At 43.4% G+C, this 144179-nt stretch overlaps 2 protein-coding genes across 9 annotated transcripts; both read left to right on the top strand.

The window, feature by feature from the left end:
• The first annotated feature begins 26881 nt into the window (after positions 1 to 26881).
• Positions 26882 to 45425, top strand: SLC35G2 (solute carrier family 35 member G2). Of its 4 annotated transcripts, none has more exons than XM_029616975.1 (2): positions 26882 to 26994; positions 43891 to 45425. In XM_029616975.1, exon 2 carries the CDS (start codon positions 43915 to 43917, stop codon positions 45157 to 45159), a length of 1245 nt encoding a protein of 414 aa, XP_029472835.1. In that variant the 5' UTR covers positions 26882 to 26994; positions 43891 to 43914; the 3' UTR covers positions 45160 to 45425. The 4 variants fall into 4 exon arrangements, 3 of the variants coding, with proteins under 3 accessions (XP_029472835.1, XP_029472834.1, XP_029472833.1); XR_003858761.1 differs by lacking the exon at positions 43891 to 45425 and adding an exon at positions 32962 to 33096 and having other exon boundaries at positions 26904 to 27160; XM_029616974.1 differs by having other exon boundaries at positions 26904 to 27160; positions 43891 to 45424.
• A 31565-nt stretch (positions 45426 to 76990) lies between these two features.
• NCK1 (NCK adaptor protein 1) lies at positions 76991 to 132442 on the top strand. Of its 5 annotated transcripts, none has more exons than XM_029616219.1 (4): positions 76999 to 77138; positions 86767 to 87010; positions 120370 to 121082; positions 131868 to 132442. In XM_029616219.1, exons 2-4 carry the CDS (start codon positions 86785 to 86787, stop codon positions 132060 to 132062), a joined length of 1134 nt encoding a protein of 377 aa, XP_029472079.1. In that variant the 5' UTR covers positions 76999 to 77138; positions 86767 to 86784; the 3' UTR covers positions 132063 to 132442. The 5 variants fall into 5 exon arrangements, with proteins under 5 accessions (XP_029472082.1, XP_029472079.1, XP_029472080.1 ...); XM_029616220.1 differs by lacking the exon at positions 76999 to 77138 and adding an exon at positions 77151 to 77395; XM_029616221.1 differs by lacking the exon at positions 76999 to 77138 and adding an exon at positions 77421 to 77440.
• The last annotated feature ends 11737 nt before the right edge of the window (positions 132443 to 144179 follow it).

Raw genomic sequence — 144179 nt, 5'->3', positions numbered from 1 at the left:
GAAAAAAAAAAAAGAACTGGAACGGCAGTAGCAACTATGATCCTCGTAGGTTTTATGATGTGTCGCAGGGACTCTAAGGAATCCTCCATGATGAAGTATCGTGAAAGGGCATTGGCTTGTTGATTTTTTTCTGCTGGGCAGTATCATAATTTAAAGTTGAACCGGTTGAAAACCAGTGATCATCAGGCCTGCCAAGGATTCAGTCATTGAGTCTGTGATAGATGTTCCAGATTTTTGTGATCTGTGTTAAGGGTAACTGGATACTGGGCTCCCTCTAACAGATGCTGCCATTCTTAAAATGCTTGCTTTACAGCCAGCAATTTGTGGTCTCCAATTGTATAATTCCTTTCAGCAGAACATTTTTTGGCGTAATAAGAGCAGATCACAAGGGTCCCTTGGTTGTTGTGTTGTGAGAGGATAGCTCCTACCCCAAGGGCAGAAGCATCTACCTCCAGTATGAATGGCTTGGAAGGACCCAGATGATTGAGACAAGGGTCTTGATTAAACTCCTGCTTGAGACGTTCAAAGGCCTGGACAGGACTGTCTGTCCAGTTCTTGATGTCAGCACTCTTCTTGGTAAGGACTGTGAGCAGAGTGGCCAGAGAAGAATAGCCATGTATGAACTACCTATAATACTTTGCAAACCCAAGGAAGTGCTACAAGGCTTTGAGTAAGGGCCACTTTAGGATGGTTTTCCATTTCTAAGGGTCCATTCAGAGACAACACTGGGAAATTATATAACCTAGAAACTGTAGTTTCTCTTACTCAAAGGTACATTTTTCCAATTTTGCATAGAGGTGTTGTTCTCGGAGTCTTTGGAGCACATGCTTCACATGTTCTCATAAGAACATAAGATATGCCATACTAGGTCAGACATAGGGTCCATCAAGTCCAATATCCTGTTTCCAACAGTGGCCAATCCAAGTCATAAGTACCTGGAAAGTACCCAAACATTAGATAAATCACAAGCTACTATTGCTTATTAATTACCGTAATAGCAATGCTGGCCCAAGGATTTTGAAAAGACAAGAATACCATCTAGGTAAACCACCAAGTGAGAATAGGGAAGGTCGCGAAAAATTTCATTGACCGTAAGCTGAAAGATAGCAGGGGCATTGCACAAGTCGAATGGTACTCGTAGTGCCCATTCATCACCCTCTCTTATTCAAATCAGATTAAACAGTCCATGGAGGTCTAGCTTTGTAAATATCTGAGCTCCCCTGAGATGGTCGAAGAGCTCCATGATAAGAGGCATAGGATACTGGTTCTTCTTAGTAATCATGTTGACCCCTCTATAATATATTCAAGGGCAGAGCGAACCATCCTTTCCCACAAAGAAGAAGTCAGTCCTGGCAGGAAAGGAAGATGGACAAATTAACCCTATTTCCAGGTTCTTCTTGATGTACTTTGATATTACTTCCGTTTTGGGAGTGGAAAGAGGATAATCCCTACCCCTGGCAGCAAATCAATGAGGCAGTCATAGGAGCAGTGTGGCAGAAAGGTTTCAGCTTGTTGCTTACTAAAGACTTCAGCATAGGCAGCATATTGTGGTGGTAAGCCAGGCAATACCAGAGTTACTGCTTGGGTGAGAAAGACAACATGCTGGACCTTGAAGAGAACACTGTTCATACAGGGCCGGATTTTAAATGCTCTGTGTGCCGGCGCGCCTATTTTGCATAGGCCGCCGGTGCGCGCACAGCCCCGGGACGCGCGTAAGTCCCGGGGCTTCGTAAAAGGGGCGGGGAGGGGGCATGTCCGGGGTCAGGGGGCGGTTCGGGGCGGGACTGGGGGCGTGATGGCGGTTCGGGGCGGGACTGGGGGCATGGCGCCGGCCCGGGGGCATGGTTGAGGCCTGCGGACCAGCCCCCGGGTCGGGTGATGGCGCACCAGCAGCCCGCTGGCGAGCGCAGATTTACATTTGCTTTCAGCAGGCGTAAATCTGCCAACAAAAGGTAGGGGGGGTTAGATAGGGCCGGGGGGGGGGGGGGTGGGTTAGATAGGGGAAGGGAGGGGAAGGTGCGGGGGGGGGGTGGAAAGAAAGTTCCCTCCGAGGCTGCTCCGATTTTGGAACGGCCTCGGAGAGAACAGGCAGCGCGCGCCGGGCTCGGCGCTCACAGGTTGCACAAATGTGCACCCCCTTGCGTGCACTGACCCCGGATTTTATAAGATACGCGTGTATCTTATAAAATCCAGCGTACTTTTGTTCGCGCCTGGTGCGCAAACAAAAGTACTTACTCGCGCAAATTTATAAAATCTGCCTCAGTAGGAATAACACCATCGACTAATTTGTAAAGCTCCCAATTAGTGCTGGGTTGGTGCTGCATGAACTAGGGTAGGCCTAGGATAACTGAATTGACAGCCTTGGGTAGAACATGTAAACTAATCTGATCACTGTGGAGGAGAGCAATCTGCATCATCAATGGTGCAGTGGTCACCATCACACGTCAAGCCAAGGGATCCCCATAGACTGAGTTGATAGTGCGTGCTGTATCCAACGAGAGTGGGGGGAAGACCATATTGGCATACTAGTGTCTTATTAATGAAGTTGCCACGTTCCAGAAATGCTTGCTTGCCAATCAGGATCTTTCCTATGGAAAGGCAAATTGGTACAGAATTTGAGGAAATGGAAAGTGGTCGACCAGGGTGGCCTCTCCAACCATCCCTAGGTCCTGGAATTTCTTTTTTTTTTTTTAATTTATTCTTTATGAATTTTTCAAATTTAGACAGTATTTAAACTTGTCAATAAAGAGTGTTGATTAATACAAAACCAACCACAGTAACAATCATAAAGCAGGTATACATTTTAACTAGATATACTTTCTGGCTTAAACATTGATATTACATTGAATATCTATATCCTGGTCGGTTAAATAATAATAAAAAAAGACACAAAGCATATAATTCTCAAAACCCTAGTACATTGCAATTGGGGGAGAAATCCAATTCAATTTAAGGGAGCCCACAAGGCATATATTTAAAGAAATAAGGAGGGTAACCCGTATCTACTTTTAATGCGAAAACCCCTTAGCTAGTGGTGCTATCTAATAAAACTTTAGCATCCAAAAATGATTTGAGGTCAAAAGGTTCATAATATATGTATTTTGCATTATTAACCCTCATAATGCACTTGCAGGGGTATCTTACAGTGATCTGTGCTCCAATTTGTCTCGCCTTAGGGACAAAACTCAGGAATTCTTTTCTTCTCAGTTGTGTACTTTTAACAACATCTGGAAATAACCAAATTTTTTGGCCATAATAATTTTCCTGTCTGTTACGTAAAAACAATTTCAATACTAAATCTTGATCAGAAGGAAATATGAATCTCACTAATAATGTTCCACGTTTAGTTACTTGTTCTTCCCCTGTTGATTGTTCCAATATAGCTGTTAAATTCAGGGCCTGAGATTCCTGCAGTTCTGCCATGTTTCTGTATGTTCCCGTGGTGGTAACTCTTCTTCTTTATTAAAGGATACATAATAGACCTTTGCTAAAGGTGGTAAGGCATTCGGTTCTTTTTTTAACGTTCCTTGTATTTCCTAAATTGATCATGTGGTGAAATATATGTATCTGAGGGAAGTTTAATACCCTCAAATTCAGGTATCTGACTTAATTTTCTAGTTTCTCCATTTTCCTTTTCTGTAGATTTTCCCCAGAAATTAAACCTGTTTGAACCTTTTGTATCTCAGTCACTTTTTGCTCCATTTCCTGCAGCTTAACTGTATGTAACTCAGTCTGTTGTTCCGAAGTCTGAGTTTGTTTATTAATGTCAGTCACCGCTGTTGTCAGTGACACAATCGATTGTTCCAAAGAAGTTAATGCCATCCACACCAAATCCAGTGTTATCACTGCAGGCTTTGAGATGATATTTCCTGTAACATCACTCGCCATATTTATATTCCTAGTATATGTCACAGTCCCATGAGTACTAGGAATATCTCCTTTCACCTGTGGAGTTGATGCCAGAATAACTTCATGGCGTCCTTACTCACAGCCCAGGAAACTTCTTCTGAGGGGAATGATGTTAAATTTCCCACTTACTTCTTGCTTCGATGTTTCAGTTGGGTTTCCCGTCTCCTCTGCAACCGCAGGTATGGTTCCGATATCACCCTTTCCCTGGGCTGGATCTCTCCAAAAGTTGTTTCGCTAAAGGGTGGGGAGGGGGTAATCGGCGCCCCAGGGCTCAAGGATGTCGATGAAGCTATTGACACTGACATTAGCTCCCTTGTCAGCATCTCAGTGTTTCCTGCTGGGGTCCTTCCGGGTTCAGCTGAGAAGAAGCTATTTTCTGTTGCGTTCCAGGCAAAGAAGAAACCGTTTCTCTCAGTTTCCCCTTTCTTTTGGTATGTGGCATCGTTTTGGAGAAAAGTCGCTGAAAAGGTAAGAAAATATATTACAAGTAAGAGAGAGCTTCCTCCGCATGTCTCCTTCACTGAGCCATCTTGGATTCCCCCTCCAGGTCTTGGAGTTTCCCAGCTTGACCGGGCACCAAGTAGTGAATAGTGAAGTGCCCCTGGGTGACACAGTACAAGCACAGATTGAGGCACCTCTGCCTCTGCTTTTCCTCAGAAGACAACTTAAGGCGGTCCACTTACATGGTTCCTCTTGAGAGTTTCCAAGTTCCAGAAGTGGCATAGCCACCATGGGGCATTGGAAGCTGGGAGCCAGGCAAATGGGGTGGCAAGTCAAGCCCCTGGAAATGTAGATCCAAGCGGATTGCTAGGCTGATCAGCCCCTCCAATGTAGCTGGCAAGTCTCAGAGCGGCAACTCGTCCTTAATGCGTTTGGACAGCCCTTGCCTGAAAATGGTGGTCAAATTGTCTTTGTTCCATTGGAGCTCCAATGCTAGCGTGCGAAAGTGGACTGAATAGTCTCCTATAGACTGGTAGCCTTGCCGTATCTGGAGCAATTCCGTTGCCATGGAAGATGTATGGCCGGGTTCATCAAAGACCATACAGCCTGCAAGAAGCTGCCCAAATCTCCTAGAAGTAGGTTTTCTCCCTTCAAGAGGAGAGAAGCTCAGGCTAGAGCAGGGCCCCCCAATAGAGGCAGGATGTATGTGACCTTGACTTGATGGGAAGAGCCAGATGCAGTTCGAGCCAGTAGCTCGAACTGCATCTGGCATTGATTCAAGAAACCTTTACACTTCTTGGGGTCACCATCATACCTCGGACGAGGAGGCAGATGAAGCATGGGGGTACAGGCTTTGCAGGAGGTGCCAGAGCGAACACTGTGGGAAGTGGATCTACTGGATGAGTAGCCAAGCCCTGAAGAATGGTCGCTATCATATTCAGCTGATCCTGCTGCTGCTTTAACTGAAGTGCTAACCCAGAGATGATGGAGGAAAACTCTGATGGGACAAGTCTGCCAAGCTGATGGCTTCAGCAAACTGTGATGAGATTCCTGAGTGTGAGCCCTTAGTGCTGTGGCATGGTTGGTGCAGCCTAGTATGTAAACCTACTACTAGGCCCATGGCAACAGCTGGCAAACATGCCAAGTATTGGACAGACTGGAGCTTGCCTATACCAGCCACCTCCCTCACAGGTTGAGCCTTTGGGTTCTGGTGGCCAGCAGGATTTAGATGGGTTCCGAGGGCAGTCAGGCAAGTGAGAATCCAGGCAGAAAGCTGAGGTCAGGACAGGTGGCAGACAAAGAATTACCGGAGGCAGGCCAGAGGTCAGGGCAGGCAGCAGACAAGGCAAGGTCAGAGTCTAAAACAAAGGTCAGGTCCAGGCAGCAAGTAAGAGGATGGTCATGGTCCAAGGCCAAGGTCAATACTAGAAGATCAAGATGAGAGTGGAGACAAGGGCGACAAGGCAGGATCAGGCAAGGAAGAGGCAAGGCTGGATGAGGCACATTGGGCAAGGCAAGGCTGGATGAGGCAGGAATGAGAAAGAACTGGAAACAAGGCTGGAACACAGGAATAGGAGTGCTGGAGAAAAGCAAAATGCAGAACCAGAAAGACCCATTGCTGATGCAACAGTAGGCAGTCTGAGCAGCCCATAAGTACTCAGGGCCTGATGACATCATCCAAAGGGGCCACAAAGCTTTTCCTGCTGCAGGCCTTTCAAGAATTAATGCACATCGTGCATGCATCTAAGGGGGTCCAGGAAGGGGCAGGAGCATGGTGGCCTTCAAACGGTGTCAGAGCTGCATCAAGAGCTGGATTCTGTTGGTGAGTGCAGTCAGTTGCAGGCCTACCTTGCAGCCGGCCAAACATAACACGTTTCCTTTGCTGAGGCAGCATGCTGCTAGCTATCTGCTGTTTTTATATGGTCCTGCTCCAGGCCCTTCCACAGTAAACAAGAACAGAAATATTTATTAAGCAATTTTGCTCTATATGTCATTTTGAGAGAATATGCTGGAAGCAAAAAAATGATCATAATAAATTACTTTGAAAGATTAACATTGAACAGTATCAGACTGAAATAAAAGGTGCAATAAAGGAATACTTGTCTAAAGAGATGAATGTTGCAGAGAATTGTCTGATGCAGCTGTTTAAGTTGATTTATCAGTTTTCAAACAAAAGTAAGGAATTACTTGCGGATAGGATATCATTTACAGCAGATTATTTTGCTAACATTTTTGGTGAGAAAATTTAAAAAATCTGTAATGAATTTTCCTTTCCTTCTATCCCTAGCTTAGTGGTTTTAGATAAGGAGGAATGTAAGGAACATGATTTAATTGCTTCAGTTCCAATGAGTAAATTGTCTTCATTGAATAGGACTTCAACAATTGGTGTGGACCAAGTTCTGTCTTTAATGGGTAAAAGCACTTCCTTGTTAGAACCCATACCCTCAAAATTTGTTAAAAGGTTTTAATTGGGCCTTTCCAAATTCTTAGTTTATATGGGGGAATACAAGTCTGGGACAGGGCTACATTGCATCTTCACATAAAAGACTTGAACCATGCTAAAACTAGCCCTATTAGCTCTAGAATGGCAAGCCATTGAATTAGCAGTTGATGGTCAATGGAGTCAGAAGCTTCACTTATATCAACAAAAACACATGAACTTAGAATGTTGATGTGTTGACTTAGAATATGTATTTGCTGTTGTATTGACCTAGAATATGAAAGCTGATTTTGTAAACTGCTGTGATCTTTTGGAACGACAGTATATAAAACACCTAAATAAATAAATAAATAAATAAATAAAATAAACCAAAGCAGATGGAAGCAAAGATTGTAATGGAATTACTTCTGACTACTCTGGCTGAGGATTTGTGTAGTGAAATACTACTACTACTTAACACTTCTGTAGCGCTAGATGACATATGCAGTGCTGTAAAAACACACAAATATACTGACGTCACTGGGAGCCCCGGCGACGGTTGAAGAGCGCCTTACCATCAGGCGCCGGCGAGCGGGGAGGCCACCCTCCATCCTGGGCCCCCGCGAGAACTGAACACCAAACTGAATGGCAGGGGGAAAAAAGATATGGAACCAACAGCAGGAGGTGAGGGAAATGAATGACTGCGATGCGATGTGTGACCACGCCCCCCCCTGACATCACTGGGAGCCCCGGCGACGGTTGAAGAGCGCCTCACCATCAGGCGCCGTGCGCCGCGCTCCGAAGGGGCGCGACAAAGGGGCTCTCCCCTTTGTGCACCCCTTCGTGCAACCCTTGTGCTTCTAAAAAAAAAAAAAAAAAAATCTTTTATATTTTTCTGTAATTTAACCTTTATTCCAATTCTTTATGCTTGTTAACAATTTTAATTAGAAATGTTCATTGTATTATACTATGGAAATTTATTTCCTGCTATTCTGTTTAATGTAAACCGGTATGATTTACATTGGATGTAAGAATGTCGGTATATAAAAATTAAAAATAAATAAATAAATAACTAAATAAATAAATAAGACAATCCCTGTTCAATAGAGCATACAATCTAATAAGCTCCTGGGTTCAAGCTTCCAGGTATAATTGTGGGTGTGGGTTTACATTAGATAAGCTCCCAAGGTATGGTCCTTCTGGTGTGCAATCATAAGTCCCTTGAGTAAAACTCAAACTGTCTGAGGTCAGTACCCAGAACAAAGATTCACTCATTGTTTTGCTTAAGAATTAGAATTGACTCAACCCTGACTATGTCAAATCAAATGCCCACTTTGATTCAAATCTCTCTCTCTTTTTTCTCCAGTATATCTGTCATCTGAAATCTTTTTTGGAAAGATAAGACCTACAAGTTCAGGACATTCTGTGATCTTGATCCCACTGGACTATTGCATTTTCCTGTACCAGGGCCTTCCAGCTGCCTCTTTAAGGCCGCATCAGCTGCTGCAGAATACGGCAGCAAAATTGAAATTTGGGTTAAGAAAACACGATCATGTTACCCCACTGCTAGAAGATTACATTGGCTACCTTTAATTTTTTAATAATTATTTTCTATTTATCAGTTTGTATATTACAAATCAAGACTGAACTGAACTTAGAAAGAGTATCATTAAGATACATCAAAAAAATAAATAGGAAAGAAATTCAATGATGTTATATAACAGTCCACAATAATGGGAGGTGAGTATAGGAAAAAATAAAAATAAAACAAGATTTTTAGGAAAATTAGGAGACATATAAGAGACTGTCAATAATGTGGAAGTTATTTCAGTCCCATCAGGCAGTTGCAATAGAAGATGTAAAAGGAAGGTCAACTACTGATCGTACTCTATGAGAGAAAGGCTGTGAGCTGGGGGAGATCAAAAAACAAATATTTATAGCCCTGATATATGATCAATCAAAAAAAGGGTCAAACATCTGATATTTAATACAATGGAAAAATAAGATATCCATGTGTTTATTTTAGTCCTTATGTGCAACACTACTTATTGCAAAAGTCCCTTAAACATTCTCGAATAGACACTGTTTGGTATATACAGTTATGATACAACTGAAGGAATTCATCCAATAACCAAGGAAGAATACAAGCTGAAATATTTAACTATAGTACAATATTCTTGTCCATATTTATATGTGGGGAAAAACAAACAGAATGTTTGGAATAAGAATCTAGGAATAGCGTGCCAGGCCCAGGCCTAGGCCTAGGCCTCGGTGACAGGCCCAGGTCAAGCCTGGCACTGGGCCTAGGGCTTGGCGACTGGACCAGGCCTTCAGCCTCAGTAGCTTCGAGGTAGGGGTTAGGGAGGAGTTGGAGGAGGCTACAGGGTAGGCTGTGGCCCACAGTGGATTATGTTTTCAAAACAAAACAAAGAAAACCAACAAATTATTTTTTGTTTCATTTTGAAAACATTATGAAATGAAATAAGAAATGTCGTTGACATTTCCTATTTTGTTTTCCTTCAGCCAAGGAACAATGCAAATGTACACAACAGCTACAAGTATATAAAGACATGTCCACACATTTTTACATATCGCAAACTAAACAAGAAGCATTGTCAATTCCTACTGGTAAGCTATAGATGGATTCCATAGTTAAGGCTGGTTTGTCATACCAAATGTTTTGCTTCCAGCAGTCTTCACATCTTGAAGAGATTGTCGTGGCCTCCTTCGCATTGTAAGGAGGGATTCAACTTACTATACTTCTTTTTTTTTTTTTAATTTTCAAACTCTTTATTTAACATTTTTCTATAAACAAACATGAAAGTTAATCACTTTTAGAGGAGTACATCAAAGAAAACAAAGGCAGCCCGGTGGAGGACCACATAAAAGTTCCCTTAGGGCATTCTTTACCCTTTTGAAGTCATATCCTCCCACTCCCACAGCATTCCTTCTCCAGTCCCACTAGATATTCCGCACTTTATCATAACCCTCGATTTCTCATGGAGTCCATAGATGATCCGTTCCATTGTTGCAATATATACCACACAATTCTTCCAGTAAGTCAATGACGGGGAGGATTACCAGTGCATCGCTATAATTAACCTTGCTGATGCAGTAACTGTCCAATCAATTCTTTAATATATTTGGTAAAATCCATATCTTCCCAAACTCTCAATAGACAAAGTTGTGGTGCCAAAGCAATATCTTTTTGTATAATCAATTGTACCTCCTTCTGTACCAGAGACCAAAACAGCTGAACTACTCCATAGGTCCACCACATATGAAAATATGTACTTACACCTCCACATCTTCTCCAGCAAATATTGCTAGCATTGCCAATAGTGGCAAAAAATGTAGGGTATCTGTATACACGGTGAAGTAACTTAAACATCAGTTCTCTGTTTTTTTTTTATTACAAACAGATACCACCGAAATCGACACACAAATGTCTTGCCAGTTCTCTTCATCAAGGTTCATGGCAAGATCTCTGTTCTGTTTTTCAATAACCGTCTTATTTATTTCTGATTCATTAATAGTGTTCAATAAATGATAAATTCATGAGATAAACTTTGTGAGTGGAGATGGTTGTGATATACTTTTTTCAAACCTGTTCCTACCTCTTAAAGTTCCCTGCATTCCAAGCACCTTCATAATGCAGGTAAATATAAAGGGGATGATTTTAAAAGAAACACGCGTGGCCTACATGTGCGCGCGCTACCCAGCACACGCACATGTACACCCAATTTTATAATATGCATGCGCAGGCGTGCACATGTTATAAAATTCGGGTCGGCATGCACAAGGGGGTGCACAATTATGCACCTTGTGCACACCGAGCCATCCTGCCTTCCCCCGTTCCCTCCCAGGCCGCTCCAAAATCGGAGTGGCCTGAGAGGGAACTTCCCTTCCCCCTAGCCTGACCTTCCCACCCCTTCCCCTAACCTTTCCCCCCTAGCCCTACTCTAATCCCCCCTCTGACCTTTATTTTACCTTTTGCGCCTGCCGCAAGTTGCACGCACCAGCCGACTGCCAGGGCTGGTGCGCCCAGCGGCAAATGGCCTCTGTACCTGGAGCCTCTGACCCCGCCCCTTTTTGCAAGCCCCGGGACTTACACATGTCCCAGGGCTTTATGCGCGTTGCCGGGCCTTTTTAAAATAGGCCCGGTGCACATAACACAGGTTATGCATGTAACCTTTTTAAAATCCGGCCCAATGTGTGCGCGCATCTAAACGATTCTTCTGATAAAAAGTGAAAGTAGCCACGCTCCCAAAATTGTCTATGAAATTTAGTTCTGCTGCATGACAAGTGAGCAGATCAGGTGAAAAGGTGACCGTAGAGCAGTGATGGCGAACTCCAGGTTTTCAGGATATCTATAATGAATATGCATGAGAAATATTTGCATGCACTGCCTCCATTGTATGCAAATCTATCTCATGCACATTCATTGTGGATATCCTGAAAACCTGGCCTGTTTGTGGCACTCGAGGACTGGAGTTCGCCCTCACTGCCATAGAGAGATGAGCATCTCAAAAAAAGATATAGTTGCGATGGAGAAGGTACAGAGAAGGGCAACCAAAATGATAAAGGGGATGAAACAGCTCCCCTATGAGGAAAGGCTGAAGAGGTTAGGGCTGTTCAGCTTGGAGAAGAGACGGCTGAGGGAGGATATGATAGAAGTCTTTAAGATCATGAGAGGTCTTGAACGAGTAGATGTGACTCGGTTATTTTCACTTTCGAATAATAGAAGGACTAGGTGGCATTCCATGAAGTTAGCAAGTAGCACATTTAAGACTAATCGGAGAAAATTCTTTTTCACTCAACGGCCAATAAAGCTCTGGAATTTGTTGCCAGAGGATGTGGTTAGTGCAGTTAGTGTAGCTGGGTTCAAAAAAGGTTTGGATAAGTTCTTGGAGGAGAAGTCCATTAATGGCTATTAATCAATTTTACTTAGGGAATAGCCACTGCTATTAATTGCATCAGTAGCATGGGATCTTCTTAGTGTTTGGGTAATTGCCAGGTTCTTGTGGCCTGGTTTTGGCCTCTGTTGGAAACAGGATGTTGGGCTTGATGGACCCTTGGTCTGACCCAGCATGGCAATTTCTTATGTTCTTATGTTATGTTCTTATGAGATGCTAAAGGAGATATATACCTTGTTTTTGAGGGTATACATAAGGATGGTAATTTTCAAACCAGTGCACAGATGCACGTGTGCGTGTTTGTCGACCCGCACCCAGGGACTTGGCTATTTTATAACTTGTGCACATATATACACGCAAGTTATAAAATAGCCTGACCACGTGCACATGTACCACATTTTAAGTGGGCACGTGCAAAGATGCTTCTACTGTGTAAATTGGGGAATTTTAAAAGGAGTGTGCACAATGCCATTTCCAGTTTACCTGTGTGTCCCCAGTTTGCCCATTTAAGAAACAGATTTTTTAAACCCTCCTGGTTTAATAGCCTTCACTCCTCCCAGATATCCCTGACCCTTAAAACCCCACAGATCTGCCTATTTGTTTTTATTTTATGGCATCCATAGAAGAAGTAAAGTTACGTGGCAGGGGGCCTCAGCATGTGCCGGATCACACGCACATCTCAGCTTCACGTCCTGAAATGCCCATGCACCACCCAGACCATGCCCATGCCTTGCCCCTTTTTGAAAACTCTCAAGATGTGTGTGCTGTGGCATTTAATCATGTGTTCAGGCAGCTTTTAAAATCCGCTTGGGGCGCGCGAGCCCAATATATTTGCGCATCCCCCAATTAATGTGTGCGTTACGCTTTTAAATTCACCTTATGTTTACTTTCCAACTATCATTTGTGTTTTGTTTAGTGGTACCTCATATAGCAACCACATGCTATGTTAATTATGGCTATAACCTGCTATTGATGAGTATACCTTTTGACGTTGTGTAATTAATTCCTATTTGTAGCAGGGGAGACCAACTATAATGTCAACATTTGTTTGGGATTTGGCATGCTCATGGGGAAGATCACATGCAGATGCATTAGTGTTAAGCATATGTACAGACAGCAGAGTTTTGCCACTGATGATAATTTTCCTACTAGCCAGGTCATGGTAGTCATATAATCATTCAGCATTTTTCTTAGAAGAAAAATGTATGACAGAGTGGCTTCATTGTGTGTACCTAAAAACACAGGGCCTCTGCTGGTGGTGTACACAATGGCTCACATATAACATAGGAAATGATGGCAGATAAAAACCAAAACAGTCCATCCAGTCTGCCTAATAGTGATTTGTCCACTTTGGGTAGAAGCACATATAAATTTCCACGTGAAACCTGACACCCACTCCCCCTTCCCTCGTGTGCCTCATAGGGTTGTGTAATAACGAAGCCTAGAAAAGAAACATGTTTAAATTACCAGATTCAGGGCCAATTAATAGGTGATTCGTCTGGTCCCATATCCCAAGGTGTCAGTAGCAAAGAAGCAAGGCAGCATCATGCTGCATACCTGGCAGTCATGGAGGGATTTTTAAAATGTTTATTTTAAGTGCTCCTGAAGCTGGGACATCATTATGCCGCAGGGAGAAGCAGTGCTGGAGAGGAGCTGAGCTTCAGGAGTGCCATAACTGTTTACCAAGGCACCCAGCAGACAGAGTACCTCCTCATACAGAGTGGTAAGAGGGAGAGAGCGAAGGTGCTGACATTGCTGCCGCTGCTTCCCCAGTCACTGTGGCAGCAGCCAAATGAATGTGATGCCACAGTTTAAATAAAAAATAACTGGCCATGGCTCCAGGGGCCTTGGGGAAGCCCCTGGCACTGAAGAAGGAGGCAGGTTAAAGTGGAAGCGATGTCACTTCCAGATTCGTGGCAGCACTGAAGCAAAATAAAAGTTAAAAATTATGAAAAATAAAGCTTGAAAAAGCAAACTAATCCCCCTATTTCAGATCATGGACAAGAAAGAAGGATCCCTTTATAGTTTTAAAGCCCCAGAGCAACCTCATCCAACCTGATGCTAATTTGCATATAATCATCAAAATTAAGGCAAGATAAAACAAATTAAGCATGGAGCACACTAGAGGAGTCCCAAAGATATGTACATTGACCCTAAAACCAAGTATTAAGGGTGAAAAATGACTGAAAACATAATGTACACTGAGCCCCTATAAAATGCACATAATGCATATAAAATATTAAAATAAGCAGAGGGACTACAGAACCAAGGTTTAAGGACCCAATTTTAGCTATTTATGTGATGTGAAATTATGCAAGGACTGTAAAAAGAGCATTTGAAGAAAGGAGCACATTTTGCCATAAAAACTGGGATATATGATTCGCAAGACAACCAGGAATGGCATAGAACTTCAGAGAATGTCATAGAACTTCAGTGCTTAATTAAACCTGATTAAAATAATTTTGAAAAAAATTAGAATTTTTTTTGCAAACGTTGACTCCATATTGTACAACTTTGCATAGACCAGTCTGGGTTTTACTTAGTCAGCCTGGTTGAAGGAGTGCTGCTCAGGATTCCAAACAGCTCAGAATCCTTAAAGGGGAGGCTATAACTAAGGGAACCAAGATGGCTTGGGTGCTATCCGCCCAGCGAAAGGACACTCTAAAGGGAGTAAAGTGAATAGGTCCCCTGATTTAAAAAAAGGAAGCATCTCAAACTTGTTCACAAGCTACAATTAAATGAGACAAAGAGTTAAGGTTCCCTGAGCTGACACTTAACAATACAGACTCTAGAGATCACTAGAAAAGAGTTCGTTGAAACACACCAGGGGGTAGGAATACAGTAACATTTACTTACTGAAGTTACAGTTTAGAATTGTAACTGTTCCCTCTAAAACATTGACAGAGAGCAGACTCTTGTGTGACCAGCTCATCAATTTTGCAGTGAAGAGATGCTATGATGTAAAATAATTATTGAAGGAACATCATAGACATATTGAAATGACTGAGAGAATGTGAGAGAATTACTTTTATTAAGATGCACTGAATATATAAGGTATCTGACAGGAAAGGAACAGGGAGGAGAAGTTAAATTATTGAGAGCTGATTGAGTATTGTTAAAAAAAACTGACGGGCCGATACAGTACAGTGCGCTCCAACTGTTAACCTGCTATTGTACGCGCGTTTTCCCTTACCCCTTATTCAGTAAGGGGCAGAAAACGCGCGTCCAACCCGCCGAACCTAATAGCGCCCTCAACATGCAAATTCATTTTACTTTCTTCCGGCACCGGGAACGTGCACAGAAAAGCAGTAAAAACTGCTTTTCTGTGCACCCTCCGACTTAATATCATGGCGATATTAAGTCGGAGGTCCCAAAGAGTAAAAAAATTAAAAAAAAAAAAGACAAAAAAAATTGGAAGTCGGCCGGCGGCTGTCGGGTCGAAAACTGGACGGCTCAATTTTGCCGGTGTCCGGTTTCCGAGCCCGTGGCTGTCAGCGGGCTCAAGAACCGACGCCGGCAAAATTGAGCGTCAGCTGTCAAACCCGCTGACAGCCGCTGCTCCTTTTGCCCATTTCTACCACCGGGCCTAATTTAAATACTATATCACGCGTATAGGCGAGTGGCCTGTGCGCGCGTCAGGAGAGCGGGCGTTTGCCTGCTCTCCCGCGTACTTTAATGTGTTGACTTCACAGAGAATAACAGGAACTCTGAACAAGAAAAGTTACACAATGTACACACTATCTTTATAAGATATATATATATATATATATATATATATATATATATATATATATATATATATATATACATATACATACAATATAAGCATATAGGTTAATTCACAGTTACAATAGAAAAGGTTTAAATAAAAAACATTAAAATTATACTTATCTGATACAGACTACTGGTAGAGGTAATCTACCAGCTATGAATCTATCGGTTCTGAAACTAAAGAAAAAGAAAAGAATGTTAGAGTTTGTGAATGTCATGAGAGTATAACATAATATTTTGTTGCCAATACATTTAACTGTTCATTTTCAAATACATTTTAAGAAGATAAAAAAAGAATAGAACTCTATTATTTTACAATTACCTATTGCTCTTTCCCTATTAATCTCCCCCCCTATCTACGGGATACTAGATTGGCTAGGTTTCAATACCCTATTATATAGAACTCAATAGGAGAGAGGGATTTCCTGTGAGAAAATTGTGATCCCCTTGTTTTATATTTATTTATTTATTTATTTATTTATTTATTTATTTATTTATTTATTTATTTATTTAAGGTTTTTATATACCGGCAATCATGAGCACATATCTTGCTGGTTTACATGAAACAGGAGTGCATTAAATACATCAACTAGAACTGTGGTGATTGTTCTTATTCCCCATTCTTCCTCTGATCATGACAGCTTCTAGCGGGAGGGATTCCACTCACAAGGGTTTACAGTTGTAATTGCCACTATGTGAAGGTTATCCCCATGCCTTCTAGGATTTTGATATACTAAGAATCAGAGGTCAACTAAAACATATACCCTTAATTATACTTTATTTTGTACAGCTTAAATTCAAATCTACAAATTCTACCATGTGGACCACATACAGATCACAATTTTACAAATATAACAATTGTACAAATGTGGCGATATTTATATCCTTAACCATTATAGTCAAATAACATGCCCAATAGCATTTCCACAGTCACACTTAACCCTCCATTCATACCACACTTCATACATACATATCCCCCTATTTAAAACATACCCTCCACATAATAAAATATGCCAAACTAAATTGAACACTATTATTTTTTCAAATACCATTTATATTATATTTGAAACCTAACAGACTGCTGTTCCTGCTGAAATTTGCATCCTCCACACCTTGAATTCTATGTACAATTCTGGTCACCGCATCTCAAAAAAGATATAGTTGCGATGGAGAAGGTACAGAGAAGGGCAACCAAAATGATAAAGGGGATGGAACAGTTCCCCTATGAGGAAAGGCTGAAGAGGATAGGGCTGTTCAGCTTGGAGAAGAGAAGGCTGAGGGGGGATATGATAGAGGTCTTTAAGATAATGAGAGGTCTTGAACGAGCAGACTTTCTCGAATAATAGAAGGACTAGGGAGCACTCCATGAAGTTAGCAAGTAGCACATTTAAGACTAATCGAAAATTCTTTTTCACTCAATGCACAATAAAGCTCTGGAATTTGTTGCTGGAGGACGTGGTTAGTGCAGTTAGTGTAGCTGGGTTCAAAAAAGGTTTGGATAAGTTCTTGGAGGAGAAGTCCATTAACTGCTATTACTCAAGTTTACTTAGGGAATAGCCACTGCTATTAATTGCATCAGTAGCATGGGATCTTCTTAGTGATTGGGTAATTGCCAGGTTCTTGTGGCCTGGTTTGGCCTCTGTTGGAAACAGGATGCTGGGCTCAATGGACCCTTGGTCTGACCCAGCATGGCAATTTCTTATGTTCTTATAGAAATGGTATTTTTTTTCTACTCCAAAAAAAGGTAACTGAAAACACAGAGTAAAGGGGAAAAAGGGGGGAGGGGTTGCTCATAGGGTGGGATATTATAGTTTTCTGTCAGAAAATCTAGAATCAACAACTAACTAATGGTTTGCTTCACTTAATTAAGTGATAAATTAACTATTCATCTTTGTTAGTAAGTAATAAGCAAAGGATCAAGTACTAATGAGATTTATTAACCAATCACAGCTATCTCTTTAAAGACTAGGATACAAATAGATTAATATGTGTTACTTAAAGGCAGACAGAAGCAGAGAAAGAGAGAAATAGCCACGAGGAGAGATGTTACCTGTAGCCTCTTTTTGACAGCTGAAAACAAAAGAAAAAATAAATAAATGTTTCCTTTGTTTAGAAAGGTTTTTTTTTTATAGTAAGTTTAATTTGGAAATAAATAATTTATCAAGAGCAAAGAATAATTTTTTTTAACCCAAATTCAATTTAAGCTTTGTTTTTTTTGGGGGAGGGGGGGTTTTGACAGAAAGAGTTGAGTAAATTAATTTTTAGATTATGTTTGGTATTATTTTATTTCCACTACAAAGTTAGTTGCATACATTTTATTTTTATTAAGAAAACTGAATTATAGGGAATAACTGGAAAAACTGTCATGATTTTATTCAGAATAGAGGGGGATTTGGGGTTGTTGTTTTTTTTTTTTGGGAGTATAGAGTAGGCTGTATCTCCCCATGAGTGATTTCCTGGTCAACATGAATGCACAGAAGTCATCGTAAGCTCTCCATGACTGTGCCATTGTGCAAGGACTGAAGAGTAACATAGTAACAAAGTAACAATGGCAGAAAAAGACCAAAAGGTCCATCCAGTCTTCCCAGCAAGCTTCTTATGGTAGTAACTGCTGCTTCATGCAGGTTACCTCCCTGTTTCTGTTAAGGTTAGCAACTGCTGCTCAATGCAGGTCACGCTTAAGCCCGATTATAAGGGCAATAAAATTTCCAATAAAAAACCAAGCAACTGTCAATCCCTTAACAAAATTACTGCTAGCAACATTTTTATGGGGTGAACAGCCTTCTTGATAATTCAGACAATGCTGCTTGCTTTTGGACTTGGCTTTAGAAGTAGTCCTGTGCTTTTTCCTTAATGTCTGCGTATCAATATCCTGGACCGTAAAAGTCAGGGCCCAACATTGACTGTCGTCTGAATTCAATTTCCTTTTTTGCCTTTTGTCTCCACCGCTGAAGCAGAGAACAATGCTGCAGTTGTGCCAAAAGCATCAAAGGTGAATTTTAAAAGCCAAAATTAGGGGAGGCACGACTATGTTGGGCCGGAGCGCACCGAGCGGATTTTAAAAGCCGGCCGATACACACGTACTCGCTGCTGCACGCAGAAATGAAAAGTTAAAAAAGGGGTGGCGCATGGGCATGGTCTGGGTGGGGCGTGGGTGCTACGCACACTGGCTTGCAGCAGGGTCCCCTGCCACTTAACTTTGCTTCTGCTATGAATAACGTGTAAGTTGTAAAACAAAAGATCCTAGGCAGACCAGTGGGGTTTTAAGGATCAGGGCTAACAGAGAGAAGGGAGGCTATTAAACTAGGGGGTTTGGAAGTCCTATCCCTTTCCTGGGAGAACTGGGAATGAACTGGGAAAACTGGTAATGGCACTGGCGTTTGTCTCTTAAAATCCCGCCACTTACACAGTAGAAGTGGCATTTGTGCACATAGGTGCATGTCTACCTAAATTTGTGCGCACAACTTTGAACTGAGGGAGCTAAGAGATATGCCTGTGGATCTACTGAAGGACCTGTTCAATAGATTCCAGGAATCGGGAGTGGTGCCGTGAGACTGGAGAAGAGCAGAGGTGGTCCTGCTTCACAAGAATGAGAGCAGAGAGAAGGCTGGAAACTACAGGCTGGTTAGCTTCACCTCGGTGTTGAGAAAATTAATGGAGATGCTGCTGAAGGACAGGATAATGAACTATCCACAATCTGGTGGGTTGCTGGACCCGAAGCAGCATGGATTTACCAGGGGAAGTCCTGTCAGACAAATCTGATTGACTTTTTTGCTTGAGTGACTAGAGAATTGGATCAAGAAAGAGCATTTGATGTGATCTATGCTGCAACCATCGCTGCCCGACAGCTTCACTCCGCCTACCTTTCTTTTTCTGCGACTTGTCCTGCTCCTTGTGGACGACTGGCTGCCACGGCATCTGCCTGCCACCCTCTCCGGCGTCCCCGGACCGGCTTGGGTGCTGCCTCCCGCCATGCTCAGGTTCCTTAGGGTGCGCGCGCTGCGCGGCCCTCATTCTTATTTCCTTTATGGCACGAACCTCAGGGGCGTCCCCCTGTGCTGACGTCACACTGCCCGGATATTTAAGCCTGTTGTTTATTGCTAGCCTCTGAGTTAGCAAGGGATTTCCTACAGATGGAATTCACTCTCCATACCCAGCTACTCTGCCTCCAACTTCTATTTGGACTCTTTGCTGTTAACGGGGTACCCGCTCCTCAGGGGCCTCTCTGCTTCTTTCAGGCCGCTATCAGGAACCGGTACTCACTCCTCGATGGCCCATGTTCACTGACTCGCTGCCTGTGTCCATATCCTCTTCTACTTGGAAGAATTCGTTACAGACACCATCTGTGAGTACTACTACCATCTACTCCTCAGAGCTGTTTCCCTGGAACCAGGTACTCGCTCCTCGAGGGCCTGCCTCCGTTCCAGCACCAGTGCCATTTTCTATGGAGAACTGCTGCGTGAGTACTTGCCAATGAGTCTCTGCACCCAGGGATCTGGTACTCGCTCCTCGAGGGCCAGCTCTCCTTATCTCGGGGCTTCTCCATACTGGGGACTCTGTGAATATCTCATTGTACTCATTTTCTCAGTTCTTCTTCCTACAGCACTGCTACCGGAGAAGCCGCTGTTCCAGCGCCCTGAGGAATACTAGCCCAGCCGGGCTCCATCTTCTACTCACTACCACCACCTCTGGTGGCTTCACAAACTGTCTAATAAAAGATATAATCTGTGTTTGTGTGTCCAGAGCTGAGCCTGACCTGTGGCCCCTCACGGGATTTCCCCCTGTGGGCGTGGTCAGCTGCCACAGTGTCCAAGGGTCCACCCAAACCCTACAAAACATAACAATCTATTTGGATTTCAGCAAAGCTTTTGATATGGTCCCGCATAGGAGGCTTGTGAATAAAATGAGAAGCTTGGGAGTGAGCGACTAGGTGGTGGCGTGGATTACAAACTGGTTGACTGATAGGAGACAGCATGTTATGATAAATAGAACCTACTCTGAAGAGAGACTGGTATTAAGTGGAGTACCACTGGCATCCTGTTCAAAATCTTCATCCGTTTTGACTTCAAATTCAGATACAGGCCCGCAGCTAGAAATGTCCGAGCAGATACTTTCTCTCGCTCCTTTTTGACCCTAGATACCATTGAGCTACTTCAGCACATCATAAACCCTGTCTGGGTCCTCCTCATCCATAAGCACTGTGAAAAAGAGTTAAGCTGGTCTCACAATTCCCATGTCGTAGGCCACCCTGGACGAGCCCGGACCCTTGCACTGGTGGCCTAACATGCAGAAGGATGCTCAGGCTTATGTGCACTCTTGTCTCATCTGCGTGCAGCACAAACCGTTACTGGGACGTCCTTGGGGGCTGTTACAGCCATTGCCAGCCCCCAAGAATCTTTGACTCAAATCTTCACCGACTTCATCATGGATTTACCTCTCTCTAATGGCAATACAGTCATCTGGGTGGTAGTTGACTGTTTCTCTAAAATGGCACTCTTCACACCATTGCCTGGTGTTCCCACAGCCCCACAGTTAGCTTAACTCTTCATCCAGCATGTGTTCCATTTCCACAGACTCCCCAACCACATAAACTTCAATCAAATCATGGTACTCAAGTCACCACAAGGTATTGGCAATCTCTATGTAAGAATTTGGGAGTGGAGGAGTAGCCTAGTGGTAGGAGCAGTGGGCTATGAACTAGGAGACCAGCGTTCAAGTCCCACTGTTGCTCCTTGTGACATTGGGAAAATAACTTTACCCTCCATTGCCTCAGGTACAAACTTAGATTGTAAGCCTTCTGGGGATAGGGAAATACCTACAGTACCTGAATGTAATCCACTTTGAAGTGCTGAAAAAAGTGGAATATAAAATAAATTCAACATTACATTGGACTTTACCACAGTATATCACCTGCAAGCCAATGGTCAGTCTGAACGGACAAACCGTACTTTGAAAAACATCTTACAGGCCTATGTTAATATCCGTCAAGATGACAGGGTGGCTCTGCCTGGGCAGAGTTTTCTCACAACTCTCATCCTTGCACTACCATGGGAACCTCACCGTTTCAAATTGTTTATGGCAAGTAGCTGCTACCTCCTTCACTGCTTCCTCTCACCAGCAACTCAAATGACAGCGGAAGAACCTCAAAAGCTCTGGAGCTATACGCAGCAGATGCTGCTGAAAGTGGGCCTAAAGGCCAAAAAAATTCCCTGACCTCCACCATAGACCCAGGCTGCAGTTTAAACAAGGGGAGGAGGTTTGGCTCAGCACCCGTCATATTTGTCTCAGAGTTCCTTCTGTGCAGCTCTCTTCTTGGTACATCATTGGTATCTTGGTATCTTCTTGGTATCTTCTTGGTACATCATTGGTATCTTGGTATCTTCAGCACCCGTCATATTTGTCTCAGAGTTCCTTCTGTGCAGCTCTCTTCTTGGTACATCATTGGTATCTTGGTATCTTCTTGGTATCTTCTTGGTACATCATTGGTATCTTCTGTGCAGCTCTCTTCTTGGTACATCATTGGTATCTTGGTATCTTCCTAGCTGCAAAAAAATCCTTAAGGTTCTCACACCACCCCATCAGTACAGTAACTAAACTAGAACTAGGATTGTTCAAATCAGAACAACTCCAAATCCTGCTAGTCTACGCCCCGCCAGGCTTACTAGAGTCAGACTCCTCTCCTATCATCGAAACCATAACTCTCCATCTCAATCTTGACTCCCCTGCTATAATCCTGGGTGACTTCAATTTACATGTTGACAAAGTTCCCCTCTCTACAAACTGTGAAGCCCTCCTCACCGCACTGTCAGCGATGGGATTCAGACAACAAATCAATAAACCCACCCACAAAGCAGGCCACACGCTCGATCTACTCTTTACAAACACTGGTATTTCTCTTACAAAACAACCAAATTGCAAAAAAGTCCCATGGTCAGATCATTCTCTAATCTCCACCAGTTTTTCCTTACCTCGATCAGACTCCAAACTCAACTCAAGACCCTCTTTCCTATACAGAAAACCTTGCAACTCGGAACATCTAAGTAAAGCTCTAACCTCGGATCTACCACTCATTGAAGTATCTACCCCTAACGCTGCCCTCCAATCCTGGTCCAAAATAACAAAATCTATAGCAAACACTCTCTGCCCACTGACAACCAAAACAAGGTCTGCTAATACATCCAAACGTCAACCCTGGTATAATGATGAACTACGAAAACTCAAACAATTACTTCGGCAAAAAGAAAGAAAATGGCGCAAAGCCCCTTCACCAGCCTCACTCTCTGATTACAAACGATCACTCCATCTTTACAAAAGTACCACGTTGAAAATCAAAAGAGACTACTATGCCCGAAAGGTTCATCATCTCAGCTTTGACTCAAAAGCTCTATTCGCCTTCGTTTCCAGCCTCACTAAACCTATCACTCCAGATATACCACCCGAACAAGCCCAGACTAAAGCAGACGAATTGGCTCTTCATTTTAACAAAAAAATATCGGATCTCCTTAATCAGCTGATTCCAAACACTACGTCTCCAGATAACACATATCTTCCCCAAAATAAAGACATCCAGCTTAATGCCTTTGAACCCATCACAATCACAGAGATACAAAATGTATTAAAAAGAATGAAACCGTCATCACACCCATTTGATCAAATCCCTACCAAAATGCTTCTTCTTATCCCGGACACAATAGCAAAAACCCTAGCAGATATTATAAACTGCTCCTTATCACATGGCATCTACCCAGATGACCTAAAAACTGCCTCAATCAAGCCACTGCTAAAAAAACCAAATCTAAATGCATGTGATCCCAACAACTTCCGCCCTATTTCCAACCTACCATTTATAGCTAAAATCATGGAAAAACTGGTAAACACCCAACTATCCAACTACCTAGAGGACCACAGTATTCTGTCCCCAAACCAATATGGTTTTCGCAAAGCCGCAAGCACCGAAACGCTACTAATTTCACTCATGGACTACCTACTCTCTGGTATTGATAAAGGCCAAGCATATTTTCTAATCCTCCTTGACTTCTCGGCGGCCTTTGACACCGTCAACCACGCCCTTCTTCTAAAACAGCTGGCAAACATTGGTTTAACAGGTGCCACACTAAACTGGTTCAAAACATTTCTAGAAAACAGAGGATACAGAGTCAAAATTCATAATAAAGAATCCCAATACCACCCTTCTAATAGAGGAGTGCCGCAAGGATCATCACTTTCACCCACCCTTTTCAATGTCTACCTGCTACCACTCTGCCAACTACTAACAAAATTAAGCCTGAAACATTTCCTTTTTGCAGACGACGTACAGATCGTAATCCCTATAAAAGAATCAATCTCAAAAACAATGGAATACTGGGACAGTTGCCTATTAGAAATTAAACTTCTCCTCAACAGTCTAAACCTTGTACTCAATGCTTCGAAAACAGAATTCCTGCTCATATCACCGGAAAACAATAACACACTTCCTAAACCACCCACACTCCTTCAAACAACCCACGTAAGAGACTTAGGAGCCATCCTAGACAATCGTCTCAACCTCAAAACATTCATTAACCAAACCACCAAAGATTGCTTCTACAAATTACATATCCTGAAAAGAATAAAACCGTTGTTTCACACTCAGGACTTCAGAACAATCTTGCAAGCAATAATCTTTTCCAAACTAGATTATTGCAACTCATTACTATTAGGCCTCCCAGCTTCTTACACCAAACCTTTACAAATGGTTCAGAACTCTGCAGCCAGAGTCCTTACAAATTCCAGGAAAATTGACCACATTTCACCTATTCTCAAAAACCTCCATTGGCTTCCGATCCACTATAGAATCATGTACAAAACCATTAACATCATATACAAAACTATCAACCAACACACGCAACTTGACCTACAAATACCACTTAAAAAATTCACCTCCGCCAGGCCTATCAGGGAACACTACAAAGAGTCACTCCAAATTCCAAAGGCCAAAACCTACCAACATAAATCCTTGAGTCTCAGAGCCTTCTCATCAGCAGGTCCAGCTCTCTGGAACTCGATCCCACCTGATTTGAGACAAGAGCCATGCTCTTTAACATTTAGGAAAAGACTAAAAACTTGGCTTTTCAAAAAAGCATTTCCAAGCCTTGAATAAAACCTCCTCTCACTAGCACTAACTCGTATGCAATAATGGAATGTAAACACGAATCAACCAACCTCAAACCCTCTCTCACTAATTCCTGCTGAATATTTATCATACTATTACCATTCACAACTGTCATATTTATTCATTTGATTACCTATGTACCGTTTCATAGTCTTATTTTTTCACTTGCTATTCTAATGTATCAATAGGCTGAAATGTAAATATTGTGCTGTTCAATTTCTCCCCTTCCATCCCAAGTTTATTTTCCTTGTTTTTTGTAACTTTCCCTCTCCCTTTTTCTGATTCACTGTATTTAAAGTTCAAGGTTCTTATTGAAAATATTGTTTTTTACGTTACGTTATGCTTTACACTCCTTGTTATTTGTAAACCGGGTTGATGTGATGCCTATCATGAAACTCGGTATAACAAAAACAATAAATAAATAAATAAATAAATAAATTTACAGTGCTATGACAACTTGGGCCAGTGACTTATCAACTCTGGTTGCCCGCATCCTTGAAGATACATAATTCCTTTCATGTCTCTCTCTTGAAACCCCCTGATACTCTCATGGCCCTCTCGGAAGATGCCACAGCCACAAGAGATTGCTTCTTAGATTGAAACCACCTACCAGGTATGAGAAGTTCTAGAAGTAAGAAGACGTGGTAGAAATGGGAATATCTCCTCTCCTGAGAAGGATACGGCCCGGAGGAGAACACCTGGGAGCCTGCCTCCAATATATTAGATAAAAACCTGATCAAACAGTTCCCATCCCAGGAAGCCAAAATCCTCAGGAGGGGGGCTTAGAGGAGGGGGGTACTGTTTCTCTTGCCAGCTGCGGAGCCCTGTGGCTGGCTTTGCTTACCCAATGCTGTTTCGCCATGGCTGGAACTGTCTCAGCCTCCTTCGTAGCGGCGGGGACTGGTGCCAACACTGCTCTTCATCTTTGCGGCCCTAAGTGCTGCCGCCACTATAAAACTGCTGCTGCTTCCATGTGGCTATGGGTGCCGCCGATGCCGGTGCTGCTGTTCTTCGAGGCTAGGAGTGCCGCCAACGTCCTGCTCCTGCACGCGTCTCTCTGCTGAATTTAAAGGGCCCGCGGCAGGGAAAGCTCCGTGCCCTCCTTGATGACATCATCGCCCAGGGACTATATAAGGTTGGTCCCTGCCTTCAACATTTGCCTTGGCAATAGGTCTTCTCTCTTCAGAGCAGTGGATTGCCATTCCTGAGTTCCTTCCGTGTTCCTCGCTTTCCTCCTTCATTCCTTCGGACTGATCTTGGCTTGACATCAGATTGGACATTGACTATCACTTTTCGCCACCTGCCTCTATCTTTGCCTGGACCTTGACCACAAGCTTTGTCATCTGCCTTGACCGTTGCCTGAACCTTGACCTTTGCAGCCTGTTGCTGACCTCGACCTAGTACCAGTTTCATTTCAACACCAGAACTTCCATCACTGCAGAGGCCCTACTTAAATCCAGCCACCCGAGGGCTCAACCTAAGGGGAATGTAGGCTGGTAGTGGTGAAACTCCAGATGCACCTCTGCTTTCCATCAGCCTCACCTACTGACGGTGGGGACCTGTGGGGCTCCTTGCAATAGGTAGCATCAACTCCCCCTCGGTCCAAGGGTCCACCAGCATACTAATCTTTCTTCACTTCTAGGACAATTGAAGAAAACTTTTTTCATGACTCCTTTAAAACCAGTCAATAAAAAATATAACTTCTGTAGTGAGCGGCAGTGACAACCCGAAAGGGAGAAGGCGGTGAAGACAAAAAAGGTGACAAAATTCAAAAGGAAGTGGGATAAATACAGAGGATTCCTCCTGGCAAGAGGAAGGAAATAAAGAAACTATTCTGTACATGGGTAACCTGCATGGAATGGCAGTTTTAACCCTAAAAAGAAGGTGAGGGGGTAACCTGCACCAAGAAATAGTTAAGATCCTAAACACTGGGCTGGGCAGACTGGATGGGCCATTTTGGTTGTTTTCTGCCCTCATTTACTATGTTAAATAGAGCTTTTTTCAGTTCTGCCGTGAATTCACTTCCTGGATCTATACTGCCTGTATCCCTCTAGAAAGCGGGAGAGCGCCAAGAAACTATGTCCTCTGCTCCAGCAGAGCAAATAGGGTTTTGTTTTGGAATAAATCATAAAGAGAAAACACAATTCCTAAAAGAAATCATCTCTCCCTCTCCATTAAAGCAGTGAAGCAAGAAATTGCGCCTGCCAGACTAGCCGCTACGCCCGCAGAGCAATGCGCATTTTCTCCCTCCCCCCCTCCTCCCCGCTGTGTGATGATGGAGCAGGGGGAGGGGAAACGGGAGGCTGACCCTGCTTGTACAAGCTCTTCCTTCCGAAGATCTCTTCTCGAGACGGAGATAGGCGGTGGGGTTGAGCTTTTCTTTGCAGGTGGGTCGCGTGCAGCTTTTTCTAAAAGGCCCAGAAAAGGAAGGGGTTGGAGAGCTGCCGCGGCAGGGGAGGAATTCTTCGTATTTCTCCTTAAGAAAGCGCTCCCCCGGCTCTAGGGTTTCAGGCGTCAAGCTCTGGACTGCAGCCAGATTGTTCAGAGTAAGAGGTAAAACCGATTGTCGTCTGCTTCAAGCCGTTTGTGTAGCTTTCTGTTATTCCTGTTTAGGGTTTTCTATAAGTAACCTAGAAGAGATTTTAATACATAAATAAATGCAATATTAATTAAGTGCCCGTTTAAGAAGGGCGACCAATCTCAGAGCCTCCTATATACCGAGCGGCGGTCGCTGAAGCTGCCTCTGACTCGGGGTAATTGCTGAGTGCTGCTGACCCCAGGCCCCTGAGGGCTGACCTTCCCGCGGCTACCCGAGGTCTCTATACCGGGAAGGTATAACAGCCAGCGGGTTCTCCACACACCGCAATGGAAGAAGACAAGATGGAGAAGCAGGTGATTCAGTCATCCCAGGGACCCTTACTAGCCTTGGCAAGTACCTGTTAAGGGCAGGGAGAGTTAAGCTAAGTTTAATTACAGAAAGACAGTTCCAATCAGATCCTACTATGACAGTGACAAGAACTGCTACTCAAAAGATAGATGTCTATGTATTGGCTCGATCTGAGCAATAATTTCAAATTTGCTGTTTTCCTTTACCATTAATGTTAGAAAGTATAACGTTTTGCTGAGCCCGGGCATTAACAAGCACCAACAATATTTGGTTGTGCTGTTTTCAGTTTATTTTTATTGTGTTTTTATGTATAGTATCGACTAAATATTATACACCTGATTTGGTTTGCAAGGTTAAGCAGAACATGGAAGGCTGGTTATGTGAAGTGTGAAACAACTTCAGAAGAAGGTGCCAGTTAGCTTAGCTGCAAAGGAAAGAGAGCAGATCAGAAAAGCAATTTCTCTGCCTTTTTATTTTCATTCTGGATGCAAAAGCCAGAAAATGAGAATAGTTTGCTTGCATACTTGTAATCCCAGATGCCTCAAGCAGTCCCTTCCTGTTGTGATGTTCAGTTTATATAGCAGGTACAATTCACCTAAGAATCTTTCTAACATTAAGGACCTTTCTATACGGATGTTTCCTAAGGAATATGAAAAGCTGTAATTTTAGTTTAACTGTAGTTGGCATAACCAAACACTGTAGTAACCTTTATAGCTCAGTTCAATATACAGAAGTGTCAACATGAAAATTTAACGTTGTTTGACTGAATCTCCAGATCTTTATTCCTCTCACTGGATCAGTCAGAAAAAATACAGCCTGACTGTACACATTAGATATTGGTTTGTGTTCTAAAGATCTTATCTGAGTGCTTGTTTTAGGACTGAGAAAGATGAAGCTAGAACATATATCAGGGTTAGAGTTTTTAATTTTCAGACGGTTGACTTTATTCCTGGATGTAATCATTGAACAACTATAGTTAATATGTTTACACTGTGTGCAGGAAGATGATGGAGAGGAAGTGTTTTTATATTAAATTGCATTTTGCCTTGATATATGTCATTTATTAACTATCACAAATATGTTGAATTTTTTCTCCTGGCAGTTTGCGCCTGCTTCTTTGGATTTCCAGCTCAATTGCAACCAACCTCTATTGGGTTATGATACCATGACCCTTCATTTCCAGCAACCCAGCGTTTTCCTCCTATTTTTATACCCCTTCTCAATTCAGCCCAGCTGTTATGGTGTGATAGTTCCCAGCTACGAGCCACAAGCCATGGCTCTGTCCTGAACCTTGCTAACAAGGACCCTAAGACTGGTCGTTAAGTGTCACCTTTGAGTAATGGCTGAGAGTTCCTTACCCCAGGGACTATGAATGCTGCATCTGCAGCATCCCAGTCCTGGTAGACTCAGGGAGCAGAAGCCTGGCTCAAGAATCAAATCCATGATCAGCCCACGCCATTAGGCTAAATTATGAATAACTTTATTTATTTATTTATATAGCTTTTCTATACCGTTGTGGAGAGAACTATGTCTATCTCTATGGTTTACAAACATATAATAAATAACATTTCACAGTGTAGAATAAAACTTACATTAATCAATCAATATAACTTTAATATTTCTTATCATGCAATACCACTGTGAATCAGTTTACAGTAAACAGAAATGAAATAGATCTAATCCAGTGCTTAAGTTTTTAATTTTCCTCACAATTTTATTGTATTTTATTGTATTTAGACTATTCTAACACAGATACTGTTTCTTTTCTGAAAGGTAACATAAGGTGTGCATTATAGGGGTAGATTTTAAAAGGTTGCGCGCGGGCGTACATGTGCGCGTGCTACCTGCTGAGCGCAAGGGGATGCACAATTGTGCACCTTGCACGCGCCGAGCCGCGCTGCCTTTCCCCGTTCCCTCCCAGGCCGAAATCGGAGCGGCCTGGAAGGGAACTTCCCTTCCCCCTAACCTAACCTTCCCAAACCTTCCCCTAACCTTTCCCCCCCAGCCCTACTCTAACCCCCCCAAATTTTTAATTTACCTTTTGCACCTGCCGGCAGCTTGCCAGCAGCAATGGCTGCTCTGTCGGAGGCCTCTGGCCCCACCCACGGACCGCCCCTTTTGTAAAGCCCTATTACACGTGTCCCTGGACTTTATGCGTGCCACTGGGTCTTTTTAAAATAGGCCTGGCACGCGTAAGACAGGTTACGCGTGTAACCCTTTTAAAATCCGGCCCATAGCTCTTAGCAATAATGTGTATATATACATTAGTCAAAGAAAACTGAGCACTTGACCTAGGTGCTTCAGTTTTAGCTTCCTGAAGTCAGGTGAATTTTCACCTGAACATAGGTATCCAAATTTTGGCTTGAAAGTTTACATAGCTTTAGGTATCCAAAAGTAATGTTCCTAATTGTAGATCTTCTATTTATTCATCTATATTTAGGCAGGGCCGGTGCAAGGGGAATGGGCGCCCTAGGCACCTTCAACTTTGCTCCGTCCCCAGCCGCAGTCCTGACTCCTCCTCCCCCCCAAAAAGAAAACTTACAAATTACCTGGTGGTCCAGGTGGGGGCCTGGGAGCGATCTGCCGCTCCCGGGGCCTCGGCTGCCACTAACCAAAATGGCGCTGGTGGCCTTTAGCCCCTACCATGTCGCGGTCCGCCATGGCCGGCGGCCATGACACCCGGCCATTCTCAGATTGTACGTCAACAAAAGGCAAGATGATTGGGCTCTTCTACCACCATGGGCAGAATTTTCCCATAACAATCATATAAACAGTGCCACCAGCTCCTTGCAGTTCCAAATCGTGTATGGGAAACATCCACATGTGTCACTCCCACTCCCCCTTGCGGTGGCTTGCCTGGCAGCGTGTCTCACTGCCCATGAGCTCCATGGTCTTTTGACTCAAACCACTCAGTTAATCTTGCAGGCCACCATATGAGCTAAAAAATACAGACACCAAACGCAGACCAGCACCAAAGCTCAAGGAGAGCGATTTTAGTATGGCTGAGCACCCACTACCTACCTTTTTGAGTTCCTTCTCTCCGGCTGGTGCCACGTTTCATGGGACCATACCCCATTCTATGGCAGATGGGTTCCATCACTTTCCAGTTAAAAACTTCCCAAAATGCTAAAGATCCATAATGTATTTCACGTTTCTGTGCTGAAACCACTAATTCTTTCCTGGCCATCCAGTAAGCCTTCCACAACCACGGGCGTGACTGTGGAAGAAGATACATAGACTGAGGTGAAAGAAATTTTGGATTCCTGAGGTGGTGAGGCAAACGTAATTACCAAAGTGCTTGGAAGCACTTTACACAAGAGGAGAATTCTTGGGAACCTGCTATCAACCTCACAGCACCCATCCTGGTAAAAGAATTCCATACATGATTCTCCTCCAAATCCAAGCCTTGGATCCTGAGGAGGGAGATTAGAAGGGAGGAGTACTGTTACGTTTGCTGGCTCAGGAAACCATCCCGCTAGCTGGCGCAGTCACTTAATGCCACGTGACCAGCCCGGCACTGCTGCTTCATGTAGCCAACAATTCAGCTGCTCCACGTGGCGGGGAATGCCACTGTCCTCATCTCCAAACTGCTCCTAAGTGCACGCGAGCATGGCACATAGCAGCAAATGAAGGCCTCACAATGGGAAACCAGTCCTCCGGTGCTCTCTGATGACATCATATGGCCAGGTATTTAAACCCTGGCCGTGCAATGCCAAGACGCCTCAGCAATGGGTGAACTACAACTGTTAGTTTGAGTTGCTGCTTTGGAGCCTGTCTTCAACCTTGCCTTGCCTTGCCTTCCTTGTCTTCAGCCTTGCCTTTCTTGCTTTCAGCATTGCCTTGCCTTCCTTGCTTTCAGCCTCGTCCAGCTTTGTCCTTGTCTCCTGCATGCCTACCCTTGGATTGATCTCCGGTACCGACCATAGCCTGCCCACCTTGACCATAGCCTGTGACTAATCATCTTTGCTTGCCACCATCCCTGACCACAGCCTTTCATCGGAACCTCTCTTTAGCATTCATACTAGAGACTATCACCTAAGACTTACCTGCCCCCAAAACCCACAAACTCAACCCGCGGTGAAAGAGGCTGGTAAAGGCGAAGCTCCAGCTTAGTCTCTGCACCATCTGCTCTGCCAGTTGGCAGTGAGGACCTACAGGGCCTTCCCAGTAGGTAGAGTCAACCTCACACCAACACAAGAGCCTGACTTGTACTATCATTGTACCAAGGAGTAATATGCATCCATTTTGGTCGAATCAGTTTTAGTGGGGAAGTTTGATAATCTGTATGATTCAGTACTTTAGTTTAATTACTCTCTCTCCCCCCTCCCCCCCTGAAATACGCTGTTTGGAATTGTCGTGGACCGCAATAACCCTTTACTGACCTGTAGCGCACAAGGTAACGCAAATGAAAGTGTTGTAGCTAGGAGCCGCGCTAACACTGCGGCTGTTTCGCAGCACACGATAACTTTACATATGCTCCGCCCCAACCCCGCTCCCTGAATATAAAATTACGAATTTGCATTCGCAAATCGCGTTAACGGCTGTTAGCGCGAATTTATCTCCTGCGATAACACCTTGGAAAATGACCCCCATAGTGCGGTAACAATTCATTTCAAAAAAACTATGTGTGTAAATTAGGCTTGTCTGTTGGGATCATATTAGGCGGTTTGAATTTAACATTAATGTGCATTTGTAGCTTACAAGTAACTACTTTTAGTTTGGTGCGTCCTTATCAATCAACTGTTTTTTTCTTTCTCTTTATCTTTATAAAAAGCTTGTTTAAAAAGCCAGGTTTTCAGATTGGTTTTGAATATTTTGAAATAACTCTGCAGCCTTAGTTCGAGTGGCATGGTGTTCCATAGCACGGGGTCTGCCAGTGAAAGTGCTCTCTCCCTAACTTGCGTGAGGCGTGCTGTTTTGACAGAGGGGACAGTTAGTAGAGCCTTATTAGCAGATCTTAGGTTTCTTTGTGGGACATGTATGCGCAGTGCAGTGTTGAGCCATTCAACCTTTTCATTGTGGATTAGTTTGTATATTATGCATAATGCCTTATATTGAATCCTTTGTTCAATTGGGAGCCAGTGTAAATCAGCGAGCGTTCCTGTAATGTGTTCATTCTTTTTTTTACCAGTCAAAATTCTAGCAGCCGAGTTTTGTAATATTTGTAGTGGCCGGATTGTAGATTGTGGTAGTCCTAAAAGTAGTGAGTTGCAGTAGTCTGTACTTGCGAATATCATGGCCTGCAGAACTGTGCGGAAATTGTTTAGCGTTAGTAAAGGTTTTAGTCTTCTCAGGATCATTATTGGGTCCATTTGCGTGTAGGTTATCAAAAGCTCATATAGCCAGTAAAAATCAACATATATTAGTGAGTATAGATTGATTATACATAGAAGAATATACCCTCAGGGTAGCACAGTGATCGAACAGTTTGTTTAATTTGTTGATTTATTTTTAATTCTCTTTTGAGGCAAAAAAGCACTTAACCAGAGGACTGGACCTGTGAATCCACTCTGAACCATAGGTGGGCAAGCACCAGCGACGGATTCTGTTGCAAGAGGCAATTGAGGCTGAAGGTGTATCCAGAGTTTATATTTGGAAGTATTTTTTGGACAGTATATTTGGAAGTTTGTTTTTTTTACTTCAGTTTTTGTTTTCTTATTATCAGTTTTATGTTGTTATTATAATCTATCTGTTTTAATTTACTTATGTTTTATATTTAATTTTATATTTAATGAATGTATTATTTTATTAGATTTCATGATTATATTTGAATGTATTATTTAGTTTATATGTTTTATATTATGATTGTTCTCTTGTTCATCGCCTAAACCTTTTAAGTGTTAGGCGATTCACAAATTTTAATAAATGTAAATATAAATGACACCAACTGTGTGAGGAGGTTTTGGATCCCACCCTCCCCAGAGGGATTGCAGTGTTGAGGTAACCTGATCCCATTCTGACTTTTCCAAGAAAAGTCCCCAGAAATGTCATTTAAAGGAAAAAAGAACAAGATCAGGAGACCCCAACCAGATCTCCATCCAGTGACCCAGGATGAACTGGGTGTCCAGGAAGGAGATGGAGTAAGGTAGGATTTTTGCTGTGAAGTGGGGACTCCTCAAATAGGACTCCTAGTTAGCCACTGGGTGAGTAAAATCACCATGGGAGCTCAATCCAGATGCCTGAACAATGAACACCTACCTACAGAGGAAAACATTCCTATATATCAGTCAGATATAACTTCACTATTTATGGACAAATGGATTTTCATTTAATTATTAACAAATCAGTAAACTTTTAACACCCAAGCCTGGTCCTATTGATTTGTCCCAGCATCTCACCATGGGATGCAACTATACTTTAACTATAGTCTAAACACACTGGAAGCAAGACACCATGGGCCGAGCCATAAGCGAGAACTTCCCCCATAAAAAGAATCCCCTCAGGATTAAGAGTTTGAGCATGAGAGTACATTGCTAGCTAGCCGGAGCAGCCCAGATGAAATAAATATGTTTGTGTGCCCTCGGGATTAAATTCCCCACTAAGGGTTATGTGAACAATCAGTAAGCCTCCTTCTCTTTTATTAAGGGATCATGGTTGAGATATTAAGTGATACTGAGGGAGGTAGAGTTGATTTAGTGTTACTTGATCTCACTCAGACAGCCAGATTTCTGTGTTTTAAACATAGATAAAAAATGACTGCTGTTTTTCTCTTGATAGATCTTGCATTCATTAATAGAATGGTAGAGCATTTTGACCAATTGAGTACATTTTGTAAGGGATACTAAATTATATCATGAATAGAAATGATAATTATGCACTGTATTTGCTAAAGTATCATAGTGCACTTGGCCTGTAACAACAGGAATTGGTTTAGAATCAGTGATGATACACATTCTAGAAGAGAAATTAGAACTACTGTTAAATTAAAATACAAATTAATTGACTGATGAAAAAAACAAGTTGATTAACTCAAACTTACAGTCCAGCTTTTGGTCTAGATCACAAGGTTTCCTCACAGTTTTTCAGCTACTCAATCATTCAGGGACTCAGATGCTCAGATGTGCACGAAGGAGCACACAAAGGAACTTCTTTGTTCATGTTCTTTTATGCATGCAACAATGAGCGCCGAAACACTGCACCATTCAGTGTTCCCCCAACATTTCACTCTTATATCCAGTGACATGACTGGAGGGGCAGCAGCAGGTTGAGTCCTCCACCAGGGTCCTCAGTGAACTTTACCTATAGCCTTGCCAAGTACCTCCTCACTGGTCATTCTATGTCTAAGCCTCAGGCCTACTTAACCCAGCCTGCTCAAAGCCTCAGTGCCTCTTCATTTGAGTCACCTCAGTTCTCTGACCTGGCCATTCTTACCTCTGTTCCTTGTTCCTTGTCTTGCGGCTTATCTAGGCCCCTCCTTGCCTTGTGGCCTCCAGGCTCTCTCTTACCTTGTTACTTGTCTTGCAGCCTATCTAGACCTCTCCTTGCCTTGTAGCCGGGCCTCCTGCCTCACCTAGTTGCCTCCGGGCCTCATGCATATCAGTGTCTTGACCTCCTAACTTGTGGCCTCCAGGACCTCTACTTTGCAGCCTTTGGGCCTTCTGTGTTTTTTGTTCTGTTGTCCTTATCTAGTCCTGTTCTCGACTGTCTTGGCCTTGTGCTGTCCTTGTCTGGTCCCTGTTCTGCCCTGCCCAGTTCTCTCCTTATTGGTTAAAATGGCTATATTACCGCACCTGATTATATCCTTTTATGCATTTGCATGTGTCCCAGTTGTAGTTTACTGGCATTGCGAGGAGCAGTAATAGGTTTTATATGGAAATGCAAACTTCCCAGATTGAAATATAATATATTGATAAAAACAAGGGAGGCGGGGGGGCCTTGATTGCCAGAACTTCTAATGGTACTACCAGGCGAGCAGACTAACTTGTATACGGGAATGGTTGGGAATAGATCCTAAGCAATTGTGGGTCTCTTTGGAAGAAGGATGGGCTAGGCAGTGTAGTTTGGCTTCATTATTACACATGCCAAAGGAGGCATAGACAGTGAGGTTAATTAGCCGGGATCATCCTGTCATCGCACACAACCTTAGGAGACAGGTGCAAGGAATGTGGTATACTGGGGAGGGGGGGGGGGGGGCGGATTGGGTACCTACTTGACATCACTGGTGCAAAATCCACATCTTTCCCCATGTACTTTTTCACCAGATATCAGATATTGGGAGATCAAGAATTTACAATTTTTAAGGCAGCTATGGACAGAGGGGAACATAAGAACATGCCATACTGGGTCAGACCAAGAGTCCATCAAGCCCAGCATATTGTTTCAACAGTGGCTAATCCAGGCTATAAGTACCTGGCAATTATCCAAAAACTAAGTCTATCCCATGCTACTGATGCTAGTAATAGCAGTGGCTATTTTCTAAGTCAACTTAATTAATAGCAGGTAATGGACTTCTCCTCCAAGAACTTATCCAAACCTTTTTTAAACCTAGCTACACTAATTGCACTAACCACATCCTCTGGCAACAAATTCCAGAGTTTAATTGTGCATTGAGTGAAAATGAACTTTCTCCAATTAGTTTTAAATGTGCTACATGCTAACTTCATAGAATGCCCCCAGCCCTTCTATTATCCGAAAGAGTAAATAACCGATTCACATTTACCCATTCTAGACCTCTCATGATTTTAAACACCTTTATTATATTCCCCCTCAGCCATTTCTTCTCCAAGTTGAACAGTCCTAACCTCTTTAGTCTTTCCTCATAGGGGAGCTGTTCCAACCCCTTTATCATTTTGGTCGTCCTTCTCTGTATCTTCTCCATCGCAACTATATCTTTTGTGAGATGCGGCGACCAGAATTGTACACAGTATTCAAAGTGCGGTCTCACCATGGAGCAATACAGAGGCATTATGACATTTTCCGTTTTATTCACCATTCCCTTTCTAATAATTCCTAACATTCTGTTTGCTTTTTTGACTGCCGCAGCACACTGAGCTGACGATTTCAATGTATTATCGATTATGACACCTAGATCACTTTCCTGGGTGGTAGCTCCTAATATGGAACCTAACATAGTGTAACTATAGCATGGGTTATTTTTCCCTATATGCATCACCTTGTACTTATCCATATTAAATTTCATCTGCCATTTTGATGCCCAATTTTCCAGTCTCACAAGGTCCTCCTGCAATTTATCACAATCTGCTTGTGATTTAATTACTCTGAATAATTTTGTATCATCTGCAAATTTGATTACCTCACTCATTGTATTTCTTTCCAGATCATTTATAAATTTATTGAAAAGCACGGGTCCCAGTACAGATCCCTGAGGCACTCCACTGCCCACCCCTCCTCCACTGAGAAAATTGTCCATTTAATCCTACTTCCTGTTTCCTGTCTTTTAACCAGTTTGTAATCCATGAAAGGACATCGCCACCCATGACTTTTTACTTTTCCTAGAAGTGTCTCATGAGGAACTTTGTCAAATGCCTTCTGAAAATCTAAATACACTACTTCTACCAGTTCACATTTATCTACATGTTTATCAACCCCTTCAAAAAATGAAGCTGATTCGTGAGGCAAGACTTGCCTTGGGTAAAGCCATGCTGACTTTGTTCCATTAAACCATGCCTTTCTATATGTTCTGTGATTTTGATCTTTAGAATACTTTCCACTATTTTTCCTGGCACCGAACAGGCTAACTGGTCTGTAGTTTCCAGGATCACCACTGGAACCCTTTTTAAATATTGGAGTTACATTAGCCACCCTCCAGTCTTCAGGTACAATGGATGATTTTAATGATAGGTTACAAATTTTTACTAATAGATCTGAGATTTAAAATCTTTTACTCTAATGATGGGTGAATTTAAAATTCCTGCAAATACCAAATATATATATTTACAATTGTGTAAGGCTCTGATCCCTATGGTAGAAATGGCGGCATCTTTAGAAGAGAGTATATGGATTGAGGGGGTACTTAGTGGCAGGGCTAGACCACGTTATTTGATCTCAGTGCTATATAAAATATTTAGATTGGCTGCTTGTGGGAAAGATGCTTCGGTTAATTTGATCCAAATGTCGAATTCAGACTTGGGGTGCAACTATGATAAGAATACTTGGAAATCTATTTGGGTATGGTCTAGAACAGTGGTTCTCAACCTTTTTCCCATCGTGACACACCTGACAGACCATGCTTGTTATGAAAGTGGACCCCTGTTTTGAGGTAGACAGCTACCGTCGAAGGGCGAGGCCGTTTGGACAGGAGAGACTTGACTGAAGACTTCACCCTGGAAGCACGCAACCCCCCTAGGAGGAGCCTGTAGGGGTCCGGCTGCTGGGACTTAGGAGACTCCTCTGAAGAATGTAGAAAGGTCTGGATGCAGGCGCCTCCTGCAGGTCGTGGGTTCCAGACGGCTGGCGCCTCCAGCAGGTCGTAGCAGTCTGAGGACGGAGTCGTAGAAGAATCCAAAGCCGGTCCAAGGTTCGATACACAGACGAGGTCCGAATCCAGTCCAGGGTCTAAGCAAGAGAAGGGTCCAAAGCCATACCAGGATCAAGCCAGGAGAAGGGTCCAACACCATACCAGGATCAAGCCAGGAGAAGACACGTCCACCAGTCCAGAAGTCAGAAGCCAAGAAGCAATCCACAGAGCAGGGAAGCAGAGCGGGACGAAGAACCAGGAACTGAGAACACAGGAGCAACTCAAGCAGGAACCTCAATACCAAGGCAAGGTCTGAATGCTCAGACCTTGCCTTAAGTACCAGAAGCCAGGGGAGGAGACTCAGGAGGACCCATGACAACTTCCTGTCATGGCTCCTTTAAGAACAATCTTCAGCCACGCGCGCGCGGCCCTAGGGGAAGCAATGGGGGCGGAGCCGAACCCTGGGGAGCCAGTCAGCCCGGCAATGCGGCGGCCGCCGCAGGAAGAAGCAAGAGAGCAGCCTGCCCCACAGGAGCCCCGAACGCCGTCTGACGTCCCAGGTAACTATTTCTTCAGCACCCGCCGGCCCGGCCTCAGTCGCGGTCTGCAGCGGCCGGCGGCCATGACACATGATCTCTCTCACTTACACATACAGGTTCTCAATCATACACTTACATTCATGCTATCTTACACTTACATTCATGCTATCTCTCCCACACCAAATTATATCAATCACACACAGGCTCTCAATCACACACACATACTCTCACACAAAGAGGTTTTCAGTCACACTTACATACATGCTGTCTCACACACACATACACACACAACCTCAAACCCATATGCTTACTCACTCACTCCACTGAACTAGCAACAGCAGCAGCCTCCTCTACTTCCAGCCTTAGCGGCAGCAGCAGCCTCAAGAAGGAGTCCCATCAGCCACGGGGGCTGACATTGCTCCTCTTTCGCTCCACGTTGTGCTGCTCTTCTTCAGGCCGATGCTGCCTGCACTAGCATGGTCTCTTCTTCCCTGCATGTGCAGCTGCTGCATACCACTTCCTCTTCCGGATTGCAGGGGGAAGAAGAGACCATGCTGGTGCCGCTGACTCCAGCTCTCCTGCTGTGATCCACCCGGGCTATCAGCATTTTAAGCCTGGCGGAGGAAGAGTTCATATTTCCCTGGGACAGGAGAAGCAGCTGAGCCAGCGGGGGACCGGGAAGTGTGATGACACATCTGCATGTGCTTGGCGACAACCCTGGTTGAGAACCGCTGGTCTAAAAATGTTATAACAGATTGCAAGAGTCAAGAACTATTATATAAATTGTTGCATAGAATGTACCAGATGCCTTTTTTTTCCAGATTTAGTAAGACTGGCAATGAATGCTGGCAAGCATGTGGGCAGACGGTAACATATATAACATATGTGGTGGGGTTGTAGGGAAATTCAGGTCTTCTGGACGGAAGTGATGGATCGAATCTCCCAGGTATGTGGCCACAGCTGGAGGAAAATGTGGAGCTATATCTGTTAGGTTGGTGGCCCAATAGATGGTTGATGAAAGGCCAAAGGAAGCTGGTTGGTCACCTCTTACGAGCCGCATATCTGACAATCGAACACTGTTGGAAACAATGTTCCGGTTTTCAGAGCCTGGGAGAATAAAGTTGTAGAGATTGCAATATTGGAAAAGTTGACCTTTATGTTAAGGAACCAGACAGATACAAAGAAATATGGAACCAGACAGATACAAAGAAAGTATCCAACCCTTCCCCCCACATGGTGAGGGGAAGGGTTGGATACTTAATAAAGAAGGTGAATTTTTTATTTTTTTTAATTTTGTGATTTAGTACTAATGGGAATAGCACTATACGGGTGGTTAGGTTGTGAATATATTGTATTTCGGGATGCTCGAGCCCTTGTATAATAACTGATTATGATGTGTTCTAAGATATGATTAGTTATGGTTGATGTTTTGGTATCTTATTAAAAAAGAAAAAGTAAAAAAAAAGTAATATGCTTGGCAAAACCGGCAGATGTACACGCATGTATCACTTAAGCATGCCTAGTCAATTTTATAAAGCTGCCACATATGTGCACAAGTACCGATTCACGAATATCTCACATCAGGGGAAAAAGGGGTGGAATATGGGCAGGGCATGGACATTCCAGGGCGGGGCCAAGAAATATGAGTGTATGTAGCTACATGCATGGGCACGCACCCAGGTCCATTTCAGCACAAAGTTATTTCTGCTATTATTGAGGTATAAGTCCGAATAAAACTATTTCTAGCCACATATAAACTGCCTGAGGGGGAGAAGTGCAGGCTAAAGAATCTGGGGGCCTTGAGGACATAGCTATAGGCTGTGCAAACTGGTTAAACTGGTCATTGCCTGGATGCAGGCATGTTATATTTTTCACTCACTTGCATGTTTAAATGCCATTTCCCTCCTGTGGATGCACATACTTAAAATTAGGAGCACACATACATGCGCTAGGCCTATTTTACAACATGTGCACGTATGTGCGTGCAGGATATAACATTTCAGCACATCTTGCCACATATCCATATACATATATTATAGGTGCCCACATGTTTGTTTTAAAGATACTGTCCTGAGGATAACTTTCAAAATTGCTCATGCCTGCCCATATACGCATGAATATGGGTGCATGCAAAGTTGCTACAGTATTTTATAACCTGTGTCCAAATGGTATCCACAGGTTATAAAATCTGGAGTTCATATGTGCGCAAACATACACTGATATGTAAAAATCGTGAGCCATGCAAGTTCGTACTTATCAGAATAAATTCCGATTTATCCTGCTAAGTAGTGGTACTTAGCCAGATAAGTCTGAAAAGGTATTTGTCTGTCTACATATTGCTTTTCAGACTTATCTGGCCATTTTACATAACCAGATAAGTCTAAAAATAGACTTGATAAGTCTTAAAATGTTACTTCTCCAGCTAAGTCACACAGCTGGTTAAGTCTAAAAAGGGCAACATATCCAGCTCAATCAGATTGCCAGATACGTAGCATTTTTTAGACTTATCTGGCTATCTGACTTAGCTGGATAAGTAGTGTTTTAAGACTTATCCGGCTAAGTAGAGGGTTTTTTAGACTTATCCGGCTATGTAAGATAGCTGGGAAAGTCCAAAAAGTGCTAATCAGACGGACAAGTAGCTTTTTTCAGACATCTGGCTAAGTAGTACCGGCTGCTACTTAGCTAGATAAATCTGAATTTAGCCAGATAAGTACCACTTAACTGGATAAGTTTGAATTTATTCATCTAAATTAGTGGCAAAGATAGTACTTAGCTGGATAAGTTGGAATTTAGTCAGATAAGTGTGCGCAAATAATATAACCTCATATTTATACTTCAAATTTTAAAGGGATACAAGAATAGATTTTACTCGTGTTATTTAAATGCATTTAACCCCTGCAAGTTGGCTTTTACATGCGAAAGTCGGGGGATTTTCTAACATGCATGTGACATTGAATTAACCAGTTTTACCAATTAGTCTGCCTGTTCACCCAGTCCATCTGCAGCTTGTGAAAACCCTCCTGGCTCTTCAATCTAAAGTTCCCTCATATCACCTATACCCCTCACCCAGTCATTTTTTCACTTTTAAGGTGTTAACGATCACTTATTCCAGATGTGGAGCAGGAACAAATTATGCAGGTAAAGTGCGATTTATACATTCATAAATTGCTTTTAAAATAGCAATGTACTCACATAAATGTTGGCCCCGCCCCTTTTATATACATACATTTACTTGTGGACCCTGATTTACGTATATATATATTGAAGCTTCTAAAATAGCATATATGCACATTATGCTATTTATACATGTGTAAGTACTATTTTTTAGGCATGCAACTTTTGAAAATTCACCTTTTAAAGTACACTAATTCACATAAAACCTATGGACAATTCATTGGTATGTATTGTAGTAATTTTCAAAAGGCCACATATGGATAAAAGTGCATTTACTCAATTTTAAGCATGTAAATCCTTTTGAAAATTATCCTCTATCATCATGGTTTACTAAATATACCCCTTAGTTTTCCTGTGCTAAAATTACAATATTTTAAAAATATAATGCATTTATTTATTTATTTATTTATTTATTTTAAGTTTTTCTATACCGGCATTCGCGATAAATATCGCATCATGTCGGTTTACAATTAACAAGTAGATAGGGAACAAAAGGCAATAAATAACATTGATCTAAGCAATAATAATAATAAAATAATAGTAATAGTAGTAAAAAACGTTAAACAAGAGTAGTAAAAAAAAACGTTAAACAAGAGAAGGCTAAGAAATGCAGTTACAATAAAACAAGGGAGTAATATAACTTGGATCAGAGAAAAGAAGCAGGGGTTTAAATATATATAACATATATGCCAGTCAATGTGCTTATAGCGTTGAAGAATTGCCCTTATGAGGTAGGGATATTAATTACTATGATTAAGGCAAAGTCTGAGCGAATAGGTAATAATGGAATAGGTTTAGTTTAGTTCAGGAAAGGCTTTCGTGAATAGCCACGTTTTAAGTCTTTTCCTAAATGTAGGAAGGCAGGGTTCCTGTCGCAAATCTGGTGGGATGGAGTTCCACAATGTTGGTCCTGCAGTGGAGAAAGCCCTGTCTCTGGCGGTTATGTGCCTCATGGATTTGGAGGGTGGTACTTGTAGGGTTTCTCTATAGGACTCTCTGATTGGTCTTTTGGACGTGAATTTTTTGAGAGGAATTTGAAGGGTGAGCTGAGAGTGTTGATGTATAGCTTTGTAAATAATGGTTATGGACTTATATATGATTCTGTAATGAATTGGCAGCCAGTGCAGATCTTTGAGGATTGGTGATATGTGGTCTCTTCTCCGTGTGTTAGTTAATATTCTAGCAGCCGTGTTTTGGACCATCTGAAGGGGTTTGGTGTGAGATGATGGAAGACCTAATAGCAAAGAGTTGCAGTAATCTAGTTTCGAAAAAATTATTGATTGTAGAATAGTTCTGTAGTCATGAAAATGGAAGAGTGGTCTTATTCTTTTTAAGACTTGGATTTTATAGAAGCAGTCCTTAGTAGTTTGATTTATGAATGCTTTTAGGTTTAACCTGTTATCCATGATAGCTCCCAAGTTTCTTACTTGTGGAGTTTGTAAATTGGGTGGAGGATTTGTGTCGATGTTACTGTTTTCAGATGAAATTAGGAGGAGTTCGCTTTTTGAAGAGTTTAGTATTAGATTAAGGTTTGAGAGGAGTCCATCAATTTTTTGAAGACAAGTTTCCCAGAATTCTAGAGTTTTGGTGTATGATAATTCTGACATTCGAAAGATGTGTATTCTTAAATTGGTTTAAATACACTTTGCTCTTTAACTTCAACAGTAGAAGATTGAGACTCTCAGAAACAATTCTTGGCTGTGTAGTTCTCTTATAGAGAATTGTGAAAACTGCATTGTCAGGCTGGCCCAATGGAATCAGAGTTCAATTCCTGACCTCTGCGAATGCTTTAAGCTAAGGCTGGGGCTGATGCGGAGGTAGCATTTTTAACCCTAAGTGGAAGGAGTTCCAGCTTTTACACAGTGATGACACTTAGTGGTCACACATAGGATGTATACATACTGCAGTCTGTCTCCTTGACTGCAGATGTTGGCTGCTTTATGGAGAAAATTACCTAGGTATGTATGAATGTATGGTACCATAACCCTAGTATAGGCTGATTCCATTTAAGCTGGAAGTCAGAAAAGGAGCAAGAGGATACTTCTGAGCCAACAACTTACCCCCACCCCCCAAAAAAGAAAACAGCACATTACCAAGGTTATATCTAGTGATCTCACTGGTGTTTTGTTGTTTAGTACTATAATAATCATATAAGTTCTTTAGGCAATTAGATGAAATGATTTTTTTCCAATGCATTTTATGGTAAAACCTTTTGTTTCTATGATCAGTTTGCAAATATAAATTTTTCATGTTCTTGCTTTTATAGGAGCAGTTCTGGTATGTTAAAGATATGGATACTTCTCCATCCAAACGATATTCTGCCAAAAAGAGGGTAAAAATCCATCCCAATACAGTGACTGTGAAATATACTACCCATTATCCTCAACCTGGAGATGAGGGGTATGAGGATACTAGTGAGGGCAGTAGAAGCTTTGTGGAGGAGGAGAATCCAAAGAAACAACTTCTTGGAGATAGCAAACGACAGGGAAGAACCTTTTTTGGGACCATGGATACCAGACTTCAATCATCAGAAGATTTAAAGGACAAAGAGCTTGCACAACAATTCCAGAGTTTTTCAGGTAGCACTATATTCCAATCCCGGAAGATATGGGTAGTGCTTTTTGGATCTGCTCTGGCCCATGGATGTGTTGCTTTGATTACAAGACTCATTGCTAACTGTTCCAAAGTGCCATCATTGGAATTAATCTTCATTCGTTCTGTCCTGCAGGTCTTGTCCATCCTAGTGGTGTGCTATTACCAGGAGGCCCCCTTTGGGCCTCAAGGATATAAGCTACGACTGTTCTTCTATGGAGTGTGCAATGTAATCTCCATTACCTGTGCTTACACGTCATTCTCAATAGTTCCACCCAGCAATGGGACCACCATGTGGCGGGCTACCACTACTGTCTTTAGTGCCATTTTGGCTTTCTTGCTGGTTGATGAACGACTGGCATACATTGATATAATGACTGTAATCAGTAGTGTCTTTGGCCTTTGCTTGGTCATGATCCCCAATATTGTTGATGAAGACAACTCTTTACTTGGCATTTGGAAAGAAGCATTTGGCTATACTATGACTATCATGGCTGGTCTGACCACAGCTCTCTCGATGATAGTCTACAGATCCATCAAAGAGAAGATTAGCATGTGGACTGCCTTGTTTACCTTTGGATGGACTGGGACTCTATGGGGAGCCTGCACCATGTTTGTTCTCCAAGAACCAATCATTCCTCTGGATGCAGAAACCTGGGGTTATCTCCTTGCTATCTGCCTGTGTTCCACGGTGGCTTTCCTTGGTGTCTACTATGCTTTGAATAAGTTCCATCCAGCTTTGGTCAGCACTGTGCAACACTTAGAGATTGTGGTGGCCATGGTCCTTCAGTTACTTGTGCTACATATGTTTCCCAGTGTATATGACCTCATTGGAGGGGCCATAATTTTGATTAGTATTTTCATTCTAGCAGGTTACAGGCTGTACTGGGGAACATTAGGAAGGCAAGATTACCAGGAAATATTGGATTCCCCCATTAAATGAGGGCTGAATTCATTTTTCTGCAGTGTTTTGTAGAGTATTCAAATCAGTCTATATATTGCCATATATTAAGAACATCTATTTGCCAATATCTTTTGTACTGTAGTGTTGAAAAAGTATTGTTTTGTCTGTAATGTAATATGTTGTTAAATAAAAATGATGCATAAGTGAAAATAGATTTATTCATCTGACAGAATTATGACAAGTCAAAAATCTCTCTAAAATGCACATTTAACCTGTTGCATATCTTGAAATGTCAGCTACAGTATTTTGCATGTTAATGGAACTCATTGAAATTCAATTATATAAATTACAGACATTCTAAAGTGACATGGATGTTAGCACTGCCTGATAAGCCATAAAAAGGAATATAAATATCTGTAATAATATATCCTGGATGCTTGTATCAAACAACCATTCTGCCCACTACAGCACTTCTGTCTCTCCTCTGACTCTACTGCCAAAATTACCCACATATTCAGTGAATCAAATCAGCATAGACTTAAGGCATATTGGGGGCAGGGGGCTAAAGGTGATATAATTATGCACACACTCCAGCTTTAATACAGTAAAAAGGAAGACAAGACTTTTTTTTTTTTTTTTTTTTTTAGATATGTAAGTGATGAGGCCATGTGATGCTATGAAAGAAACAGGATGCTAGTTTTCATCTGGTCTCTGGGCCTCCCAGTCATCTGCCTTCATTTGCAGTCATCCTTTGCTCACCACTAAAGGGCTGAGAAATTCTCCTTCAGGAACCAGTTGTGCATAGTTTTGGAGAGGTCTGGGTCTGCTATGTCCTTGAAAGCTGCTCAGAAAGATAAGGAGAAGGTGAAGCCGGTAGAGCCCAAGATGGCAGATTGAGAGAGCTGTCAACAACCTATGCGGTGACTACTGAGACTTTTATTGAAATGGTCAATGAAGCAGTAATTCACTAATACCATAGAAACTTTTAAGCAGCGGGTAGCCTCAGTCAAATAGTGTTTCTCAACAATGGAGGACGATGCGAGCACAGTGGCAAAAACTGTAAGCGATCTTCAGCACAAATCAGTATGGCTCGAAGAAAAAGTGTAAGATTTAGAAAACTGCTTGCACCGCAATAACTTTCAGTTTATTGGGCTGCCAGAATCAATTTTAGATCAAGAATTGTGCTGGCTGGTTAAAGAACCGCAACTACCAGAAACCCTTGGGCTCATTCAAATTGAATGTGCACACTAGTTAGGCCAGCGTATGGAGAACAGTAGGAGGCACAGCGCGGCGATTGCCCGCTTCTTGAATTTCACGCATAAAGCAGTCATAGTGCAAGCAGTGTGGTAAGACTTGCAATTATCCTTGGGAGATTAAAAAATTTTGATCTTCCAGGAATATTTAATGAAGTTCGCTGGGTTCTGGAGAGCCTTTTTTTCCCCATTTGTGCAATGCTGGTCGAGCGCCAAATTAGATTCACTTTATAATATCCCGCTAAGCTTAAAGTAACCCATGCAGGGAAATCAATGGTTTACTCTACCCCGAAAGAAGCATGGGCTTTTCTGGCTACACTAGGTGCCATTTGGTATTTGAGAAATTACCCTGATATTCAGTTTAGGCCATTGCAGAGTGTCACATGGTGGCCAAATTGACATGCTGCAGGAGATGTACTGTACCCTCACAATTCCGGATAACTAATTCACATTACTGGTTCATCATTTGCTATTCATCTTAATCTTCAGCTCAGTTTGCTGACATTTGGGCTTAGTTACAGACAGAAGACTACAACACGAAGGAGTCTTAGGTCTTGCCTGCTTGGGGAGGACCTTGGAGTGGCCCGAGGTTTGGAAGGAGATGAAGGGCATTTCTTTAATTCTGCTCACATCTCTTTGTGGCCAACGAGGACAAACTATGTTATATTTGACTTTGCTTTCTAACTGGTGCAGTAATGGTTTCTATGCTGTCTGCGAACACATTTGGCCTAACTGGGAAATGTTCGCTTAAATATGTAATGATGGGAGGCACTATAGCATTGCTAACATGAACTCCTTCCTGCTGAGGAAAGGTTACTCAATTGGGGGGGGGGGTTTGAGAGAGAGTTCTTGGGGAGAGTTCTTGGGAGGGGACTATGGTCAGAAGGAAAGAAGGAGGGGGTGGGGATGCAAAGGGTGGGGATAGGAGGCAAGGATCTACAGGACTGTTAGGAGACCAGATGGAATGGAATACTCAAGACACATGGAATTCAGTCTGTGTGGTTCATCCCACGTTGAGGGGGATGAACTTATACTGTATTACAACATTATTTTGGCTGAGTCTAAACTCCTGCTTTAATGATGGGGAAGAGTGATCTCAGAGTATCTTCTTGGACTATTGTGGGGCTAGGTTGTCTGATAAATGACATAAGATACTAAAATATTTGTTAAAGCACAAATCAGCTATTGCTATGCTACAAGAAACACATTTGAATAACATGAAACATGGCAAATTATAGCATTGGTGGGTGGGGTTCGCCATCCTGCTCTATAAAAATGTATCTTTCCAGGTAGACAAATACATTAAGGATCCTGGGGGAAGGAATGTGATTTTAAAAGGGTTCTTATGGGGAGCACCTCTTAATCTGTGTAATGTCTATGCTTGAAACATCTATGACGCTATCTTTTATGTGGGGCTCCTCAAGCAATTGTGTGCCTTGGGTGCAGGTCTGGTGGTTTTGGGTGGAGATTTGAATGAGGTATGGAATCTCCTAGTGGATAAATCCCAATGTCTACATGGGAATAAATTTGCACGACAGAAGAGGGTACCCCTACTTTGCACTCAATTGGAACTCTTGGATATGTGGAGGATATTGCACCCTACTGAACGGGATTATACTCATGTCTCCTGAGCGCATGCCACACAGTCTTGGATTGACTTCTCAGGTTTTCTCCCAAATAACTAGTGTCACTTTAGGCATGTTGGAAAGTTCTGATCACACTTTAATCTGGGTGGACATGCAGTGGTCTGAGGAGAGGGCTGATGCAAATCACGAAGTTCCCGGCATATCTCTACAGGGTTCCGGGGTTCCTGCTCTTTCTCCAGCAGAAGTGGAGAGATTTCCATGAACATAAAGAACACATGTACCAAGCAGCATTATACTGGGAAACATCTAAAATGGTGTTGCATGGGGATATAATCGCCTATATAATAGGGGTGTGCATTCGTTCCCTACAAATTGGTAATCCGCAACGTATAGGGCCATATTCATTGTATTCGTGGGGAAGCGAAATGTCTTGCGATTCCCCACGAATACAAGAATCTTCGCCAAATTATTCGGCCGCCTAAAGGAGTGAATTTAAACAAACTCCCCACCCTCCTGACCCCCCCAAGACTTACCAAAACTCCCTGGTGGTCCAGCGGGGGGTCCGGAAGCCATCTCCTGCACTCAACCCTCGACTGCCGGAATTCAAAATGGCACCGATAGCCTTTGACCTACCATGTCACAGGGGCTACCGGTGCCATTGGTCAGTCCCTGTCACATGGTAGGAGCAATGGATGGCCGGCGCCATCTTGTGCTCCTACCATGTGATGGGGCTGACCAAAGGCACCGGTAGCCCCTGTGACATAGTGAGGGCAAAGGCTATCGGCGCCATTTTGATTACTGGCAGCTGACGGCCCGAGTGCAGGAGATTGCTCCCTGACCCCCGCTGGACCACCAGGGACTTTTGGCAAGTCTCGGGGGACCCTCCTGATCCCAAGACTGGTACTGGTAGCCCCTGTGACATAGTAGGTCAAAGGCTATCGGCGCCATTTTGAATACCAGCAGCCGAGGCTTGAGTGCAGGGTAAGGCTCTCGGACCCCCCCTGCTGGACCACTAGGGAGTTTTGCTAAGACTTGGGGGGTCAGGAGGATGGGGGGTTGTAGTTAATTTAATTTTAGCCGGGAAACGAATAAGAATCGACGTATAAACGTATCGGGGGGGGGGGGGGGCCCTTGCCGAATGCAATGTATCTGCCCCCCCGACAAATACGAATCCCGAATGCAACATATGGTGTCCCTCTGCACATCCCTACTATATAATTTGGGGGAGGAAAGACTTAGATAATTTTATCTCTTCTCATGTGGCCCTCAATTCTCTCATATATCAGAGGGCATGGAAATCGATGCTAAAATTACAAACATCAGTTTTATAAATATGGCAATAAATCGGGCAAGTTGCTGGCCTCTCTTCTTAATTGATGGGAGGGTGCTAAATACATAGCCACCATATGAGATAAACGGGACACACTAGTTAATTCTAAGGTAGATCTGCAGAAGGTGTTTCTTTATCACTTTAAAACCTTATATTCTAAGGGCCACAGTGACCTGGAGAGCAGGGAATCCTTTTTCCATACTCTTTTCTTACCAAAACTCACACCCTCCCCCAAGTGGAGGTATTAAATGCCCCAATAACTGCTTGTGAAATCCAAGCGGAAATACAACAAGAGACCATTTATAAGGCCTTGGGTCCAGAAAGAGTATAGGAGAGAGTTCTATAAACTATTAGAAGACCAAGTCATGCTTCCATTGCAACAGATGTTTGCTTAATTGGTAGAGCCACAACAATTCCTCTTTCATAGGAATATGGCTCTCATTACTATCCTCCCGAAGGGGAAAGACCCATTACAGCCATAAGAACATGCCATGCTGGGTCAGACCAAGGGTCCATCAAGCCCAGCATCCTGTTTCCAATAGTGGCCAATCCAGGCCATAAGAACCTGGCAAGTACCCAAAAACTAAGTCTATTCCATGTTACTGTTGCTAGTAATAGCAGTGGCTATTTTCTAAGTCAACTTAATAGCAGGTAATGGACTTCCCCTCCAAGAACTTATCCACTCCTTTTTTAAACACAGCTATACTATCTGCACTAACCACATCCTCTGGCAACAAATTCCAGAGTTTAATTGTGCGTTGAGTGAAAAAGAACTTTCTCAGATTAGTTTTAAATGTGCCACATGCTAACTTCATGGAGTGCCCCCTAGTCTTTCTATTATCTGAAAGAGTAAATAACCGATTCACATCTACCCGTTCTAGACCTCTCATGATTTTAAACACCTCTATCGTATCCCCCCTCAGCCGTCTCTTCTCCAAGTTGAAAAGTCCTAACCTCTTTAATCTTTCCTCATAGGGGAGCTGTTCCATTCCCTTTATCATTTTGGTTGCCCTTCTCTGTACCTTCTCCATTGCAATTATATCTTTTTTGAGATGCGGCGACCAGAATTGTACACAGTATTCAAGGTGCGATCTCCCCATGGAGCGATACAGAGGCATTATGACATGTTCCATTTTATTCACCATTCCCTTCCTAATAATTCCTAACATTCTGTTTGCTTTTTTGATTGCCGCAGCACACTGAACCGACGATTTCAATGTGTTATCCACTATGACGCCTAGATCTCTTTCTTGGGTTGTAGCACCTAATATGGAACCTAACATTGTGTAACTATAGCATGGGTTATTTTTCCCTATATGCATCACCTTGCACTTATCCACATTAAATTTCATCTGCCATTTTGATGCCCAATTTTCCAGTCTCACAAGGTCTTCCTGTCCTATATCTTTGTTGAATTTTTACAACAAACTATTGGCAAAGATTCTTGCAGATCGGTTAGCATGTTTTCTTCCTACCCTCAAAGCTGAACACCAGGTGGATTTTGTAATAGGCAGACATTTGGCACTGAATGTGTAGAAGATCCTGGTTTCTTTATCTCATGGCAAATGGCATAGAATTACCTTTCTTCTGGTGAGTTTCAATGCCAAAAAGGCGTTTGATAATGTTGTTTGGGAATACTTGTTTGTTTTAGATAGATTTGGCTTTTTAGGTCCTTTTTGGAATGCGATGAAACTTCTATACTCTAATCCGATAGCAAGGATCCTGATTAATGGGCAGGCCATGGATGAGTTCTCAATCCAACGGATTACACACCAAGGATATCCCGTTGCTTTTTTTGCTATCCTTAGAGCCATTGTTAAGATCAATACAGATCAGTGAAGTGATTACAGAAGCATCCATTGAGTATTGCGAATTTAAAATTGTAGGTTTTGTGGAATCTACTAGTTCATCTTGATAGCCCTCAGAACTCTCTAGTAGCCCTATTAGAGGAGTTTAAATGTTTCAGTGCCTTTCGGACCTGCCACTGGGTAGCAGCAGATGCAGCAGGACAGACAGAGGTCGAGGACAGGCGATGGTACTGGAGCTTGGAACTTAGAACTCAGATGAGATGAGAACACTTGGAACTTGGAACGTATTACTCAGACGAATGCTTGGAACTTGGAAAGGCTCAAACAAAAGCTTGGAACTTGGAAGGACTCAGATGAGGACTTGGAACTTGAGACATGATGAGGACATGAGGTACCTTGGAACTCAGATGTGAGATGCTTAGACAAAAATTAAAATCAGAGGTGGATTCTAGAGGGTCAGGCGAGGATCCAGATACTCAGATGAGGAATTGGAACTTGGGAAGGCTCACACAAAGACTTCGAACTTGGACTTGGAACTTGGAAGGACTGAGAACTCAGATAGGACGAGACAAGAATTCTTGAAACTAGGAAAGCGTGAGGACCAGGACTAAGGCTCAGGGTAAGGAAGGAATCCGGGCAGTGCTCGAAGACAATCCTGCCGGAAGAGGGCTCCAGCCACCAGGAAATGGACACCGGATAGGATGGATTTACTCCCAGGAAATGGTCAGCTGGAGATGAGGTCTGGGGTGAGCGAGCTGAACCCGTAACTTAAGGACTGACAGTACTTCGGGATTAGGACGTGGACATCAGGGCTGGAATGTAAGATATCAGATTGAAGGAATACCGGTACCTCAGGACATCTAAGCATCTGGATATCAGCGACCTCAAGAGAGGGGGACCTCAGAGACATCTGAAACGTGAAGGACGAAGACAGAGGGTAAGGACATCAGGACATCAGGACAACTCGTAGATGTGGATGTCAGGACATCAGAAGACGGAGGGACATTTGGACTTCTGGAAACAAGGAGACATCTGGAAACAAGAGGACGAGATCCGTCTAGAGGCCAGGAAATGGAACGAAGACAACGAGGAACAGAGTGCCTTGAAGAAGCGAAGAAGGACATCATCGGGGACTCCTGGACAGAAGAGCTGGAACGGAGTATCCAGGAGCAGTCCAACTCAGAACTGACTCCTTGCGAAACCATGAAGAAGGAAGACTTCGGTGGCGGTGGCCTCCAGGCCATGGAGAGGAGCATTGGCTGCAGCGGCTGGCCCGCCGCGTAGAAGAAGGTCGGCGGTCTCCAGGCCGCATGGAGGCCTGGACAACAGTGGTTCCCTGCCGCAGGCAGCGGCAAGACTTGTGGCGGCCTCCAGGCTGTAAAGGAGTGACGGCTGGGTCGCAGGACATCAGTGGTGTCGGCAGCGGCCTCCAGGCTGCGAGCAAGGTGAGGGACTTCTTGTGAGCCTATCCCACAGGCAGGAGCGTAACACTTACTATGGGAAAGTTGGAAGCTTTGGCATCCTTTCTTCAAGTGAGGATGTTTTGTGGTTCGACGTTCCCTTTTCAATGGGCACAAGATTTGTTTATTTGGGGATGTTCTTCCCAAAGATGCTAGTAAACTATATGATCTCAATGAATTCCATTGTTGAAAGGTATTAGATACATTTCTGTTGTAGAACTCTTTTCCAATTTCAATGTCTGGAAGAATTAATCTATTTCAGATGATTTTGTGTCTTGCAAGTTCTACCATTGCTCCTATCAAATCAGGATATAATTATGGGTTACGCAATGCTGTCCTGGTTCTTGTGGTGGGGTCAGCAAGCTAGGTGTTATATTTGGCCGGTCACGATAACGCCCCATGACCGACTGTGCTTAACCCTGATGACCTCAGACGAGCCCTAATCCTGCTTTGCACTAGGACACCACCATTTCATCTTCCCCACCGGCTCCTTTAGGCATGTGCACATGGTGGGCACCAACAGATATAAGTCCTACAGTGGGCAAAGGATCCAGGCACCAGGAGATGACTTCAAGCTGGGGTTTTAAACCCCAGCTGCGCTGCCAGCCAACGCCATCGCAACAGGGCCCTTGCTGTGCCTGCAGTCATGTTACTCCATCTAGACTGCCCTGCCAAGCCTTGTCCAGCCTGTTCAACCAAGTCTTATCCAGCCTGCTCTGCCAAGCCTTATCCAATCTACCTTGTCTGTTCTTGTCCTTGCTCTGGCCTACCCCAGTTCTGGCCTCATTTTGTCTCTGCCCTTTGCCTTGCCTTGTTCTTGCTTATGTCTTGTCTGTCTTCATCTTGTTCATCCTCAGCATGACTGCTAATTCTGACCTTTGCTTTGGATTTGACTTTGCCTGTTTGCTGCCAGCCCCGACCTTTGGTGTGTTACTAGACTTCCTTGCTTTTTGGATCTCACCTAAGTCTTACTGGCCCCCGAACCCAAGCGCTCACCTGAGGGGGAAGGGGTTGGTAAAGCGAACTCCAGGACTAGTCCTTGAACGCGTCCACCTGCTGATGGTGTGGACCTAATGGGTTTGCCCGCTAGGTGGTACCAATCATCTCAGCCTCGGGGCTCACCGACCGTGATACTAGGATCCCCATTAAACAAATGTTGGGAGGGTGAGGGAAGGGCTAGGTATCTCCAGTTTCAAAAAATATAACATGCCATGTTTATTTCATCATGCTATTTGGTCTCTTACTAGTCTATGGATGCTTCTTTTATGGTCTCAAGATTGGCTCTATATGAAACATAGGGGTAGAGAGAAGGGAGGGGGAGGAGTGGGTATTTGAAAACAAAAGGCAATGTTCTGGGGTTTATTAAATGATTGTCAAGCTTATATTTGGGTTACTAATTCATGCGTGATTGGAAAGACTGAGTCTGATATGTGTTATTGTCATGGCCTTGGCTGCATGTACTGATGTTACTTTGATATATTTAATTCCTGTAATAACCCCGATGAGAAGGAGGGTTGGGGTGGGATAGGGGAGAAAACTATGAAAACATTAGACAGCTGTTAACTGTTATGGCAGGCATGTTTTGCTATTTTCTTTTAATAAACAGTTTCAAATGAGATATGTTAGTGATAGAAGGAAGAGCAAAAGTGGAATTATGAGACTCAGAGGTGAAGGGGAGAAATATGTAGAAGATGAAGAGAAAAAAGTGAAATTGCTTAATAAATATTTCAGTTCGGTGTTCAATGTAGAAGGGTTAGGAATAGGACCACATAAAACAAATACAAATAAGATTGGAAGTGAGGTAAACCTCAAATCAATTTTCAGAAAAGTATTCATGAGGAGCTAACTAAACTTAAAGGGGTCCATATTCAGTAGGTCAGATAGTGGACAAGTTATCTGGCTAAAGTTAACCGGATAACTTGTCCCTTATATTCAGTGGGAAAAACATCCTGCTGAATATACCTAACGGGCTATGTTTGAATATAGGCAGCTAAGTTTTCAAGTTATGCGGCCTTGTGTGGCTGGATAATGCGCTACTTAACTGGATATCTTGAAAAGATATCTGGCTAAGTAGTGCTGTCATCTACAAAAGTAAAAGACCAAATAAGCTGGGCCATCCCCTCTCTCCCTCCCCCCACCAAAACATAATAACAGTGACACATAATATTATAAAACCCTACCCCCGCCCCTAAACCTTTTAAAAAAGTCATGATTTGTCCAGTATTGGAAGTCATTCCGCATCCCGAATAAACCTATAAAAGGAGCTCAGCCTACCTTCCCCACTTCCCATCCACCCACAAGAAAAAAGGGTAACTCCTGCACGCCATCCCTGCCGATACCTTTGTCTTCACCGCAGGGAGCAAAAGACCCTCTGCCTCCCTCCAGCGCTGCTCTGACGTTCAAGTGGGAGGTGACAAAGGATAATGATAAATGGAGTTTACTCTGAGGAGGGGGCAGTTACTAACAATCAGGCTGATTCAGTAAAACGTGCAGGAGAGCCAGCGCTCCGAGGCGAGTGAGCGCCCGCTCTCCCACTCTCCTGGGTGCATGATTCAGTTTGCAAATGAGGGCCTGCAGTATAAAGGAGGCGCTAGGGACACTAGCGCGTCCCTAGGACCTCCTTTGGCAGAAGCGGTGGCTGTCAATGGGTTTGACAGCCGACGCTTAATTTTACCGGCATCGGTTGTCGAACCCACTGACAGCCAAGGGTTCGGAACACAGATGTCGGCAAAATTGAGCGTCCGTCTTCCAACCTGTGGGCAGATTTTTTTTCTTTGGGGCCTCAGACTTAATATCGCTATGATATTAAGTCGGTGGGTGTACAGAAAAGCATTTTTTCTCCTTTTATATACACTTTCCCGGTGCCGGCCGAAATTAACTCCTGCCTTTGGGTAGGCGTTAATTTCAGAGAGTAAGATGTGCGGCTTGGCCGCACATTTTACTTTCTGTATCGCGCGGGACTAACTAATAGGCTCATCAACATGCATTTGCATGTTGCAGGCGCTATTAGTTTCGGGGGAGGGGGGGTTGGCCACATATTGGGGTAATAATAGCATGTCGAAAACACGCATCCAAACGGGGACTAACGGTGCGCTCAGGCCCGCACCGTACTGAATCGGCCTGAGTGTGCCTCAGGAATTGGACCTTGGACCTGTTCTTTTCAAAATTTTCGAGAGTGACATAGTGGAAAGATTGTTGGGAAAGGTTTGTCTTTTTGCCAATGATACCAAAATCTGCAACAAGATAGATAACCTGGAAGGCATGGAAAACATGAGGGATCTAGTAAACCTCAAAGAATAGTCTAGATTTAATGCTAAAAAAATGCAGAGTAATGCATTTGGCTACAAAGAAATTATTATGACCGTCTGTCACAGATGGCTGCAATCGCGTGTACTTACATCTTGCACCATCCTGCACCCTGCTCCATGCCTGCTTGCGGCGCGGGCTAGTCTCTGCCGCCGTGTTCCCAATGGCTCCTCATGGCGGTACACACGCCGCCATCCTCCACGCCGACTCCGGGCCTTCCTAGACGTGTGCGCCACCAGATCCTCTTTTAAAGTCCCTTCGGCGGGAACCCCGGAGGCATCCTGGATTGATGATGTCATTAAATCAGAGTACTTAAGCTCCACCTTTTCCCTCAGCTAGCTGACTTGGCAACAAATTCCACTACTTCTCTACGAGCTCCTGTGACTGCTGTTCCTGGTGTGATGCTCTCGGACTTCTTGGACTCTGGACCCTGCCTGGTACCTGCTCCTCGGGGGCCAGTGTGCGCATCCAACGGGGACCTGGTCTCTTGGCTTCCCCTGCTCCTCGGGCTAGCCCTGCGCCTACCAGTATGTCCTATCCTGCTGCCCCTGCTCACTGGGCCCGCTGCTGGGAACACCTTCATCTCCTGGGAGTTCTACCTCCGTGCTTCCCCACTCCTCGGGGTAGTGCCTACGTTACCCTTCGGACTATCGGTGCTTCCCCGCTCCTCGAGGCTGTACCCTTGACTCTGCTACCTGGCACCACCGGTGCCTCCTGGTCCTCGGGACCGTGCTACGTCATCTGCTGGAGACCTGACTCTGGCTTCCCCGCTCCGCGGTTGGCCTATGTCATTGCACCAAGTACCTCCTTCACGGTGTAGCTCCGCTCCTCGGGGCTGCCTCTCCGGAATACCTCCTGCACATCCTGTGTTGCGCTCCCCACTCTGTGGGCCTGCCTAGCACCATCTCCTCCGGAGGCCTCTGCTCAGGTACTGACCTCCAGCCAGTTCCTTGTACCATGGGACTTCATTCCTGCTGTCTCAGCCCCGCTCCTCGGTACCACTCCAGACTCTCCCAAGAACTCTTTACTGTGCCAGACCTTGCCTCCTGATGGTGTAGACCTGTGGGGCCTCTCCCTACAGGTAGTAACAACATGCACCTCGGGCCAAGGGCCCACATACCCACAAATCATTACAGAAATTCTAAGCACAAAATAAGAGAGGGATCTGGGGGTGATTGTATTTGATGATCTTAAGATGGCCAAACAGGCAGATAAAGCGATGGCTAAAGTCAGAAGGATGCTTGGCTACATAGGGAGAGGAATAGTAAGCAGAAAAAGGGAGGTGATATTGAGACCTCATTTGGAATACTGGGAACAGTTCAGAAGACCACTCATTCAAAATGATATAAACCAGTTAGAGTCAGTCCAAAGGGTGGCCACCAAAATGGTTAGTGGACATCATTCTAAAGCATATCGGGACAGACTTAAAGTTCTAAACATGTGAACCCTAGGAAAGGTGAGATAGGAGAGATATGATAGAGATATTTAAAAATCTCAAAGGTTTCCGTGCACAGGAGGCAAGCCTCTCAATAGAGAGGATCTAGAATGAAAGGTCATGGGGTGAAAGGGGGTAGACTGTGAGAATAATGGCTGCAGCGTGGCCCTTGTTCCTGCAGGGGCCCTCAGTCGCCTGCAGTCTGAGCAGCTCAGGCTTATGCTTTGAAGACTCATGACTTAGCACTGCAACTCCCCCAAAAAGCCTGGTTCATCAAAGTTCCCTACCTCATCTTGGAGTTAGTTCTCCTAGCTGTGGCCACTGTTCCTAGTCTTATATCCTTGCTTTTGTCCCTTTCTTACCTTGAACTTTGGCCCCCCACTTTCGAGGCCTTCCTAGTTGGTGGTTTGTCTGTATGTTTGCCCCTGCATCTATTTGGCCTTCCGTTGGCTGTCCTGGTTGCCCATTTGTTTGTCCATTCTTGCACTCTGGTCTGCCTTTCTGTGTTTGTCATGAGCACCTTTTTGTTCACCGCTCCGCTGTAGCCTTGCTGCCTTTGGTGGGTGCCCCATCCCTGTCTTCATACAACACCATCAAAGCATTGCCAGCCACAAGAACTGGAGAGCTCAACTCAAAAAGGAAGTGGCTGGTCAGGCAGATCTTGACTCCTAGCCAGCTACCTGTGTGTGTGTGTGTGTGTGTGTGGGGGGGGGGGGGGGGGGGGGGTGTCTAGCCTACTCCTGCCTTGGGGGTTATTCCAACACTGGCCAGCCGTGGACTGACATCAAGGTAAGACCAGACATATCCCCCTCAGGAGAGGCAAAATGAACTCCCTTAAGCCTAGCGCCTGAATTTTTCTGACCAGGTTTAAAGCTTCCCAGGTGTATGCCACATAAAGATCCCATCTCCTTAAAAAAGACCTGTTCCTGATACGCAGCCACTAGTGTTAATGCCTTAGCATCAGACTCAGTAGTTCCTGCAGCTCCTTCCTGGGGCTGTGGGATGTGCTTGTCTATGAGAAAACAATCCAAAGTAATTTGTGTCAATTATTATGCTTTGAATCCAGCTCTCCAAACATTGATGTCAGCTCTAGCAGCTCCCTTCTGGGACTGCAAAAAATGTCAGTCTTTTGTAACTATTTGCTTTGATTGCTTTCCTTTGAAACTGGCTCTGCCTCCAGTAGTTCCTGCGACTCCTTTTTGGGATTGCAAGAAGCGCTTGTTCAGAAATAGATAATCCATAATAAAATGTATTGTGTGTGGTGCCTTGAATCCGGATGTTATATTAGCACTACAAGCATTTCTTTCCAGCCCTGCATTAATGACACCTATCCTAACACCAGGAAAGGCAGCTTCTGCTGCTTTAATAGCCTTTTGGCCTGCTTTAGTTCCAGCCTCAACCAAGGGCGTCTTACCTTCTGTTTCTGTGACTCCAATCCAGTTAGCTGTTTTCAGCCCAGCTTCAGTGACTAATTCATCCAGCTGATTTCTGCCCAGAAGTTCAGACTCCAGTGCAGACAGCTGATTAGAGTGTTGCATTAATGAGACCTGCCCTAGCACCAAGAAAGGCAGCCTGTGCTGTTTCCACAGCCTTTTTGACTCTCCTCGTTAAACATGGTACAGGTTTCTCCTATGCTTGCTACAGATCCAGCTTCAGCCAGGTCTGCCCTAGCTCTTGAGAAGCCAGTACTTGCCACACTAGATCCTGTTCTAGCATGCAGGCCAGGTTCTGCTCCTGTGTCTGTGTTCCAGCCATCTGGTTCCAGTTTTGCTTCTGTGCCTGTGTTTCAGTGAATTCTGGATCCTGTACCAGCAGCAGCTGTTTCACAGCCAGCTCTGGATTTATATAGGGGAAACGCCTCTAATGTCTATTAGAGATGTGCATTCGTTTTTTCCGAATTGGACAATTTCAACGAAATTTGGCATGCTTCGGCTCATAGAAAAAATGTTCGGGATTTTCCCGTTTTTTTCCCGAAAATTTGTTTTTTTGATTAGTGTGCCCTAACTCCCCGTTAGTGCGTGCTAACAAAAAGTAACAAAATCTAACGGTTTTTGTTAGCGCGCACTAACGGGGAGTTAGCACACACTAACTCATAAAACGATTTTTCACGAAAAAAAACCCCAGAACCGCAAAAAAAACATTTTCAGCGGCGGTCAAAAAATGAAGAATGACACGAACACAAAAAACGATTCACATCTCTAATGGCTGTTTGTTTTTGTTCTCATAACATTTTTCTGATTGGTTAGTATTAACATCTTTTTAATAGGATAGTATAGAACTGGGATTCTTGTAAGTCATGTGATTTTTTGTAACGTGAGCCCAAAGACAGGAATGAAGCTTAAGACTAAAACTCAACATACTTTTTGACCTTTGACCTGCATTTCAGCATATTTTGTCATGTGACGTAACCTTCAATGATTCTACAAGTTTAATCAGCGTAAATTCACAATGCAGTGTGACCCCCCCCTACGGGTTAGCCTCTAGATGGCCCTAGTAGCTTGCAGAAATACCACATTTCAGCTCCTCCTACAGGCTGCCTGAGTGGGTGGACCTTGCCTAAAAGTAGGGACTAGAGAAATAGGCAAGGCATTGTGGCATTTCAGTTCAGCGTTTGAGCAGTAAGGAACTCTAGTAGTTTTGATTCAGAGTGAGATCTACCCCCTCACTGAGTACATATTTTTGGAGGTTATTTCTTTTCTGAGTTTTCCTGTCAGTCTGGATCTGGCCCTAGCTAGAGTAAGAGACTTTCTTTAGAATTTTTGCTATTTTCAGGAGAAGATCACTGAGGTGGAATCTTGGTTATTTTGGTGATGGCAGTTCCCCTGTTCCAGATGCAGGGACACTGAAGGCCTGACAGAACCCTGTCTAGGAGAGAGACAGATCTGTAGGGCAGGATTCCCCGTCAGCAAAGATTTTTGGCTGTAAGAAATTTATATTATTTTGCTTTGGCAGGAGGTTTTTTCCTTGTCTACCCCCTTTGCTGGGAGCTGGGCTGGAACTTTACCATCTGACTCCTTCCTTCTGAGAGGTCCATTAACTATAAGGGTGAAGAAAGCGGAAGACCCTCCACGGGATCTTATCCTCTGGAACACAGGCCCAGGCTAGGTAGAAGAGAACAACTTGGCACTCAGGAGGAGTGCTTCATGTTTTGAAGGGATCCCAAGCAGAGCAGGATTTCCCTCAGAGACTGGGTATCAAACACTTGTGTAAGGAGTGTTAGGAATCACCACATACTTAAATTATATCTAGATTTATACTCTAAGTTATTTTCAAAAGTTGGACACTGATTACATTTTGGAAACAATCAGTAAACTATTTTATTTTGAACATCCAGATCTGTGTCTTGTTCATTTGACCCAGTTCTACAACGCCACAGCACATCAACTGATTTACAGACACACACTGCTGGGACATTTCACACCACTGCCTGGACCATAAAGATCAGCTTCCCCCGAGTGAAAGGACCCATACCTTGGGGATAAAGGAGGCGAAAAGAATTAGCAGTGTGCCCTTGAAGAATGTCACTTCAAAGAAGAGTTACAGCAGTAATAAAAGCTTTATTGGGGGGAAAAAAACAACTTTTCAAAGCACCCTAACATCAGGGACCTATGATAAAGGGTGCAAAATCTTACAAACAGAATAGAGAAAAAGAAGTTGGGAATTAACTTAGGTTTCTTAACTTTAACATGGCTACATAAGAACATAAGATATGCCAAACTAGATCAGACCAAGGGTCCATCAAGCCCAATATGCTGTTTCTAACAGTGGCCAATCCAAGTTGCAAGTACCCAAACATTAAATAGATCCCATTCTGGTAATAAGCAGTGGCTATTAGGGATGTGCATTCGTTTGCAATGAAATAGGAAATAGAGACAATATTTCCCATTTGTTGTGTTTCGGGGGGCCGACGAAATGATAGGAAAACCCACAAAAATTTGTGTGGTTTTTGTTAAGCGCCAAGCCATTCTTTATGACACTTATATATCCAGGGATACAAGAACACTTAGATTTCGTAGAAAATATAATTTTTTATTGATCAATATAAGTATTCTTGGGAGATGCTGATGCCATTTCTCTGACCACCAGCATCTCATTATATACATGAACTAATCCTTCTTTTATAGGTAAAATACAATATAGTATTAGGTTAGAAATTCTAGACGTGCGTGACTACCCAGAGAATAATTTACATAGATTGTCATGTCAACAGCATGATAAGATTATGTTGTGTCCGTCGCTGTCCGACGTCTCTGCTCCGCCCACCTTACCTCGTTGGTGACTCCCCTCGGGGTTGATGGAAGGCCAGCTGCTGCAGCGTCTCCAGGCCGTTCTCCTCCGGTGTTCCCGGACGGCTCGACGCTGCAAGCCGCCATGTTGATCAGATGCCTAGGGGCGTGGGTGCGCGGTCCGACTAATGTACCAGTGTTGGCGCGAACTTCAGGGGCATCCCCCTGAGATGATGTCACCAGCTCCAGATATTTAAGGTCTCAGTTTTCGCTAACAAGACGAGTTAGCAAGGGATTGGTTACCTAGCTTCCTCCTGGTCACTGCGGATGGGATTTGCTTCCGCAACCCCAGCTACTCTGCCTTCTCGGACTTCACTAGAGGTACTAGCACCTTGGGGGCCTTGCTCTCTTTTTTTGTTTTCAGGTTGCAGTCCGGAACCGGTACTCGCTCCTCGAGGGCCCACGTCCCGGATTTGCTCCTGGATACCACCTCTGCTAAGAAGTCATCGCTGCTTACAACATTGTGAGTTTCCATCTCTCAGAGCTTTCCTTGGGTCCAGGTACTTGCTCCTCGAGGGCCTAATGCATACCATCTCCTGGGCTGCCTTAAGAGACTATTGTGTGAGTGTTACCATCAAGGACTTGTTCCAGATCTCTGCATATACTGTCTACTCACTGTCTTAGTTTCTCTACAGCTCAGCCACCCTGGGATCGCTGTTCCAATATCTGAGGGACTACAGCCCAGCTGGGCGCTTCCAGCTCACTACTGCCACCTCTGGTGGTTTACTATATTGTCTAATAAAAGAACTGTGTCTGTCTCCTACACTAAGCCTGACCAGTGGTCCCTCTAGGGATTTCCCCCGAGGGCATGGTCACCTGCCACTGGTCCAAGGATCCACCCACAACTATTCTAAATAACTACAGATTGCTAAATACCAGCTTTAACGACAGAGCTTTCTGACAGATTGCTAACTCCCAGCTTTCTCTACAGAGCTTTGACAACAGATTGTTATCTCCTCACGGAGATCACATCAGATTATCCCTAAGCTACCCTGTTTATTTCTCCAAGGTGGGGCCCAGTTACCATCACTCTTTCATTCTGTTAAAATCTTGCTGGTCAGGGCAATTAACACATCTTAGGCTGTGTTTATAGATGCCCCTGTAGTGAGTTTAGCCTGAGGTTCCAACCGTTGCCTTCTGCTTTTGTGACCCTATAATTAGGCATCACAATGTGTCGCCAGCTTCAACTGCTGTCCAGGTGTCCTTGGAATTCCTCCAGGTCAGCTCAGTAAGGCATTTGGAGTTCACATAGCCAGAAAGGCTAAGATAGCAGAGGATTCTGGGTTAGTTGCCGTCTCCATGTTGGTTCTCCAGTTCAGGCACATATATCATTTTATCATCGTTTTTTTTTGGGGGGGGGGGGGAGAAAGGGCACATTAAAAAAAACCCCAAAACCCAAACCAACCCTTCAAATTTAATTAATTGCAACCCCCCCCCCCGCAAAGACTTGCCGAAAGTCCCTGGTGGTCCAGCGGGATCCTGGAAGCGATCTCCCTCTCTCGGGCTGTTGGCTGCCACTAATCAAAATGGCGCCGGTGGCTCTTTGCCCTTACCATGTGACAGGGGCTACTGGTGCCATTGGTCGGTCCCTGTCATATGGTAGGAGCAATGGATGGCACACGATGCTATCAAGGTGAAATTACAGGGGCCACATCACCCTATTCATCTACCAGGCCTAATTCAAAGTCCTGTGCATTGCTTTCCAATCCCCCAAAGGTATAGGCTCTACCTATCTAAAAGACTGCATATTTCTTGGGAGGTCGACTGGGGCTTGTGCCCGGTTGGCCAAAGTAATATGGTGCCAGGTCCCACTCGGGGAGCAGGCCCAGGGCACTTAGTCTGGTGCCGGGGGGGGGGTGTTTGATGCAAGCCGACAGTCTCTGTTGGCTGGTCAGCCGTTAGTTTGAAAGTGTTGTGCTGAATGTGTGCCATTGGGGGGTTAGGCAGTGACGTAAGGGTTGGGGGCATGGGTGCTAGCTGGGAGATGCCAGTTGGAGCAGTTGGCTGGAATCTCTGCAGCTGCTAGGTTGCTCTTTGTTTTCGGATGCTGTTTTTTCAGTCCCGGTCCTTCGCCTTATTTTAGCATATTTTCACTTTCCTTTAGTTTTTTTCCTTTTCCGTGCCTCCATGCTTTTTAGGCTTTTCCCCCGCCTCCTTTCCTCGTTTGAGTTATGCCCCCCGTTTCCTCTGTTTCTCGCCAGCTTCCCTCCCTCTCCCCCCCTTGCTCTCACCGGCTGCATGGTCTTCGGTGCTGCCAGAGCCATGGAATCGGAGGCGGCATTTGCATTGGAGGAGGTCCTTGAGGAGAACGGGGATGACCTGGTTCCAAATGGCAGTTCAATCGGGTGCCATGGTGAGTGAGTCCTCGGCCCTTCCACCTCCGGTCGCTTCCTGCGACCTGTCCCGCCTCCTGCACATCACTGCTTCTCCATTCGGGGTTGGGAGTAACGGGCCCTGCCACCTCTGTCACGGAGGTTATTTCGGCAGCGCACTCATCGGCTAGGGGCAGGGCTGATCGCATCACATGTAGGTGGTCGCGTTCCCACAAGGGGGGGGTCATCGGGGCTAGGAGCTCATCCTCTGCAGTTGGGGAGGGCTCGGTCAGCATCCCTGTGCTGCCTCCCTCTATTCATCCCAGGGAAGCCGCATTGGCTGTGTCAACAGCGGTGTTGGGCAGAGCTTTGGGGGTGTTTTGCCTGGCTGAGTGGGCCTGGTCGGCAGGGGGAATGGGAGTTTTCTGGGTCTGGTGGCCAGACTGGGTTGGCAGGTCCCAGGCTAATCCATCCTCAGGGATGGGGGATGGTTTTCCGGCGGGGTTTGTGGACCCTGTAGCTAGTCTGGAATGGGGCGCTGCGTTAGGGAGGCAGGCGAGCAGTTGGCAGGGGGGCATGGATGGGTTCAGGCCGCAGTGGCCCGCATTCAGTGGGAGTTTGGGTCCCCACGTGGCAGGGAGATCATCCACGCTGGGTGGAGTCAGCCCAGTTGGCACTCTGTCTGGGTGGCGTGGGAATGGACGGCGCCGGGTTCCCCTCATTTGGTTTCAGTTCAGGGGGGTGGTGCCCGGCGCAGGGGGCTTTCTGGCTGGAACCCCGGCTCTGGTAATTCCCGGGGCGGTGGCAGGGATTTGGGCCTGTCTGTGGGTGTGGCACATCCTGCTGCGACTTCTGTTATTCTTTCACAGGTGGTACCGGATCTGGGATTGTTGGAGGGGCCCAGCACCTGCAACATGAAGGCTGTCGCAGTGACACACTGGTGGCAGAACAGCAGACAGCGGAAGTGTGGTCCGGGTGTACAGGCCCTACTATCGCGGAGCCAGTTCCTCAGGGTGAGTGTGCTTCCGCGGGGGATCCTGTGTTCTATAGGGAGGGGAGTTCCAGGATTGATTCTGTGGTGGGTGAGGGTCCTACAGTGAGGGGGGTCCCTTGAGATGGGGACGGCTGAGGATGGGGCAAATGCCAGCGAGCCTGGCTGATCCAAGAAAAGGGAGAAGTCCAAGCATAAGAGGAAGTGCAACAGGTCCTCATCTTCCAGTTCCTCATCTTCCTCTTCGTCTTCATCCACTTCTTCATCGAGCTCAGCGGCTTCGCTGGTGGCGGGGTCCAAGGGAGAGTGACCGACTAGAGGAACTCCAGCTCTGGTGACTTTTACTGAACTCTGGGAAGAGGTGCCCAGATCGTTGTGGAAGAAGATATGGTGCCACAAGTTCATCGACATTTTTCAACTTTTGGAAGGCCGTCGGGGCAAGAGGAAAGAGAAGAAGAGAGGGGGAATTGATCACTTTCTTGCAATGCAGAAGAAAGTCTCGAGGAATGTGCACAATTGGATAAGATCCTTCCTGCATTTGGCAAGTGTCATTGGTCATCGAGACCCCTCGCAATATGGTCCGTTGCTGTCCTATGCCGATGCTATCTTAGCAGTAAGCAAGGAGTACAAGGGATGGTCGTGGTTGAACTACGACGAGAGGTTTAGGGACCGGATGGAGGAAAACAGGTTCATGTCCTGGGGCACCCACAGATGAATACTAAAGTGCCCTCTGCTGGTTCGGGATCTGAATTTGGGCAGGGAGTCGGTCCCAATCGGTCCTTTTGTTCCGGGATACCCGCGAATAGCGCGATTAAATCAGAACAGGGAGCCAGCGATGATTGTTGGCGCTTCAATCGGTCCACGTGCATCTTCCCAGATTGCAAATTTAGGCACGCCTGTGCCAACTGTGGAGCCGGGCACCCCGCTTCCAAGTGTGTCAAGCGGGCAGGGGCTGGGGAACCATTACCCCCAGCCTTAAAGGTCTGTTGAAGTGAGGTGATTGGGTGGGCTGGCACGCTGGTTCGGTTTTCAGCCTTATTACCATGGTTGAGGATATACCCATTGGCGGAGGCTGCCTCGTTGTTGTCTCTGGGTTTTTCGGTGGGTTTTCGGATCCAGTGTGTAGCGTCAGGACTTATTTGGAGGGGGGGGGGGGGGCAATTGCCCTTCGATCCGAAGGAGTCTTAATGTGGTTAGTGATAAATTGCAGAGTGAGCTTGACTTGGGCAGAATTGCTGGCCCTTTTGTTTCTCCCCCGTTCCAGAATTTGGTGCTTTCTCCTTTGGCGATAGTTCCAAAGAAGGCGCCCGTAAATACAGACTAATACATAATCTGTCTTTTCCAGAGCGTTGTTCAGTTAATGACTTCATTTCTCGAGAGTTGTGTATTGTTTGTTACGCTTCTTTTGATTCTGCTGTCCGCACAATTCGGTGATGTGGCCAGGGAGCTTTGATGGCTAAGGTTGACATCAAATCCACCTTCCGATTGCTGCCAGTTCACCCCGATAGTTTTCATTTACTATGTTTTCATTTGAAGAACTTGTTTTACTTCGATAAATGCATGCCGATGGGTTGCTCCATAGCTTGTGCCTATTTCGAGGCTTTTAGCACCTTTGTTCACTGGGTTGTCGAGAGGCTCTCTGGTTCCACTAACATTTTTCATTATCTGGATGATTTCTTGTTGGTGGGTAGGGCCGGCTCTGATGACTATGCCAGTCTCCTGCACTGCTTTCAGTAAGCGTCGGCTCTTTTTGGCATTCCACTGGCTTCTGGCAAAATGGAAGGCCATGCACAAGGTTGGTATTTCTGGGGATCGAGATGTATTCTGTTGTTATAATTTCTCATTTGCCTTCAGACAAGGTCGAACAGTTGCGGGCGTTAGTAGGTTTAGCCTTGAGTCAAAGTTGTCTCTTCAGCAGTTCCAGTCCTTAGTTGGTAGTCTTAATTTGCTTGCAGAGTGATTCCCATGGGCCGGGTGTTTTTGCGCAGACTGTCGAGTGCCATGACTGGTGTTACAAAGAGGAATCACCATATTTGTGTCACTAGTAAGATTTGTGAGGATTTGCGAATTTGGGACATGTTCTTATCTGATTTTAATGGTTCTTCGTTTTGGCAGGCTGATGCTCTGTCTAACCAGGAGCTTGAGCTTTTTACTGACGCCGCAGGTTCGCAGTTTTGGTGTCTACTTTCAAGGTTCTTGGTGCGCGGCCTCGTGGCCGGAGGACTGGGTGTTGGCAGGTACCATGAGGAACTTTACATTCTTGGAGCTATTTCCTATTGTGGTGGCAGTTAATGTGTGAAGCGAGCATTTAAGAAACAAGAGAGTCGCATTCTGGTGCGACAATTTGGGCGTCATTGAGGTGATTAATAAAAGATCCACTAAATATATGATGATTTCTGAATTATTGCGAGACCTTATAATGCGCTGTATGTTGCTAAATGTTACAATTTGGGAACGGCATGTCCCTGGTGTGGCTAATGGTGTGGCTGACTCTCTTTCTCGTTCCAAGCGGAACCATGTGGAGCTTCGGTACCTCCTTTCCTATGGAAATTTGGTTCCCTGAAGCCTGGAAATTGCTGCGAGCATCACTAGCATCAGCCACGTGGAAAGGTTATGTAATTGGCGATCAAAAGGTAGTGTCTTTCCTTTCCTCTCGGGGGTGGACTTGGGGGCCTGTTTCGGATGTGTTATTTTTGCACTTTTTGGAACATGCAAGAGTGGAGAGTTGTTCCAAGGCAATGGTTAGTAAGCAGCTGGCTGGTTTTTCCTTTTTCATGAGAGCCCATGGTTGGGATTTTCCGGCTGGGCGTTTCGTGATTCGGCGCTTGTTGACCGGGTAGGCACGAGAATCAGTGCTTAGCATGGATAAAAGGCTGCCTATCACTCATGATATTCTTTTGAAATTGTGGGACGTGTTGCCAAGCGTGTGTTCATCTCTATATGAAAGTCTGCTTTTTCGGGTGGCTTTCGTTTGCCTTTTTCAGGGCTTTTAGGGTCAGCGAATTGGTGGCTAGATCGACAACAGGTGTGGAAATTACGGGCCTTCTGAGCAAACATGTAGTGTTATCGCACACGTCGGTGCTCCTAGTCATACCTAAGTCCAAGACGGATCAGGGGAGCAAGGGGCTTTCGGTATCCTTACAGGTGGTTCCGGGTTTGCGCTCGTGTCCAGTGGCCAATGCAGTGCAGTTTTCGCACATTCTCGCTCCTGGTTCGGCTCAATTCTTGGTCCATGCTGACCTTAATCTGCTTACCAAGTATCAATTTGAAATGGTGCTATGGTCTTCATTAGCTGCGGTTGGTTTGGTTGTCTGTCAGTTTGGGATTCACTCCTTTCAGATTAGTGCCGCTACGTCAGCGGCATCTGCCGGCCTGTCGGGTGGGGTGATTCGGAGGATTGGAAGGTGGACATTGGACGCATATGAGGGTTATGTCCGTCCGAGGGGTTTGGTAGTCTTGCACAGTTCCTAATTGTTTTTTCTTTCCAGGTGCAGCTTGCTCTCAGAAGTGCGCCTGGATTGTTGGACATGCCTATACTGTTTGCGCACGCAAGCATGCATGCGGGCGCCCTTACGGGCCTCATCTGGACCTCAATCGTCGGGGGGTGTGGGTTCATTGGTTGGGGTGTAGGGGAATGTTGTGGGATGAGTTGATCCCTTGTTTGCGTCAGGGGTTGCTTGTCGGGGGTGCTGGTCATTCATCTCGGGGGTAGCAACTGGGGAAAAATGTCAGACCGCAAATTTATTAGCACGGTGCGGAAGGACCTAATGTTGGCATCCATATTGATGCCTGCAGCATTGCTGGTCTGACATTATAGCAAGGCTTGCTGAGTTGAATAACTTAATTTGGAGTAGAAGTAGGGCTAAAGCTAACTGACAAATTGGATCTTGGCTGGTGCTCCTCAGCGGTCGCCATATACAACATGAATGGTCATGGGAAGTGGAACAGGGACTATTTAGACGGGACGAGGTCCACTTATTTAATTGGGTTGGATCTTTTTCTCAATACACTTCAGAATGTTTCCTTAGCAAGCGGGGCCGCATCTTTGGGGGTCACTTGGGTTCTAAGTTATTTAATTCACTGTTAAGCGTTCCTGTTACAACTCGACTCTGGAGAACAACTGGATGCAGTTGTCTGTTATGGGCTCCTTGCTGGGAGGTGGCGGGGGTCCACTGGCTCGGCTCCTTGCTGGGAGGAGGCGGGAGTCACAAGTTTGTCGAAGGCTTGGAAAATCTAGCTGGGCTGCTAGTGCTGGCCATCTTGCTGGGTGGTGGTGCATGCTACTGGATGGTAATTAATGCAATGAAAATGGCTCAGGCTGCTCCGGGGTTTTGTAATAAACTGCGGCCCTGTTGTTTCCAACTTGCTATCAGTGTGTTATTCAGTTGTAAAAGGGGGAGGATGCGAGCAAGTGAATGTCCTGGCTGCCTTTATTACTACAAACCCATCCATAGGCTGAGATCCAAAACAGGGGCTCTTCTACATTTCCCTACTACCAAAAGACTCCAGGCTAACCAGAAACTGCAAGCACTTCTCCACAGGCTCTGGATTTGTCAACAGAAGCCAGACTTGTGACCAATATACTAACATTGTATTGCGTGGTTAAAACATGGGTTTTTCCCCCTCCGAAGCTTACCTTTCTGAACCCCACTCTTACCAGGTAGCATTGACCCCAATAGACTGCACATAATCATCCTCTTTTATTTATAATTCAGCAATCAGAGAGCTCAAGATGTGCTACCATAAGTTATGGTTAGAGTTAAAATGGGAACAACAAATAGAAATGAAGATGTGAGACAAAATGTAAAATTTATCAGAACTGCAGAAGTACAGAAATCTTTAAGTAGATCAACAAGGGCTTTCACAGAGGATACGAAAATGCCCACACGGACTGTGTTTCGTGTAGGCTGCTTCGGGAAGGCCAATATCCAGGAGATAAGATTAAACAAATTAATATGGATAAATATAAGGACAAGTTAAAACAAAAAGGCAATGAACAATAACAGATTAAATGCAAGAACAAAACTAACTTCATGACAAAATTAAGAAGCTGTAGTTTGTTTATTATTTATTTATTTAAAAACTTTTCTATACCGACATTTGTTTGACCATCACATCAGTTTACATAGAATGGGTATAAAATTAACATTGGGAAGAAAAGAAAAGGAAAGTTACATAGAACGGGGAGATAATGGAACATTGGTTGTATAAGGGAGAAGGTAAAGTGAAGTCAAGAGGGCTATAACAAGGTGTTAACAGTTAAACTTAAGGCATAAATAAACATTGGAGTTAAATGAACTAAGGGATAGGGTGTGGGGCTAAGGGCTGAGTGGGGGAGGAAGAATGGTGAATAAGGGTTGACTACGGGAAGGAAATAGTAATGTGGCGAGTACAATTGGGTGGGGAGGGGATACGTACAATGGTGAGTACAATGTGGGGGGCACGGGATTATGTGAAGGCCCGTTTGAATAGCCAAGTTTTTAGTTTTTTCTTAAAAAGTCTGGGTGCAGTGTTCTTGGTGAAGGTCGGGGGGCATAGAGTTCCAGATTGAAGGTTCGGCTATGGATAGTGCTCGTTCTTTTGTGGAGATACGATGGGTAAGTTTGGGAGAGGGTGTATAAAGGGATCCTTTGTAAGTGGATCTAGTGGGTCTATTCAAGGTATGAAAGTGTAGTGAGTCGTTTAGCCAGTGAACATTCTGGTTGTGGAGTGTCTTGTGAATGATTGTGAGACTCTTATGGAGAATTCTGAAGTGTATTGTGAGCCAGTGAAGGTCTTTGAGGATAGGTGTAATATGATCTTTTCTGCGGGTATTAGAGAGGATTCTGGCAGCAGCATTTTATAGCATTTGGAGAGGTTTGTTGGTAGTTGCGGGGAGGCCTAGGAGTAGGGTGTTGCAGTAATCAATTTTGGAAAATAATGTGGCTTGAAGGACCATATGGAAGTCGTTGAAATGGAGGAGGGGGGTCTTAGTTTTTTCAGCACATGAAGTTTGTAGTAGCAATCCTTCATGGTGGTGTTGATGAATTTTGTTAGGTTCAGTTGGCTATCTAGAATGACGTCTAGGTCTCTCACATGATGGGAGATAGTTATGGAAGGGTCAGTGGGGGTAGGGCTGTTATGGTCAGGTGAGATGATAAGGAGCTCGGTTTTTGAACGTGTTGAGGGTGAGATTGAGGTTTGTGAGGAGGTGGTTAATCGATGTGAGGCAGTTGTCCCAGTTCTTAAGGGATTTGGAGATAGATTCTGTAATGGGAATAAGGATTTGGACGTCGTTCGCATAGATAAAGTGGGTGAGACCTAGGTCGGCAAGGAGTTGGCATGGGGCAGGAGGTAAATATTGAAGAGGGTGGGGGAGAGAGATGAGCCTTGGGGAACGCCACAAGTTAAGTTAATGGGGCTGGATTCATTGTTACCTATTCTGACCTTGTAGTGTCTATTATTGAGGAAGGATTCAAACCAGAGATGGGCGGTTCCTGTGATGCCAATTTCAGTGAGTCGATTTAGTAGAATGTTGTGGCTTACGGTGTCAAATGCAGAAGAGATATCAAGCATTGCAAGAATGTAGGATTGTCCCTTATCTAATCCTTTGAGGAGAGTGTCTGTGAGTGTGAGTTTAATCTTGTGTTTTAGTTATTGTCCCGTTCCACACAGCCTATGCGAAACAGTGTCACACAGCCAGTACTACCTCCCCCACCCTGGCTAAAAGGGAAATGTGGCATCATCACAAAGTTCTTGCACTTGCTGTCAGGCTCTCAGCCAGCAGCCATTGTCACCTGTCTTCGGTTTTGGATACGTCGGTTCTCTCGCTAACTCTGTCCACACTTAGCCCTCTTTCCCGTCTGGGACCTCTCCCACAGAAGCCTCAACAAGACACAAAGCAAAGAAACTATCCTGTTTCCTGTGGTAAAAATAGCCTTCCAGTTCACGCATCCCCGCAAAGAAAACATCACAAAGGCTAATAGACGGGACTCCTTAAAAAAAACAAACAAACCCAAAAAACACTTCTCTGCTATGAGTCCTGTGCTGTCAAAGGGGAACCTGATAGAAATTCTAGAATGTGAAAAACTGGCCAGGTTTGTGGCAAAACTTAAAAACAATATAGCTACATTATTTCCCTGTCGCATACACATTTCTAAAATTTCCATTGGGTTGAAAAAGTCGCCAAAGCTATCGAAAAAATCCCTAAATAGGTAATGCTACTGGCTGCTAGCAAAAGGAAGGGAGGGGCTGGTTGTACAGCCATTTGAGAATAACGGGGAGCAAGGGACGGGCTTTGCAGCAATTGGAGGGGTGGAGGGAATGTGGGTTGGGCTGTGTAACCATTGGAGATGTCTGGGGGAGTGTGAGTCGGGCTGTGCAGCCATTGGCGAAAGGGAAAAGAGGTTGGATGTGGATACATTGGTGGAAGGTAGCATGGGGTAGGCTATGCAGCGGAGCGAGCTTTGGTTGCTGCTTGTTCCAACACTGGTTGGGCATCAGTCTAGAGCAGTGGTTCTCAACCTTTTTTCGGCTGGGACACACCTGACAGATGGTTCTCACATGCGTGACACACTGAACATGTGACCGTCACAGGGCTATATGTAAACATACACTCTGCATCCACGGGAACCCCCTTGACCTCCAACAATGGATGCAGAGCAGAACTAGGGCATTACCCATATAACTCACTATGCAAAAAAAGATATTATGGTTCTGATGACATCTCAGTAAAAGCAAAACAAACTCCCTTTACTACCAGGGACAATAGCCCTCCTTATGAAAAGGCAATAATTTACCACTAATGCATATCCTATTGAGAAAACACAACAAATAAGATTGATACAATTGCCTACATGCTAGTAAAATACCTTCACCAAGTACAGAAAGACCACACATTATAAATATGAAGACAAACTGGAATGGAAAACCAAAAAAAGCCACTCTGCATGCGGTGCAAACCTGGAGAAATGGAAAGAGAAATATAGCACCCAACAGTCCCAGGATCTGCAATAATGCACAGAAATTAATCTGCATAAAGTTACACCTGTATTATGGAACACATAACAACCCTATCTATGAAAAGGCAACACTACAGGCTTTGGAGGCTGATTTCAAGATTGCGGCAGAAGCAGGATGCTAGAAACACCAGCGCTAAAGTTTCCAACTTTTTCTTGGTATTGCTGAATTATGCCTCCTGAAACGGAAGGGTAAGGTGAGGGTATATCCCACAGAAATTCTACCTTCCCCAATTCAGTTGGAAATTACACACTTTATGTCCTCACCTGAGGAAGTACCAGGAGCCGAAGAGCCTGATGTGCAGAATGGCGGAGGAGAGCCATCTGTGCCGGCAGAGGAGGCATTGCTGAGCCCTAATCTCAGAAGGCCACCAGCACAGAGAGGGAATGGGGAGAACTCCGAAGACGGATCGGGAAGTGACATCATTTCTGGTCCTGGATTCGAAGTGGAAGGGAATCCTCTCGGTGAGATGCCGCAAGATCTGAACCATCCGGAGGTAGGCCCATCAGAGGAGTCTACTGTGAGAGTGGAGGAAGTCAGAGGTGAACTCTTGAATTTAAACCAGTGTCCCGGAGAGTGTGAGGCCCTCCCCGGATTGTGGAGTTTGACAAGTACCGGGGAAGGCGTCGCAAGGGGCGACACCGTGGGAATCCCAACCCAGCCACCTGTGGTGACCCTAGACGCTCTGTGAGATTTGGTGGCAGGCTTTATGACTGATTTGAGGAAGTTAAACCTTAAAATTGATCACATATCTATTAAGCAGCAACAGGATCTGGGAGAAATTCAAGCTAAACTGAATTTAACATCAAATAGAGTTACCGAATTGGAAAAGAAGGAAAAGAAAACCCAGGAATTTAAGGCAGTGGTGGCCAAGGACAGTGAAATAATAGCAAAATGTTTGGAGCACCTTGAGAATAATGCAAAGAATTTGAACTTGTGACTTCTGAACTTTCCGAGAATTGTAGGGGAAATCCCATTTACCACCTTAAAAAAATTCTTGCAAGATACACTTGGATTTATGAGTGAAGATATGCCTGCAATTAATTCTTGTTATTTTCTACCGAAGCCTAGGAATGCTAACAGAGAAACTAACATGCAGTTCCAAAATGATCTGACCAATTTCCTTGAAAATTCCAAATTAGAAATAATAGATAAAGGAATGCTGTTAGTATTTCTGATTATAATTTTTGATGTTAATAAAATCATGAAAATGTATTTCAGGATGTATCCTATAAAATATCATGAAATTGCTGTAAAAATATTTCCTGACTTAGGCAACTCAGGCAAGACGAAAAAAATGTTTGGCTATTCGACAGGAGGTTATAGCATTAGGGTATACTTTTCTACTGTGGTTTCCCTGTAAATGTTTACTAAAAGAGAGAGAGAAATGTTATTTTTTTTTCACCCCAGAACAATTATCAGATTTTATTGAATCAAAAAAGCTAACCACGTCATCCCCGGAGACATAAAATTAGAGAATGCAGGTTTGCTGTGGTGCATTTATCTTGGTTTTCTTTTAAATTATTGTAATTTGTTTAAACTCCCAAAATACTCTATGCCTCTAGATAATAGAATCATTGTTAGATATGGTAAGATATTATCATATGATATTACCTGGTTGGATTCCTATTGAATTAATAAGATGATATATGTGACATATTTTGATATTTCTGATATAAACTTTATATTGTTTGTAAGTAAAAACGCTATAAATAAAGAATTTTAAAAAGGCAACACTACAAATATTAAATCAGGTCCTAAACACTAATACACCTCCTATTAGGAAAACAGAACAAGCCAAGCTGCTATAGATCCCCACACAGAAATAATTGTAAAACTATAATAATAAATGTTTCAAAACAGCTGATGACTAGAATAAGGTCAAACAATTAAAACTCATAAAAATTATTAAAAATTGTCCAAATATCAATAAAATATTTAAAAACAGCAGACACATCACATAATACTCAATAATTAAAATGGCAGTCAATCAAGAAAAATAAACTTAAAATGCCACCTTTACTTACCCTCTCCAGCAACTCTCCTACTCTTTTCCCTCTCTCTCCTCACAGCCCTCTTCTTTAGGGCCCACAAGTCACTCACACACACACCCCAATTAAACCCTACGACCAGTCTATCTCACACACAGATACCAGTCAACTCCCTGCCTAGTCTTACCTTTTTCTGCCTCACACACACCCGTCAGCTCCCTAACCAGTCTCTGTGTCTCACACACACCCGTCACCTCCCTGCCCAGTCTGTCTCTCACACACACCCGTCACCTCCCTGCCCAGTCTGTCTCTCACACACACAACCCAGTCACTTCCCTGCCGTCTGTTTCTCACACACAACCCAGTCATTTCCCTGCCCAGTCTCTGTCTCTCACACACAACCCAGTCACCTTCTTGCCCAGTCTCTGTCTCTCACACACACCCCAGTCACTTCCCTGCCCAGTCTCTCTCTCTCACACACTCCCCAGTCACCTCCCTGCCCAGTCTCTCTCTCTCACACACTCCCCAGTCACTTCCCTGGCCAGTCTCTCTCTCACACACCCGTCACCTCCCTGCCCAATCTCTGTCTCTCACACACACCCGTCACCTCCCTGCCCAGTCTGTCTCTCACACACACTGCTTAGAGCCCCAATGCTGTGTTCCCCTTTAATTTCGCGCTCAGGTCACGATGTGCGCTCATGCGCCTTCGCTGCTTAAGCACCCAAATTGGACATGTGTTCATGCACCTTCGCCGGCGTTTGGGCGCTCAAGGGTCAGGGGTGACGTCACAAGCTGCAAGATGGCGCTGGGGAGGCAGTGAGCAGCGGAATGGAGGGAGGCAGGCAGGCAGGCGAGCCAGAGCTGGAGCTGCCCAGCATGCAGGAAAGGTAGGGGAGCCGCCGCCCCGTCCCCTTCTGCGCACCCCCCCCCCCCCGGCCCTGGCTCTGCCGCTCTGGCAATCTTCCAGTTGCCTGCCGGTGCAATTTTTTTGGCATGATGATCTCGCACCGCCTGTACATCCCATTTGGGCGCTCAAGCCAGCGAAGGTGCCTTGAGCGCCAAAATTGGACGTGCGTTCATGCACCTTCGCCGGCGGGTCTGCTGGAAGCCACTTTCTCCGCCGGCTGCCCCCGGGAGGCAGGGGAGCCGCGGTGGGCGCCTCGGGAGGAGGGGAGAGAGGACTGGGGCTGCTGGAAGCATGCAGTAAGTTTACATTAGTTACAATTTCTATTTTCTTAATAACATGTCGAGTCGATTTTCGCCCTGCGCCTTCCTTCGGGAGGGGGGAAGAGAGGACTGGCAATCTCCAATGCCTGAGCATAGGAGAACCATCCACTTCCTGGTACCTGTCATTTCAAATGTCAGGTACCAGCGCACCCATTTTACTGTATAGGCGCTGTATAGCGCTCTATTCAGTAAAATGGATTGTGCTTCATGGTCGCGGCTTGCATTTGCATGCCATTTAAATACTGTATCGAGCGGTATGTGATCCGAACTGTGCGCCCGGCACTACTGCACTCTTTCTACCGCGTCCTTACTGTATCGGCCTGTGAAGCAGCAAACATTTATTTTAGAAAAATATGCCACAGCACCCAAGCCTTTCTTTTGGCTGTCAGGATTTCCCTAGGTTCCTGCAGCCACCAATCTGCCTGCTTTTACGGCCGCTGGGAGCTCCAATTGTAATCAGCATGGCTGTGTCACTTTTACTTTAATGTGTTTACTTTTACTTTAATCGCGGCTTTGCCGCGCTCAGGGTATCAGGGGGGGGGAATCCCCGGAGCAACCGGCCTCTTCATGCTTACACTCACCGCCGTTTGGGGAATCCCTACTCTAGCGGGGTTCCCTGCCGCTTTGGAAGCGGGAAATCCTGGCGCGGCTGGCCTCTTTTCTTTGTGGCTCGCCGCTGTTTAATTTCAGCACTTCCAGCCCGTGGCTGTCACAGGGTCCGGTTTCTCCGCCGCCACAGGCCTGGACATTTCCACTCCTCCCAGCCCCCCCCGGGCTGTGAGATGCCCCCCTTCTTCCTGTCCCACCGGCCAATCAGCGGCTTCCTCCTCCCGCTCTCAGGAAGAAGGGAGGAGGCTTCCGATTGGCCCGCGCAGGCAGGAAGAAGGGAGGAGGCTTCCGATTGGCCCGCGGGGCAGGAAGAAGGGAGGAGGTCCTGGATTATCTTGTGTGTTTATTATGTAGGAGCTGGAGCTCTGGTATAGTCTAGGCCTGATTTTATGCAAGGCATATTCATCGCTTGCCGCAGCCGCCCAAGTAAGTGATTGGCATTGAGAGTGCAGAGTATTAGGAGCCTTCCCGCTTCAGACCGCACAGCAGCTTTAGTTACAGTTTCTGCAGAGTATGTTGGCACTGTAGTCTCTTGGTTGATTGATTCCTTTTTAGCGCGTCCCCTCTTCCTCGGAGAGGCCCCAGTAAAATCTATCGGGGTAGCATCCTGCTGATTGATTTCTAGCCCTGTTTCCTGTGAGAGCCCTTTTTCTCTGGACTGTAGAGAAGCTGCCGCCAGATGGGTATGTTCTGCTTATGTCATGATAGGAATCAACTTCACATTTTAAGTACGTTGGTTGCGTATGATGTTAACTTCTTAAATTTGCTGTTCTCTGTGATGGTTTTATCAGTCTCCTACTTCTTTCAACGTATTCGTTTTCTTCTAGTAGTGCTTTCTCTTTTAACCTAGCTGCTTTTTGAAGCTATTTCAACTTGTTTAGTGGTTGCTTTATTTTGAACCCCTGATGAGCCCTTCTTCTGCGTTACAAACTTCTGTTTTTTTTTCTGTGGGAACTCGTTTTGACTTGTCAGCTGATTGTATATAACAAAGTATCTTGCCTTAAGCTACTAATGAAAACAAGCTGGAAGGAGCATTTTTGTCCTTTTCCTAGAGGTTGCAAGCTGTATATCTGGAAGCTCCGAAGAGGACTGTTTCTTGGGACCAACTTTGCGAAAAGGCAGAATATCAAATGTCCATAAATAAAATGCACAGTATGGATCTGTAAGAGATCACAGAACTGTTTGGGCCTATTCCCCTTGAATACACCGGTTTTATTTATCACTAAAAAAACCAAATTATTCTGTAAGAAAACCTTTTGTTTTTTTGGATGTGTTAAGAATTTGGTGTCCTATATTGCCTGTACCTAAATCTGGCCCTGGGTAAGACCTCAAAGGTTACATATAAGGGGAAATTATTTTTCAGAGGGAAGGAAGTTCTCAAATGGTTTTTCTCTTGTTCATGTGATTTGAAGGCAGTCCTGTTTTCAGGATATGTACATGGAATATGCATGAGATAAATTAGCAAACTTTGGACATCCAGTATATGCATATTGATTGTGGGAACTCTGCAAACTTTACTGGCTATGGAGTCCCCAGAACAGATCTGGTGTACCTTGCTCTAGAATAAGTGGTCATGATATATAGGCATTCAAATATTCCTACAGAGCTTACTAGGGAAGAAATGTACTGATTACGGTATGTACTACACCACCCATATCTGTTTATCTGTGCACACCCTTTTGGCCACCTTTTGCAACCTCTCTACTCCCCTCTCATTCTTGATCTCTCTCATATCCCCCTATCTCCATGGTCCCCTCTCATTATCCTACTCTTTTTATTCTCTTCCCCCCCCCCCCCCCCTTTGTGACCTCTTTCCATCCTTCTCTCACCTGCAGTCCCTTTTCATTATCTTCTCCTGCTCTATGGCTTCTTCTTGGATCTCCTCTCATGAACCCTTGGCCTTTGCAAAACCCCCCCCCCCCCCATTCACTTTTTCCTCACCCTGCGCCTCCTAAAGACTCCTCTCATTCTCTTTTCATTTTCATTTGTGCCTCTCCCCTGTGGCTCCCCCTCTCATTTTGTTCCTCTCATCTTCTCCATCCCTCATGGCTACCCTCTCGTTCTTCTTTCCTCTCTTGTTCACTTCTGCACTTTTCTGTGGCACTCCATGTCTCCTTCTCCCTTCTACTATTCCCTTCCCAACTTGCATTGCCCTTTCACTGTCTTCCACTCCCCCACACCAGTCATCTTTCAAATATAAAAGATACTACAAAAGGTATGGTCTGTAATGTAGGACGGTGACCCATCAGTATTTTGTCTGAAGAGAGTAAGCATAGAATTTTTTGAAAGGTGTAGATATGCTAGTGTTCTGTCACCTGCTTCAGAATTGTTTTTCGGTCAGCTTTAATTTAGACTATTAGAAGTCATTAACCCTCAAAATCAGTCTTTCAATATTAATAGCCTAAAATGTTCTAATCTTTTGAATTTTTTAATGTTCCCTTCAGTAATCTTTTTTTTTTTTTTTAAATTTGTTTCATTTTTCCTACCTGGCAATTGAATGTCTTTGTATCTGCTTTTATTTTTTAATAGTTTATTTTTCAAGTTGGACAAATTTCTTGGGTACCATTTTACATTTTGAAAGAGAAATACATAAATGTGTGTAATTCATGAGGTCTGATGTCCCTTTAGCCTTGGTTCAAAATAATGGCGAGGCTTATGAGAATATCCTGAATGTCTGTGTGTTGTAGTTGTTTCCTTATCATCCTGCTACACAGGTCCAGATGGGTGGGCTGTCACTGTCTACCAGCAGATGAAGATAGAGGAGGTACCTTTTTTCAGTGGCATTCTCACTTGGTATATAGGCTGGTGTATCACCTCCATTGGCCAGTATTTCTCTGTCTCCAGCAAATGATGGACACATACTGGACTGGTGCAGCATGATTCTTTGGCTCCCAGGTCTGTGTTTTGGGCCCTGTCCTTGGTGGAGTTTGCTCCCAGGGTAACAGCTTGTGCTCTTCCCCCCCCCCGCCTTGGTAGAGCAGGATCTCTGTCTCTAGAGCACCAATGTTTTGTGATTTTTCCCCCCCCAACACCCCTCCCCCTAGTGGAGCAGGCCCCTAGCTTGTGGCCCCTGGTACCATTCGAGGACAAGTTGAGCAGGGCCTGGTGAGTAACTCCTGGGTTCCCTTTGGGGAGGGGTCAGGACCTGGTGGGTGGCAAGAGGAAGCTTCAGCAGATCTCACTCTGAGGCTACCTGTGACGCTCCTCCTCCTTCGAGTCACCCTCCCATGCTTGGGCTTAATTCCCTTACCTTTGCACTGGCTGATCCAGGCAGCAGCAGTAAAACTGCTTTATTGATTGGAAAAAAAAAAAAAAAAAGTAAAGTTAAATGTGGCTGTGGCAGAGGGTCTACAGAATTGCGAGAATCAAGGAAAGGCCTTTTTCACTTCTGGAGACCCTCCAAGCAGGTACAAGTATTGTCTTCTGTAGTGGGACATGTTGCTATTTAGGGGAAACTCAGTTTTCCCTTATAGGATCTAATGACTCCAGCATTTTCCCTTCCTGGAAGTGTGTTTGGGCTGAAGAGCAGCTGCTATTGAGGAGACAACTGCCTGTAAGGGAAATATCCACTGCTTTCTTAGCATTTGGATAGGTGGATCCACGATCAGTGGATTATGCTCCTTTACCAGCAGATGGAGATGGAGCAAAGCTGATGTCACAGTATATACACCCCTGCACTGACTTCAACCAGCTAGTATTCTCTGTCTCCAGCAGATGGTGGAGGTGCATCTCCCTGCTGGGGATTGTGTTAAAAGTTGTGTGTGGGTTTTTTTTTTTTTTTTTTTTTTTTTAGAGAAGGAGAAAAGAAGGAAGTTTATTGTCCCACTCTTCTGTGGTAAAAGCTAATGGTCCTTCCCTCAGTCGAGTTCCTGAAGTGATATCTTCGGATCCTTTCCTCAGATGAGCGCCTTGGTCCAGTAGCTGGTTTTTGTTAGTGTGGGCCGATGCTGCCTGCACTAGCATGGTCTCTAGTTCCCATGCACGCACCCGCTGCTCACCACTTCCTTTTCCGGGCCACAGGGGGGCTGGAAGAAGAGAGCATACCAGTGCCACTGTGTCTTGCTGTCCTGCCGCGTTCCGCCTGGGCAGAGGACCTATTTCGCTTGGCTAGGGGGACCTGGAAGTGTGGCGACACACCGGTTGAGAACCGCTGGTTTATAGGATATCTGGATTTTCAGAAAGCATTTGACAAAGTACCTCATGAGAGATTTTTGAGGAAATTAAGTCATGGAATAAGAGGCAATGTTCTTTTGTGGATTTGGAACTGGTTAAAAGATAGAAAACAGAGTGTAGGGCTAAATGGTCAATTTTCTCAATGTAGAAAGGTGAATAGTGGAGTGCCCCAGGGATCTGTTCTAGATCTGACCTAGATATGGGAAAGGAAAGTGAGGTGATCAGATTTGCTGATGATACAAAATTATTCAAAGTTGTTAACTCACAAGAGGATTGTGAGAAGATGTAAAAGGATCTTGCGAGACTGAGGATCCAAATGGCAGATGACATTTAATGTGGAGAAGTGCATAGTGATGCAACCCAAATTATAGCTACACAATGGGAGTCACTATCCATTTAAAAGTTCTAGGCTTCATTGTGGATAATATGTTGAAATCCTCTGTTCAGTGATGGAGGTGGCCAAGCAAGCAAATAGAATGCTAGGAATTATTAGAAAGTGAATGAGAATAAAGCAGAGGGTATTGTCATGCCTCAGTGTTGCTCCATGGTGCAACCACACCTTGAGTATTGTGTGCCGTTCTGGTCACCGCATCTTAAAAATAACATAGCAGAATTGGGAATGGTACAGAGAGGGGCAACTAAAGTGATAAAGGGGATGGAATGATTCCCCTATGAGGAAAGGCTAAAGGGATTAGGACTCTTCATCTTGGAGAAAAGACAGCTGAGGGGACATGATATATAGAGGTCTAAAATAATGAGTGGAGTAGAACAGGTAAACAAGAATCTGTTTACTCTTTCAAAAAGTAAAAAGACTAGGCGACAGTCAGTGAAGTACTAGGAGGTACATTTTTAGAGCAAATAGAAAATATATATTTTTACTCAACGCATCATTAAACTCTGAAATTTATTGCCGGATGATGTGGTGAAAGCTGTTAGAATAGCTAGGCTTAAAAAAAAAAAAAAGTTCCTGGAAGAAAAGTCTTTGGATGAAGAGGACCAGTTGATGCTCTCTCAGTGGAGGAATCAGATACACAGCATGTGTATGTTCAAGAAATAAGCCGAAAAAATTGACTCTCATCAAAAGAGAGGTTTTCTTGTGGATATGGGACCTATATATAAAATCTTTACCCCATAACACCCATAGCGAGATTCTGAATGATTTTTGAAGGTGGAATTGAACCATTATTCATTTTGGGTATCCCTTAGCAACGAGTATGAGAAGGAGAGGCCTTGCAAGGGTAGGGGGTGTGTGGCTGGGGGAAGGGGATTACATCTTATATATGAGGGGCACTGGGAAGAACTCACCAGTGTCTGAGTTGTTCAACCAATGAATGGTTTCTTATTTACATGTTTGAAACTTTAATAAAAATTGATTTAAATATAAACTATTAAGGTGGACTTGGGGAAATCCACTGCTTATCTCCAGGATAAGAATCATGGAATCTGACCTTTTGGGATCCTGCCAGGTACTTGTGACCTGGATTGACCACTGTTGGAAACAAGATACTGGGCTTGATGGACCTTTGGTTTGACCCAAAATGGTAAATGTTATGTTCTTATTCTGTATATCAGGCAGATATAGTATAGATGTGCTATTATTTTTAGTTAACATTGCTATTGAAGTTATTTTTACTACGTGTTCTAAAAACGTTAGTGCATCCCATTTTAAGTGATGATTTAGCATTCACTTTAAAATAGTTAATAAGTATATGCTAAAAAAATGAGTATATATTTATGGATAGGCCCCTGTGTATTAGAAGTGGTGACTTAAGAAAACTAATCAGGTTCTATTTTTTTTTCCACTTAGTCATTTGTTTCCATTCTCACCATTTGTACATTTTTCCTTCATGAACCTGTAAACATCCATCCTTCAGTTTAATCCCATTCACTCATATTTTAACTGGCATTCTATATACAGGAACCATCTTCCATAGCCATTTTCAATTCATTTTCATTAACAAACAAGTTTTGGTATCAAGATTGCCCCACTCCTCTTAGATCCCAGCATTTTGACACATCTTAGGATCTAAGTAGATTCAGTTTACCCCTTTATCATTACAAACATTTCATTAATTGCCTGCAGTGATCTTCAAAGTTTAACTTGCAGACTTCCCAGTGTTATCCCCTCTATGTAGGGACCTTCGTTTTTTAAGTTTTTGTAGTTTTTTGGGGGAATTTCAATGTTATCACAAAATGAAATCAGTGGAGAAATGATGCTTCCATTGTTTTTTTTGTTGTTGTTTGTTTTTCCTACTGTGTTATTACAAAGTCATTTTTCTGTTGATTTTATTTTGTGATAACATTGAAATTCCCAGCAAAAATAAAATAAAAACTGAAAAACTGAAAAACTAATAACCTTACCTATTTGTTAACCTTTAAAACCCAAGCATACATTTTTACAACCCTATAATGCAGAAGAACTCCTTTATACTGTCTTACTAAATCATGCATTTTCAAGCCCTCTTCTGCCAATTCTCAAACCAACTTTAATAAAATTTAAAGCATTAAATTTAAAGTCAAGAAATTTGTGACACACAGTTGCATATCCTTGTGCTTCCTGTATTTTCAAGAATTCTCTGGAAACCTTTACAATTGCAAATAAACCAACTGGGTCTCTTTCAGTTTTTACAGTTGAATTCATATATACAGTATTTAGCAAGTACCATCACAAGTTCACCAACAGTCACAAACTCACAAATCATATCACATGCACATGATCTACATCAACTGTGAATCTTACATTTGCATAAGATTCACTGTATTTGTCTGTAACTCTCTGAATGTGTTCTTTGCCTGCTCGTGTTGTGTTGTGTTAAAATAGCCTTCATAATGGCTGACACCCATTAAAATTCTCACTTTTAGGTCTTTGCACATGTTCACATCTGTATAATGCAAAAGCATAGACTATTCCCATTTTATTATTTTCATCTCTGTATTTTGTTTAAATTTTTAAATTGAAGTTTGCAATATATGTATGTATATGTCAAACGTACTCCCTTTGGAGTGAAATACAAGCACTAATGATATAAATCGATAAATTTCTTTATTACATTCCTAAACACATATCAAGAAGTGAACAATCCTCTTCAATTCAGGTTTACATAAAATATACAATGAACACACAATAGACTTTCATATTAATTTAATATTAAAGTGCATCAATAATTATAATAGCACTGCAATCAGCCTTCATTCACTCTCAGACATACCCATCACACACATTCATTAACAAGCATAAATAATTTATAAAACCACAAACACTCTCTAAAACAGTCTTCAAAATCACAAATCACAGTATATCTTATGTGGTATTCGTTTACACTACTAGAACATTCTTCATCATCCCATAGAACCTACATATAATCCTCTAAACTTAATACTGTAATCCCTTATTTTGATCCTTATCAATCCCAATCCTTTCTATGAGAATTCATTGATCCCCACCGGGCCCTTGTGTTTCGCCTTGGCGGCTTCATCAGGGGAATGTATAGCGATCAAACCAAGGATCTGTTCTTGAATGAATTCACAATAGATAGCGTAGCCTCTTATAGTAGAAACATCAAAGATCTTCTTTAAGATTCCGATATCTTGTTATATATGACCACGTCTTGTATCTGTACCATTAATGCACAAAAGACAAATTAACAAAAATTTCTCCTGATGTTTTTTGTAAACTGTATAGCAAATAAATAATATTAATATTAAATTCCACCTTCTACAAGATATCTCCGATGTATCAAAAATGACTATTCAGACCTCTCCAATATATGAACTCTATCCCACAAACCATATTATTGATTTTGAAAATCATTACCCATATCCTTAATAGACTCCGCCAAGAAACCATACAAAAAACATTTACAACTAGAAGAAAACATTATCCCTTTGCTCCCCCTCCCCCATAACTTCCCTCACTTAAATTCCAAAACTGTCAGCCTTCAGTATGCAAAATACAAGACATGCTGATGAGCTTTGTAAAGTCACTCCTCTGACAGATTGACGATCATACTAGGAGCTGTGGGTGTTGACTGTAAGTCCTTATTCCAAGTTTGCAAGAATGTGGGCTTCACTTTAAGTATATCACATTTAACTGCATACTTTTTCCATTATACAAAAATGAAGGTGGCATTTCTTAACTTTGTAATTGTCTGTGACTTGGAATGGCTTTCTTGGCAAGTAAAAACACTTCTGCACCATAAACGGACAAAGCAGTCACAAAAAGGCACCCTACTTAAGTTATCAAACAAAAAATTAACCTTGCATCAAAAGGCACCCTTGTTCCAGGAACTAAAAAAATCCAGTCTGAGACTTTTCACCAAAATCCTTGCCTCTTTGAACATGTCCAGAATTGGTGTCCAAGAGTTCCTATAGTGGTATCTCATTTCTTTCACAACTTTGAAATGGTCACTTGCATATTTTTAGCTTGCTTCTGTGAAATATAAAAACGTAATAATAATCTATATTCAGCTTCTCTCAGATCCATATTGCTAGTAAGTTGCTTAAGCCTTTTAAAATAGCTCACACAAGTTTGGCTTGTGAACTTGATGGTTATTTCAATCCGCCAATGGTTCCTTTGTGGCTGGTATTCCATTGACCTTAGAGTGGTTTTCTTAAAAAAAAAAAAAAAAAAAAAAGTTTTTTTTAAATTATAAAACCCTGAAATACTCTGGTAAGAGGGATCATCCTGATCAAAAAGCTCTAAAAGAAATTGTCTATTCTCCCTCTTAAGCTTTTGCATATTTAAGGAGCAGGCATAATATCTCGCCTGCAAATAAATGCTTTTGCTCCACATTAAAATTATTCCATAATTCTTGGAAATCAGTCATCTGAATATTATCCCCAAAAAGATTCCACACCATTTGCAAACTCAGTATGGCCCATTTTGAAAAAAACGCCGATTGAATTCCCAGTTGAAAACTAAAATTTCCTATAATAGGAAGGAAGTGAGAAACCCTTTTTCATTTTAAAGCATAGGTCTTTGGCAAAACTCAGTTCACATTTAAAGTTAATGTATTGATACCTGCAAGATTTCCATATAGACATAAATTATTCCGATGCATTCTCTGCGTGTGCAGTATGTTTCACAGGGAAACTCTGGAAACGCTGTCAAATTGCATAGAGGTATTGCAGTACTCCATTTTGTTATGATAAATTCTTACACCCATTCAGAATTCACAGTCCCCAATAACAAGTCTGCTTGCAGACCCAGGTTCCTCATGAACTAACTCACTTTAATTCTTCCAAAATTTTGTATTTGATTTATATTGAGCCTTTCAGGCACTTAAAATCTCTGATACTCAGATTTTCTGCAGTTAATCCAGTTATAATGAAGAATCTTACTTAATCTCTAACCCCTAGGAAAATTCTTGTTTACATTTTATAATAATGAAAATAAAAAATCGCTATTATCTTTTAGCCAGGATTACAGTGCATAGACCTCACTGTCTCATGCCATTTTTTTACTTTCTTCTGTACATATGGATCACGGAGTCTACTTTTTGTTTTCTAAAAATGAATCAATATAACATTACATTTTTCAGGATTCTCACCCTCACTGGATAGAATAATCACTCTCACTGGATACAATAATCCAGACCCTGTTTTCATATTTCATAGGTGAACAGTTGCATGTGCATTGCAAAAAATTCTTCATTTTCTGTGCTGTGATTTTATTTAGATTTATAGTCATCAGTGTTCATTTTTTCGCATAGCATGGTTGCTTATAATTTGACATTTTTCAGGATTTCCAGTAATTGAGGGTATTTCAAAAAATCATTGGTCTCTGGTGTTTCTTTTGTTACTGGTTTTTTTGCAAATTCATTTTTGGGATTATTAATTTTCCACATAATCCACCTGAACACACTCCCTTGTCTGTTGATAGTGCCAAGGCTTCTAGAAGATGACAGAAGAGGTGTTTGTTGTGGCCAAATTTGACTATGTGGCCCAACAAGATCAGGAGTTGGACATCAAGAAGAATGAAAGGTTATGGCTGTTAGATGATTCCAAGTCCTGGTGGCGTGTTCGAAATGCTATGAACAAAACCGGCTTTGTACCTTCTAATTATGTTGAGAGAAAGAACAGTGCTCGCAAAGCTTCTATTGTGAAGAATCTAAAAGACACTTTAGGTAAGTCTTAGCTTTGCTGAAAATGTGTGTGGGAAACTTTCAGTGTAAACATGTAACAATCTTAGTTTATTTAGGTGTGTTATATACCATTGTTCCCAAGGAAGATCACAACGGTTTACAAAATCAGTATTCATATTCTTGGTCGACATTTGCATTCTGTGTCAACATTCATTCAGCATTGTAGCAAATACACATTCTAATGCATATTCATACACCTTTTAGGTCAACATGACTGTAAATACAAATACATTCTATCATAATTTCTGTTAGTGCCAGTGTGGCAAATTGGTAATTTTATGCAAATTCATAAGCATTTCTAAAGAGCCATGTTTTCAGTTCACATTTGAAAGCACTATCCTATATTAGACTAAAAAAAATTCTTCCTCTTTTTCGATGTCATCGACTAGGTCCATATTCAAAGCCATTTAGATGGATAATTCACAAGTTATCCATCTAAATGGTGGTAAACATCTTTAAAGCCTACCCTTGTGGGCGCCTGATGTCATGACCGATGTTTTTGGTGTTTGGGACTCGACCGTGAGCCTCCCAGCTGTGCAGCCTGCAGAAAAAATGTCTCCCCAGGCCCAGGGGAAAGATTGAAGAGCTCTGGAGAGCATGAGGACGCAGCAGATCTTCCTTGCTAGCTCCAGGTAGTGAAACTAGCATAGCCTCTTCTGTCCAGACATGTGATGAGTCGAAAACTCAAAAGGCCGAAGTTGCAGTTGGGGTCTTATTTGACTTGCATAATGCAGGCTTTGAAGCATGCCTTGTGAAGAAGTCACAGTCAAAGCATCCTGCGCCGACAATTCCGGCATAGATTCCTCTGAAACGCTCAAAGTTTACGGCGTTGGGCTCTTCTTCTCTGATAAACCAGCTGAGCAAAAGCCCCAAAGCCATGAAACTCTAAGGCCTTCCCTGCTGGAGCATTACTCCAGATCTCCTTCTGGTGCATTGAGACATCTTTCCCTTGGAGCACAGGGGCATTGTGCAATTTCACGGTCCTTCCTCAACGCATTAGTCTAGGACTAAATCATCCCAGAGAATGACTCCTGTGTCGATGTCTACTCATTCCTCAAGGCAGTTCCCAATGTGGGAGATGGAGTACTCAAGGTCTGATTTGGATATCTTGGCAGAAGCACTATAGGTGCAATACAGATGCATACTTCTCTGGAGCTGACATTTCACTATCTGTCACCTATCAGTACCATGCTGATTGGTCACTTGATGTCTCAAGGGTTATGTCTGGAAGGATCTCAGCCTCTTTGCTTCATTGTTCCTCTGTCCCCATCATTTCAGCCCTTGGGGCTGGAGAAGGACACATGTTATGATACTGGTAGGATGTGAACCCTGGGCCGAGGTGAGAGGTGTCACCGCTCACAGGGAGGAGCCCTGCGGGCCTCACTGTTGGTAGGTGTGGTCTCAGCGCACACAACACAGCTGAAGAAAATCTTTATTCAGGAGGAGAGAAAGACACAACCCAAGGAGCGGGGGTGCCAGATGAAGTTCAGAGGAGAGGGGTATACCCTAGTTGATATCGCTGATTGGAAGGGTCCGGTAGTGCCCGCAGCGCGGGGTATGCCATGTCCTCTTGGAAGTATAGGTGCAAGCACTGATACCTCGGACGTGGAGAGCTGGTAGTGGTCTGAAGCACAGGGTATGCCAGAGTCCTTCAGAGAGGTTCAGGAGGTATAGGAGAATATACCAAGCAGTACTCACGAAGAAGGTTCCAGGGAGATCCCAGGATAGGGACTGGAGATAGTCCAAGGCAGGAAGGCCCTCTGAGGAGCGGATAGCCCTGAATGCAGGGAAGCCCCTGGGAGCGGGTACTCAGAGTGTATACTCGCCAAGACGGACTGGAACCGGAAGTCCAAGAAGCATGGATTTAGCAGAGAGGAACTCCTTGCTAACTCATAGGAGCATCAGGCCCGGTGGCTTAAGTACACAGAGCGGTGACATCACTTCAAGGGGATGCCCTCTAGGTTCCCGCCATGACATGTACAAAGGAGGCCAGGGCACACACTCCTAAGTGATCCCTGAAGCAAGATGGTGGTTGGCAGCGTCCACGCTGCTCTGGGAACGCCAAGCAGGTCTGTGGTAGTTAGCGGAGGCCGCCATTCTCCCCAAGGGAGTTAGTGTGGTACAAAAAGAGGTGAGCATGAGTGGTCACAGCCGTCTGCGACTGGGCGTAACAACACAGAATCCTCTTTCACTGAAGAAGAGAATCCAATCATCTGTGGAGCAACTGACAGACCTGATCAAGTCCTCCTTTGCAGCTTTTATGCCATTCTTGGCAGCATTTCCTCTGCCAGCTACATAACCTCCTCTGCTAACCCAGCTGCCATAAATGGTCATGCCAGGAACTCCTCAATGGGTATTTGGATAGTGCATATTCATCTTTTGGGAAGATCTGACCCAATCTATCTTGTTGACACCTGCTTATCCAACTTTCCAGCCCCCTATGATCCAACTCCTCTTCACCAGCATATTCGGGAGGCCACTCCCTGGGGGAGTTTCCAAGTAGTTCTACGGGGGTCCCATCAGATCCATCTTCTGTTCCACTGGATCACACTTCTCCACATGAAAATTTGATATATTTGAAGTTCTTGGAAAATATGGGGATATCTTTGAACATTCATGTCTGTAAGGAGCCTGATCTGCGTATGGATGTATTCAATGTCTTGTACATTCTTGAGGTCCTGTCTGAACCAGTGGCCCTACCCATACACACTCTACTGGATGACATCCAAAAGAGAATGTTGGAGACTCCTGTCTCACTTGCACCAGCAGCAAGAATGCTGGAGCTGAAATTTTGTGTGCAGAAATCGCAGGGACATGGTGTGGTACAGCTCTCACATCAGTCAATGGTGGCGGAATTGGTGCTCAAGAAGGCCAAAAAAATAGAGGTTGCACTCTACCTCGCCATCTGGAATAGATCAGTTTCTTGGATACCTTCAGAAAGAAGGTCTTCCAGGGTTCTATGTTGACAGCCCACTTAATACATCACAAATTCTACATGGTTCAGTATGTTTAAGCCATACATCAGACATGATTCAGGAGCACTGCTCACTCTGCCATCCTCTTCTGGACCTGGAGAAAGCGGTACGATACCTATTACGAGCCATCTATGAATCCTTCGACCCAATTGTGAGGATGTCGGCGGCATTAGTGGGAGCCCATCAGATGGTGTGGCTACAAATGAGTTCCATTCGGGATGTGCATGAGAAGTTGGCAGTTCTCCCATGTTTGGGGGAGAAGCTGAGGATGATTCTCTCAACTAAAAGAACAGTATGAAGTTCAGTCCCTGTCCTCTTCAGAACACTCTGGCGCCCCACGTCTGCCTTGCTATAGCCTTAAGCAATCTTATTCGTGATCTCCATACCAACCATTCCACCAATATCGCTGCCACCCTTACAGGGACAAAGACAGCAGAGCAAACCAGTTCCAAGCAGAGGATGACTTTGTGAGCATAAGACACCTCCGCAATCACAGGCGAAACCCTCTGAGTTTTTAGTGAAGTTGATCCAGAGGAATCTCAGTTCAGTGGGTGGAAGAATAGCACATTATTTGACAGCTTGGCATATGATAATAGATCAGTGGATCCTCTCTATTGTGTGGCGGGGATATCATCTGAATTTCTTACAACTTCCCCTTCTGATTTTCCTGTCGACCAATCATGTAGACCAGTTGCGACAGATGGAGGTCCAGAAGCTCCTGGAGCACTGGCAGATAGAATGAGTCCCTCTGGATCACATCAACATACTCCTGGGGACCTCCGCCCAATCCTGCACCTTTGCAAGCTGAATGCCTTCCTGTAACGAGATAACTTCAAGATCAACTCCTTAGGCATTATTTTGCCATTCATTCAGAAGGGAGATTGGCTGTACTTCCTGGATCTTCAGGATGCATATGCGCATATTCCCATTCATACATCCTGTTGGATATTCTTCCAATTCCCAGTGAATAGACCGCACTACCAATACAAGGGGCTTTCCTTTGGCCTTTTTCCGCTGTGCCACAAGTATTCAACAAGTTTCTAGTAGTAGTAATGGCGCATCATCACTGATGAGGAGTCCAGGTCTTTCCTTACTTGGATGATTTGACTGACTGATAACTGCTCCTATCAGAGAAGAAGTTCACAAATCCCTTCTGGACACCTGAGCTTCTTCAGGAACTCTGATTCTTAATCTACTTCAAAAAGTCTCTCCTGACTCCCACTTAATCTCTACAGTTCATAGGGGTGGATTTTGCATACCCTAACCCACCAGAGTGTACTTGCCAAGGTAAAGGTGGATAAGTCTGCACCATCATGTGAACCAGCTTCTCCATCAGCAGATTGTGATGGCTTACTAATTGCTTGTTGCACTGGGACACATGGCGGCTGCAATACATGTCGTGCTGTTCACGTGTCTGTACATGGGGCCTAAGGGCACAGTGGGATCAATGACAACAACCTCTTACACACCTAGTTCTGTTCACTGCAGAAATGAAGGAAGACCTGGAGTGGTAGCTCAGCTCGAGGTCCATTGGGAGGGCGCTCCACTGGCTCCTGTCCATATCGCATCATACTCGCCTTGGATGTATCCAGTGTCAGATGGGGAGCGCAAGTATTCTCTGTGTAAATGCAGGGGACCTGGATACGTGCAGAAAGATTGCACCACATCAATCTCCTGGAGTTGCGTACTATAAAGAACAGTCTGTGGGCCTTCCCCAATTTGCTAGAGGGACAGTGTGTTCTCGTTTGGACTGACAGCCAGGTTGCAGTGTTCTACATGAATAAGCAAGAGGGAACAGGTTCCTGGGCCTTCTGTCAGGAGACTCTAGCAATCTGGCAGTGGACCCTCTGAACCGTCAAGCCACTCTATAGTTATGTATGTGCCAGGCCTGGAAAATTCAGACAGATCGACTCAGCAGGCTTTTCAATCCACGCAAATGGTCCCTTCACCAGTCCATGATGGACAGGATTTTCGGGCACTGGAGGGCGAACCATGAGTGACCTCTTCGGTCACCCGTACGACATAGTGAGGGCAAAGGTAGCGCCGGCGCCATTTTGAAGATTGGCAATACGGCCCGCGTGCAGGAGGTCGCTCCTGGACCCCCGCTGGACTCTTGGCAAGTCTTGTGGGGGTCAGGAGGCCCCCCCAAGCTGGCCAAAAGTCCCTGGGGGTCCAGCGGGGATCCGGGAGCGATCTCCTGCACGTGTGACATCGGGAGCCAGGAACCAAAATGGCACCGGCTCTACCGTTGCCCTGTCACATAAGGGCAAAGGGCCACCGGCGCCATTTCTCAACGCAGCCGTGTCCAGAGAGAGGGAGATCGCGCCAGGACCCCCCACTGGACCCTAGGTAATTTAAAACATTTTGGGGGGGTTCGGGAGGGTGGGGGATTTGTTTTAAAGGTCCGGGGTGGGTTTTAAGGTTTTTTGGTGTGCCAGTTTTCCCACCCTCCCCCGATTTTATGATTTTTAAGGATTAAAAAAAAACAACAAAAAACACGATCAGATTTCCCTCCCCCCCCCCCCCCAGCCAAAATCGATCGTTAAGACGATCGATCACACGATTCACACCCCTAGTATTTACTACATACTTTCTCTGCACACTATTGTCTGGACAAACAAGCGGAGGCGGACATCGCAGTAGGAAGAGCAGTGCTATTGCAAGTCCTTCAATCCTAGTCTGATCTCCACCGTAGGAGGATTTTTTTTTTTTCCTTTTAATCATTTGGCTTCGCAGTCCTTAACTGGGGTCTCCCAAGATCATGGATAATTTAGCCTCATCTATGGAAAAAAGCAAGTTCGCTTACTGTAAACTGTTTTAGCTAACAGGATGAACTAGCCATGATGTATCCGCCAACCTCCCTGGAGATCAGATATAATTCCTTCCTACAGCTACATACAAAACTGAAGGATCTCAGAGGCAATAGTTGTGTGGGACATCCTGCACATCCTCAGTAGAGCAAAAGCTCTATGAGCTAGGAGAGAGATGTCCGGTTTGGTGCCACCAGGGGGCTCGCCCAAGATCATGGGTAATTCATCCTACTATCTACAGAAAACACTGTTTACAGTAAGCAAACTTTTATTTTATTATTCATAATTGGTTTTGCTCCTTTCTTTCAAATCGCCGTCAAAGTCCAACTCAAATATGTTTTCTCTTGGACAACATTAATTATTAGTGTACCACAGGGACTGGCGTTGTCGGCGATGCTCTTTAACATTTATATATGCCTTTTTTTTTTGCCTGTTGGCTGATTTGAATTTAGAATATACAATATATGCTGATGACATTCAGTTTGTGCTCTCTGAGATAAGTCCATTGCATCAGCTATACTTTATTTAACACTTTTATATACCGAAATTCATGTAAACAATTACAAATAACTTCGGTTTACAATATAACAATAATGAGCATGAGGAATGCTTTACAATTAAACAATTTAAAATTAAAGATTTAATTGCACATATTAAAAAGTGGTTTTCTTACCTTTAAAAAAAAAAACAAACAACAAAAAAACTATTTCTAGCAAGATTTTGTAAAAATGATCTCCCTGAATCTGTTAAATGGGATGGCCACAATGTCTATTTCTTCTCAAGTACAGAATTTAGGGGTTATCTTTTGACACCTTGCTTTCTTTTGCACCTTATGTAAAGTGCCTATTAAGTTATGGTATTATATGTATTTTGTTCTTATGTGTATGTCTAGAGTTTTTTAATAAAAGGGTTAGCAGTTGGCTTCAGGTAATAAGGGGCAGGCAGAGCAGATTTTAGTTTTATCCCAATTGAATTCAATGGGTGTAAAACCTGGATTGGCTTGTCCTATCCCTGATGACCTGGATCCAGATGCTAACCCTAGTCCCTAAGTTTAATAGTAGGTGAAAGGAAAGCAAAGCATATGTGGAAGATAAACCAATTAACTGAGGCCTGGAACTTTTTTTAGTGGCCTTTGATATATATCATATATCCTCTTTTTTTTTTTTTTTTTTTTTTTTTTTTTTTTTTTAAATAATCTATAGATGTTATAACATCAGAGAGGGATAGACACTTCATTCATCAAACTATCTAATTGGTACTGTCTGGGTCCTGTGTATTAGAAGACATATATAGATATTATTTTCTAATGGGTCTCAATAGCAATCTCTGTAGCCCAGTATTTCCCAACCGGTGTGCTGTGGCTGACATGCAGAAGAGCCAGTGCTGTGGCTGACATGAGAAGAGCCAGGTATGAAAAGAGGAGGCCACCGGTGTCTTCTGTTTTTCTCTTCCTAGCCTACAAGTTGTCCTTCTGCCAGCAGAGGGTGTTGGAGAGCAGCATCTATCTGCTGCTTCCCTCTCTGCTAGCTCTCTTGCAAGACATGTTTGTTTTGTGCTGTTACTAATGCAGAGGCAAGCCCACAGAGGAAGAAGCATCAATAGCAGGTAAGTACTTCTCTGACTTATTCTGGCTCTGGGAGGAGGTGGTGGGGAGAAACAGCTAAATGTGCCAAGTAGTGTGGGGGGAGGGAAAGATGAATGGGCATTGGGTGTGGGAGAGAATGAAGGGAAGATGATGCCAGGGAAGTGAGGGAAGGGAAGGGGTGATGGCAGGGGGTGGGAAAGAGGGAAGATGTTGATGCCGGGCTAGATTGGAGCTGGTTGGCTAGACAAGGAAGGAAGGATATTCTAGCAGGGAGGAAGAAGGAGGTGAAAAAAGTGGTAATGCCAGGGGAGAGTGAAGATGGTGCTAGAGGGGTGGAGGGAAGGGAAGAGAAAGTGGGGGTGATTCCGGGGGGTGAAGGGAGAAGGTGGTGAAGCCAGGGTGGAGGGAGAGAGAAGGGAAGAAGGTGATTGATGCCAGGGGAGAAATAAGAGAAGGTGGTGATGCCAGAACGGTAGAGAGAGAGGAAAGGGAAGAGAAAGTGGTAATGTAAGGTGGGTGTAGGGAGAAGGTGATGCCAGGGGATGGAGGGAGAAGGTGATGCCAGGGGATGGAGGAAGAGGGGTTAGGGGAGAGGGAAGGTGGTAATGAAGCCAGGGGAAAAGGAAGAGAAGGTGATGCCAAAAGGGTGGAGAAAAAGGGAAGAGAAGGTATTGATGATTCCAGGAGTGAGAGAAGATTAAGGTGGTTGATGCCAGGGTGTGGAGGGAGAGGGAAGGAAACAAGGTGTTGTCGGGGTAAAGTGAAGAGAAGGTGGTGGTGATGCCAGAAGGGTCAAGGGACAAGGATGGTGATAATACTGGTGAGGGGGAGAGAAGGGAAGAGTAAGTGATGTCAGGGGAAAGTAGAAGGTGATGCCAGATTGGAAGGGAAGAAGGAAGGGGGGAAAAGGTGAGGATAATGCTAGGTGGTTAAAGGAAGAGAAGAGAAGGTGATGGTGCCATGGATGGGGGAAAAGGAAAGGGAGGGTGATAGCAAGGAGCAGAGGGAGAGGGAAGGTGATGATGCCAGAGGTGGGATGACAGGGAAGAGAAGCCAATTGTGAAGGTGGTGGTGTACCATGATGAAAAACACTGTCTGGTTTGCCACTACACAAAAAAAGGTTGAGAAACCTTCCTCTAGCCCAGTGGTTCTCAACCTTTTTCCCATCGTGACACACCTGACAGGCCATACTCACGTGTGTGACACACTGATTACAATTCACAGCGGAAATAAAAAGTAAAGGTCCGGTATTATTTTTATTAAGAATGACACAAGGAAAAGATACGTATTCTGCCTGAACAGAAATTGCATAAATAGTAAACATCCCACGCCAAAACAGCACTAATTTCAGGCTCTTAAACAGTGACCACCTTGCCTAAGAAAAGGCAACACTGAAAATATTACACCAGGCCTTAAGACACCAATACACCTCCTATTAGGAAAACGGACCAAGTCAGGCTGCTATAGAGCCCTACACAGAAACTACACGCCAGCAGAAAACCTCACCTGAATCACATGTGCTGACCCTCACCTAACAAAGAATGAGACCAAAATGCATAACAAGAAGCATGCAGAAAAAACTGAATTGGAAACTGCAACAAGCAGGGTCTCTGTATGCAGTGTAATAAAGGAAAAAAAGGAACATCACCAGTCCTTATAAAACAAATCAAACACAAAATCAGTAGCAGTAAACCCATACTAACAAAAAGAACAGATTATTTCAAATAAACGGATGAATGGAATATCCAATAATTAAAAACTCACATAAGAAATGTCTAGATACCAATAAAATATTTCAAAATAGCAGACACAAAGACCCAGTAATGAAAAATAAGGATACAAAAAATTTTTTGCTCGGTATACCTGGGAATGTTTGATATCCAGGTGTCCCGAGATCGTTTTGAATTAGCAGGAGGAGGGGTGGTTTGCTTGGAACTTTCTCCTCTCTCAGTCACATACCAGTGCTCTCTCTCACACTGACTCTCAATCACACACATATACACATGCTTTTACTCTCTCACTTATATAGGCTCTTAATTACACATTTACACACATGCTGTCTATCTTTTCATGCTTACACACAGAGGCTTTCAATCACACATACATGCTGTCTTTTTCTCTCACACATAGACTCTCATTTACATGCTTACAAACATATCCTCTTTCTCTCATTTACACACAGGCTCTCAATCACATACTCACATGCTCCCTGACCTAAACCAGCACTCAATCACACACAGACACACAGGCTTTCTCTCTTACTTAAACACACAGGCTCTTAATCATGCATATACATGATCTCTCTCACACATAAAGGATCTCAATCATACACACATACTCTTTCACACAAACAGGTTTTCAATCACAAACTTACATTCATGTTCTCTCTCTCTCACAGGCAGGCTCTCACTCACAGACATACTCTCTCACATATACAGGTTCTCGATCATACACATACACACATGCTTCCTCATTCACTCCCTCCCCCCGGAACTAGCGGCAGCAGCAACCTCCTTAATTTTCAGCCCTTGCAGAGTGGAGAAAGGAGTCCCATCGGCCGCGAGGGTTGATGTTGTTCCTTATTTTACTCCGAGCTGTGCTGATCATCCTTCATGCTGTTGCTACCCACACTAGCATGGTCCCTTCTTCCCGCGCATGCACCCGCTGCTCACCACTTCCTCTTCTGGGGCGTAGGAAGAAGAGAGAATGCCGGTGCCTCTGACTCCAGCTGTTCTGCCTGGGCTGTCAGCATTTTAAGCCCGGGCGGAGGAGGACCAGGGAGCAGCTGGGTCAGCAGGGGACCAGGAAGAGTGGCGACACACCTGCGTGTTCTTGGCTACACACTGGTTGAGAACCACTGCTCTAGCCTACATTCTTCATATAGTATAAATTTTGGTGTGAATGGGAAGCAGCTTGGGGAACTGACAGTTAAGACCCAGCTTCAGTGATTGCTGTCCAGTTCTGAAGACATGCTTTGTCTGGTTCCTTCTCAGTTATAAGTGGTGCAAGAGGGTGAAGGGATGAGGTAATGGAAACAATGAGGCGTCCCTGATAGCTCACAGCTGGGAGCTTTAATGTGAGAGCACTCAAATACTCCTTGGCCTATCTATCTACTGGAATACAGGGACTCCAGGGAAATCTGTTTTCTAGCAGCAGCTCTCCATTGGCATGTGAGTTTTTCAGAGATGTGTGAGCATGACAATGGAGGGATTTGCAATTGAATGCAGGGAGCCTTGTGGAGATAAGCAGGCCCAAACTGGGGGAGTAGAACCTGTGTAAGCAGGGAGAAGGTGCCTCTCCCGGTATCTGTGCTTGGTGCACCAGTCCGACGTTTGTCCCACTTTGTGGGAGGTCGAAGGATGTGGGCAGCCTGGCAGGTTGAGCAGCTTCCTTAGGCTAGGCCCTGCTCTGAGCCTTTTTGCTGCATGCTGTGTGGAGGCTGCAACTGCATTTCGCGTGCTTTCTGCTGTTGTCCTCTACAGGATTGTCAGTCCGGTGTGCGCGTCTAGCTATGTGCCCAGTTAATCGACGCTGTAGTGGCTGCACGTTAAGTTTTTTGTGCACTTACTTTTTGGGCGCCTCCGACCATCGCTCAGTGCGCTGTCAGCCATAATGGTGCCTGTACCTAAGAAGCGTAAGCATCTTTCTCTTTGCATTGTTTGTCATATTTGGCGACTCAGCCAGAAGTGCTCGCTAATTTGTGCCAGTGCTGTTTGGAAGCTCAGGGAGAATTGTCTTCCTCTGATTTCACTAAGTCTAGTTCTTCCCAGCTGGATGTGGGTCTGGGTAAAGGTAGCTTAGATGGGGGGGTGCCTGATTTTGGAACACTCCTACCTGGTTCCTCAGCAGGGGAAGGTAGCTCAGTGAGTACACCTCGGGTATCTCCTGGTCTGGATGCCTCTACTTTTTTCATGGGTAACATTTTTCCAGAGGTTGCAATCCTTTCTTCAGGCACAGTCCTCAGCCCTGTCCAATGATCCTAGAGCAGAGGTGCAAATAGGAACCTCGCCTGGACCTTCTGTTAAGTGCCAGCGTACTCCTAGAGCGGCAGCAGGACATCTGGATAGAAATCCGGATGGCATGGATGATGACACCGACCCTGCCTGGTAAACACCACCCCCTCCCCGGATTAGAACCGTATAGAACTTTGTTATGGTTCTTTCATAGAAATGAACTACCAGCACTGATTTCCCAGACCTTAAGAACATAAGAACATGCCATACTGGTCAATATGTCCTTATAGGAAGAGGGGCATTGACAATCCCTTATAAGGGTATAAAAAGAAGGTTCCAACACTCTTCTTGTTTTGATTGTTGACCTGTGAGTGCATTAAATATAGTGCTTCTAGACAGTGCTGCCCTTGACCCAGGGATTTTATGAGGAAATGTTAAAATACATGAGGGATTCTAGTAGTGATTGGCAAAGACAGGGTCTTATTGATGGGTAGGGTAATAGCAGGGCCTGTGATGGAAGCAGGAAATAGACTGACCAGGTAGATATTTCCAGATTGGGATTTAGAAAACTAATCTCTGGCCCCTTCTTGCCTGGCATGCAGCTGATCAAGCCACTCTCTCTCCTTGTGGTATGGCTCCTGAACTACCTTCTTGAGATCCTCAGTCTACATAGAGGACACGTTGGAATACAATTCTTTTAGTTCAGTGCTGTTGATTGTGTGATTTTTCTCATTGCTAGGTTATATTTTCCCTTAAAAACCTTGACCTTGTCTTATTGCCTCTATTCTATTCCTTTGTGCATCAATATATGCTGTTTTGGCATTCGCCCCATCTCAACCCTCCCTCCCTCCTCAGCACCTACCCTGATGCACTCATAGCACTGCTGTTTTAGATTGTAATTGCCGCTCCACGCAGATTATCCCAATGCCTTTCTTGGAAGCACAGTGCAGTCGTACCATTGCTGTACTAGTTTAAATTGCTGTTCCATGCAGGTTACCCCAGTGCTTCATGCAGGCTAACCTACCCTCTTTCCACTAGGGATCCTCTGTTTAGCTGAAGTGTTTTTGAATTCTTTTACTGTTTTTTGGTTTCCACCATTCAGTGTATACTGCTTTGGGTGAATCTTTTTTTTTTTTTTTTCCCTCTATCAACAAGCAGAGTTAAATCAGACATAACCATTAGGGGTGAAGTCATTTAACATTACAGACCCAGCTATCGTAGCTTAGAAGTCTTTCTGAGCATGCACGGTAGTTCCTGTGCTCAGTCACTTCCTCGTGAGTCTCTCAATCTACCACATGGACAGATTTCCTAGTCTCTTTCTTAATTCCTCATTTTCAATTTTTTCCTTGAAGTTGCCAGTTTCAATTTCTTTTTTCCTCACTGCTTCAGCAGAAGGTTTAAAATGCAGAAATCCAAAGGCAAAGAAACCCAGGTCGCGGGGTCAAAGCCTGTGGCTGTCTGCACCAAATTACCCACACAGAATGCTACTGCTGCCTGGATCTAGAGTACAATGCTCCAAATTGCTCCAGTTGTGGCAGGGAGTCTCAACGAGTGCTTCAGACCCACACCTGGAAGATGGAAGATCTTCAGAAGCATCTTGAATAAGGCCCCCAAGACCCTCCATACAATGGCAGGCAGTGCAGCCACTTCATATCCTGGAGTGAGGCTTCTTTGGGTTTTTGGCATCATAAGCTTCGGTTGTGCCATCATCCAGAAAGGCTCCCTCCCTTGGTTCCAGTTTCCAAATCCATCACAGGCCAGAGTCTGAATTTGGCATGGAAGCCTAAGGTACTGGAATAGGCTCTGAAAAAAGAGTCTACACAGCACATGGGATCCCCTCTAGGGCTATCTCCCTTGGCGCCAAAGAGGTTAGTGCCATCGGCATAGGGCTCTCTGGGGCGAGTCCAGACTCCATGCTAAGAAGAATGTCTTTGGCACAGGTAGCATCATTGCCCATGGCACAGAAGACCTCCATTGCACCAGGCAGATTATTTTTCCTATGTATTCTGGTACTGGCACTACCAGTTGCATCTGCATGGGTCACACCAGTGCAGACCCAGACATCACCATCAGTTTCATTGGCACAGTTAAGAGTTGAGAGCCAGACAACTATCTGAAGTGGAAAGCACATGAAGGATGGTGCATCCTGATTTCAGCCAGTAGAGCACACTGGTGCCAAGTATGTCCCAAGCCTTGGTGCCTGCTCCCTGAGCTCTTCTTTAGCAGCAGTGCCACCTGCCACTGTGGTGAGCACAAAGGGATGAACCCATCTGGGTTTTAGTAAGATGTTTCCCCATCTACCCCAACGCAGAGGCTTCCTCAGATGGCAAGGATTTTCTTTTCCTCCTTACTTCCTGAAGACCCCACACATCCTGGGGAAACCACAGTGGATGGGAGCCAAGTTTGTCAACAAATCATCATGCATTACTTTGCCTGTGAATACAGATCCTAACCTTGTTAAATCACTGAAGTGATCATTGCCGAGTGGTTCCTCCATTGCAGCTAGCTATCTCTGTCCTTGCCTTATTTTAATTTTTGCAGGACTCCCTGACTGTCTATGGAAGCACTGCTTTAATGCAAAAGTTGAACCTTGGGATATTAAAAGGCCCTAGAGAGGTAGCTAACACCCAGATTTTTCCTAGTGATCACTGAGGCTTTGGCGATCTGCTCTCCTGAAGGGGCTCTTTCTCTAGCTGATATGTTGCTTTTTCATTTCCTTTACACTCCTTTCTGAATACCCTACAGATTTCACTTCTAAAAAAAAAGGGCTATAATTATAACTTTGACTAAGTGGTTAAAGTCACATGTATGAATGCCAGTCTGTCCTAAATTGTGTGCAGATACATCCATTCATAATCGGCTTACCTGATGTATGTTCTGTACAGCCTTAGGTTGGTGGGAATCGGTACAAGTATAGGAGCCATTGGCCACAGGACATGTGTCAGCACTCGTGTGTTCATGTTAGCCATGTGTATCATAACTTGTGGCTCTGTGAAAACGTTTGTATTAGGGGTACACTGAAGAGGGCAGGTTTGCTGAATTGGCAGAAAGCCTCCAGCTAAGTATTGATCAGCAGCATTTGCTCTTATACTATAGCTATAGAATAGTCTGGTTATGTTACAGTTAAGTATAAAGTGTCTGATGCCAAATGGACAGGTTATAAAAATGTTTGAGCATAGCTTCTCGGGGTTTTTTTTTGTTTTTTTTTTTAAGAACTGCAGTATTCTGAGGCCTATCAAAAGGATTTGTGTATGTGGCCTTACCCAGCACATGTAGAGTATCTAAGAAATGTCCATGCAGAGTCTGTGTTGAGGAGGCAGAAGTACTAAGCAGCCATTATCCTTTGCTTCACAGAACAATTATGATAAATACAGTATAGCTGTGAACATGTCACGAGTGTAACAATATATTTCCTCAGAGATTTTCATTGAAGAGGGAAAATGGACACCAGCAGTAAGGTGGTAGAAACCCACATATATTATACACTCAAGGACATGTCACTACAGGGACTACATTTCAATGTAGCAGCTAGATGTTTTTGTACCAGGCCTGCTGTCATGTATTCCCTGGGACCTGGCAACCTTTACTGTGTTATCTTTGGGTGTGAGGCTATAGAATGTCTGTCAGCTCTGGGAGTGATATGGCATAACTTTCAGTTTAAATAGGCCATCACTGGAGGCAGTGCTTCACATGTTATAAAGTCTGCTCCTGCATTGCATACATAGTATGTGTTTCGGGTTTATATTTTTACTTTCTACCACATCTTTCCATATCTATAATTGTAGTCACTTATACTGTCTTTGGAAAGGATCTGGCCTTAATAGCCATTTGTTACAGAAGCAACAAAAAATGTTTTTGTGTACTGAAATTGTCTGGATTTATTTATTTTACAGGCTTGTAGGCTGCATAATCCAGTGTTCTCGGGGGCTTCCAAATTTTACATTAATAACAACTGTTGCGGTCTCTACCGCTTCCCTCCGCCTGAGGCCCAAACCTGCCTACCTCCGCTTCAGGAATCACCGTGCTCCGTCCGCTCCGGACCCCGGGGGCTTCTCTCACTCCACGTGGCGGCCGCCATTACGTGCCTGCTTCTCTCCTGTTTCGCGCGAGGACGCCAGTCTTGAGTGCTCAACCCCCGGAAGCCTGGCCCCGCCCGTGCGGGTGACGTCACGCCCAAGTCCCGATATAACCGGCGCTCAAACTCTCTCTCATCGCCTTGCAACGAGGTTCACAACTCCATAGTTGTTCTTAGTTGTGTTCCTGGTGATCTCCACGTTGCCTGCTTCTGACTCCGGTTTGCTTCTGACTTCTGCTTCAGCCTGCTGCCTGCCTCCGACTCTGGTCTGCCTCTGGCTCCGCTTCAGCCTGCTGCCTGCCTCCGACTCCGGTTTGCCTCCAACTCCGCTTCAGTCTGCAGCCAGCCTCTGACCTCGGCCTGCGTCCGCTTCAGCCTCCGGTTGCTACCGGTTCCGCTACAGCCTGCTTCAGCCTCCGGTTTGTTACCGATTCCACTTCAGCCTACAGCCTGCTTCAGCCTCCGGTTTACTACAGACTCCGCTGCTGCCCGCTGCCCTGCCTTCAGCCGGCCCTCGGCCCTGTACAGCCGGTCCCTGTCTCCCGGGTACCTTGGACTTCCTTTCCTTTCTGCTTGCTCTGGTCCCGGTCTAGCCTATCTGAGTTCCTGGACTTTCTGCCTCAATACCAAGTCCCGCGGACCCGGTGCCCTACGGGCTCCTCCCGGGGGGTTCCTGGTTCCTGGGTGAACACCTTCAGCTTGTGGCTCCGCCCCCGGCCTGCCCTGTCACTCTAGGTAGGCCGGCCCAAGGGTCCACTATCTCGCCAGCAGTGTCCAACTGCAACAAACAACATCATTATATAGACAACACTGCGGGCGGAGGAGTCAAGATGGCAGCTTGCTAGGCTCTGTGTGCCGGCATTTCCTTACCTCTCTTGTTTTTGTCTTTTTATCATGCCTTCAAAGTGAAAAGAGAAGCCCAGGCAGTTCCCTTCTGAGCCTGTAGCTCTCCCCAGCCAGCGCACCCTAGATTTGATCCTCAGCCGGTTGGGTGAAGAGGGAGAGCAGTGAGTTGCGGCTTCCATCAAGGGAGCGTTGGATTCACTGGACATTTCTCTCAGTCCCTGTGAACGCCTTTTTTCTGCCTCAGCCGGGCATCTCAGATAGCACGGTGCCAAGGCTGTTGCAGGATAACTATGCAGCTGCTGCTAAGGTGGGAGGGGCCATTGGCAGAGTAGATTCGGCTGGCTCACCTAACAGCATTTTTGGAGGAAATGGAGAGATGTTGTAATCGGACACCTCTCCACGAAGCACTGCAGTGTGAGATGGAACTTCTCTCCTGAGTGGTCCTTTACAACCTCTGGTAAGACCTGCTGAAGTCTCTTTAGACACTCCTATGGTCTGTTTTGGTGCGAGTGGATTCGGCTACCACGAACTGTGCCTCTGATATTGGGTTGCTGGTGAAATCCGTTTCGGAGCTTAGAGAGGTTCACTCACAAAGGCTCCGAGGGATTGAGTTAAAGGTGGCTAATGTAGAAAAGCAAGTGCAAGATATTCAATCTGTAAATGCTGCATTAATACAAGATGAAAATGTTTCAAGGTGTTTGAACTTGCGATTTATTAACTTTCCGAAGCTACCAGGAATTCCAGTTAAGGAAACTCTCTGAAGAAATATTTCATTGAAATTCTAGGATTGCCTGATGAAATCTGTCTGCCCATTGGTAAAGTTTATTTTCTGCCTTCTTGCAGAAGAGAGGTGAATGGTCAGCTCTTGATTCCTGATCTACCACTGGATGTGTTTGCTATTTTAGAGAGTTCTGTTGAAGAAAGACACTCTTTTTTTTTTTTTTTTTTTTTTTGTTTCTTTTGTCTTTGAAGAGGTCTTAAATATGATTTTGAAATTTTACTTTCATAAAGCTCATGCTCTTTTATGGGAAATGTATTTGGATCTATCCAGATGTGGTTAAATCTACTCGAGTGAAGGAAATTATTTCTTGCATGCGGCAGGAAGTTTTGTCTTTGGGAGCCACTTTTTTGCTTAGATATCCCTGTAAATTTATTATTACTTATGTTGGTAATAGATATAATTTGCTTTTTCCTGAACAATTGTGTTTTTCCTAGATCAGAAGAGTTCTCTAATTTCAGTGCCTCTAGCTGGTGTTTTAAATATATTATGAATCTCGACCTTGTAGCAAGTTAGGCTTGTTTTCCACTGATTTCTTATGGTAATGCTCCCTTTATGCCTATATTTCCTCCTCTTATTATTGTGGACAAAGGCTATGCATTCTTCTGAATTGTAACTTTGTTTTCTTTTTTTTTTAATAAGTATTTCTATTGCAGAAATATCTCTTGATTTGCCTTTTCTTTGTCATTGATATGCCTTTGTAATGATAAATCTAAAAATAAAAGCAAAATCATAATATAATAAATATGAAACACAAAATAGTTAAAATATAAAACAGTTTAAATCAAATAATCCAAACCTATGGTAAGCAGAAGGGCAGTAGGCAAAGCTAAAAGGAAATGATATATAGACAACTGATAATTTTTGTTAGGCATGTAAATAAAGGGAAGAGGCAAAAAAGACCATTATGGTTTTCTAAAGAAGTAGTTGAAAAGGCAGGGAGAAAAGTTTAGTGTTTATAAACTACAAGGGATCACAGAAAGAGGAATCGGGTGACAATATTTGGAAAAATTAAGAGAAGATGAGAAAGTAGTCAGGAATGCAAAAATTCAAATAAATGAAAAATAGCAAATATGGTAAAACGGGGATGAGATTTTTTTTTTTTTTTTTTTTTTTTAATGTTAAGTGCAAAAGTGACACTGTGAGTCGTGAAGGGGAGGAATATGTAGAGGCTGATGAGGAAAAAGCAAAATTGCTTAACAAATATTTCTGTACACTGCTCACTGTCAGGCCGATACAGTAAAGTGCGGTCACGGTTACCCTGCTTCTAACCCGCTTTCTACTCACAATTTGGCCGCATTAGTCCAACCTGCGATTCACTATCCCTTTTAACCCATCCTTACCGCTTCTTTAAATCAACGGGAAACCCTTTCCGCCCGTGGCATGTATATGATATGTAAACGATCGGATTAGCTATTCCCTCCCATACAGTAACGCGCGCCCCGATTATCGCCTTTTTAACCTGTTGTTTTACCGCCTATGTCACGCACTGCGTGCGCTCATGCACCTTCACTGCCTTGAGCACCCATATGGCACGTACAGGTGTGCGTTCATCCACCTTCGCCGGCGGGGGCTGCTGGAAGCGGCTTTCGCCACCGGCTCTCATGAGCTATTTACGTCAGTCTCTCATTTAACCAGCTGTTCTAATAAGTCTGGTGAACCAAGCTGGATCACTGAACAAGTTGCACCCAGATTCATTTGCATCCTGTTTTTCAAAATAGAATTACTGACTTGAGCGCTAAATTTGTATCTTCCTCCCCCCCCCCCCCCTAAACTGTTAATCCAGCATCAGATAACTGAGCTGAAATGGGAATAATTTGATTTAATTTCTCATGAGGAAATGACTTGCATAGTTAAAAGCTATGAAACTATCCATTTAATCCCTTGACACTGTTGTGATGAAGGCTTTGGCTGATCATATAGCCAATGCTTCTCTATCAAAAGGCTATTTACCATTGCTATTAAAGAGAAGACCTCTATGTAAAAAAAACAAACAAACCTTGACCAGTCCATTTCATCCAATCTCTTCAATCATAATCGTTTCTAAGGTGATTGAGGCTTCTTTGCTAAAGAACCATGATTTTTTTGGATCGCTATAACATCTGAGATCCATATCAGTTTGTTTCCTCCTAAATATAGTACAGAGGTCCTAATGATCTCTAGTTTGGATGCCTTTCGTTGTAGTTTTGACAATATACTAGAGCTGCTTTTGATACTTTGGATCATGGTGTAATGGTATCTTGGCTCTCTGAAATTGGCATTGTGGGGACACTTTTTGCTTGATGTCAGTCCTATCTTGCTGACCAACTACTGCAGGTCAGATACAACACCAAGATTTCTAACTGGTTTCCATTTTTGCCCTGGGTGCTACAATGGTGACTTTTGGCTACATTATTTAATATATATCTGAGGCTACTCTGTAAACTGCTCTCAGGTTAGGTCTGTATTATAGACTATATGTAGATGATATTCAGTTCTTTTTTTTTTTCCTGTTTCATCTGAAATTAATATTACTTTAATATTGATTTCTGTCTACCTCCTATCAAAAGCTGGCTTACAAGTAACACAGCCCTAAATGTGTAGACAAAGCTGAAATCATTTGAATTAGCAGTTTATCTTCTGGGTTTTCATGCAGCTTCCTATTTGAAGGATATAGTATCCCAATTTCAGACGAGGTTTGTAATCTCAAAGTTGTGTTTGATTTCGGACTATCTTTCTTACAAAGGTTCAAGTGAAGGTTGTGGTGTGGAGTGCTTTTTTCAGGCTCTGGAAGATTAAACCACACTTCATACAGTACTCCAGGCTCTGATTATATTTGGGTTGGCCCTCTTTCACTGTAAGAGCCTTGCAAATAGTTTAGAACTCAGCTGCTTGAGTTCTCACTGGATCTTGCAGTTACAAGCATATCACCTCTATACATTTGGCACTCCATTGGTTACCTATTGAATGGAAAATTAGAGTCTTAACTTTAGTCCATAAAGCTTTGAACAATTGTATTGTTTTTTAAGGCTTCATTTGCTAAGTACTTGTAGGGACCGTGAGAACTGGTTATTTACACGGGGCTGTACTGTGCAGGTTTATACAAGAAATGCTTTGAATCCTATTCTTTAGGAAATCCTCACTTCTGTGCTCTGTGTATGGGAAGGATTCCTCCTTTTGACAGTTTTCCTCTCCCCCAATCCTCCATCTAAATCAATGATTATTCCTTGTTGCTATAGCAAAGCAAAGATCAACAGGCTGATCAAAAGGTTCTCTTGTCTTCCTTGATAAAAATCCTTGAAATGAAAAAAAGCCTAAGGGAAGCCTGCCCTTTTGTCTGTGCAGTGGCTGAGTCATGTGACTGGGGTGGGGCATTCTTAGCTTTAACAAAGTAATTGCAGGAAGCTGATTCAGAGTTAATCCTGAGACAGAGTAACATCCAGGAAGAAAACACGTCTGCAAGACAGCAACTGTTTCTTGTCATGGATCTTCCGAACCTCTTCAAACATTTCCTTAGTAAGTTCTGACCAGTTACACGTTTCATTTTTCTGTTCTTTCAACTGTGAATGAAATCTGGGTTTTGTGGTTTTTTTTTTTTTTTTTTTTAAATAGAGATTATTACTGTCGGGTAGAAATATAAGAGAAAAGCACTTATTAAAATCACAGTTCAGTGGGTTTTTTTTTTTTTTTTTAAAGTTGTTACTTTTGAGAGTATGCTTCAGAGCAATAATGCTTTCATACGGTTGCCCAGGTGTGGAAAGAGTGAGAATTTTACTAACAGAATAAGAACCCCCATCTCCCCACGCTGGACTTCAGACAGGAAGTGATAAAATGAAAAGGAAGCAGAGCTAGAAGTATTTGTAGCATATGTCATGCCAAAATTTGGGTCAGACAAGAGGGGAGACTTTTCTTATTAGGACCTGGACGTGAGGAAAACCTATTTTGATTAGTTTCTGCCGCGACTTGTCTGCCTTTTGGAAAAGCATTATGTCATGGCTACAGTCCCTACGGGTTGGAGGAGGAGTTAAGTACTATTAACCTGCTCTATTTTGGTACAGGGTACTTAAGATTTCTGAAATGCATCTGAATTAGAATTGGTTTGTTTTCATGATGATTTAGACAGCAAATACAAATAAAAATGAAAACGACAAGTTGGTGTTTTTCTAGTATGAAAGAAGATAATTAAAAGTGGATGCTTGCCATCTTCTAACATATTCTTTTAACAGTTAATTGGTTTCCGTTTATGGGTATGTTTTGGTTGACCTACCAGAAATCTATTCGGTTTAACATTTCTTTTCTCTAGGTTTTTTTTTTTTTTTTTTTTTTTTAAATCTCACCTACATTACTACTGAACACATCAGTGCGACCTGTAAAGAGTTCACAGGTAATCTTTTTACTACAGGGGAAGCTAACAGAACAAGACAAATGAAAAATAAATTTCACTGCAGAGAAAGGGATTCTTCACTCTGCAGAATCCCATACATTTTGCCAGAGGAGGCAGTTATGGCTGCATCAGTAAACCTATTCAACAGTAAATTAGGCAGATTTTGAAAGGAAAGATATTGTTGACTTTTGTATTTATTATTATTCAGATTAATCGCTCACCTTTCCATTATTAGCTCTGAACAGGGAATCACATCCAGAATCTTGCTGGATGTGATTTTTCTAATATCTACCATTGTAAAGCTCTTACCCCCTCTTAGTGACATATATCACAATTCACTGGTTGTGTGTTTGTACCTATATGCTTAACAGTTTGCACACAAGGATGTAGAACATTTTATATAGCACTGTACAAACTAAACACTTGGAAGTTCAGATTCAGTATGCTGGCAAGTGGAAAAGCTATCGGTAAAATTACCCAAATAACTTGAGCCGAATATTTAGTAGGACAAGTCACCCACTGAATATACTTGGCTAACGTTATACAGGTAACTTTATCTAGATATTTATTTATTTTATTTAAAAAATTTTGTAATTCACACTTGAATGTACAGCTCAAGGCAGCATACAGAATAAAACAATTATAAATGCCATAAAAACAACACAGAATAAAAAACAAAATTAAACTGACTTCATTATTCTTAGACTCTACCTCACACCATATAGAAAAATAGATTGTGACCTGCATGGCTCAGATTTGGACTCTACTTCCAAACTCCTGCGTAACAGCACTAAAAAAAAACCTGTGTACCATCTTAACAGTTTAAACAAAAGCTTGATGAAACAAAAATATTTTTAGCTTCTTGTGAAACGTCTGCGATTAGATTATGACACACAGTTGTTCCAAAAGATTGGGCCTGCTACTGAATATACCCTCTCTCAAGTCTCAGCAGGCTGAGCTAAACTCAGTGATGGGATCATCTAAGCCAGGGCTTCCCAAACTTTTTTAGCCAATGTAACTCCAATTTAGTACTTAAATTCATATAACTCCAGAGGATGATCCAAACAAATTATCAGGGGTGCATTCTCCCTCCAACAATCACCCTAATCTCACCTTCCTCACAGCCCAGCTGATGCTCTCTCTCAGCTTCCACCCCCTTCAGAGGATCTCCTTGCTCAATCAGCTGATCCCTCTTGCATCCACCAACTGCTTCTGTCTTGAGGGTTAGAGATCCCAAATGGATCCTCTTGTCATGCTTTCCCTCTCTCACCTCCCAGCTTCACACCCCCCTCCCAACATTTCTCACTTCTTCCTCAGCTAATCCCCTCTCTCATCTCCCAGTTGATCTGCTTGCATTCCCCATCTCTCACCCTCTACAGTCAATCCCTCTTCAGCTGATCCAGACCTTTAAACCCCACTTTCATCGGATTCTTCCCTTCAAGCATCCTCCCCATCCAGGGTCAGCAATATTTTTCTTTAAGCTAAGGGTGGATGACAGCTGGTGAGATGAGAGGGGAAGGCTGATGACAGTGGCAACTTTTTTTCTCTTGGATAGGGTCAGTGGTGGGTGAGGAGAAAGCAGTGTGACACACTCTCTCCACTGGCCCCTAAACATTTAGTTCTCCCCTCCCTTCATAGCTGCTTCCAAGGCCTATGGTGATCTGCAAATGGCAGCAGCATTAGTAATGACGTCAACACAGGGCTTATGAGTCAGTGCAAACTCGCAACCCCTATAGCAGCCCTGATTCCTCCTTTCACAGGGCTTAGTACCATGGAAATTCATGCAAGGGCAGGGTCACTGCAGGGCCTGCAAATACCTGCTGTATCACAGGCCCCACACTGCCTTCTACTACGAATGCTGTTGCTTCTGGCATTTGGAGTGCTACATTTGAAGCACTTGTGACACCAGCTAAAGGCTCTGTGATCCCATTTGGGGTCCTGACCCACAGTCTGGGAAGCCCTGATCTAAACATACTCTTAACATTGTAGATGCATTAATCCATGGAGCAGAAGAACATGCCATACTAGATCAGACCAAGGGTCCTTCAAGCTCAGCATCCTGTTTCCAACAGTGGCCGATCCAGGCTTATAACTACTTGGCAAGTACCCAAAAACTAAGTCTATCCCATACCAATGATGCTAGTAATAGCAGTGGCTACTTTCTAAGTCAACTTGATTAATAGCAGGTAATGGACTTCTCCTCCAAGAACTTATCCAAACCTTTTTTAAACCCAGCTACACTAACTGCACTTCCCACATCCCCTGTCAACAAATTCCAGAGTTTAATTATGCGTTGAGTGAAAAGAACTTTCTCCGATTTTTGTTTTAAATGTGCTACATGCTAATTTCATGGAGTACTCCCTAGTACTTCTATTATCCGAAAGAGTAAATAACCGATTCACACTTACCCATTCTAAACCTCTCATGATTTTAAACACCTCTATCATATCCCACCTCAGACGTCTCTTCTCCAAGAGTCCTAACCTCTTTAGTCTTTCCTCACAGGGGAGCTGTTCCATCTCCTTTATCATTTTGGTCTCCCTTCTCTGTACTTTCTCCATCGCAACTAAATCTTTTTTTAGATGCGGCGACCAGAATTGTACACAGTATTCAGGGTACGGTCTCACCATGGAGCGATACAAAGGCATTATGACATTTTCTATTTTATTCACCATTTCCCCTAACGGCTGATCCCCCTAGTCGGCGGCAGACTCCTTGGCTTCGCTGGTTGCTGGGAAGAGATAACACTGGACCAATGGGTCCTCTCTATTTTCCGCCAGGGTTACCGCCTGCATTTCAGCCAGCTCTGAGACCTCTCCCCCATGTCCAATGTGGGGTTCATCTGCCCATTTGCCGTTCTTCAAATGGAACTCTCTGCTCTCCTCACAGAGGGCGCGGTGGAACTGGTCCTTTGCCATCAGCAGGGCCAAGGGTTTTACTCGAGGTATTTTCTCATTCCAAAAGGGAATGGCTGCATGTGCCCTATTCTCGATCTCAGGGCATTGAACAGGTTTCTCTTAAGAGAAAAATTCAAAATGGTCTCTCTGGGTATGCTGATCCTACTCCTCCGAAGAGGAGACTGGCTTTGCTCCCTCGACCTGAAGGAGGCTTACGCACATATTTATTTATTTATTTTATTTATCGAGTTTTATATACCGTCGTTCGGTTTTGCCATCACAACTGTTTACAAAGTTTTGATGTTTAACTGCGACTATCCCCAACCACAGGATGTACCTCTGCTTCGTGGTGGGGAATGCACATTTCCAGTACAAAGTGCTTCCCTTTGGGCTGGCATCAGCCCCCTGCATCTTTACCAAATGTTTGGCGGTGGTGGCCGCCTACCTTGGGCGTCTCTCGGTCCATGTGTTTCTATACCTGGACGACTAGTCAGTCAGGAGCAACTCCCTCTCCAGGGCTTTACAAGCTCTGGCCTTGATGGTGCAGTCCCTGCAGACAGTGGGTTCGTAATCAACTTCCCCAAGTCGTACCTCTGCCAGTCCTCCCAGCAGGACTTCATAGGCGTCAGGCTGGACATGGCACAAGCGAAAGCTTTTCTGCCCAGGGACTGGGCGATTGCCCTCTCCTCGCTGGCCATCCTCGTCCACAACACAACAGCAGGAGGGTGCCAGCCTGTCTCTTGCTGGGCCACTCCGTCCATGTGACTCCCTTAGCCTGCCTCTGCATGCGGAGCCCTCAGTGGGCCTTGCATTCCCAGTGGCAGCAGGCATCTCAGGTTCTAGAGGCTCCAATCAGGGTCATGGACCCTCTCAGGGTATCTCTAGCTTGGTGGGAAACCCTCCCCAATGGGGAATGCAGACTTCCATTCCAGCCAGTGCTGCCACAGGTGACTTTCACCACCGATGCTTCGCCTCAAGGGTGGGGAGCCCACACAAACTGTCTCCACACTCAAGGCCTTTGGACCCCCGCCGAAACACATTGCCAGATAAACTTTCTGGAGCTTTGGGCAATACGGTACGCTTTATGGGCATTCCAGGATCAGTTGTTGTCCAAACAAATTCTGATAAGGACGGACAACCATGTCGCGATGTGCTACATCAACAAGCAGGGTGACATGGGCTTGTTCCTCCTCTGCCAAGAGGCAGTACAGGTCTGGAACTGGGTCCTCTCCAAAGAGATGTATCTGCGGGCGACCTATCTACCCGAGTCACCTCAACATACTGACAGACCGCCTCAGTCGGTCCTTCCAGCCACACGAGTGGTCTCTCAACCCTGCGGAGGCAGCCCACCTATTCCGCAGCTGTGGATCCATTCACCTCCCATCACAACCACAAAGTGAGCAGGTTCTGCTCTTTGGTAGTGGGGAACGGTCATCCGGCCTGCTATGCCTTCTCCCTTCATTGGGGACAGGGCCTCATGTACACTGGAATAAACTATGCGCATTGGTGGTTCAGTGGTAGAATTCTCGCCTGCCACGCGGGAGGCCCGGGTATAATCAACAATACCCACCTCTCCCGCTCCTCCTACATGTAGCCCGATAACTTTAGGAGAGTATATTCAGTGAGATATTTATCCCACTGAATATTTGAGACAATTTATGTGGCGAACTTCAGCCAGATAATTTGTCAACTAGCCGGCTTATTGAATATTAACCTGATAGTTTTCTTCAATCAAATCATTAATCATTGTAGATTTCCCGTTCATTAGACCTCACATATAGCAATGTCATTTTCAGAATAAGTGAAGCTTCACAAAGCTATGCTAGACTAAAGATAGATTTTCGAACAGATTAAGGGAGAGGGAGAGAGTAAATGGAAGGAGTATGCTAGTCAGAGTTTTAATAACTTTTCTGTTTGTTTACATTTATGGTACATGTAAGATCACCCACACATCAAAAGAGATTTAACAAAATAAAACCAATAAAGGAAAAAACAACAATGTGTACAAACTTCAAAGAAGAGGTCTGCAATAAAAGGAGAGACAATAGAAATTATTAGAAATTCTAACCAAAACTCTCCATCCAGTATCAAGCAGATCTCAAGCTGATACAAAAAGAAACTATCCAACAAGAAATAAAAATGAAAACAAGGGAGAGAAACCATTTATCATTTATTTCAAATGATGAAACAGAACTAAACTCTTCAGGTGTAAAACGCACAGAAGAAGAAACTTACATTTTAACAGGAAAGTCTGGCAGTTGGTTAGGATCCCAAAATGCATGTCTAAGATCTTTATATGCATCACAATGCTTAGCAGGATATTCGAGGGCAAATTTTTTAAAAATTTTCTTCAGCAAGAAAGCACATGAGGAGGAACAGCAGCCACAGCAAATGGGTATGTGCATTCTTACTCTTTCTCTCTCAATTGCCTGCTGCAACAGTTTTAAAGCTCAGGAGGATCCTGAGAGAGGATCAAGGATGAATTGTGGAAAAGGAGAGTTGTACCATACTCCTTAAGAACATAAGAAATGCCATCTTGATTCAGGCCAAATTTCCATCAAGCCTGGCATTCTGTGTCTGACAGTGGCCAATCCAGATAATCTCAAAAAATAGGTCCAGTCCTTCTTGTTATAACCAAGGATAAGCAGTGGCCTTTCCAAGTCTACATGGCTAATAGTTATTTATGAACTTTTCCTTCAGGATCTTGTGTAAACCCTTTTTCAACCCAGCTATGCTAACTGCTTTCAGTACCTCTTCTGGCAACAAATTTCACAGTGTAATTTGTGCTGAGTGAAAAAAATATTCTATCATATTTGTTTTAAATGTGCTTACCTATTAGCTGCATGGAATGTCCTCTTGTCGTAGTACTATTTGGAAAGGGTAAATAACAGTTCCCTATATTTCCAGTGTGGGTATCTCCCCAATACGAAGCAAAGAATTCAATTAGGTTTTTTCTGCTATGATGGTGTATTCTCTGATTCAAAATTATTCAGTTGTTAAATCACAAGAGGACTGTGAGAAAATGCAAGAGGCCCTTGTGAGACTGGGAGAATGGGCATTCCAATGGCAGATGGCGTTTAATGTGGACAAAGGCAAAGTGAGGCACATAGGGAAGAGAAACCCAAATTATAGCTACACAATGCAAGGTTCCACATTGACAATCCCTACCCAGGAAAGAAATCTAGGTATCATTTGTGGATAATGTTGAAATCCTCTGCCCAGTGTGCAGTGGCAGCCAAGGAAGCAAATAGAATGATAGGAATTATTAAAAATGGATTGGAGAATAAAACAGAGAATATCAGTATTCCTCGGTATTGCTGCATGGTTTGAACGCACCTTGAATACTTTGTGTAGTTCTGGTCACCACATCTCAAAAAAGATAGATATAGCAAAATTAGAAAGGGTACAGTGAAGGGTGACCAAAATGTTAAAGGGGATGGAACGATTCCCCTATGAGGAAAGGCTAAAGAGGTTAGGGCTCTTCAGCTTGGAGAAGAGGTGACTGAGAAGATATATGATAGAGGTCTATAAAATAATGAGTGTATTGGAACAGGTAAATACAAATCAGTTGTATACACTTTCATAAAGTCAAAGACAAGGGGTTGTGTAATGACGTTACTAGGTGATACATGTATGACATTGGAGTAAAAAGAGTATTTTCTCCTAAGAAGAATTAAACTCTGGAACTCGTTGCTGGAGGATGTGGTGAAAGCTGTTAGTGTAGCTGCTTTTAAAAAAAGGTTTGGACAAGTTCCTGGAAGAAAAGTCTGTAAACAATTATTAAGGTGGAGTTACAGAAATCCACTGCTTGTCCCTGGGATAAGCAGCATGGAATCTCTTGACCTTTTGGGATTCTGCAGGTACTTATGACCTGGATTGGCCACTGTTGGAAATGGGATGCTGAACTTGATGGACGTTTGGTCTGACCCAGCATGGCAAAACTTTTATGTTCTTTTGCCCTTCATTTATCTAGCGGTCCAGCCAACTACCTCACAGGCTTCTTGCTATGAATATATTTGAAAATGTTTCTGTTTTCAGTTTTTGCCTTTCTGGCAAGCATTTCAAATACTCTTTTGGCCTGCCTTATTAATGTTTTACATCAGGGATGACCAACTCTGGTCCTCAAGAGTCTCTCATAGATTGGTTTTCAGGATGTCTGTAATGAATATACATGATTTATGTTTGCATACAATAGAGGCAATGTATGCAAATCTGTTTTATGCATATTCACTAAATTTCCTGAAAACTAGACCTGTTTGTGGCTCTTGAGTACCGGAGTTGACCACCCCTGGTTTACATCTAACTTGTCAGTGCTTATGCTCTGTATTATTTTCTTCATTTGGATCAACTTTCTAGTTTTTGAAATGTCATTTTAGTTTTAATAGCCTCTTTAATGCTGGTAGTTATTTGGTCTTTTCTACCTCTTGAGTTTCATGGAGTATATCTTGACAGGGCTTCCAAGATGGTGTTTTCAAATGGCATCCATGCCTCATGCAAACTTTTAAGCTTTGCAACTGCTTCTTTTTGTATCTTATAACTAATTTCCTCATTTTGTCATGGTCATCTTGTTTAAAGTTAAATGCTGCTGCATTTAGTCTTCAAAGGGGAGCCATGTGCTTTTTAATTGTATTCACAGCCTGCCTCAGTTGAAATGGGTAGTTCTAACTTCCTTTTTTGTACACTGAAGATTACCTTGTCTATTCTAAGTAGAATTTTAGACTGGATTTGGAGGAAGGTCTGCTAGTTTATAAATCTGCTTCAAATTTGCTGTTTACAGGAACTAATCTGGAGGATTTTCCAGTTCAAACAGTGAAAGCAAATATACACACATTTATCAGATACCAACATAGGAAAAGTCCCAGCCTTGGGGAAAATCTCTGAAGAATATGCTAGAGTTTGAAGGAAAAGATTCCCTAGGACACAAGATTTCTCTAATTGTATAACTGTTGTATTGTTTGTTTATTTATCGGGTTTTATATACTGTCATTCGAATTCATCATCATCAAATCCATCATAACGGTTTACAAATATGAAGGTTACTATGTTAAGGGATAAACAAACTGTATTTTGTTTAGGATTGCACTAGACTAAAATATGCTGTTTACCAAGTTATTCATCTGCATCTTGTATATCATTAAATCATTTTAGTTTTTGGAACACAGTTCGGTGTGGACAGTAACTTCTTTTTTACAGAGTGGTACCTGTAATTTAAGCTATTGCTTCTCCCCACTGAACAACCCCCAAGGGCTGCAGCAAGCTAGCCAACCCTGCAGCACCCAAATGTTGGTCTTTGTCCTTGTCCAGGGTGGAACAGGAGTTATGCTACTTTATTTTTATAAAGTAGAATATACATTAACATTTAATATGCAGTTCTGTACACATTTATCAAATATGTCACATAAGTTGAGAAACTTGGCCATAGAATTGTCAGACTTTTGCTGATGATTGAGTTGCTGCAGAAAATGGGACAGTGGGTAAGAGCTAGTGACATGCTACTGTTGTAGGAAGAGTTATAACCTGCAGGAAAGAGGCGGTGATTATACGTCTATACAAATGACTGGTGAAATCTCACCTGGAATAATATGTCCAGTTCTGGAGGCTGCATCTCCAGAAGGGATATAAACAAAGAAGGGTTGCTAAAACAATGCAGTTTATATCATCATCTCTGTAAGATGAAACTTACAGAACTAAATATGTATGTCCTGCAGAGCAATGCCACTATGACAGAGATGCTCACATGCCTCAAGGATATAATTAACATATGTAAACTAACATTGTTCACTATGAAAAAAGTTTTAGATCAAGAGTTACGAAGCTGAGGGCGTTAGGATTATTAATAATGTAAAGAAGCATTTCTTCACAGAAAAGATGATGACTTCAGGGAATAGTCTCACACTGAAAGTGCTAGAGGCAAAAATATCAAATTGAAAAAGGCTTAAAACAAGTGCTGTAGATTCTTAGTGGTAGGAAACTGAGGGTAAATTAAATAGAACCTGCTGCTATTGCTGTACTCCACCAACTGGACCTTACTGATCCGAACGCAGCACTTCAATCTTGGAACACAATCACCGAAACTATAGCCAACAAGCTATGCCCTCTTATCACAAAAAAACCACACCAGAATTCCTCCAAAAGACAGCCATGGTTCTCAGCAGAATTAAGAAAGCTCAAACTCCAACTAAGACAAAATGAGGCTAAATGGCGCAAAAACCCAGGAACCAACACCCTTTCAATCTACAAATCATCTCTGCATCAATACAAATCAAGCACCCTAAGATCCAAGAGGGACTACTACGCCTCGAAGATACACGACCTTGTTTTCGATGCCAAAGCCCTCTTCAGCTATGTAGCCAACCTCACACAAGTAAACCAACCAGAGATTACACATGACCAAGCTCAATCAAAAGCAGAAGAATTAGCTCTATTCTTCAACAACAAAATCAATACTCTCCTATCGCAGCTCCCCACGAACCCCACTGTTCCACTAACCACTCCTCAACCCTCAATCAACTACACTCGGTTAGAAGAACTTGACACAACCTCATCCGCCGAGATCCAAGGAATTCTAAGGAAAATGAAACCATCTTCTCATCCCTCGGATCACATCCCAGCCAAACTACTACTAGCAATTCCAGAATCCATCTCCAAAACCCTGGCAGACATCATAAATTGCTCCCTCACACAAGGATTCTACCCGGACAACCTCAAACTTGCCTCACTCAAACCCCTTCTCAAAAAACCAAATCTCAACCCAAACGATCCTAACAATTTTAGACCGATAGCTAACCTCCCATTCATAGCCAAGATAATGGAAAAATTGGTAAACTCACGACTCTTAAACCACATTGAAGACAACAACCTTCTATTTCCATCACAATACGGATTCCGTAAAACCTTAAGCATGGAAGCCCTCCTCATCTCTATGACTGACCACATCATCCTAGGATTAGACAAAGGACAAGCCTTCCTTCTGATACTACTCGACCTCTCATCTGCATTTGACACGGTCAATCACTCCCTTCTCGTCAACCAATTATCAGCCATAGGTATCTCAGGCACTGCCCTATCATGGTTCAGAACCTTCCTCAGCAACAGAGGTTATAAGGTTAAGATTCATAATAAAGAATCCTCTATACACCCCGCATCAGTAGGAGTCCCTCAGGGCTCATCCCTGTCTCCTACCTTGTTTAACATTTATCTATTACCCTTATGTAAACTTCTTACTGACCTCAATCTCAAACATTTTCTCTACGCTGACGATATTCAGGTCCTGATCCCCATCGAAGAGTCGCTCGCAAAAACACTGTTGCACTGGGAATCCTGCCTCCAAAATATCAAACAACTTCTTACAAGTCTCAACCTGATACTAAATTCATCAAAAACAGAACTTCTACTCATCACACCAGAAAACAGCTCCATCTCATACACTCATCCTACCGTACCAAACACCACACAAGTGAGAGATCTAGGAGTTCAAATTGACAATCACCTAAACCTGAAAGCTAACATCAACAAAACCACCAGAGACTGCTTTTATAAGCTCCAAGTGCTGAAAAGAATACGACCCCTCTTCCACACACATGACTTCAGAACAATCCTACAATCAATCATTTTCGCAAAGCTGGACTATTGTAACACCATCATGCTTGGTCTCCCTTCATCACACACCAAACCATTACAAATGGTCCAAAACGCCTCCGCCCGTATACTCACCAACACCAGGAGAAGAGAACACATAACACCTATCTTGATGGACCTCCATTGGCTGCCCATCCACTTCAGAATAATCTACAAGGCCATTCTCACCATTTTCAAAAACATCCATCAATTAGCCCCAATCGATCTTCATATCCCCCTCCGATTACACCATTCCACAAGACCGACAAGAGATGCTTACAAAGGATCACTTCAAGTACCTCCAGCCAAGACTACCAGACACATCACGCTCAGAGATCGGGCATTCTCCACAGCCGGTCCAACATTATGGAACTCTATTCCCCCGGATCTTAGAATGGAACCCAACATCTCAACATTCAAGAAAAGACTCAAGACGTGGCTGTTCACGCAGGCCTTTCCTAACTCCAATTCCATCTAACTTCCTTCTTTCAACACGCTCCGCTAGCATCAGCGTTAATAGCCACCTCTTACAATGTTATTTATACTTATATATAACTATCTGATCTTCATTTCCCTTCTCATTCCAAGTTATTGTTTTCCTTGTTATTTGTAACTGCTTTTCTGCACTATTGTTTAAATGGTATAATTACACCCCTGTTTCTTGTGAACCAGCATGATGGGACCACCGTCTTGAATGTTGGTATATAAAAAAGTTAAATAAAATAAAATAAATAAATAACTAGATAGGTCCATTTTATCCCACATTGATTTCTGTTTACGTTGTCTCATTGAAATATGGCACAGCACATGCACTATTTATTGCAGTATGGCTAAAGACATTAATGTGGATAAACTGTAATGAATGTTTTTCTTCCCTAAAATTGAGTTCTGTATGGTGTAAATGCAAAAAATTTAGGAAGTCTTTGATAGCATGTGTAAAACCTATAGCCTTATTACTCCTTTCCTTAAAAGTATTTTCTGTAATCCTGCATTTGACCTAGTATGTTATGATTGAAAAATGTAACTACAAATAGTGTCCCACTTTATTAATTTTTTTCAGGCATATTTGTTGCTGTAGTAGCAGTATTTTTGAAAATATTACAAAGGGTGACTGAAAACATTATTTAACTGATATATTAATGGCATAATTACAGCAAGCCAACATCCTCTTAAACTAGGGTTGTATTTGGCATTTCTTGCACTTCAGAGTTAAAGGTGCATTTTTTTTTTTTTAAGTAAGCAGCATAGTTTGCTGTTGGTATTTATAATGGAATAATTTTGTTAATGAAATTAACATTTACAGTTGAAGATTTAAGAATGTATGTAAGAGGTGAGGAATAAAAAGTCCTGTCTGTGTCCTTGTCAAATACCTACTGTAATAATAATAAAAAAAAAAAAAAGTATTTTAATGGAAATGACTATTCTTTTCTTTTAACAAACAGGTATTGGAAAAGTGAAAAGGAAACCCAGCATCCCAGATTCTGCATGCCCTATTGACGACAACTTCTCAGATACGGAGCGTCTTTATGACCTGAACATGCCCGCCTTTGTCAAGTTTACTTACATGGCTGAAAGGGAAGATGAACTGTCCTTGGTGAAGGGGACAAAAGTCATTGTCATGGAGAAATGCAATGATGGTTGGTGGCGGGGGAGTTACAACGGTCATGTAGGATGGTTCCCATCTAACTATGTAACAGAAGAAAGTGACAGTCCTTCAGGCGAGCCAGCGGGCTCCCTGTCCGAGAAGCTGGCAGCTGTTGTAAACAACTTAAACAGTGGTCGCTCACTGCATATGGTGCAGGCACTGTACCCTTTCAGCTCTTCCAATGAGGAAGAGCTTAACTTTGAGAAGGGGGAGGTGATGGACGTGATCGAGAAACCCGAGAATGACCCCGAGTGGTGGAAATGCCGAAAGGATAATGGGCAGGTGGGGCTTGTGCCAAAGAACTATGTTACCATCATGCAGAACTTTCAGCCTGCCACAGGCTCAGAAAACCCGACACCACCACACTGTGACCACATTAGCCCCTCCACCGTTGGCAAGTTTGCTGGCAATGCCTGGTATTATGGGAAGGTGACGCGACATCAGGCAGAGGTGGCGTTAAATGAGAGAGGGAATGAGGGTGACTTCCTCATTCGTGACAGTGAGTCCTCCGTAAGTTTTTAGTTTTGATATTTTTAAGTGAGGGATCTTAAGACTGTGTTAAGATTGGTTGCAAAGACTGTGTACTACTGTGCAGACCTAGGGGCTATTACTGGTTCATCCTTATCCTACATGGGTTAGTTGGAACAAATAATACTACCAAAATAACACTTGAATTCAAACTGTACTCTTTCTATTAAATGTACTGTTTTGTTAGTTCTGACCCTATATTTTCCTCAACTCTTACCTTTTATTAACATAGCAGTCTCAGGTTTGCCAGTTAGCTTCAGTTGTGTAGCTACATTGCATATCAGAGCATTGACTGCTGCTATAAAATCATTGCAAACTGGGATTCACAGTTCTTGCCCACTGCTACTGTTCTCAGCACTGGTCATTGTCTTGCACCTCCTGTCCCTGCTGTTAACCCCACCCATCCCCAAATCAGTCCACAGTCGCTGCATTTTTCTCGCATGCCACACATTTCCCTTCAAACACTGCTGATACTGAGCCAGCTCTTTGCCACATCCCAGTCCATTGAGCTTCTTCTGCTAGACAAGTTGCTGTTTCCTAGTTACTGCTGGCATTTGCAGCCTGTGCCCTCGCAACTTGAGATCACAGCACTGCTAGCATTGCACAGCCCAACGTAAACAGGACCATTGGGGCAGCAGAGGAAGTGGCAGGAGCAGGCAAGGGCTACATGGTGACTGGAGTTGCAATAGGGAGGGAAGGTGAGAGAAACTGGAAACAGCAGTGAGAAAAGAGGAATTGGATTCAGGCAGCAACCAGCGAGGGCCTTGACTTTTACAGTTTGGGGAACAAATAACATGGGGTAATTAGCGGATACGGCGCTTACTACCCTTAATCACTAAACTTGATACTTTTGATGCAACTCCAATATTACTCTCTGAATCCGATTTCCCTTAACCATTGCTGTGAAAGCAAACAGCATCCGATGGCCCTGACGTTTACAGTCTGGGAAACCAATAAGCATGGGGATAATCTGCACAGTGCAGCAGATACTGGCATAAACTTGCTGGACAGATTGGGCTGATCATTTGGTCCTTTTCTGCCGTCATTTCTATGTTTCTATGGAGGAAAGGTGTATACAGAAGGAGGGGGAGATTGAGGAGGAAAGGGAGGAACGGTGATAAGGAGAAGGATGACTGAATGAAGGAGTAAGGGAAGAGATTGTGGGGGAGGTTTGGGAGACGGCAAAAGTGAGGAAAGGAAGAAAAAATGGAGAAGGGGATAAAAGACTGAAGGAAAAGGAGATAATACAGAGAAGATACAACATAAGAAGTGCCATACTGGGTCAGACCAAGGGTCCATCAAGCCCAGCATCCTCTTTCCAACAGTGGCCAGTCCAGGCTACAAGTACCTGGCAAGTACCCAAACACTAAGTAGATCCCATGTTACTGATGCAATTAATAGCAGTGGCTATTCCCTAAGTAAACTTGATTAATAGCAGATAAAGGACTTCTCCTCCAAGAACTTATCCAAACCTTTTTTAAACCCAGCTACACTAACTGCACTAACCACATCCTCTGGCAACATGGAAAAGTATGAGTACAAAAGAAAAAGGGGAGAAAGACTGAAATAGAGAGGAAACTGATACATATATCCAGTGCCACATACCAAAGGTTAGAAAATGTTTTGGGTTTTTTTTTTTTAAGTGAGCATATTTCAGATTTATTTGCATTTATTGCCATTTGGGCATCCAAATGTCCACATTAAATTTCATCTGCCAAGTGCAAGGTGTTGCATATAGTGAAAAATAACCCTTGCTGTAGTTACACGATGTTAGCTCCATATTAGGAGCTACCACCAAGGAAAAAGATCTAGGCATCATAGTGGATAATACTTTAAAATCGTCAGCTCAGTGTGCTGCAGCAGTCAAAAAAGCAAACAGAATGTTAGGAATTATTAGGAAGGGAATGGTTAATAAAACGGAAAATGTCATAATGCCTCTATATCACTCCATGGTGAGACCGCACCTTGAATACTGTGTACAATTCTGGTCGCCGCATCTCAAAAAAGATTGATTTATTTTATTTATTTAAACATTTTTTTATATACCGACCTTCCTCACAAGATATCAAGTCTGTTTACAGTACAGAAAATAATTATCAGTACCTCAAATACATCTCCAATTAAATTACAATAAACAAAATAAAATACTCTAAAATCATAGCTACAATGTAAAACCAATAGTTGTGATGGAGAAGGTATAGAGAAGGACAACCAAAATGATAAAGGGGATGGAACAGCTCCCTTATGAGGAAAGGCTGAAGAGGTTAGGGCTGTTCAGCTTGGAGAAGAGACATCTGAGGGGGGATATGATAGAGGTCTTTAAGATCATTAGAGGTCTTGAATGAGTAGATGTGACTCGGTTATTTACACTTTCGAATAATAGAAGGACTAGGGAGCACTCCATGAAGTTAGCAAGTAGCACATTTAAGACTAATTGAAAAATTCTTTTCACTCAACACACAATAAAGCTCTGGAATTTGTTGCCAGAGGATGTGGTTAGTGCAGTTAGTGTAGCTGGGTTCAAAAAAGGTTTGGATAAGTTCTTGGAGGAGAAGTCCATTAACGGCTATTAAGCAAATTTACTTAGGTAATTGCCACTGCTATTAATTGCATCAGTAGCATGGGATCTTCTTAGTGTTTGGGTAATTGCCAGGTTCTTGTGGCCTGGTTTGGCCTCTGTTGGAAACAGGATGCTGGGCTTGATGGACTCTTGGTCTGACCCAGCATGGCAATTTCTTATGTTCTTATATGCTGCTAATGCCAAAGCCTGAAGCGGCTCACATAAGAACATACACAATCTGAGTATATATTTAAAAGGCAGACAATATCATGACCTCTGGTACATCCTTAAACATCTCAATTGCTGACAGAAGTTCATCACTTTTTTCATTTAAGGAAATTCTTTTTTTTTTTTTTATTATAATTCTCTATTAAATTTCAATTTCACCAAAATGAAACTTTTTTTTTTTTTTTCAAAACATAAGTCAAAATTTTGTACATTCTGAAGTAAACAATTATTAGAAAAGCATAAAAACAAACAGATTGTCACAAATCCAATAAATGGGAAGCAGTTTAAGCAATAAAAATAAATCTTAATCATGCAAATTTCACAGAAGAGAAGAGGTTATTTCTTTATGGTGACCCTACTTCTGCTACTATAGCCTGGCTCAAGCTCTGTACATTTTTATCCATTAAGAAATTTGTAGGTGTGATGGTTCTGAAAAATAAACTTTTTGCCTTGAAAATTAATAAAACTTCTGCAGGGGAACTTTAAATAAAAAGTAGCACCCAAATCTAGAGTTCTACTTTTCAAGGCCAGTAACTGTTTTCTCTGTACCTGTGTGGGCTTAGAAACATCAGGGAAAACAAAAATTTTTTGACCACAGAATGATAAATCCTTGTTTTTAAAGAATTTTTCAAAAATGAATTATTTCTTTTTCTAAAGAAAGAGACAAACAGAGGGGGTCATATATCAAAATGCGCTAAGGCATTTTCACATGCGTTAAGGGCTTATCGCATGCGAAAAGCCCTGTTAATGCATGCGATAGGCCCTTACCACATGCGAAAATGTGTTTAACGCATTCGATAGCACTATATATTGTATGGTGCGATGCAAATTTGGAAAATAGGAGGAGCTAGGGGCGGGGAGTGGGCTGGGTTTGCTTGCGTTAGGCTGTGCGATAGCTGCCATGACCGGGCGGTAAGGATTTATCGCCTTTCGCGATGTCTCCCGCAAGGCCTATTTTAGGTGAATCGAAGCTCCCAGAGCAGCAGCCGAGAGAGACTGACTGACTGGCCATAATGTCATCTCCCTAGATAGGTATTTGTATCCCTATGGTAGGGTTAGGTATTAGAATAGGGGGTTAGGGGCCACTTTGACATTCAAAGTGAGAAGTACGAACAGAACAGTGGTCTCTTGTGAAGATTTGATAGCCTTTGGAGTGAGGAAACTCACTCTAAGATGAGATTTGGGCAATGTTCTCTCCACCTAGCTTGATGTTTGAGTTTCCTCACTCTCCTCACTCCGAAGGCCATCAAATTTTCACAAGAGACCACTGTTCTGTTCGTACGTCTCACTTTGAATGTCAAAGTGGCCCCTAACCCCCTACTCTATGACATTATGGCCTCTCTCTCTCTCCTGTTATGCATGCTTTCAACATCCTGAACATTCTGCACTTTTACAGACAGATTTTTATCTGAGGATTCCAAATCAATTAATCTTTTCCCTTGATCCTTAATAGCCACTCGTTTTCCATTAACCGTAGCAGAAAAAGAATTCATCTGGGTAACATTGAGTCAAGTTTTATTTATTTAGGCATTTTTATATACCGAACATATCGTATACACTTCACGTCGGTTTACATAAAAGTTGGGCAAGCCATTAATACTTTATCCCAAAAATAAAATTTGAGTGAAAAAATTAAAACATAATTAAATTATAACCCCATAAGGGCCTATGGATTTATAACTCCTTGTAACATACTTGACTATAAATTACAAAATAATAAAATACAATTAAAAATTTAATAAAATCACACATAATGGTACTATCATATAAAACTAAACATTAAAAAATACTAGGTATTTTTGTCTAGAACTACGAATTCCTAGGGGGAGTCGCTAAGGTGTTAATCTGTCTTAATGAAAGCCTGCTCAAACAGCCATGTTTTTACCTGTTTCTTAAATGCCTATATGCTAACCTCTAATTGTATATTGGATGGGAGAGAATTCCAGAGTTTTGGCCCGGCCAATGAAAGTGCCCTTTCCTTGACTGCATTTAGGTGTGCTTTAGTAGCATCCTCCACAGATCTCCCAGGCTAACGCTGGAAGCATCTACGGCATTTGCCCGTATGATCCCTGTGTCTACAGTTAGGGTTCCATTGTCACCTTCCTGTTGATTTAAAGTCAAGGATAGAGGAGCAGCAAGTTTCACTGACCGAGAAATAAATTCTCGGTCACTTACGTTTGCTGCAACACTCTCAATGGAATTATCAGTCTCTGTAACTCCTGGGGGCTGTAGAGGAGTTGGTCCTATGTCAGTCAGGACTCAAGGAGACATCTAACATGTCTCTGACACAGTCCTCTCGTGGCGAGTTGAGCCTACTAATATGTGCGTCCATCGGACCGAGTCTTAAAGGGGCCGGAGAGAAGGTAGCAATTTTTACCTTCCTCTTGCGACCCATAAATTCCAAGGTAAAAATCAAATGTATATCAAAGGTGGTCAAAGCTGGTTTAAGCCGCACGCGCCCCCCCTTTGGCGCGCGTCCCTTTGGCGGTGTGCCGCTTCTCAGCAGGTTTTTAAACCCGCGGTCCCAGGCTGATGTCAACACGGTCCAGCCCTCAGCTGAACAGCTGGATGCAATCAGAGCTCACCGTTTGTGCCGGGTAGGCTCCTTTTGTCCTCCTCTCTCGGCCCCCCCCCCCCCCCCCGTTTAAGGAAATTCTAGCCTTAAGGGTTATTTTATTTTTGTTTTTATTGTATTTATACTGCTTATCAATAAACCTAAACAGTATACAAATATAAAACATACATAATATCAGTAACTATGCAGGAAAGGAATTCAACTAGACAAAATTGTTAGTGAAGAAGATGGGGTTTTGAAGAGGGAGGTTCTTTGTAATATATCTAATGCGCATAAAAACACATTTGCAAGAATTCCAGTACATTTGGGCTTTTTAAGTAATGTAGAACAATGTGCAATATGCCACACAGTTATTGCAGAATCTTGCAAATTGGGCCATAGAATCTATCCTTAATTTACTGCAGGAGACATAGTAACATAGTAAATGACCGTAGATAAAGACCAAAATGATCTTCCCAAATTCCTACATGGCATCCTGCACCTATTCTCAACATGCACCTTTTTAAGTTTCAAACTGCCATTCTGTGCAGGTTACCTCATGCCTAGGAAGAACAATTCAGTTATATCAATGCTGAAATGGCTGTAACTGCCACTCGGTGCAGGTTACCCCAGGGTTTCATTACCATTCTCATACCAACAGGGTCCTTTGTATTCATCCCATGATTTTTAAAAAAAAAAGTTGTTACTGTTTTTGTCTTCACTTCCACCTTCAGGAGGGCGATCCAGGCAGCCACCACCCTACCCTCTCTATGAAAAAAAATTATTTCCAGACATTGTTTTTGTGTCTACCCACTTGGAGCTTCATATTGTGACCCCTAGTTCTACAGTTTCCTTTCTATTGGAAAAGCTTTGTTTCTTTTGTATTAATTTTCATGTATTTGAATGTATGTATCATAACCCTGTTGTCTTGCCTCTCCTCTAGAGTATACATATTAAGGTCCTTCAGTTTCATCTCATACGACTTTGGTACAAACCTCACACCATTTGGTTGCTCCTAGCCTCTCTCTATCCTTTCTAAGATATGGCCTCCAGAACTGAACACAGTATTCTAGGTGAGGTTTCGCCAACTACCAGTAAAGAGGCATTATTACCTCTTCTTCTGTTAGTTATGTGCTATGCATCCTAATATTCTCCTGGCTCTGGACACCACCTTATTATACTGTTTCGCTAACTTGAGATCATCCGACACTTATCACTTCAAGATCCCTCTTCTTTACCACCTACTGAATACTGTTCCTGTTGATTTTTCACCCCAAGTACATGATTGTACTTTTTGGCATTGAATCTTAACTGCCAACTATATTAGACCACTACTTGAGCTTTCTTAGATCATTTTTCATTTTGTCTGTTCCTTCAGGGGTTGCAACAGAGTGGATACCCTTGAAGAGGAATAGACAGAATGAAAAGTGATCTAAGATCTGTAACAGATCCTGGGACCCCACAGCCAGTCAGGGTTTCAGGATTTACACAATTAATATGCATGAGATAAATTTGCATATACGGAATCTACAGGCATATTTGGGAAGCCCTGCCTTAGTGTCATCTGCAAAAAAGCAACCTTTTTCTTCTATCTCCTCCTTAATATTGCTGAAAAAATTATATCTTTTTAAACTATATTTTGATTTTTGATTCCTCTCTATCAAGCTACTTCAAGGTTACTTTTTCTCCCCTCCTTTTTCAAATGTCTTGGGGCACAGTACAATGTGCAGTATATTAGCAGACCAGTAGAATGGGGATATGGTGAGCATGTGCTCCCTGTCCCCCTTTGCTGGCCATCCCCCATGGTGCTTCCTTACTTTGTATTTAGGAAGCTTAAGAGAAGGAAACTAACAGCTGCTGAATCTGGAAATGCATGTGTATTGTGTCCCAGGGGCTTGTCAAAGTTGCTATTGATCTGACATTCAGAGAGGATGAGAGGCAGAGGAAAGTCGGCCTTTTAAGCATGATAATATTTGGTACTGGTTTTAGTAAAGGGATGACACATTCTCGCGAGGAGTTTGTGGCCACCCTAGTCTGCCCAGTAAATTTGCCTTAGCCTTAGCCTTCTCCATCTGGCTGTCTATCCAGTGGACATTTCCATTTGATAATGAAGAAGAGATGTGGCTACACTTTTTTTTTTTTAATCCGAAAAATGAATTAGTGAAAATAAGAACATGCCATGCTGGGTCAGACCAAGGGTCCATCAAGCCCAGCATCCTGTCTCCAACAGTGGCCAATCCAGGCCATAAGAACCTGGCAAGCACCCAAAAACTGTCTATCCCATGTTACTGTTGCCAGTAATAGCACTGGCTATTTTCTAAGTCAACTTAATTAATAGCAGGTAATGGACTTCTCCTCCAAGAACTTATCCAATCCTTTTTTAAACCCAGCTACACTAACTGCACTAACTACATCCCCTGGCAACAAATTCCAGAGTTTAATTGTGTGTTGAATGAAAAAGAACTTTCTCCGATTAGTTTTAAATGTGTCACAAGCTAACTTCATGGAGAGCCCCCTAGTCCTTCTATTATTCGAAAGAGTAAATAACAGATTCACATTTACCCATTCTAGACTTCTCATGATTTTAAACACCTCTATCATATCCCCCTCAGCTGTCTCTTCTCCAAGAGTCCTAACCACTTTAGTCTTTCCTCATAGGGGAGCTGTTCCATCTCCTTTATCATTTTAGTTGCCCTTCTCTGTACCTTCTCTATCGCAACTATATCTTTTTTTTGAATGTGGCAACCAGAATTGTACATGGGATTCAAGGTGCGTCTCACCATGGAGCGAAACAGAGGCATTATGACATTTTCCGTTTTATTCACCATTCCCTTTCTAATACTTCCCAACATTCTGTTTGCTTTTTTGACTGCCACAGGACACTGAACCGATGATTTCAATGTGTTATCCACTATGACACCTAGATCTTTCTTGGATGGAAGCTCCTAATATGGAACCATTGTGTAACTATAGCATGGGTTATTTTTCCCTATATGCATCACCTTGCACTTATCCACACTAAATTTCATCTGCCATTTGGATGCCCAATTTTCTAGTCTCACAAGGTCTTCCTGCAATTTATCACAATCCGCTTGTGATGTAACTACAGTGAATAATTTTGTATCATCTGCAAATTTAATGACCTTACTCATCTTATTCCTTTCCAGATCATTTATAAATATATTGAAAAGTACAGGTCCCAATACAGATCTCTGAGGCACTCCACTGCCCACTCCTTTCCACTGAGAAAATTGTCCATTTAATCCTACTCTTTGTTTCCTGTCTTTTAGCTAGTTTGTAATCCATGAAAGTACAAATCACCTGGACCGGATGGTATGCATCCTAGGGTAATGAAGGAACTCAAAAATGAAATTTCTGATCTATTGGTTAAAATTTGTAACCTATCAGTAAAATCATCCATTGTACCTGAAGACAGGAGGGTGGCCAATGTAACCCCAATATTTAAAAAAGGCTCCAGGGGTGATCCGGGTAACTATAGACCAGTGAGCCTGATTTCAGTGCCGGGAAAAATAGTGGAAACTATTCTCAAGATCAAAATCATAGCACATATAGAAAGACCTGGTTTAATGGAACACAGTCAACATGGGTTTACCCAAGGGAAGTCTTGCCTAACAAATCTGCTTCATTTTTTTGAAGGGGTTAATAAACATGTGGATAAAGGCGAACCAGTAGATGTAGTGTATTTGGATTTTCAGAAGGCGTTTGACAAAGTCCCTATGAGAGGCTTCTAAGAAAACTAAAAAGTAATGGGATAGGAGGCGATGTCCTTTTGTGGATAACAAACTGGTTAAATGACAGGAAACAGAGAGTAGGATTAAATGGTCAATTTTCTCAGTGGAAAAGGGTAAACAGTGGAGTGTGTCAGGGATCTGTACTTGGACCGGTGCTTTTCAATATATATATAAATGATCTGGAAAGGAATACGATGAGTGAGGATATCAAATTTGCAGATGATACAAAATTATTCAGTCTAGTTACATCACAAGCGGGTTGTGATACATTACAGGAGGACCTTGCAAGACTGGAAGATTGGGCATCCAAATGGTAGATAAAATTTAATGTGGACAAGTGCAAGGTGTTGCATATAGGGAAAAATAACCCTTGCTGAGTTACACGATGTTAGGTTCCATATTAGAAGCTACCACCCAGGAAAAATATCTAGGCATCATAGTGGATAATACTTTAAAATCGTCGGCTCAGTGTGCTGCAGCAGTCAAAAAAGCAAACAGAATGTTAGGAATTATTAGGAAGGGAGTGGTTAATACAACGGAAAATGTCATAATGCCTCTATATCACTCCATGGTGAGACCGCACCTGGAATACTGTGTACAATTCTGGTTGCCGCATCTCGAAAAAAGATAGTTGCGATGGAGAAGGTACAGAGAAGGGCAACCAAAATGATAAGGGGAATGGAATAGCTCCCCTATGAGGAAAGACTAAAGAGGTTAGGACTTTTCAACTTGGAAAAGAGACGGCTGAGGGGGGATACGATAGAGGTGTTTAAAATCATGAGTGGTCTAGAACGGGTAGATGTGAATCGGTTATTTACTCTTTCAGATAATAGAAAGACTAGGGGGCACAGCTCCCCTATGAGGAAAGGCTGAAGAGGTTAGGGCTGTTCAGCTTGGAGAAGAGATGGCTGAGGGGGGATATGATAGAGGTCTTTAAGATCATGAGAGGTCTTGAACAAATAGATGTGAATCGGTTATTTACACTTTCGAATAATAGGACTAGGGGGCAGTCCATGAAGTTAGCAAGTAGCACATTTAAGACTAATCGAAAAATTATTTTACACTCAACGCACAATAAAGCTCTGGAATTTGTTGCCAGAGGATGTGGTTAGGGCAGTTAGTGTAGCTGGGTTCAAAAAAGGTTTGGATAAGTTCTTGGAGGAGAAGTCCATTAACGGCTATTAATCAAATTTACTTAGGGGATAGCCACTGCTATTAATTGCATCAGTAGCATGGGATGATCTTAGTGTTTGGGTAATTGCCAGGTTCTTGAGGCCTGGTTTGGCATCTGTTGGAAACAGGATGCTGGGCTTGATGGACCCTTGGTCTGACCAGCATGGCAATTTCTTATGTTCTTATTTTTTACTTTTCCCTGAAGCCTCTCATGAGGAACTTTGTCAAACGCCTCCTGAAAATCCAAATACACTACATGTACTGGGTCGCCTTTATCTACATGTTTATTAACCCCTTCAAAAAAAGTGAAGCAGACCGTATCTATATAGTTCATAAGTGTGTTTTTAGTTTCTCTTTAGAGGTGAAAAAATGGCAGCTTTACTTAAATTTAAGAAACTGAGCAAAAGGTTTATGCATTTGGGATGGGAAACTGGTGTTCCCTATGGAGACGACCAAGATGGAAAAAATATTACATTATGTCTTTGTTTTTCTTCTTCTAGCCACATGATTTCTCCATTTCTCTGAAAGCCCAAGGCAAGAACAAGCATTTCAAAGTTCAGATGAAAGATGGTGTCTACTGCATCGGGCAGCGCAAATTCAGCACGATGGATGAGTTGGTAGAACATTACAAAAAAGCCCCCATATTCACAAGTGATCAAGCGGAGAAACTCTATCTCATCAAATCCCTCTCATGATACAGACATTCGAGAGCAAAAGCCAAGCAGCCTTTTTCCAGCCAACTGGGCATGAAGCAGACTAAGAATAAATACTCGAAGGAGGAAATGGGTGTGTTTAAACCTTGTACTTTTCCAAGAGAACATTTGTAACTATATATAGATATATATGTATGTATATGAAAATCAACTACATTATCAGCTTTTTTTTCTCCCATTTTATAATTTAGCATATATCATAACGCATCTCGAGGTGGTAAACATTTTCATCTTTGCTGTATTGATCTGGTTTGTGTTTTCCATTCCCTCCCCCGATCTTTGCCAATTCCAGCACAAACAATGGTTATATATGAAGAGGAAATGCAAACTGTAAATAAACATATTGAGACATTTATTACAGATTCTTTGTTGGCACTGGGCTTACTCCTGTGCACCTGGTTTGTCATAGGGTTTACCTAGTCTAGAAGGCTTCCAGATTCGATGTGTCAGCGGCCTAACCAATCTGTGGTTGAATCCGCCCTCAAGAGGGCCAAGCGCTCTTGGACCCATTCCTCGGTACCCCCGGGGATGGACCATGGAGCAATGGACACTCTTGGGAGGAAGGTGTTCCAAGGTGCCATGCTTATTGCCCACATTGCTGCCTACCAGATCTGCATGAGCAAATACCCGCAGGACATCTGGCAGGAGATGAATGAGCAGCTGCCTCAACAGCAGCAAGCCACTCTCATGTCGCTGGTCCACAATGGTCCAGAGTGCAGGAAACACAAGGTCCGTGCGACCTATGACAATCTTCAGATGGCATTGAGGGTCTCTGCAGCAGGAATTGGTGTCCGCAGAATGGCATGGCTGTAGGTCTCTGATCTCTGACCAGAGGTATAGGAATGACTCGCTGATGTGCTGTGTACTGGAGAGAATCTCTTCGGAGGTAGGGTGAGGGATGCTGTGGCTCAGCTTCAGGACTACCATGAATTCCAACTATCTGCCAGTACTCTGGACCTGTCCTCCTCTTCTAGGAGGCCAGCAAGATCAGGGCCAAGGAAGTCTCTTTCACCAAAGAAAGTACTATCCTCCACTCCCTCACTCCTGTCAACACTATCAGGGCTCCCCGGCTGACCTAGGCAGCAGAGAGTTTCCAAGCCCCAGCCGGCTGCTTAGTCAACTCCAGGGACAGGGTTTTGACTGGGTTGTTGGGAGTATAGGCCAGTTGCCCATACCTGGCCCAAAGGACTCTCTGGTTGGGGGTAGGCTGCAGTTCTTTGCGAACCAGTGGCCCAGTGTAACTTTGGATCAGTGGGTTTTGTCCATTGTCTGCCAGGGGTACCAATTAAATCTATTGGGTGTCCTGCCAAATTGCCCTCTGTGCCCATATTGGGGCCGGTAGTGTATCAGGAGGTACTACAAGTGGAGCGCTCCTCCCTCTTAATAGCCAGAACAGTCAAATCTGTGCTATCAGGGCAAAGAGGGTGGGGATTCTACTCCAGGTACTTCCTGATTCCAAAGAGAACATCAGGTCTCTGTCCCATTCTAGACCTGAAGGCCTTAAACAAGTTTCTAAGAAAAGTTCAAGATGGCTTCCCTGGCCACCTTGTTTCCTCTCTCGCAAAAAGAGGATATGCTCCCTCGACCTAAAGGACGCGTACACCCATATTGAGATCTTCCCTGGTCACAGGAAGTATCTCCAGTTTATGATTGCAAAACAGCACTTCCAGTACCAGGTATTGTGGTTCAGGCTCGCAGCCTTCCCAAAATTTCTGGCTGTGGTGACTGTGCACCTCTGCAGGCTGGGAGTGCATATTTTCCCATATCTGGATGATTGATTGGTTAAGAGCATGTCTCAGGCAGGAGCCTCCAGGTCAATGCGCTTGGCCATCCAGGTGTTGGGGGTCACTAGGGTTTGTTCTCATCTACCCAAAGTCCCATCTCAGTCTATCATCTCAATTGGACTTCATCGGAGCCCTGCTAGAATTTGCTCAGGCCAAGGGCTTTCTACTGCGCCAGAGGACTGTCGCCTTGGCGACCATTGCGGCAGAAGTTCAACAGAGCCAGCAGGTATTAGCCTGGCACTTGTTGAGGCTGTTGGGCCACATGGCTGCAACCATCCGTGTCACTCTCTTGGCATGCTTGCATATGCACAGAGCTCATTGGACCCTGATGTCACAGTGGTGCCAAGCCTCTCAGAGCCTCCAGGATTGCATCCTGGTCACCCAGTCTCTCAGGAACTTCTTGTCCTGGGGGCGAGTACTTTCTAATCTGGAATCAGTGTATAAAATTATATCAATGTGATAGGGCAGATTGAATTAGTGGGGGATTGGCAATATTTGTAAAGATGACATCAAATCAAGCATGATAAAAATCCTGCAGGAAATAAAATGCAGTGTGGATTACTTAAGGATAAAATTTCCATGTTTAAGAGGTAAGGGTATAGCAGTGGGAGTATACTAGCAAGTTTTGCTTACCGTAAATGGTGTTTTCTGTATATAGCAGGATGCATTATCTATGCTGAATGGGTGACATCGTCTGGTGGCACAACATGGAGCTATCTCAAAGTCAGTTAAAGTTTTTGTATACAGAACATATATGGGCGTTCTCGCATGATCGTAAGTTCCAGACCTCTTCGGTTGATAACAAAGCAAGGTGATTCAATCCCAGGGGCGAGCTTTGCATGGCTAATTCATCCTACTGTTTATGGGAAAACACTATTTATGTAAGCAAAACTTGTTCTTTTCTGGTCAATAAGCAGGCTGAATTAGCCATGCTCAGTGGGGAGTCCTAAGCTGAGGGTTGCCATAATGGTTAAACATTCTTCCTGCCTTTTTTTTTTTTTTTTTGCAACCTGGACTCCTTCATGGACAGCTTGCTAAGATGATGTGGTGCAATTGCGAACTGCTGCTCCCAGTTAACTTTTTGCTGCCGCTGCTTTATCTAGGAAGTAATGCAAGGTGAAGGTGTGAATAGATGACTAGGTGGCAGCTTTGAATACATTTCTATAGCAATGTTGTTTAAATGAGCGATCGATGTCACTGTGCCTTGCACCTGATGTACCCTTACTGGGTTCGAAAGATGGAGGATGGGTGCAGTGTAGCAATCTTTTATGCAGGCTGTGATCCAGTTAGAAAGTGTCTACTTTGTCACTGAGGTTCCTAGCCTGTTTAGGTTATAGGAAATGACAACTGAGTTCCTTTCCGATGTGCCTGATTTCTTCTTTTATATTAAGCCAGAGCTCGTTTACAATCGAATATGTGAAGAAGCTTTTCCCTTTCATTTTTTATGTGGTTTTGGGGAAAATGTTGGTAGCAGAATGGTTTGATTCCGCTACCAACATTTTCCCCAAAACCACATAAAAAATGAAAGGGAAAAGCTTCTTCACATATTCGATTGTAAACGAGCTAAACTATTCTCAAGATATCACTTTTGGTAACTACTTTGGATGGGGATGAAGCGTTATCTCACCATGGAAGATAGGGTGGAAAATGAACTAAGGCTTGAATTTTGCTTATTCTGTGCAAGAAGCTTATTTTCCAGGTGAGGAATTTCAGCGAGACCGAAGCCAATGGCTCAAAATGAGGCTTCATAAGAGAAGATAGGACTGTGTTGATGGCCCAAGGAACCGGGGGACGTTGAATCAGTGGTCGTAGGTTAAGAAATCCCTTCATGAAGCGGGAAATCAGTAGAGGTGTGAAGATGGGAGCTCCTTTTCTTGGTTATGGTAAGCCACTATGGTGCTGAGGTGTACTTTTACTGAAGTGGTTGCTAGTCTGATGAGAGAAGGATGGTGTAGATAAAGTAAGTGTCTGGATTCACAGGTAAAGAGGTCCAGTGAATACTGCATGCAACAAGTTGAGTAGCGATGCCATTCAAATACAAATTTATGGCGAGAGGGTGGTTTTCTTGCCGAGTGTGCTAAAGCCTCACATTAAACATACATGCAGTTATATTCAGGTTGGCATGTAACCAGTGAAGAAGGGACCCTTCTACCTGCATCAATAGCTCTGGGTTGTCCCTGATTTCACTCGTGCCACAGAATTCTGCAAAATCTAAAGATCCCATAATGCAACTGCCGGCAAACCAATAGAAATAGATTTGCAATACTCTAAACTTGGTAACACTAGAGCTTGTACCACAGACTAAAAATTTGATGAATCCAATAAAGATTTTAATCTGCACAGCAAGCAAAGCTTGAAAAATCCTGCTTATGATGAGAGGCTATGCAGGCTAGAGTTGTTTAGCTTGAAAAAAAGATGTGGAGAGGGGATATAATAGAAATTTCTAAAATGAGTTAGGTGGAATGGGTAAATAAAGCATAGTTATTTATTTCCTTTGAAAAAAAATATTAAAATGAGGACACTCCATAAAACTAACAATCAGCAGGTTTAAAATAAATACTAGAATGTTTTTTTTACTCAGTGCACAATTAATTTGTTGCCAGAAGGCATGGTTAAGGTAACTAGCATAATGGAATTTAAGAGTTTCTAGAGAAAAAGTCCATAATACGTTATTAGCCACGTAGATTAAAGAAAGCTATTGCTATACCTGGGAGTGTAACAAGAAATATATTTACTTTAAGGGATCTACCAGGTACTTGTGACTTGGATTGGCTACTGTCTGAGATAGGATGCTGGGCTTGATAGACCTTGGCCTGACCCAACATTTTATTTCTTATGTTCTTATGTAGTACATGGTTCAGAATGAGATATCTTTAAAGGATACTTTTAAATTTGGGAAATTAGAGTATCTTGAAAGAGAGGATGTGGTAAAAGCCAAGGTATCACTGTTGGGTTTAAATATAGAACAGGCAAATTATGATTCCAAATTACTTGAATCAGTGACTAATAAGCAGATTGTGAATAAGAATTAAAATACATGTGTCTATTTCCAAATGCTAGAAGTCTAAACAATGATAGAATATATGGCACTAAATGAAGATGCACGAGCATACGCTATTTTAAAAACTGCAACATACATGCATAAATCAAGGTCTGTGGGTAAAGTGGCATGTGTTTAAAAAAAAAATGTGTGTGTGTGGGGGGGGCAAGTCAGGATTATTCCATGGAGGGGCCAACATATATGTGCATAAGTTGCTATTTTACAATCTGCTAAAGTGATGTGCGCAAGTATTTTACTTACATATATTTACACCTGGTCATTATCTGGCGAAAGTGATTGTAAACATCTTAAAAGTGAAAAAAATGACTGGGTGATAGGCCTGGTTGAAATGGAGGACTTCAGACTGAAGAGGCAGGAGATTTGCAGAAGAACTGGGTAAACTTTGATTTGCAGAAGAACAGGGTAAACTGGTAACTAATTTGGTAAAACTGGTTTCTCGTCGATAGCAGGGCTGAATTAGCCATGCTGTCATGGGATCTGTCAATCAGGCCCGGGAGGCGGAGCTTGTCAAAGCAGAGAACAGAGCTTTGCTCTCTGCGGCTGCGTGTATGTTCCCGCGCAGGAAAGTAACGGACTCTCCTCAGTCTGTTTTTTCCGCGAGCGGGAACGCACGCGGAGCTGTTATTCTCCTCAGTTTAAAAACAGAAATAAAATGTCTAAACCCGGGTTTAAACCCTGTGGCTGTGGAAAACGGATGTCGGTAACGGATGGACATGATCGCTGTTATCAATGTCTCGGACCGCATCACCATACAGAAAATTGTGAGTTTTGCTCAAAAATGTCACCACGAGCATTAAAACAGAGGGCCTATAGGCTTCAGGAACTTTTTGCCTCCCGCGATCCGTCAGAGGCTCATTCTTCGCCTGGCCCGTTCACTTCATCGGCTCCGTCAAAAAAGAAATCTTTGCCGTTTAAACCTAAGTCCTCCACTATAGGAGGTAAGAGGAAAGCAAAAAATCAAAGGCCAGTGGGTTCTAATAAATCCCCAGTGCCTATAGAGCCGCAACGTACCTCATCGGAGGAGGATTCCTCCGTGCCGAAGACTTCTGCGCCTACGGCGCCAAATGCGCATATACCAGCACCAAAGTCAGAGTCTGCGCACAACTTAGCGATTCCGGCGCGCACGGTGCAGAGGAAACTACCGTGCCGACTAATTATGCGCACGGCGCCAGAAACACCTGTACGCACGGCGCCGAAGACATTTGAGCGCATGGCGCCGGAAACACTTACGCGCATGACGCCGGAAATACCTGCATGCACGGCGCCGAAAACATTTGAGCGCATGGCGCCGACTATAAAGAAACTTATGCGCACGGCGCCGAAAAACCCTGTGCGCTTGGAATCAAAGAAACATGCGCATAAAACTACAACCGCGCACAATTCTACTTCCGCGCACAGACATTCAAGTGCGCATGAGTCTACATATGCGCATACCTGCGCATACCTCTACATCTGCGCGAAAATACATATCCGCGCATAAATCTAATTCAGCGCATACATCAAGATCTGGGCGTAGAGACCAAAATTACTCGCCTCAAAAATTAAAGAGGAAGTTGAAGTGAAAACGATACCCTTCACACACCTCTTCTTCCGAGACGGAAGTCACAGATACGGAGTCTGCATCTGAGGACTATCATAAGTACTCATATCACTCCCATTCTAAAAGATTAAAAAAGAGGAGTGCGACATGGGAGATGAGTCCTTCGACTTCTAAATCATCTCATAAAGTTCCGTCTACTACCGGCTCATTAAGAAAACCGGTACAAATTCTCTCCTCTAACACTTCTTCAGATTCAGAAGTTCTCAAAAATACTCCAGACAAAAAGACACGGAGAGATAGAGAGGTTCCTACAACGTCACCTCCAACAATTATTCCAAAACAACAAGACAATCGTATGATAATGCCCTCTCATACAAGAGAAGCATTTTTTCAATTGTCGCAGTCTCTAGCAGGATTTTACGAGACGCTTCAATCATCTTTTAAAATATCTAATACTTCTGAGGACAATGCTATAAAACATAAAGCACAGTCTAATGAAGAGCAGTCGGCGGAACCACCAACATCTCCCAGGACAAACCAACCAACTTCACCTACTCATCTACAGGATACATATTTTGATTCTCCTTCAATACAAACATCCCCATCATCATTGGTGGGATGTCTGTCAGACACACAGGACCAACTACAGGAGCCACATTCTCCTCCTGAAGACCTTACATACCCAAAATTCATAGAAAAAATGGGTACAGTTCTACACCTAGAGGTCCAAAAAGAAGCAGACCCTAGAGCGGAAACTCTTGGACTTCTAAAGATATTTGATACTCAGGTGGAACCAACATCTCTTCCACCACAAGAAATTCTACACTCCGTATTACAAAAATCCTGGGAAACACCTTATACAACTGCAGCTGTTTCTAAGAAAACAGACATGAAATTTCGTATGAAGAAAGCATCACTATACACTCTACCACAATTGCCTCACGCATCAGTCGTAGTAGAGTCGGCGTTGCAAAGGTTCAAGAAAACAAAATTGCACACTACTTTCCCCCCAGGGAAAGACAACAAATATTTGGATGAATTTGGTAGTAAAATATACCATAATTCAATGTTAATGGCAAGAATTATGCAACATCAGTTCTACATGGTGCAATATCTGTATGAGTGTATGCAAGCTATGAAAGATATACATTCCTCAGTAGCGGAACAAATACCTCAGCCTCTTCATGATATGGAAGAATGTTCTCGACATCTATTGAGATCAATCTATGAAGCACATGAAACGTCATCCAGAGCGTCTGCAGCAGCTATTGCAGCCCGCAGACTAGCATGGTTACGTTCAAGTTCCATAAGAGATGACTTGCATGTGAAACTAACGAACCTCCCATGCACGGGAGATAACTTGTTTGGAGAGAAGTTCCAGGACGCAGTAAGTAAATTTAAAAGAGGAAGCTCTAGCAGTACAATCTCTAACATCAAATCCTATTTACTCAACTACACGTCGTTATGTGGGGTCTACCCATAGACAATCATATGGCAGAAGACCCTATAGATCTTATCAATCTTTTCGTACACAGCCATACCCTGCCTACCAACGTCCTGCTCCACAAAATAATACCTCAAATCAACGAAGAGGTAAACCACGTAACCAAAGGCAACAGGCACAACAGCCGACTACTGCTGTAAAGCCAACCTCATCTTTTTAGTTATTCAGCCGCCACCACAACATCAAGCTCCTCCAGGCAGAATTTGTGCTTGCCTGAAAGCCTGAGAAACAATAACATCAGATCAATGGGTTCTGGAGATAGTACGTCAAGGCTACCAACTCCAATTTGTAACAAAACCCATCTTGCCTCATCTTTCCATATTCAAGATCTACAATTCCGATCCACAACTGGGGGAGGAAATTGCTTTACTTCGCAAGCAACAAGCAATTCGACAAATCCACCCATACCCCCAAATTAGCAGCATTTTATTCCCCGTACTTCCTCATACCCAAGAAGTCTGGAGGCCTTTGCCCCATACTAGACCTAAGGGAGTTGAACAAATTTCTCACCAAGGAGAAATTTAAAATGGTATCGTTGAAGTCAATTCTTCCTCTCATTCAAACCAACGATTGGATGTGCTCCATCGATCTGAAGGATGCTTACACGCACATTCCAATCCATCCATCCTCGTGGCGTTACCTGTGCTTTCGCTACAGACATCAACACTACCAGTACAAAGTTCTTCCCTTTGGACTATCGGCTGCACCCAGAGTTTTCACCAAATGCATGATAGTGGTGGTGGCTCATCTCAGGAAACAAGGTATAACCATCTTTCCATACCTGGACGATTGGCTAATAATAGCCTCAACTCCGAATATCTTACAGGATCACCTCAATCGTGTGATACTTTGCTTACAACAACTAGGGTTGGTGATAAATTTTCAGAAATCACATCTACAACCAACACAGCAGTTACAGTTCATAGGCGCATGCCTGGACACTACGTGCAACAGGGCATACCTCCCAGACGACAGAATATCACATTTCCGTCAACTTCTGCACAACTTGAAACATACTCAGAGGCCGTCAGCAAGACAAGTCCTGGTAATTTTGGGCCACATGGCAGCGGCGAATTTCATGGTGCCCAACACCAGGCTACACATGAGACGCCTACAATGGGGTCTGAAACGACAGTGGAAACAGCATTCACAACCATTGACGCAAAAAGTATTGCTGACTGCAGAAATGAAAAAAGATATAGCATGGTGGCTCCTAGACTCCACTATGTCCAAGGGAGCACTGTTCAGCCCCCCTCCTCACAATGCAGTCCTAACCACAGATGCATCTCGCAAAGGATGGGGTGCACACCTCGAGACTTACGAAACCCAAGGATTATGGACACTCTCAGAACAGAATCTACAAATAAATCTACTGGAACTCAGAGCGATTCGCAATGCATTGCGAGTCTTCCAAGACCACCTGAAGGGACGCAGGGTCATGATCTACACAGACAACCAAGTAGCGATGTTTTACATCAACAAACAAGGAGGGTCCGGTTCATGGCCCCTCTGCAAAGAGACCCTGACAATCTTCGAACATGCTCACAAAAATTGCATACACCTACAAGCAACTTACCTACCAGGAGTTGCAAACACAAGAGCGGACAGACTAAGCTGCATCTTTCATCCCCACGAATGGACACTTAACTCAGAAGTAGTCCAGGACATATTTCTACAGTGGGGGACACCTTCCATAGATCTCTTTGCAACAGAGATCAATTCTCAAGTCTCCCAATTCTGCTCGATAAGGCCAAGCCAATTCAGGATTGCTCAAGATGCCTTCCTCATTCCGTGGACGACAGGCCTTCTGTATGCCTTTCCTCCCATACCTCTCATAACAAGAACAATTCAGAAGTGCATAGTGGACAAAGCTCAACTGATACTCATAGCCCCGGCATGGCCGAGGCAACCATGGTACAGTTTCCTACTTCGACTATCCATCAAGGATCCAATTCTATTACCGAATCGTCAAGATATTCTAAGCCAAGAGCAAGGAACACTCCTACACCCGCTACACTCATCTCTACACTTAACAGCTTGGAGATTGAAAGGCTCCTTCTGACAGAACAAGGAGTTTCCACTTCAGCACAATTCATCTTGTTACAATCAAGAAAACTCTCAACCAGGAAAAATTATAGCTATAAATGGAAACGCTACTCTACCTGGTGCACTTCCAAAGGTGTACCGCCATTGGACTGCTCCCCGGAATTGCTCATTGATTATCTTCATTCTCTATATGTAGTTGGACTAGCAACATCATCCATCAGAGTTCATCTCAGCGCCATAGGTGCCTATCATAGACCAATCAATGACATTCCTATATCCAATCACCCATTACTGACTCGTTTCATAAAGGGTTTAACACACATTTGTCCTCCGGTATCCAAACCTCCAGTTCCATGGAACCTCAACATAGTTCTGGAACAGCTCATGCTTTCTCCATTTGAACCTATGGACTCAGTACACATGAAATACCTCACTTGGAAGGTAGTATTCCTGGTTGCAGTAACATCAGCACGAAGAGTTAGTGAGTTACAAGCTTTGTTCCACTATCCTCCATACTTGCAATTTCATCAACAAAAGGTAGTTCTACGAACTCACCCATCCTTCCTACCAAAGGTAGTTACCCCATTCCATCTCAATCAGTCAATGGAATTACCAATATTTTTCCCTAAACCTCATGCAAACGATAGGGAAAAGCTACTGCACACACTGGATTGTAAAAGAGCTTTAACACACTACAAAGAAAGGACGAACTCGGACTCCCGTGTTTCTCAACTCTTTGTTTCCTACGACCCGAAGGCTCCTGGACTGCCAGTAGCCAAACGCACCATCTCCAGTTGGATAGCGCAATGCATCAAATTCTGCTACGACAAACAGAATTTACATTTACAATCTACTCCTAAAGCTCACCAAGTCAGAGCAGTAGCAACATCCTTAGCACACCTGAAGAATGTGCAACCCATAGACATTTGTAAGGCAGCTACATGGTCATCACTGCATACCTTCACATCTCATTACTGCCTTGACCAGCAAGCAACCACGGATGCGAAGATAGGGCAAGCAATACTGCACTCTCTATCCTCCTGTCCACAGTGACTGCCACACTGTCAATGATCACGTCCAACCACATATGTCATATATGACGTGATCGGGAGCTTTGGACTCCCATGACAGCATGGCTAATTCAGCCCTGCTATCGACGGGAAAAAGCAAGTTTGCTTACCGTAAACGATGTTTCCGTAGATAGCAGGATGAATTAGCCATGCTGACCCACCCTCCTCCCTGGCAGTCACCTAGTCTTCGACTACACTACAGCTTAATTACAGACTGAGGAGAGTCCGTTACTTTCCTGCGCGGGAACATACGCGCAGCCGCAGAGAGCAAAGCTCTGTTCTCTGCTTTGACAAGCTCCGCCTCCCGGGCCTGATTGACAGATCCCATGACAGCATGGCTAATTCATCCTGCTATCTACGGAAACATCGTTTATGGTAAGCAAACTTGCTTTTATTTCATTGCCGCACGTATGTTAGCAAATCCCTTGACTTACTCGTGTAAAAGCTGATTTAAGGGAGTTAATGCATCTAAATAAGGCGAGTAAAATCTATTTGCATATTTTCTTTAAAATTTGAAGTACGAATACGCGGCAATATCATTTGTGCACACTTATCCAGCTAAATTCCGATTTATCTGGCAAGTAGCATCTTTGCTATTACTTAGACAATTTTGAGCTTATTTGGATAAGTAGTGCTTTTTTAAATTTTAGGAAGGGAATGGTTAATAAAACGGAAAATGTCATAATGCCTCTGTATCGCTCCATGGTGAGACCGCAACTTGAATACTGTGTACAATTCTGGTCACCGCATCTCAAAAAAGATATAGTTGCGAAGGAGAAGGTACAGAGAAGGGCAACCAAAATGATAAAGGGGATGGAACAGCTCCCCTATGAGGAAAGGCTGAAGAGGTTAGGGCTGTTCAGCTTGGAGAAGAGACGGCTTAGGGGGGATATGATAGTCTTTAAGATCATGAGAGGTCTCGAACGAGTAGATGTGAATCAGTTATTTACACTTTTGGATAATAGAAGGACTAGGGGGCATTCCATGAAGTTAGCAAGTAGCACATTTAAGACTAATTGGCGAAAATTCTTTTTCACTCAACGTACAATTAAGCTCTGGAATTTGTTGCTGGAGGATGTGGTTAGTGTAGTTAG

Source organism: Rhinatrema bivittatum, chromosome 9 (genome assembly GCF_901001135.1).
Source record: "Rhinatrema bivittatum chromosome 9, aRhiBiv1.1, whole genome shotgun sequence".
In the NCBI taxonomy this organism is placed as follows: Eukaryota; Metazoa; Chordata; class Amphibia; order Gymnophiona; family Rhinatrematidae; genus Rhinatrema; species Rhinatrema bivittatum.
The sequence above is the reverse complement of the archived record's forward strand: the minus strand, read 5'-3'. Positions and strand labels throughout refer to the sequence as shown.

Bases quoted from the DNA above. Each gene is read 5' to 3' on its own strand.
- NCK1 (XM_029616219.1), top strand. From the start codon at position 86,785: ATGACAGAAGAGGTGTTTGTTGTGGCCAAATTTGACTATGTGGCCCAA. The intron at 87,011-120,369 runs GTAAGTCTTAGC...TTTAACAAACAG, and splicing joins GAATCTAAAAGACACTTTAG to GTATTGGAAAAGTGAAAAGG. The intron at 121,083-131,867 runs GTAAGTTTTTAG...TTCTTCTTCTAG, and splicing joins TTCGTGACAGTGAGTCCTCC to CCACATGATTTCTCCATTTC.